Source organism: Rhinoderma darwinii, chromosome 1, assembly GCF_050947455.1.
Source record: "Rhinoderma darwinii isolate aRhiDar2 chromosome 1, aRhiDar2.hap1, whole genome shotgun sequence".
Taxonomy (NCBI): Eukaryota; Metazoa; Chordata; class Amphibia; order Anura; family Rhinodermatidae; genus Rhinoderma; species Rhinoderma darwinii.
The window spans coordinates 491,641,207-491,785,385 of NC_134687.1; positions in this window are offsets into that span (position 1 = coordinate 491,641,207).

Here is a 144,179-nt window from a genome sequence, read left to right on the forward strand (position 1 = left end):
TGGCCGAGAAATCCTCACCGACCTCCCAGACTCTGCTCCAACCGACCTCATCTCAGACACCTGCCGCGCCAGCCAGTCCTGACCGCGATCCTCTGCCATCTCCCGAACACGCTCCATAATTTCTTTCACCGACATTTTCAAACCTCCTTCTTCTTCCCTCGTCCGGCTCTTCTGCCGAACTCCGCCTCCTGGCACATGCGCAGTATCTCCCCACCCGGTCAAGCCGCTCCTCCTCCAATGTGTCGCGGCTCCGTCGCTCTCATTCTCCTTTTAAGTGTTCTTACATTTGTCTTTGATTATACGTGTTATACAATAAAGCTTTTTTTCTGATTAAATTGACAGTTTTTTGTCCTGTGGATATTTTTGGGGTTTATTATTATTTTTGCCCACAGGGCACACCTATACATTGTATTAAATTTAGCCCACACAAAGGTCACTTGCACATGGCCGTAGCGGTTCGTGATTACGGGCATGGCCGGACGCGGACAGTCACCTGCATTTGCGGGCCGTGCTCCGATTATAAAGTATGGGAGCATGGTCCGTAAAATAAAAAAATAGGACATGTCCTATTTTTTAAGGATCATTTCTACGGCCCAGACACCTTCCTTTAAATATAAAGGAAGGTGTCCATGGGCCATAGAAATGAATGGATCAGTATTTTGATCCGCAATTATGGTCCGTAATTACGGATCAAAATTACGATCGTGTGCATAGGGCCTTAATCAGTTATTTACACATTTAGTGCAAAACAGAGTGATGTTTAGCCCCTTCCCTCTTTAGCCACTTTTGACCTTCCTGACAGAGCCTCATTTTACAAATCTGACATGTTTCACTTTAGGTGGTAATAATGTCGGAATGCTTTCACCTATCCAAGCGATTCTGAGATTTTTTTCTCGTGACACATTGGACTTTATGTTCCTGGCAAAATTTGCTCGATACGTTCAGTATTTAATTGTGAAAAACCCCAATTTTTAGCGAAAAATTGCAAAAATTATAATTTTTCTCGATTTAAATGTATCTGCTTGTAAGACAGGCAGTTATACCACACAAAATTGTTGCTAGTTAACATCCCCCATATGTCTACTTTAGTTTGGCATCATTTGTTGAACATCCTTTTATTTTTCTTGTACGTTACAAGGCTTAGAAGTTTAGCAGCAATTTCTCACATTTTCAAGAAAATTTAAAAAGGCTATTTTTGCAGGGGCCAGTTCAGTTGTGAACTTATATATTAGAAACCCCCAATAAGTCACCCCATTTTAAAAACGGCACCCCTCAAAGTATTCAAAACAGCATTTAGAAAGTATCTTAACCCTTTAGACGTTTCACAGGAATTAAAGCAAAGAAGATGTGAAATTTACCAATTTCATTTTTTTTTGCAGAAATTAATTTTTAATCAATTTTTTTTGTAACACAGAAAGTTTCACCAGAAAAATGCAACTCAATATTTATTGCCCAGATTCTGCAGTTTTTAGAAATATCCCACATGTGGCCCTAGAGTGCTTATAGACTGAAGTACCGGCCTCAGAAGCAAAGGATCACCTAGAGGATTTTGGGGCCTTGTTTTTATTAGAATATATTTTAGGCACTATATCAGGTTTGAAGGGCTCTTGTGGTGCCAAAACAGTGGAAACCCCCCACAAGTGACTCCATTTTGGAAACTACACCCCTTGAGGAATTTATCTAGGTGTATAGTGAGCATTTGGCCCCCACATGTTTTCTGCAGAAATTGTTGGAAGTAGGCCGTGAAAATAAAAATCTAAATTTTTCCCAATAAAACATAGGTTTAGCTAATTTTTTTTTAATTCCCACAAGGACTAAAGGAGAAAAAACACCACAATATTTGTAGAGCAGTTTGTCCCGAGTAAAACAGTACCCCAGATGTTGTCATAGACTGCTGTTTGGACACACGGCAGGGCTTAGAAGGGAAGGAGCGCCATTTGGCTTTTGGAGCTCAAATTTAGCAGGAATGGTTTTGCGGAGGCCATGTCGCATTTGCAAAGGCCCTGAGGGGACAAAACAGTGGAAACCACCCACAAGTGACCCCATTTTGGAAACTACACCCCTTGAGGAAATTATCTAGGGGTATAGTGAGCATTTTAACCCCACAGGTTTTCTGCAGAAATTATTGGAAGTAGGACGTGAAAATGAAAATCTACATTTTACCCAATAAAACGTAGGTTTAGCAAATTGTTTTTCAGTCCCATAAGGACTAAAGGAGGAAAAGCACCACAAAATTTGTAGAGCAGTTTGTCCCGAGTAAAACAGTACCCCACATGTGGTCATAGACGGCTGTTTGGACACACGGCAGGGCTTAGAACAGAAAGAGCGCAATTTGGCTTTTGGAGCTCAAATTTAGCAGGAATGGTTTGCGGAGGCCATGTCGCATTTGCAAAGCCCCATGAGGGGACAAAACAGTGGAAACCCCCCACAAGTGACCCAATTTTGGAAACTACACCCCTTGAGGAAATTATCTAGGGGTATAGTGAGCATTTTGACCCCACAGGGTTTCTGCACAAATTATTGGAATTAGGACGTGGAAATTAAAATCTACATTTCACCCAATAAAACGTAGGTTTAGCACATTTGTTTTTATTCCCACAAGGACTAAAGGAGAAAAAGCACCACAAAATTTGTAGAGCAGTTTGTCCTGAGTAATACAGTACCCCAGATGTGGTCATAGACTGCTGTTTGGACACACGGCAGGGCTTAGAAGGAAAGGAGCACCATTTGGCTTTTGGAGCTCAAATTTAGCAGGAATGGTTTGCGGAGGCCATTTCGCATTTGCAAAGCCCTTGAGTTGACAAAACAGTGGAAACCCCCCACAAGTGACCCCATTTTGGAAACTACATCCCTTGAGGAAATTATCTAGGGGTATAGTGAGCATTTTGACCCCACAGGTTTTGTGCAGAAATTATTGGAAACGACATCCCTTGAGGAAATTATCTAGGGGTATAGTGAGCATTTTAACCCCACATGTTTTTTGCAGAAATTATTGAAAGCTGGCCGTGAAAATGAAAATCTACATTTTACCCAATAAAACGTAGGTTTAGCTTTATTTTTTTAATTCCCACAAGGACTAAAGGAGAAAAAGCACTACAACATTTGTAGAGCAGTTTGTCCCGAGTAAAATAGTACCCCACATGTGGTCATAAATGGCTGTTTGTACACGGCAGGGCTCAGAAGGGAAAGAGCACCATTTGGAGTTCAAATTTAACAGGAATGGTTTGCGTAGGCCATGTCACATTTGCAAAGCCCCTGAGTGGCCAAAACAGTGGAAACCCCCCAAGAGTGACTCCAAAATTCAATTAAAAATCCATGGATGTGTGATAAACTTTGAAGCACTCCTTTATGCACAGGCCAGGTTTGTCAGGGCACATTTCACAATGATAAGTTGCGTCTTGTCTTCTCCTGCTTTTGTAACACACTTTACACCTTTTTTGGCTCCTTCCCTTTTTACCAGTGGAGGGGATTTCGCCAGGAAACTGTTGCCCTGGTACAATACAAGGACCATCAAATCTAGAAGTACTGGGGCCCTCTCCCTCCTGGTTCCCAAATACAAGGGCCTTGATAATTGCTTCTTGAAACTGAAGGAATGTCCCTGTCCGGCCTGCACATTCGTATAGCACGTAAGAGTTATACAATGCCATCTGTACCATGTGCACGGCCAGCTTTTTGTACCACACCTTTGTTTTACGCATGGCACTGTACAGCTTCAGTACTTGATCAGAGAGATCAACCCCTCCCATGTACTTATTGTCTTATTGTAGCCGAGGATGCAATCTGGCTTGGGTGTCATTGTACTGCTACCCTGGAGAGTGACAGAGGTGCTGCCGCTACCGTGTATTGTGGACAACATAAGGACGTCCCTCTTGTCCTTATACTTGACCAGCAACAAGTTATCGCTGTGTAATGCCCTGCTTTCTCCCTTTCTTAGGGGTTGTCCAATCAGATTTTTAGAGAGGCCTCTCTCATTTTCGCGCACGGTGCCACATGCTACAGTACTTCTGGTGGAGAGGCATTTAAATAGTGGGATGCTGGTATAGAAGTTATCCAGGTAAAGGTGATAACCCTGGTCCAGCAGTGGGTGCACCAAATCCCATGTCACGAAGCGGGTTAGTGGACCCACTAGGCCGTACCGCCGCGCACCCTACGGGACACAGCCAAACGGAGCGGAAGTGAGCGCTGGCGTCTCCAGGGAGGGAGACGGAGACCAGCGCTCACAGATCCATGGCCGCGGGCGTCGGGAGGTGAGTAAACCCGACGGCCCGCGGCCATGGACGCTACAGTATCCCCCCTCTTATGCCCCCTCATCTTGGGGCCAGAGTGAGAGAGGAACTTTTTAATAAGAGCAAGAGTGCTGAGGTTCTCTTCTGGCTCCCAGGACCTCTCCTCAGGACCAAACCCTCTCCAGTCCACCAAATAGAAAGTCCTTCCTCCTACCCTTTTGCAGTCCAGGATTTCCTTTACCTCGAATACATCAGAAGAACCGCTGGAAGCAACTGTGGAACTAGAAGTCTTGCTGTAGCGGTTCAGGACCACTGGTTTCAGGAGGGACACATGGAAGTAGTTAGGGATTCTGAGGGTAGGAGGCAGCCGCAGCTTATAGGAGACGGGGTTGATTTGTTGCAGGATCTCGAAAGGACCAAGGAACCTGGGAGCAAACTTGTATGAAGGCACCCTCAAGCGAATGTTCCGAGAGGACAGCCAAACTTTAGTCCCAGGAAGATACTGAGGCGGCTCTCTTCTCTTAGTATCTGCCTTTCGCTTCATGCGATCAACCGCCAGCAAAATAGAGGACCAGGTCTGTTGCCAGATTTGCAGGAAGTCCCCATATGCAGAGTCAGCAGCGGGTACCTGAGATGAAGTTGATACAGGAAGAGGGACACTGGGATGTTGACTGTACACGATGTGAAACGGAGTGGAAGTGGTGGACTCACTTGTGTGGTTGTTGTAAGAAAACTCGGCCTATGGAAGAAGCTGTACCCAGTTATCGTGCTGTGAAGAGATGAAGTGGCGGAGATAATTTTCCATGATCTGGTTGATCCTCTCAACTTGCCCATTGGACTGGGGGTGATAGGCAGAGGAAAAGTCCAAACTCACATCCAGGAGTTTACAGAGGGCTCTCCAGAACATAGAGGTAAACTGAACACCCCGATCTGACACGATGTGAAGAGGCAAGCCATGCAAGCGAAAGATGTGTAGAATGAAGAGACTCGCCAGACGAGGAGCAGAAGGTAGGCCGGTCAGCGGGATAAAATGAGCCATCTTAGAGAACCGGTCCACCACCACCCAGACAGTGTTACATCCTGCTGAGGGAGGAAGGTCTGTGACGAAGTCCATCGCAATGTGCTGCCAGGGGGCATTGGGTACAGGCAGAGGTTGAAGCAGGCCGGCAGGCTTGCTGTGAGTCACTTTGTTAGAGGCACACACCGTGCAAGAAGAGACAAAGTCCAGAACATCTTTAGGTAGCGTGTGCCACCAAAAGTGACGAGCAATAAGGTCTCGAATTTACGGACACCAGCATGCCCAGCAAGTTTAGAACTATGTCCCCAGCGGAGAATTCTTCTCCTGTCTGCCAACCGAACAAAAGTCCTCCCAGGAGGGATGTCTCTAACCTGCAGGGGATTAGCAGTGACAATGCAGGACGGGTCTATGATGGTCTGAAGGGACTCCACCGTATCTTCCATCTCAAACGATCTGGACAGGGCATCGGCCCTCACATTCTTGTCCACGGGACGGTAGTGGAGCACAAACAGAAAACGGGAGAAGAACAGCGACCACCTGGCTTGACGAGGATTAAGTCTTTGAGCGGACTGAAGGTAAGTAAGATTCTTGTGGTCGGTGAAGATCAGGATGGGGTGAGCAGCACCCTCCAGAAGATGTCTCCACTCCTCCAGAGCCAATTTAATGGCCAGCGGCTCCCGATCTCCAATGGAGTAATTGCGCTCAGCAGAAGAAAACAGTCTAGAGTAGTAGCCACATAGTACTGCCTTTCCTTTGGAGCTCCTCTGGAACAGAAGTGCACCTGCACCAACAGAGGAAGCGTCCACCTCCAGTGAGAACTGCCGAGATACGTCAGGATGATGGAGGATCGAGGCTGAAGTGAAGGCTCTCTTGAGGCTAATAAATGCGGACTCTGCCTCTGGAGTCCACACTTTGGCGTTCACACCCTTCTTGGTAAGGGTCGAGATGGGAGACGTCAGAGAAGAGAAGTTAGGAATAAACTGCCGGTAGAAATTGGCGAATCCCAGGAACCGCTGTAGGGCCCTTAAGCCTTGGGGACGTGGCCACTCCAGGACAGCCTTCACTTTCTCAGGATCCATCTTGAGGCCTTGATCCGAGATGATGTAGCCCAGGAAGGGCAGAGAACTCTTCTCAAAGACGCACTTCTCCAACTTGGCGTATAAATGATTCTCCCTCAATCGTAGTAGAAACTGACGGACATGCCTCCGATGAGTCGTCGGATTTGGGGAGAAAATAAAAATATCATCGAGATAAACAACAACACAGACATAGAGTAGATCCCGGAAGATATCGTTAATGAACTCCTGAAACACTGCGGGAGCGTTACACAGTCCGAAGGGCATCACTAGGTATTCGTAGTGCCCGTCCTGGGTGTTAAATGCCGTCTTCCATTCATCACCCCGGCGAATCCGGACTAGATTGTAAGCCCCACGCAGGTCTAGCTTAGAAAAAATTTTGGCCCCTCGTATGCGATCAAACAGCTCAGAGATGAGTGGCAACGGGTATTTGTTCTTGACTGTGATCAGTTTGAGGCCCGGTAGTCAATGCAGGGACGAAGAGATTCATCCTTCTTTTTAACGAAGAAGAATCTAGCCCCGGCCGGGGAGGAAGATTTTCGTATAAAACCCCTCTCCAGATTCTCCTTGATATAGGCCGACATGGATAGAGACTCAGGCAAGGAGAGAGGATATACCCGTCCACGAGGGAGAGAGGCATTAGGAACCAGTTCAATGGGGCAGTCATAGGTCCGATGTGGAGGCAGCGTCTCAGCCTCCTTTTTGCTGAAAACATCTGCATACTGAGCAAAATGGGGAGGCAGTCCCGCCAACGACTGAGGCTGAGGAGGTTTGACAGGATGGATCTGCAACAGACAACGACCATGGCACTTGGAGCCCCATTGGAGAACCTCTCCAGAATTCCAGTCCAGGACTGGGGCATGTAGTCGAAGCCAAGGCAGGCCCAGCAGAACAGGATTGATGGCCTTGGGCAAAACAAGGAAAGAAATAAATTCAGAATGAAGTACTCCAACCTGGAGCTTCAACGGCTTGGTTTTAGAGATGATGGGATCAGGCAGAGGCAGTCCATTAACTGAGGCAACAGCCAAAGATGTCTCCAGGGGAACTGTGGGCAACTGAAGATGATCCACCAGCTCTTTCTGGATGAAGTTTGCAGCAGAGCCAGAGTCAAGATAGGCAGAAACTTGATGCGTACTCTCGCCGGATACCAGGGTCACAGGAATAGTCAATTTGGAAGCGAATGCTCTGTTAGATTCCGTTCCACCTAGGGTTGTCTCTCCAACCAATTCTAGGCAATGGGGTCTCTCCGGCCTCTGGGGGCACAGACGCACAATATGGCCTCCATGGCCGCAATACAGACAAAGTCCAGAAGTGTGTCTGTGTTGTTTCTCCTGGGTAGGCAATTTGACATAATTACCCTGCATCGGATCCTCTGGTGGGACGACTGAGGAGAATTGCGGAACAGCAGGATCCAGCATGGGAAGTTCTCTCCTCATGTCAACACGGGAGGCGAGTAGGATAAGATCGTCCAGGGTAGATGGCAGATCACGAGCAGCCAGCTTGTCCTTGATCCCTGAAGACAGTTCCTGCCAGAATTTAGCCACCAAAGCCTCGTTGTTCCATGTCAATTCAGCAGCCAGGATACGGAACTGGATGGCATACTCGCCCACGGAGAGGTCTCCCTGGTGTAGGGTTAGCAAGGATGCAGCAGCCGAAGAACCTCTCCCAGGTTCCTCAAAGATCGAGTGGAAGTTCCGCAAGAAGCACTGCTAGTCCCGGGACTCTGGTCCCTGATGTTCCCACAGAGGATTGGCCCATGCCAGGGCTTTGCCAGTAAGGAGAAAGATGATGAAGGCGATCCTGACGTCATCCGAACAGAAGGACCTGGCATGTAGTCTGAAATGGATCAGGCACTGATTCAAAAATCCCCTGCAGGACCTCGGATCTCCGTCATAGCGTGGAGGTAGCGGCAAGAAAAACAGGGGGTTGGTACCGGTACAGACAGGAAGTGTAGCAGGAGGAACCGCAGGGACGGGTGCGGTGACGACCGTGGTTGGAACGAGCAACCGATGGGCTATGGCGTTCACCGACAGGAGGAGCTGGTCTTGTCGTGACTGGAGATCCTCCATCTCGGCCAGCATGGCTTTTGTCGTCAAAGTCCCAGGTTGACCATGGCCTGAGCGTACTGTCACGAAGCGGGTTAGTGGACCCACTAGGCCGTACCGCCGTAGCGGGAAGGCAGCTGGCCAAACCACAGGAAACCCCAGAAATACAATGTCCCGCACAAGGGTACCTGGATAGTCCAGACGGTGACCGAAGCTCTGGCACAGATGAGATGTGTGCAGCAGATGGCGCCAAATGTTGCGGATGACGCAGGAGCCGCAAGTTGCGCCAGACGTGGCGGATTCCTCCGGACGTGGCGGATTGCTCCGGACGTGGCAGATGACACAGGACGTGGCAGATGACACAGGACGTGGCAGATGACACAGGACGTGGCAGATTCCTCTGGACGTGGCAGATGACACAGGACATGGCAGATTCCTATGGACGTGGCACATGACACAGGACGTGGCAGGACTTGATACTAAGGCAACGCACGGGAAACAGGAACGGGGAACAAGACACGGGTAACAACAGGAACGGGAAACACTAAGGGACCATTTGCAAGACAGACTGGGAAAACTAACAACGCTCAGGCAAGGATTAGAAGGCCAGGGGCCTTCTTATAGACCAGGAAATCGTGGCAGTTGATGATGATGACGATTTCCTATTTGCGTGCGCTGGCCCTTTAAGGCCGGCCGTGAGCGTGCGCGCACACCCTACGGGACACAGCCGAACGGAGCGGAAGTGAGCGCTGGCGTCTCCTAGGAGGGAGACGGAGACCAGCGCTCACAGATCCATGGCCGCGGGCGTCGGGAGGTGAGTAAACCCGACGGCCCGCGGCCATGGACGCTACATCCCACACTATTTTTCCACTCACTCCCAGGACAGCTTGTACATTTTAATTCCATACCTCGCCCTCTTGCTTGGCAGGTATTGGCGGAATTTTAGTCTCCCCTTAAAATGTACAAGGGACTCATCTATTGCTATGTTCTTTTTGGGGGTGTACACTTCCTGAAATTTGTTGCAGAAATAATCATTCATTGGCCTGATTTTGAATAGGCAGTCGTATGTGGGGTCATCACGGTGCGGGCACTGTGCATTATCAGTATAATGCAAAAATGTCAGAATTATTTCAAAACGTGTCAATAATTGAGCACAGATGCCGATCAGTGAAAACGGTCACTGATCAGCGCTCAGCGGCCACAGGAAGGACACAGTGAATTGGTGCGGGTAGAAAAAGATTTTTTTTAAAACTTGCAGCAAACAAAATTACCACAGATGCTGATCAGTGATGGCGGTCACTGATCAGCACTCACTGGCCGCAGGGCACACACTTGCAGGTGCAAAAATAGAAAGAAAAAAAAGTCCTGTGCCAAAAATTGTCGGTCAGTAATGGCGGTCACTGATCCACACTTAGCGGCCGCAGGACGTAAGAAGGGCAAGAGGGGGAGGGGGGATGGGGGGAAGGGTACAGGGATAAGAAGCTTAGGAAAAAAACAAGTGCTGATGCTAAAAAAAAATAAAAAAAAATGCAGCAGCACAGATGATGATGCAGCAGGAAGCATTCGGATGAAGACGTCACAGCAGGATCGCAGCACAGAAGGCCTCAGAATTGGTATGTATGGCTCACAGACGGCCACACTAGCTCTGCTCACCATTCCTAACCGGAATGAGGTGGGCAGAGCTGGTGGAGGGTGTTTCACTTTTATTTGTTTGAAATATTAACATTTTAAATGTAAATTGTTTTCTATTTTGCATTGAGTGAAGTTCTTTTTCTGAACTGCAGTTGCACCACCCTGATCCCTTGTGATGTCAGAGTTGAACTTTGACCTATGACAGCAGTTTTTTCAAACCTTTTATGCATGTGATCACACTGACTATATAAGATGACTGTTATATGGAACTGCACACTTGGCCTGATGAAGACGCTGGTTCAGCGTTGAAACGTGTAGTCTTTTTCAATAAATAATTTATTTTTGTATTTCAAAATACTGGAACTGCATCTACCTTTATTACCAGCAGCGCCATTTATGCTCCACCAATTTTTTCTTCCTGCAAATACTTTACAGCAGTAACCACCTCCAGTTACCGGATGGGACCTGGCTGCAGCGGTCTAATGATACCTATTTCATTATAAGTCTACAACAGCGTTGCGCCTGTGCTAGCACAACACCAAGAGATGAGCTCAATTGATTTCCTCTGTGTTGTTCCATTATTTTTGGTAATCTGCACTATGTGGCACCGTGCGTTTTTTGCTTTCTTCTCCAGACTCCTCAGTAAAAGACACATAAGACACTCTCAGACTGTGAGAAACAGGATTCTGTAGTCTGATTAAACCAAGATTGAACTTTTTGGCCTCAATTCTAAGCATCATGTCTGGAGAAAACCAGGCACTGCTCGTCACTGCTTAGGGTTGAGGGAAAGATGAATGGAGCAAAGTACAGAGATATTCTTAATGAAAACCTGATACAGATTGCTCTGGACCTCAGACTGGGCTGAAAGTTCACCTTCCAGCAAGACAATGACCCTAAGCACACAGCCAAGACAACACAGGAGTGGCTTGTGGACAACTCTGTGAATGTCCTTGAGTGGCCCAGTCATAGCCCTGACTTGAACCCTATCGAACATCTCTGGAGAGACCTGAAAATGTCTATCCACCGAGGGTCCCCATCCAACCTGACATAGCTTGAGAGGATCTGCAGAGAAGAATTGCAGAAAATCCCCAAATCCAGGCGTGCAAACCTTGTGGCATCATACCCATGAAGACTGGAGGCTGTTATCACTGTCCAAGGTGCTTCAACTAGGTACTGAGTAAAGGGTCTAAATACTTATGTCAATGCAATATTTTAGTTTTTCCTATTCAATAAATTAGCAAAGATTACTAACATTCTGTTTTCACTTTGTGGGGTAATGAGGGCAGAATGATGGGGAAAAACGTTAATATTTTTTATTTTAGCACAAGCCCTCAACATGACAAAATGTGAAAAAAATTGAAAGAGTCTGAAGTCTTTCTGAATGCATTGTAGATCCTCATCATGAGCTTTACAATGTTTTTTAAAGGTTTGGCCCAGGGGTGTAGCTAGGTGGGCTACCAGGGGAATTACCCTGGGTCAAACACGTGGAGGGGGTTCCCTTCCACATTTTTTTGTTTTTTTTAAATAATCGTCCGTTTGATTATTTCAATAGATTACGTTTAGTAATTCTTAACCTCCTCGCTATTGGTACTACTTCAGATGTGGAAGTCGTTGCACTGGGCTGGTGACGGCCATTAATGGGCGTGCGTAATTAATTGGAAATATGGAAATCTTTTTGTACACTCATTTATCTTCTGTAATACCAATTAATTGAAATGGAAAGTTACCAGCATGTTCTCAGGATCAGGTCAGACAATTATGACATGTCTTATTGATATGTCAATCCCTTTGAACTTTACTTGTTTCCTCTTATTAAAGTTTAGCATATAGGTACATCTTCTAGACAACACAGTTAAAATAACAGTATATTCAACAGGACTGTTCACTGAGAAATCTTTTCATTCCCTTCTCAGTTGCTATAATTTCTTCAGTGATAAGAACAGTGTGAGTCTAGGCAAATTGACATACTTGAATAATACACATCCTCACATCCAGCCAGAGGCCTAGGAGGAAAGAAATGAGATAATTACATTATTACTAGATTGCATCTAATTGAGGTAGAAATGTTATTTCAAGGTCTTTTTGTCAGTGTTTTATAGATAAGTTCGCCAAATTTTGTGAAAATTAAATATATTTTCAAACGTGTTAAACTTTGTGTATTGTCCATTGAAGTAGAACTGCACAAAAAAAAAACCCAGACAAGAGAGAAAGCATTATAGCGTGTAGGTATATGAAGAGATGATAAGTATGCCTAGTTCATTTTACTATGGTGTCACATCTATCTATCTATCTATCTATCTATCTATCTATCTATCTATCTATCTATCTATCTATCTATCTATCTATCTATCTATCTATCTATCTATCTATCTATCTATCTATCTATCTATCTATCTATCTATCATCTAATCTATCTTCCGTCTGTGCAGCAGGTTCAGCTGCACAGGAACCCAGAGAGGGAAAGGAGCCTACTCGGGCAAAAAGGGTGGCTAATCTATCTGTTCTCTATATCAGTGGTGCACAACCTTTTCTAGTCCGAGGGCCAGATTGTACCACTTCCAAGGGCTGTCAGTGTTAGCGTATGTTCACACGCAGTGTTTTCAAACGTAATTCAGGTATTTTACGCCTCGAATTACGCCAGAAAAAACTCCCCTAATATGCCTACAAACATCTGCCCATTGCTTGCAATGGGTTTTATGGTGTTCTGTTCCCACAAGTTGTAATTTTACATGTCGCTGTCAAAATACGGGGCATAAAAAGATGCCCCGCGAAAAAGAAGTGCATGTCACTTCTTGGGACATTTTTGGAGCCGTTTTTCCGTTTTTCATTGACCCCATTGAAAAACAGTTCCAATAATGGCCGTAAAACACGCTGAGAAAAACGCGAGTTGCTACAAAAATGTCTGAAAGTCAGGAGCTGTTTTCGCCTGAAAATAGCTCTGTATTTTCAGATGTTTTTGGTCACTGCGTGTGAACATACCCTTAGCTGTATATCACAGTTGACACCCTGCATTAACGGCCGAGATCAAGGATGACCACTTAGATGTCACGGTTAACAATGACCCAGTATCTAAGCCGTATGGTCCCCCCTGTATGCGATGGTTGTCATAGCAGTCTAGGGGCCAAATTAAGGCTCCCAGATCTGCCAACTTGGTCCTCCTATTAAGCTCTATTAAGCCTCAAAGTTTTTAGTAATGTACAAAAAAAAACAATTTAAATAAAAAATACCCTCTTCCCATTTTCCCCGTAAAGTAATGTAAAAAATGAATTAATTAAAAATATCAGAACTGCTTTTTTTTTGCCATATTAGCCCTCCAAAAAAATTGAATAAAAAGGATAAAAAAAATTGTATGTACCCCAAAATGGTAGCAATAAAAACTCCTGCTCAGCCCGCCAAAAAACTAGCCCTCACACTGCTCCATCGAAGGAAAAATAGTTATGGCTTTCAGAATGTGATGACACAAAATAAAGTTTTTTTCAACAGTGTTTTTTTAAAGTAGTAAATTATAAATAAAGCAATATAAATTTGGTATCGCCGTAATTGTTTTGACTCCCAGAATAAATGTAAATTGTCGTTTTCACTGCATGGTAAACGCTGTAAAAAAAAAACCACAGAAAACAATAGAGAAATCACTGTCTTTTTCTATTCCACCCCGCAAATAATTATTTTTCTGTTTTTTCAGTACATTATATAGTAGAATAAATAGTGCCATCAAGAAGCACAACTTGTCCTGCAAATAACAAGCCCTCGTATGGCTACATTGACGGTGGAATAAAAAAGTTATGTCTTTTGGAAGATAGGGAGAAAAAAATAAATGAAAAAAAAAAAATGGCTGCAGCAGCAAGGGGTTAAAAGTTTGAATTTCGAAGAGCACTGCTGACATGTTGCCTTCATCATATTAATGTATTTGATACCATTTTCACTAATATGTTTCTGAACACAGCTAGCTTTTTTTGATCTGTATATGTTATGCATTTAGGTGTTAAAAGAGGCTCTGCCTTTAACTCCTTAATAACCGCCGATACGCCTTTTCACGGCGGTCATTAAGCGGCTTTATTCTAGGCCGACACCTTTTCACGGTGGTCTACTCAACGTCCTGCATGGGTCTTCTATGCAGTTTGGAGCGGGTGCTCAGTTGTCTGATGACAGCCGGGCTCCTGCTCCAACAGTAGCGATCGAAGTTTACTTAATTTGTGACCGTTTAACCCCTACAATGTGTTTTTTGTGCAGTTAAGCCCCATGCACACGACCGTATTTTTTCCCTCCCGTAAATACTGGCGTAAATACGGGCCCTTTGTCACCCGTATTTAACCAGTATTTACGGACCCATGCCCGTAAATACGGGTCCGTAGTCACCCGTATTCCATCCGTATTTACGGACCCATTTTCTCTGCTTCTCTTTACACGTAGAGAGAGATATTGCACTGCACTAATCGGCAGCCCCTTCTCTCTATCCAGCACTGATAGAGAGAAGAGGCTGCTGATCAGTGCTGGATAGAGAGAAGTGGCAGCCGATTAGTGCAGTGCAATATCTCTCTCTACGTGTATATACATAAAAATACCCAATAAAATTTACGGTATGTGTTGATCCATTCTAAAGAAACTTATTTTTAAGGCAGCAGTATTTCTTCTTAAATATTAAGCCATGTGCGCAGTTGTTTCTCAATAGACGTGAGCAGGATTAGAGGGAGCATGCACAGTTAGTAGAACTGCCTATTATACATGGCGTTCTAAAACATGAAGCAGAACTGCTGGCGAGCATGCGTTGACTTGAAATGTAGTCTGCATGGAGGGCTAGTTGGTTGTGTGCAGCAGAGTTCAGGACCACTCAGTTTGCCTCTTCTATGGAAAAACTATGTGGAAATGCTGGGGTGAGCAAGCACCAAACAGAATCTAAAAACAATTGTCAGATTGGGACTGGGATAGTGAGGCTTTTGAAACTTAATGTTTAGTGGAAAAACCTCTTTAAAAGGAACACCCTTCTAAGACATTTATAGCATACTTAAAGGCAGGGGCGTAACTAGGAAAGACTGGGCCCCATAGCAAACTTTTGACTGGGGCCCCCCCTCCGCTGGGTAACACACAACCCCACCTTCTAGATAGTGCCTCCCTATAGATTCCACCACACAGCGCCCCCTGTAGATAGCACCATACACAGCCCCCTGTAGATAGCGCCATACACAGCCCCTATAGATAACGCCTTACAGGCCCCCTGTAGATAACGTCTTACAGACCAAAATCCCCCCTGTGGATAACGCCATACAGCCCCCCTGTATATAATGAAATTCAGCCCCCCTGTAGATAACCTCTTACAGCCCCAAATCCCCCCTGTAGATAACGCCATACAGCCCCCCTGTAGATAACGCCATACAGACCCCCCTGTAGATAACGCCATACAGAGTTCCCCCTGTAGATAACGCCATACAGAGTCCCCCCTGTAGATAACGCCATACAGACCCCCTGTAGATAACGCCATACAGACCCCCCTGTAGATAACACCATACTGAACACACCCTGTAGAGAACACCATACTGAACCCCCCTGTAGATAACGCCATACTGACCCCCCTGTAGATAACGCCATACAGACGCCCCCTGTAGATAACCCTATACAGACCCCCCTGTAGATAACGCCATATAGCCCCCCCCCAAAAAAACGGCCTATAGTTTGTCCTACAAATGACATGCATCCCCTATCCACAGGATTGGGGATACATGTGTGATCGCTGGCAGCAATAAGGAGAACGGGGGACCGAAAGTCCCCCGAAGTTCTCCATGACAAACCTCGGACTTACGGCGTCTGCACAGTTCAATAAAAATGAAAGGTGCGTTGGTCACGCATGTGCACAAGCGCGGAAGTCCGTGGTTTGTCATGGAGAACTTCGGGGGACTTTCGGTACTCCATTCTCCTTATTGCTGGGCGTCACAACGATCACACATGTATTCCCTATCCTGTGGATAGGGGATGCATGTGTTTTGTAGGAACAACTCCTTCAGTGGTGTTGCACTGTAGCAGCCATAGCAGCTGCTAGCGGAGCCTCCGGCCATGGGGGGCCCGTGCCGGCGGGTGGCACGGGCCCACTCATGCTGCGGGCCCCGTAGCAGCCGCTACGGCTGCTATAGTGGTAGTTATGCCACTGCTTACAGGATATGCCATAAATGTGTGATAGGTGCAGATCCCGCCTTTGGCACCCAAACCTATATTCAGAATGGGGGCCCCCCGACCCTGTCCCGTCTGGTGGGCAAACGGCGCATCCAGATTGGGAATCAATGGAGAAGAGGCTGGGAATTATGGAAATAGCCAAGCTCGATGTGCTCATTTGTTTCCGTAACTCTCACATACCTCTCTAAGGATTTTCCACCTTGAAAAAGCGTTCGCATCGCCAAGTGGGACAGGGTCAGGGGACACCCTGGAGATAGGTGTGGGTACCACAGGTGGGACCTGCATCTATCAGACATTATTGGTATATCCTGTGGATATGCCATAAATGTCTAAGATAGGGCTATCCCGTTAATTATTCATATCATTCATAGTAGACTTTTCTATACAACCTGAGCTGCAGCAAAACCAATTTTTAAAGTCTAAAGAGAGGCTTCCTGTCCACGAGTGGTTGATTGATATCAAATGCCCCCATCTTTTAAAGAGACACCCCAGTGAAGTTTTTTTATTGTGGCCCCAGTTTGTAAAGTACACTTGGTAAAAGGTAGTCATCCTCTTACTGGACTCACATGGCGGGTCTGACAGGAATGCATATTGAAAGGGAGTTCCGGTCCACACAGCAGACGCTATAAGAATCGGCCAGTCACAATGCGGTCACGTGACACGTGATAGTTCAGCAACAAAGTACTCGGTGATAGGATGACTTGCCCAACCTTTTACTGGGTGTACTTTACAAACGGCGGGCAGAATAAAAAAAATTCACTGAAATGTTTCTTTAAAAAAAACGTCTACAGCATCTGAGGTGTACACACTATCTGATACACAATGCAGGTGCTGTAAAACCTATTTTTATACAGAAGTAGCACTACGTGTGAAGTCAGAATCAGAAGAGATTTATTTATTTCCTATTGCTTATATAGCGGCAACATATTTCACAGTGCTGTACAGAGATTCACATTAGATCCTGTCCCTACTCGGGCTTGCTACACAAACACATAAAGAAATAGAGACATTTTCAGGGAAGCCAACTAACCCTTAAGTATGTTTTTGTTGCTGTACAGCACATTTGTGTGCCTCTGATTTTGTACAAAGAAGCACTGAGGGATTTTTTTTTCAGTTTCATGCGAAGTCTGTGAGAAAAACATTGTTGCATGTTCCAACATATGCCATATTACCAAAGCATTTTGCTTCTAAAAAAGAATACAGTGCTTCACAGTAGCATCATATGGGGCACACAGAGTGTATACAGCTCTGTAATACATATGCCATATAGTCATGGACCCGTAGATCCAGAGTTTATTTCTCCTAAATGATACAAGTGCCTATCTGAGGCAATGGACCACTAGGGGCTTTTATATAAGCAGATGTGTGTCTTTGATTTTCTTTAATTTTAACAGTATTTAATATTACAGTATTATGTTTGCTGTGGCCGCTACAGGATAAATATAATATTACATGCCGCCATCGTATGGGCCCCTCTTTTATGCCCACTTTATGACAAACCTATATCCAGGGGTGGGATGCGACCGATTCACCCCGGTTCCCCCGAACTGGTTGTTAAAATTACAGCCAGTTCGCAGAACCAGGTGAAGCGGGAAGCCGGAGCCGGTCCCCTGCACTCAATTGTATTTGCGTGCTTAGGACGCGGATACAATTGACTTCACTAGCGCTGCCCTGTGAGGCACATGATGCCTCGCCATTCGGTGCTTTAGTGATGATGCAGTCGGCGTGATGACGTCATCACGCCGCTGCGTCGTTCCGCTGGACTATAGGGGAGGACTATACAGGGGACAATAACTACAGGAGAGCACTATATAGTGGACACTAACTACAGGGGGGGACTATATAGGGGCACTAACTACAGAGAACGCTACTATCTACAGAGGACACTATAGGGAGCACTATCTACAGGGGGATCTATGAGAGACACTATAGGGGGTTTTACACTGGGCAACTATCGGGCAGATCAGCGTTCTTAGAACGCTCGTTGCCGATAATTGCCCTGTGTAAACAGGGCAGCGATCAGCAGATGAACGAGCAAACGCTTGATCATCTGCTGGTCGTATTGTCTTAAAAAAAGTAAAATATTATCGATGTCGCAGCAAATCTCCCTGTGTAAACAGGGAAACGCGCTGACGACATGATGGTAATGTAAGGGGACAAGCGATCAGAGTAACGACTGCTCGTCCCCATCCATAGCTCCGTGTGACAGGAGCAAACAAGCGCCTATCAACGATGTATTGTTGATCGGCGCTCGCTGCATTGGCCGAATATCTGCCGGTGTAAAAGGCCCTGTGTGTGGTGCATTACTTTACAGTGTTTGACACAATTTTATTCATGGACACAGTGTATAATACTATTATATTCAGGAGTACAGTGTATGGTACTATTATATTCAGGAGTACAGTGTATAGTACTATTATATTCAGGAGCACAGTGTATAGTACTATTATATTCAGGAGTACAGTATATAATACTATTATATCCAGGAGTGCAGTGTATAGTACTATTATATTCAGGAGTACAGTGTATAGTACTATTATATTCAGGAGTACAGTGTATAGTACTATTATATTCAGGAGCACAGTGTATAGTACTATTATATTCAGGAGCACAGTGTATAATACTATTATGTTCAGGAGCACAGTGTATAGTACTATTATATTCAGGAGTACAGTGTATAGTACTATTATATTCAGGAGCACAGTGTATAATACTATTATATTCAGGAGTACAGTGTATGGTACTATTATATTCAGGAGTACAGTGTATAGTACTATTATATTCAGGAGTACAGTGTATAGTACTATTATATTCAGGAATACAGTGTATAGTGCTATTATATTCAGGAGTACAGTGTATAGTACTATTATATTCAGGAGCACAGTGTATAGTACTATTATATTCAGGAGTGCAGTGTATAGTACTATTATATTCAGGAGTACAGTATATAGTAGTATTATATTCAGGAGTGCAGTGTATAGCACTATTATATTCAGGAGTACAGTGTATAGTACTATTATATTCAGGAGCACAGTGTATAGTACTATTATATTCAGGAGTGCAGTGTATAGTACTATTATATTCAGGAGCACAGTGTATAATACTATTATATTCAGGGGCACAGTGTATAATACTATTATATTCAGGAATACAGTGTATAGTGCTATTATATTCAGGAGTACAGTGTATAGTACTATTATATTCATGAGCACAGTGTATAGTAATATTATATTCAGGAGCACACTGTATAGTACTATTATATTCAGGAGTACAGTGTATAGTACTATTATATTCAGGAGTACAGTGTATAGTACTATTATATTCAGAAGTACAGTGTACAGTACTATTATATTCAGGATTACAGTGTATAGTACTATTATATTCAGGAGTACAGTGTATAGTACTATTATATTCAGGGGCACAGTGTATGATACTATTATATTTAGGAGCATAGAGTGCGGCACCATGACAATTTTATCTTCGTGTATAGGTGCGGAAATGTTGGAAAAACAAGAAGCTGAGGACATCTGAGCGGCAAACTGCAGAAATGGGTCGTGGTCGGGAGAAGTCATAGAGGACCAAAGAAAAGAGAAAAAGAACGGCTCCAATCTGAGAAGTTGTCACCGGTGAGTCACTAAATGTAAATGTTTATTCTCCTTGTGACTGATCAGTACTATCGTTCTTTTTTTGAAACAACAATTCCCAGCATATCATTACCATCAATCTGGCTATACTGGGAGCTGTAGATTTATGCCGTACAAACTTATATTACAGGGGTTAAACTGAATTTGCAAATGATCTCTATGCTGAGCTGCATTTGTGCTCGTGCTGTATTTATGTACTGAGCTTAGTTCTGATGCTGTATATATGTACTGAGCTTGGTTCTGGAGTTATGAAGCTCAATACATATAAACACCCCTAAAGAGAAACTCATAACATATATACAACACCAGAACCAAGGTCAGTACATATATACAGCTCCAGAACAAAGCTTATTACATAAATACAGCACTAGAACCAAGCTCAGTACTTATATACAGCACCAGAACAAAGCTCAGTACATATATACACCAGAACAAAGCTCACTACATATATACTCACCAGAACCAAGCTCAGTACATATATACAGCACCAGAACAAAGTTCAGTACATATATACAGCACCAGAACAAAGCTCAGTACATCAATACAGCACCAGAGCAAAGCTCAGTACATATATACTAACCAGAACCGAGCTCAGTATGTGCATCCGTAGCGTCCGTAATTACAGAAGCATTGCTATGCAACGCCGGGGGATTACCCTAGATTCATCCCTGTTTTTTTGTGGATCTGTAAATATGGATGCATTACGGATGCACTACGGACCGTATTTACGGACACCCTTCCATATATGCGGAGGATTTACGGATGACTACAGTTCCGTATTTACGGACAGTATTTACGGATGGATGAAAAATACGGTCATGTGCATGGGGCTTTAAAAATGTGTTAAAGATTTTATTGAATTTTAATGAATTTTTTCTTTCATCCAGATTCTAAATTGCCTGGTAACTGATAAAACATATTTCTTTGATGTGTTATATGGTTAGTTGAAACAGATTATATAACTTGTAAAATCAATAAAATTTCAATAAAAATCCCTCATTTGCCCATTTTATTTTCATTACACATGATTCTCCTCTGGAGCGCATACAACATGATCTTTTTCTGTAGAGAAAGGTTGAATATAAAATTACCTTTAAGCCAAACCTGACCTGTCACTCACTTATGCTGCTGACTATACATTCCTATCCTTCTGCTAAGTACAGATAATAAAGCTATAGGTTGACTCTCTTTTTCAATCTTGGTATGTATAATAACTGAATTCCACAGAGTAGAGGGATTATAGAAAATGTTAAACTTTATCCCTCAAATCTCCCTCAAGGATTTGCATTACATACCAGAAACAGGACTATGCTGGCATTTAAGTCCAGTACATTTTATTTCAACATTCTCCTAAGCCTTATAAAAGAAGGGAGGTGGATAGGATATATTTACCTTCCATTCCTGAGCTAAGTATTTAATGGATTCCACATCACTGCCTTAGATGTTATCAAGAAAAATGTCCTGAAGGAGAATAATGATTCTTATGCAACAAGCTCTTAATTCTGCTGGTAGAGATGCATCCTCTGGTGATAACAAGCCATGGCATTCTGCTTCAGCTTGGATTTGATAATAATATTCTGTGTATATGTTGTTACTTGGAGACCTCTTGAGATGATAATTGACAATGAATATTTATAATGCTTTAAACAAATCTACCACATACAGTACATACATTATAGGTGTTTTGGAAAGTTGGTGCCTCTTAGAGGTCATGCAGATGGCAGAACCCTATGCATGGCCTGGGCAGCAGTGCATGGAGGCTGTTGAAATCCTTAGTACAGAGCCACTCAGTTTCCGCGCACTGCCAAGCAGACCACGTCAGACTCCATATGTATAGAGATGTTCTCTCAGGGAAAAATACTTCCGTACAAACAGCATCTGGTTACTGCTTTGATTTTTTTAATGTCTCCTACGTAGTCCTTATGTAGTATGCTTAGTGAGATAGACAGACATGCTGTAAGAAGTAGGGCCCTGGTGGGTATAGGACCTGGAGCAGGTTGTGTCGCGGGATAGATGGTATAGAGACAGGAGGTAGTTGCAAACTCAAAACTTTATTTTAGGCCGGCGCCAGTGGTGCACACAGCCACTTGTCATTTCAGTTCTTTCCGATATGGGATGCACAACAATTAGACAGGCTCAAAGAGACTTAATGGTGACTGGCTTTCTCTGCTATGTCGCAGATAGGCCACGGGCGCCCCTTCTTGATCCATTGGTTGGTCTGGCAATAAGGAATAGTAGACTGTAAAATGGTTGGCTGCTCACTTGCTGTTCGTAGGGAGATTCCTGCCTCACCCACAGCTTACTCTTCAGGACCTCTGTCAGAGGCCCAACAATTGGTGCTGACATCTCCAGCAGCTTCTCTCCACAGCACTAACTCTCTCACTCTCTCTATATAAACACACAAGCCTAGGTCTCTCCAACTTCCACCCGACACTGTTGACATGGCATACCCACATTGCACATCATCACTCTGAACTGGGGCAGACATAGCCAAAATGTCGTCCGTACCGCAAGTCAATCTCCATCTGCCTGTAATAAAGCACAACATAACATTGCAAACAGTATTAAACATAAGCAGCACCATATACACCAAGATTGTCTTTACCTTTCTGTTCCAGCTGGACCTGTTCCTCCTTCTTTCACCAGCTACACCATCTATAGGTTCTTAATCCTAGACATATCTACATCACCTAAACCCAGAGTGACAATATACAATAATATGGACGAACACATAACTACTACAACCAGTGGACAGACTGACCACTCTCTCTCTCTCTCTCTGGATAATCCACATGGGGAGAAAACAGCAGATAACAACAAACAACAGCACATTTGAAGGTACGGTGTACATATACAAACTTTAGAGATTTATCCCCTACACTTTACAATGCCATAGGTTTAGTGAGATTGTCTGTGTATTATTTTTCTACTAACAACTACTACTACTACTACTACTACTACTACTACTACTACTACTACTAGCTATTACTACCTACTACTACCTTCTACTACTACTACTATTACTACTACCACTACTACTACTACCTACTACTACCTACTACTACCTACTACTACTACTACTACTACTACTACTAGCTATTACTACCTACTACTACCTTCAACTACTACTACTACCTACTACTACTACTACTACTACTACCTACTACTACTACTAGCTATTACTACCTACTACTACCTTCTACTACTACTACTACTACTACTACTACTACTACTACTACTACTACCTACTACTACTACTACTACTACTATAAATTCACTGTATTTCAAAGATACATTCAATTGTGCTCCCACAACATAACAATTTTAAAGAATTCACTGGTGTGATATGAGTAAAATATAACATTTATTTATAACTCTCTAAAAACAGGGGTACAATCACCACTGTGAAAAAGCCCCACCGTGTGTATAAATACGTATTAAATAATAAACTCTGAGTGCTAATTCAATTGTGAACCTACTATAGCTCAGTGTTCAACAAGAATATCAATACGGAATCAGCATTTGAAAAATGGGCATAACAATAGTCTTGACCCTAATTCACACTAGAGTCCGTGATAACCGCACCGGAAGCTCCTAGTGTTGAGGTATACAAACAATGCTAGTGTTCCCAATGCTAAAAAATTCCTATTCACAACCGACCCAACGCGTTTCAATACTCATCATCAGGGGTCTGTAGCTTGGTCACTCTGGCCAGGGATGCCAGCGATATTTAGTTCAGCAGCAGGTATTCTGCTGTACTCCACGGAAGCATGCTCGCATAGATGTTAGCAGCATGCTTCATTCTGGGACTCTGAGTTATTTAAAGCATCTGACTCCTCCCCCTGTCCTCGGCACCGCCAATCGAAACAGCCAAACACACTCACCAATCGAATTCGTGACACCTGTCCATGTGACTCCCGGCCATCAGCTGACAGCGAGGAACCAATATCGACCGCATCAAAAGCCGAACGCGCACGTGCAGTAGAGGCCACAATCGAGTCGCCCATGCTGCCGGGAAATCACCACTGCAAAGAAGGAGTATATCGATATTTGAGAGTTTGGGTAAGTGTTGCGGATCAGCTCAAAACCCGCAGCTGGACTGCCATTGATAAAACAACTACACTGATAATACATATTGTGTAGATAAATGAATGTCTACCCCACTACAAGGTGTCATTGGAACACCTACTGAATAAGGAACCATATCCAGACTGCCCACATGATGATCATTGATAATAAAGAGACCACCTGTCATGACGACCATGTGGGTCTCTTGCTATCCTGAAGGGAAAACTGGCCATGGAAATGCATGTTTAAATGAATGTTCAAATAAAACATGCATAATTTGTCTGCTCATTTAAACCCCCTGGTTGTGTGCACGCCAATGTATAGATCCACTGGGCTTCCTTTCGTAGTATGAGGTTATCCCAGTCACCTCCCCGTTTGGGAGGCCTAATGAGTTCAATTGCTTGAAATTTAAGACATTCTGCACGACCCTGATGTGTAGCGTGTACATGTTTGGATATAGGAGTATCTCTAGAATTCGCAATATCGCCAACATGTTCTCTGATCCGGCGCCGAAACTGCCGCACCGTTTTTCCCACATAATTCAGTGGACATGGACATGTTATCAGATATACCACCCCTGCTGTTTTACAATTGACAAAATCACGAATGTCATATTCCAATTGCGTAACGACACTCCTAAACTTGTCACCTTTTTGAATAAAATCACAAGCCTTGCACCTGCCACATCTGTGTGTGCCTGGTATTTGTCTGTCCAGCCATGTTCCTTTAGGTGCAATGGGGTCAAAACAACTATGCATAACTCTGTCCCTGATGTTTTTCCCTCTCCGGAATGTGACTGAAGGCCATTGCGTAATCTGATCTATCAAATCTGCATCAGTACTAAGAATACGCCAATATCTCTTCAGGATCTGCATAATTTCACATTGTTTAGAATCATAAGTGCCTATAAGTCTCGTAACTCTCTCTTCCCTTCGTTGTCTAGGAACAAGAAGACTCTGCCTGTCCGCATCTCTCGCTCCCACATAGGCCTTTCTGATTACTCCCTTAGGGAAACCTCTATCCTTCAATCTGGTTGTAAGTTCCTTTGCCTGTCTCTCGAAGTCGTCCATGGAGCTGCAATTCCGGCGTACTCTCATGAACTGACCCTTGGGAATACCGCGTTTAAGGGGATAAGGATGACAACTGTTCCATTGCAGGAAACTATTGGTTGCTGTTTCCTTACGATGTACTTGAGTACGAATTGTACCCTCTGATGTTTTTATAATTTTAAGGTCTAAGAAAGTCAGTTCCTGATTGTTGATTTCACATGTGAACCTTAGCCCTAGATCGTTCTGGTTAAGGGCAGCCACAAAACTATTGAATTCTTCCACTGTTGAATTCCAGAACAGCAGCACGTCATCAATATATCTGATCCAGATCCCTATTGACGAAGTCCACTTGGAAAAACTCTCCCCAAAAACAATTGTCTCCTCCCACCAGCCAAGAAATAAATTTGCATAGGTGGGAGCAGTTGGACTTCCCATTGCAGTACCACATTGCTGGTGAAAAATCCTGTCTTCAAAGATAAATACATTTTTCTCCAGCACAAAATGTAATAACTGCAAAACTAGCTGGTTATGAGCCACAAATTGAGTACCTCTAGATCTCAAGAAGTACTCTACCGCTTCACAGCCAAGTTTGTGTGGAATGGAGGAATACAATGCCTCTACATCCAGGCTAGCCAGAAAAGTACTGCGTTCCAAAGTGATACCTTCAATTTGTTTCAAAACATCCATGGTATCACGTACATATGATGTTAAACCCAGTACAAACGGACGCAGCACCTGATCAATATAAGTGCTTACATTTTGAGTTAGATTGTTTATGCCTGAAACAATGGGTCTGCCACGTAAGGGGGGGGTACCCTTTGTGGATTTTGGGCAGACTATAAAAACATGCCATGATGGGAAATTGTGGAAATAGGAAATTAAATTCACTAGCACTGATCAAGGACCTGCTTTTTGCATCACCCAGAATGCCCAAAAGCTCCTTTTTGAACAGTGCTGTGGGATTATCCTTTAAGATGGTATATAACAGACAGGATTGAGCAAAATGTCCTCACACATTTTTTTGTAGTCTTCCCTGCTCATAACCACGATGTTCCCACCCTTATCGGATGCTTTCAGAACAATATTTTGTTTTTTCTCCAATGTGGTTAGGGCTAGCCGTTCAGACCTAGACAAATTGTTGTCAATACCCCTCATATCCTGACTCAATAGTTTAATCTCCTCTCCCACCATGTCAACAAATAAGTCTACATTAGTGAAATCTCCTATTGGTGGCAGCTTCCTACTCTTAGTCCTTAAATTAGTAAACGGGCCTTGTCCAGGGGCTCTACTTGACTCCTCCAATAGCCCCTCCAAGGCCTCAAGGCATTCCAGGTCGGATATCTCTAAATCCATCTCCATACATTTTTTTCTATTATGATGTTTAAAAAATTTAATCCATTTGAGTTTACGAGCAAACAAATTTAAGTCCTTTATCCAGGTGAATGAATCAAACCTCACTGTGGGGACAAATGAAAGCCCCTTCTCTAATAACATAGTCTCGGATGCGCTAAGATTATACTCAGATAAATTGATGATTTGTAACTTATCTGTATCTGTATCTATTCCCTTCACTAATCCTTTTGTCCCCTTAGCATGTAGCGGGAAATGGGGGGATTGTTGGCTAAAAAATTATTGCCACTATTGGAAGAGGCTCTGGCCCTACCTCTACTCCTGCCTCTAGCACCGCCCCTAAATCTCTGTCTACCACCACCCGTCCCAAAGAAAGGACCCACTCTTTCAGAGTCTGTTGTCTCACTCTCAGATGTAGATGGGTCAGAGTCTCTTGGTCCCCTATTAGGTTGTTGGTGTTGTTGTTGCTGTTCGTTGACAAAATCGTAAGCTTTTTTCTCCCTAAATTCCTGCAAATCTCTCTGAAACTGAAAGTGCTTACGCTCTTTTAAATGATTGGTAAACCTCTCTAGAGTTTGTTGTAGGATTTTATCTTTTTTCTCAAAGCCAGGGGTATCGACCAGAGTCTTAGCCGTCTCAATTTCTTTTTTAAGGTCAGCACTAATGTGATCAAACTGGATTTTCTCTTCCTCAACCAAAATTTGCATTAGTCTCAGTGAACTCCCTGTGATCTCCTGTTCCCACCTCTCTTTTATATTAGATGTTTTTAATCTGGAAGCAGGGGCAATAGGTATTCTTAGGCCTCTAGGTACTATTTTATTCTTGAGATAGTTGACTAGACTACACAAGGATTATACAAGGAGTTGGTGGGAGATCCAGAGTCTGGAGAACTATCTCAAGAATAAAATAGTACCTAGAGGCCTAAGAATACCTATTGCCCCTGCTTCCAGATTAAAAACATCTAATATAAAAGAGAGGTGGGAACAGGAGATCACAGGGAGTTCACTGAGACTAATGCAAATTTTGGTTGAGGAAGAGAAAATCCAGTTTGATCACATTAGTGCTGACCTTAAAAAAGAAATTGAGACGGCTAAGACTCTGGTCGATACCCCTGGCTTTGAGAAAAAAGATAAAATCCTACAACAAACTCTAGAGAGGTTTACCAATCATTTAAAAGAGCGTAAGCACTTTCAGTTTCAAAGAGATTTGCAGGAATTTAGGGAGAAAAAAGCTTACGATTTTGTCAACGAACAGCAACAACAACACCAACAACCTAATAGGGGACCAAGAGACTCTGACCCATCTACATCTGAGAGTGAGACAACAGACTCTGAAAGAGTGGGTCCTTTCTTTGGGACGGGTGGTGGTAGACACAGATTTAGGGGCGGTGCTAGAGGCAGGAGTAGAGGTAGGGCCAGAGCCTCTTCCAATAGTGGCAGTAATTTTTTAGCCAACAATCCCCCCATTTCCCGCTACATGCTAAGGGGACAAAAGGATTAGTGAAGGGAATAGATACAGATACAGATAAGTTACAAATCATCAATTTATCTGAGTATAATCTTAGCGTATCCGAGACTATGTTATTAGAGAAGGGACTTTCATTTGTCCCCACAGTGAGGTTTGATTCATTCACCTGGATAAAGGACTTAAATTTGTTTGCTCGTAAACTCAAATGGATTAAATTTTTTAAACATCATAATAGAAAAAAATGTATGGAGATGGGTTTAGAGATATCCGACCTGGAAAGCCTTGAGGCCTTGGAGGGGCTATTGGAGGAGTCAAGTAGAGCCCCTGGACAAGGCCCGTTTACTAATTTAAGGACTAAGAGTAGGAAGCTGCCACCAATAGGAGATTTCACTAATGTAGACTTATTTGTTGACATGGTGGGAGAGGAGATTAAACTATTGAGTCAGGATATGAGGGGTATTGACAACAATTTGTCTAGGTCTGAACGGCTAGCCCTAACCACATTGGAGAAAAAACAAAATATTGTTCTGAAAGCATCCGATAAGGGTGGGAACATCATGGTTATGAGCAGGGAAGACTACAAAAAAATGTGTGAGGACATTTTGCTCAATCCTGACTGTTATATACCATCTTAAAGGATAATCCCACAGCACTGTTCAAAAAGGAGCTTTTGGGCATTCTGGGTGATGCAAAAAGCAGGTCCTTGATCAGTGCTAGTGAATTTAATTTCCTATTTCCACAATTTCCCATCATGGCATGTTTTTATAGTCTGCCCAAAATCCACAAAGGGTACCCCCCCTTACGTGGCAGACCCATTGTTTCAGGCATAAACAATCTAACTCAAAATGTAAGCACTTATATTGATCAGGTGCTGCGTCCGTTTGTACTGGGTTTAACATCATATGTACGTGATACCATGGATGTTTTGAAACAAATTGAAGGTATCACTTTGGAACGCAGTACTTTTCTGGCTAGCCTGGATGTAGAGGCATTGTATTCCTCCATTCCACACAAGCTTGGCTGTGAAGCGGTAGAGTACTTCTTGAGATCTAGAGGTACTCAATTTGTGGCTCATAACCAGCTAGTTTTGCAGTTATTACATTTTGTGCTGGAGAAAAATATATTTATCTTTGAAGACAGGATTTTTCACCAGCAATGTGGTACTGCAATGGGAAGTCCAACTGCTCCCACCTATGCAAATTAATTTCTTGGCTGGTGGGAGGAGACAATTGTTTTTGGGGAGAGTTTTTCCAAGTGGACTTCGTCAATAGGGATCTGGATCAGATATATTGATGACGTGCTGCTGTTCTGGAATTCAACAGTGGAAGAATTCAATAGTTTTGTGGCTGCCCTTAACCAGAACGATCTAGGGCTAAGGTTCACATATGAAATCAACAATCAGGAACTGACTTTCTTAGACCTTAAAATTATAAAAACATCAGAGGGTACAATTCGTACTCAAGTACATCGTAAGGAAACAGCAACCAATAGTTTCCTGCAATGGAACAGTTGTAATCCTTATCCCCTTAAACGCGGTATTCCCAAGGGTCAGTTCATGAGAGTACGCCGGAATTGCAGCTCCATGGACGACTTCGAGAGACAGGCAAAGGAACTTACAACCAGATTGAAGGATAGAGGTTTCCCTAAGGGAGTAATCAGAAAGGCCTATGTGGGAGCGAGAGATGCGGACAGGCAGAGTCTTCTTGTTCCTAGACAACGAAGAGAAGAGAGAGTTACGAGACTTATAGGCACTTATGATTCGAAACAATGTGAAATTATGCAGATCCTGAAGAGATATTGGCGTATTCTAAGTACTGATGCAGATTTGATAGATCAGATTACGCAATGGCCTTCAGTCACATTCCGGAGATGGAAAAACATCAGGGACAGAGTTATGCATAGTTGTTTTGACCCCATTGCACCTAAAGGAACATGGCTGGACAGACAAATACCAGGCACACACAGATGTGGCAGGTGCAAGGCTTGTGATTTTATTCAAAAAGGTGACAAGTTTAGGAGTGTCGTTACGCAATTGGAATATGACATTCGTGATTTTGTCAATTGTAAAACAGCAGGGGTGGTATATCTGATAACATGTCCATGTCCACTGAATTATGTGGGAAAAACGGTGCGGCAGTTTCGGCGCCGGATCAGAGAACATGTTGGCGATATTGCGAATTCTAGAGATACTCCTATATCCAAACATGTACACGCTACACATCAGGGTCGTGCAGAATGTCTTCAATTTCAAGCAATTGAACTCATTAGGCCTCCCAAACGGGGAGGTGACTGGGATAACCTCATACTACGAAAGGAAGCCCAGTGGATCTATACATTGGCGTGCACACAACCAGGGGGTTTAAATGAGCAGACAAATTATGCATGTTTTATTTGAACATTCATTTAAACATGCATTTCCATGGCCAGTTTTCCCTTCAGGATAGCAAGAGACCCACATGGTCGTCATGACAGGTGGTCTCTTTATTATCAATGATCATCATGTGGGCAGTCTGGCTATGGTTCCTTATTCAGTAGGTGTTCCAATGACACCTTGTAGTGGGGTAGACATTCATTTATCTACACAATATGTATTATCAGTGTAGTTGTTTTATCAATGGCAGTCCAGCTGCGGGTTTTGAGCTGATCCGCAACACTTACCCAAACTCTTAAATATCGATATACTCCTTCTTTGCAGTGGTGATTTCCCGGCAGCATGGGCGACTCGATTGTGGCCTCTACTGTACCTGCGCGTTCGGCTTTTGATGCGGTCGATGTTGGTTCCTGGCTGTCAGCTGATGGCCGGGAGTCACATGGACAGGTGTCACGAATTCGATTGGTGAGTGTGTTTGGCTGTTTCGATTGGCGGTGCCGAGGACAGGGGGAGGAGTCAGATGCTTTAAATAACTCAGAGTCCCAGAATGAAGCATGCCGCTGACATCTATGCGAGCATGCTTCCGTGGAGTACAGCAGAATACCTGCTGCTGAACTAAATATCGCTGGCATCCCTGGCCAGAGTGACCAAGCTACAGACCCCTGATGATGAGTATTGAAACGCGTTGGGTCGGTTGTGAATAGGAATTTTTTAGCATTGGGAACACTAGCATTTTTTGTATACCTCAACACTAGGAGCTTCCAGTGCGGTTATCACGGACTCTAGTGTGAATTAGGGTCAAGACTATTGTTATGCCCATTTTTCAAATGCTGATTCCGTATTGATATTCTTGTTAAACACTGAGCTATAGTAGGTTCACAATTGAATTAGAACTCAGAGTTTATTATTTAATACGTTTTTCTACTACTACTACTACTACTACTACTACTACTACTACTACTACTACTACTACTACTATTCTATAAAGTGATTTTTTTAAGAAATAGTTTGTGGAATAGCAATAAGTACTGGGCTCGATTTTAAGTGTTTTCAGCAAACATTGATTTCTATGAATCATTTCACAGCAAGGCTTTCCAAAAAAAACCAGAAGTTATTTACCTAGCTCAATCCTATCATGCCCATCCAAAAACATGGCAGTTAATCATCATTTAAGGACAATGGGCAGGGACATGCAAACTGTTTATTTATGCCTCTGTGGCCAACTGTGTTTGCAGGACCGCTGGTGTAAAGCGTAGATACAGCCTTTAATTACAGAGCCATTTTCAATCTTGTATACGGCTGTTTCTTTAAAAAACTTTTTTTAATAAAAAAAAAAAATTCTTATTCATATACTGTATAACTTTTGTTTTACAATTATCTGCTTGCGAAATGTAGTCTATTCTTTTCAGCAAACTCATGCACAGAACTTGTCCTATAATTACAATAGAAAAACTTTATTATTCACTTGTCAACCCAAAAATGGAATTCTAATATTGTTCAAAGTATAGTGTTTAATGCTATCTCTACTTAACAAATAATTGCTTTGTATGCAATCATTTGTTTTTATAACAATATACAGTAGTAAATACTTGATTCCAAATGCAATATGGCTGCAAAGCTAAACCGTTCTTTTGACTGTACACTGTATACAAACATTCTACGACCATGATCGTGCCTTATATTTTCTTATTTCTCCCCCCCCCCCCTGAACTATTTACAAGACACTATCTGGGGGATTAGTTAGAGAAGAAAACAAACAGAAAATGAGAAAATGTAACTTTACTAACTCTGTGTTCTCCCACAAAGGGATATTCACATCTTCTACATTTATGGCATATCCGTAGGATGTGTTACAAATGCCTGATAGGTGCAGGTCCCACCCTCATCTACTGGGAGAATGGGGGTCCCGTCGGCTGTTGACCCAATAGAATTCCATTGTGAGTGATGACAATCTCTGTACAGCGTTGCAGAATATGTTGGGGCTATATAAATGAATTAAAAATAATAATAATAATTTGGTGGAGAGGTGGATGTGCTTGCATGTGGCCCTCTCTATTGAAGTCTATAGGAGCTATGGAAAGAGTCGAGCACTGGATGTTAAAGATGTGAATATCCCCTTAAACCAGGCTGTCACAGAGGCATACCTAAATGACCCATATGGTCATAATATTCCTGGTCATATTGCTTGTCTACATCAATGGTGAGTCTGCTGAGTTTGTATTAGTATAAGGCCATGTTAACACTCATGCTCATGTCATCCACACTAGGAAAAGCTCCTTGTGTTACACAGACCCATATAGCCACCACTGCAATGCTGTAGGGGAGAATACCTCATTAATACGGCAAGTGCTGGAGCATGCCACCAATTTTTTGTATAACCTCAGAATTCTTGAGAAAAACTTATGTGTTATCTATGGTACAGTATGGGTCCTTAGATTTTTATGGGCACTGTATTCGGGATGTATCTGATACGGATCAAGAATATGGTTGTGTGCATAAACCAACTAACTATAAGAAAAGCAGAAAGTTACCAATGCAGTTTAAATAAACTTTGGCTTTCTGTTAGACTCTGTAAACACTATAGGTCGCTCATATAAACACTTAATTTTCTCAGTGGAGTTAAGAAAATTAAAGATTAACTCTGAATGGTTGCTATTGGCAGCAAGGACACTTTTTCTGTCAGCCAGTTTTGAAATGAGGCCATAAAGTATTCATATTCTTCACAGTATTTTCCATGCTTTGACTGTATTTATGCTGCTTACATAGTGTAGACAAGCTAAGTGTCCTCTTATACAGTTACATAGAGACATAGTTTGTACGGTTGAAAAAAGACACATGACACAGTTAATATGGTGGGTGAAGAAAGTTGAATTTTAGGGAGCTTCTACATAGGGGGACATGTGTAAGATTCTAAGTTCCTTGAGGTACATTTATAGGGACAGTTTGCACCTGTTAACAAGAATGCTAGCCCACTAAACACTCTGAAAATTGTAAACTTTACTATCATTTATTAATGCATGATAATGCACAATAGCTTGTCAACTAAATTCATAAAAAAAGAAATTAAAAGGAAACAAATTGTATTGTTGCATAAGTCTAAATAAAGCATGAATAATAAATATAAAAAGTTAATCTAATCAGACTAACATTGACATTTCAGGACCGTGAAGCCTGGCAGTATTAGTAATCTTGTCAAGTGAAAAAGCACCAGTGAAACTCCGATACTCTAGAAGAATCATTAAAATTGACAATTTACTAGGTAAGCAAAAATCAATATGATTGTATGAAAAATATAACACTAGCGTTTAGTTTATGGGTAATAGATTTACAAATATATAAATCAAATGGCTGAGAGAGTATGTAGCTGCAGGATCAATCTGTCTGGGTGTAATATGGCTTACAAGTGATTTGAGCAGCATTTTAAGTTTTGTACAATTGTACTGAGCCGAGCTCTTGTACACAGATAACATTTTGAGGATATGCCAAGTTCACCGCAGTAGGAATAAATGTTAAGCCTGCCCAATGGTATATACCAGAAAACAATAGCAATGTTCAAAACAATCTAGCGAACTGTAGTCAGATTATTATCAAAACCAGTTTAAATTGAGTATTGTCATCTGAATATAGGATAGTAAAAATAGGAAGGAGTAATTGACATTAGTTAGCTACCTGGACTGAGTGCTCAACTGTCTAGTTTCACAGATTGCTTGTACTGCTCAGTCCTTGAGATAAGTGGACGAATCTTAAATCTAAGAGATCTAAGGGGTCTATATGTTCACCTTCTTAGACCAGTGTCACATTCTTTTACCCTTTTTGTTATACCGGAGGAAACTTACAGTACCTACACGATGATTTATAACACAGAAAAATTGTACAGCACTGTTATTGGGAATTGCTCAATTCCAGTCATTTTTTTTAATGTATTAACAACATTGAATGTAATTTCCCCCATCCTCCTTCTCTCCTCACCAACATCTCCGCAGTGTTTGTGCTGCCGCTCTATACAACTCTATGGGAGATGCAGAAACATGGATCACATCTTCAGTAATTCTGTTAACGAGGTTACACTATCCTGGTGTTGGGAAGAATGATGTAAAGGCAGAAGGGAGGGTGTAAGGTGCATATTGGGCTGCATAAAAACAGCATAATATATAAAAGTTGATAGTTTTATACAACCATCTGATCTTTTCATGGTAAATTAAACATTAGCTCACGAAGAAAAATTTTGTGAACGACAGCAATGTATTGCCAGACTTATTGTCTGTAAGTTTTCTCAGAAATGTTTAGTCACTACATATGTATACACAGCATACACCGTATCTGAGAGAGCAATTATTATCTTTTGTATTATACCAACATATGCACTAGCTCGCTTCCTGAGAGAATTGTGTATTCACAAAGCAACCAGAGGACACTCAAGGAAATATATGAATAAAATACACATTCTGTGCAGCTATTGAGGTCAGAGTTGAACACAAAGGCTTAAAGCTAAAAGTAATTTTGATGGTTAAGGACTCCTTAATTAAGACATGTTTTTCTGTACAACTTATAAAAATAAAGAAAAAATGAATGAGGGAACATAAAAAGCGAACAAATAAGTTCTTATAAAGTTTTGCAATCAGGGCCAGATTATAGGGACGAGAAAAGAGGCAATTGACCTGGTCCCTCCGGTGCTTATCAGATACTCCCAGAAACATGGTAAAGTGTATCCCAGATAATACAAAAGTTTTAATATGTTGCAGAAGAGGTGGTTATGCAGCTTTTTTTATCAAATAAATTACTAAAGATCGGATCTTCATTCTCCTTGTCTGGAGCTCCGATGTCCCACTTCCCTGCATTGCTAACTAGAAGAAATTCAGTGGCTTAGCATGCATGTTAATTGCCTTAGAGAAATAAGCCACTGCCAGATGATATTGGTTGATTGAAGCATCGAGCTTGTTAAAATCCAATGTTCCCAGTCCTTATTTCCCCAATTGCAGACATTGGAGAACAGTTGGGTTCCCCTCATATACTTAAAAGGGTTGTCCACTTTTTATTTTTTCTATTAATTTATTTGAAGAATAGAAAATCATACAGATTTCTGAAATACATTGACTGCCCTATTGTTTTCGTGAAAAAAACTGAAACCTTACAGAGCGGAAGCAAACGGAAACGATTTGCAATTTGAAGTATTATCATTGAAATAAATGGTAATGCAAACGGAAGCTATGGTTTCCGTTTGCCTTTGCGTTCATGGGTTCCAAGGTCTAACGGAACCCATGAATGGAAGGGTGATGCTGATGTGGACAGGCCCTTATTGTAAAGTCTTGTTAACCATGCATTACTTTGATAAGGTAGAGTTTTATATACAAAACCAGCGGCCTGTTCTTTACTGAGCTAAAAATATATATTTCAGATTTTTTCCCTGTCATAATAGTTTTGCTTACATAAGACAGGGAGATGAAATTTCAATCTCATACAGAACTAAAGTGCAGACCATAGACAACTATGAACATAGCTTACCTGCTGCTTTAATTTGCTTATGCATGCACCATTGACATTAAATCTTTCAGCATAATAATGTAGGACAGCACACTCAGAGCTTGGGACGAGATAAAAAAAAACACCCAGCATTGTTAATAATGCTTGAGAAAATGATTTATAATTATATAAATGTCAAAGCCGGCTAAGCCTACTCTTTATTAATAGCCTTATTAATTATACTGCTGTAAAGTACTGGTATTACAGTTATTAGATAGTGACTGCAACACTTGATAGGTTTAATTCAATAATTTTATGTTTGGTATCAATCTTCAAGCAAACCAAAGCCTCATTTCGAAATTGCTAAGAACATACTCCAGCATGGTCTTTCACCGTATGTGAACATAACAAATGCCTGATGACATTTGTAAGGGTATGTGAAAATGCCATAGATAGATGCTTCCAAGTGATTATCCACTTGCCTGCTCATACAGCTTTCTTTCCATCCAACATTAGCGTGGGTACCAATCCAAAGATTCTAAAAAGGGAGGGGGGGGGGGGGTGGAAGCATGGAAAAATGCCACCCTTTGCCTTTTAATTGAAAATAAATGATGCGTGTCGTCCAATGAAATGAATGTCACAGCACACCCGTCATACTGTCACTGTCATAGTTTTATTACATTTCCAAGAATAATTTCAGCAGTCCAAGTTTGATTTTAAAATACAATATTTAAACTAGCACTGCAAGGGATTAAGGACTGGATTCCTATTTATCACAAATACTTTTTGCAAATTCAGTGTTTGTACAAATACGGTTGCAGCAATTGTTTTCTAAAGAAACTTGCTTTCTTTTTACAATACATCTGCTTTTTTTATGTCTCCACTGTCAACCAGTAACAATGTCAGCATTGAAAACACTGCACTGCGGGAAGCCTCTCGAATAGCATCAGCACCAAGGACAGCAACCAGTGCTGACTGGGGAAATGCTGGCTAGGGTTTGTTATTTTCCAAGGTGCCTTTAATTAGAATGGCTACACATTAAATGTGATGCTGAACAGCACTAATGTATGACATATGATAGAATTATTTAATGCAGATTAATGAAATTAACATCTCATAATGAATTTTCCATGACTAAACATTTGAAAACTTATTTCATTCTTTTTAACTTATCTGTGTGTTTTTAGTCCTATTTAGAACATAATCTATCTATCTATCTATCTATCTATCTATCTATCTATCTATCTATCTATCTATCTATCTATCTATCTATCTATCTATCTATCTATCTATCTATCTATCTATCCATCCATCCATCCATCCATCCATCCATCCATCCATCCATCCATCCATCCATCCATCTATCTATCTATCTATCTATCTATCTATCTATCTATCTATCTATCTATCTATCTATCTATCTATCTATCTATCTATCTATCTATCTATCTATCTTCTATCATCTATCAATCTCTAAACCAAAAATTCAAACTGGCACACACACACACACACACACACACACACACACACACACACACACACACACACACACACACACACACACACATATAAAACAGCTACTAATAACATTCACATCTAGGGAAATAAAAATGTCAGGATATTTTCAGACTTATTTATAATAGGTAGTGGTGAAAATTAGATGTATATATTTCTCTAAACACACATAGAGATCTCGTGTCCAATAATCCTATTGAAGAACAGTAAATCCTGTTACCGCAGATCACTGCACAATTAAAGCAGCATGTTTTATGTTGCATGAATAATATACTATAAATACACATTAATCTAAGTAGCATTTTACAACCGAAAATTGCTTTTGCTAGACCTGCAGTCAGATTCTGGCATTTGATCCAAGAATCAAGAAGTGGAATATTCATATGATTTTAACATTACTTGTAAGAGCAAATTATAAGCTGTTTTGCAGCCTTTTCTATGCTCATGAATACTTACTCAAACCTAACCTAAGATAATTGTATATTCTATAACTAAAAATATTGTTCCTGAGATGTGGAACTTTTTTATTCTTTACAAGATCTCCTCAAATTGCCAAAGTTTTGGGTGGAGGTTATTAAGACTAGAACAATGCAGAATTACAAATGTTTTCTCAAAACTCATTTACAGTCCTCTGCTGTCCCCACTTCTCCCCTCTCACAACATCTCACAACTGGTTTTGTTATTTTATGTGACTCAGCATTTGCGTTGTTATGACAAGCTACCCTATCAACATGTCTCGACAGTAATCTTAACAAGGAAAAAAAGACTGAAGATCTAATTTTAAGCTGTTATTTTCCAAACTTTACCAATGTGACTGCTTAAACATGATTAGAATGCATTTTTGTTCCAAATAAAGATTATTTAAAAAAAAAAAAGACTACCGGTGTCCGGTAGTCCAAAGCAACATCACAATGTTCATTAGATTTGCATTGCTCATTAACTGATTTTGATTTTCCAGCACAACCTAAGGCTGCATTGAGTGGCTTTGACAGCTGGCTTGCTCTGATGACGTCACAAGCTGCTTTAAAAGACAAGATCAATATTGATATTCTTGCCTGTGAATAAGATACATGCTCTGTCAGCTTGCTACTTATTTTTTTACCCTGATTCTGACCCAGACCACTGACCATGACCACTGCGTTGACTCTGGATTTCACCTTCATTTACTTCCTTGGATTTGTTGCCTGGTACTTATTGTTTGATCTCCTGGTTGTGACCCCTTGCTCATCTTCTGGATTATGTTTTTGTCTTCTCTGTTTTGTTGCATCCTGACTGCTCTCCCAGTAATTAATCCTGGCTTCACTTGACCATGATTCTGTATCGCTCCTGCAATCCTCCTCGCCCGATCCAGCGATTCTCTCCTGATCACGGCACCTTGTTTCCTGCACACAGCCCCAGCAACTTGCCATGATGACTTAAGGGTCGACATTCCAGTGAGAAGTGTAATAACAGGAACACATGCCCTTTATACTGCTCAATCTATGAAAATATAAACAAGGTTATGGCTCTGAGAAAGTTGTGACAGAAAATAATTTTTTTTAATAGTTGTTTCTTTGTAAAAGTGGTAAAATATAAAAAAAACGGTATAAATTAGGTATCACCGTAATTGAATCGACTCGTAGAATAAATTAACATGTAACCCAAAAAACTATGGTAGAATCGCTGTTTTTTGCCTTTGTCACCCCACAAAGAATTGTTTTTCAGTATCCTAGTACAGTATATGATACATTAAATGATGCCATGATAAACTAAATCTTGTGTCGTGAAAAACAAGCCCTCATATGGCTATGTCAATGGAAAGATAAAGGAATTACTTTTGGCTTTTGGAAGGTGGGCAGGAAAAAATGTAAATGAAAAATTGAAAATTGGCCTAGTCATTCTCTTGGCAAAAGGTGAAAATCTAAAAAAAGACTGAAATGACAAAAATGGCAAATGTTGCTGTAGTATTTTTAATTTATTATCCTATGCATGTACATAATACTGACAAACTCACATTCACTAGCATTATTCATTCACACTACCCTCTTCTTCATTTAAGTTTATAATACAATACCTCTAACACATGCGCAGAAAGACACAAACACAAGCTAAGAGAAAATCTGGTGTGTGGGAAACGCAGATCATTAGAGAATACCAATGCCGAACAGATGTCACCTCCACTGATGCTACTAATTCACAACCAATATTGCTTACTTAAAGCTAGCTTTTGCTGAAGTGATATCTGAACAATCAACTGCTTCTATTCTTGAGTATATAATTCCTTTAAAAGTTCAAGTAGCCCAGTCTCCATACTTCGGGCACCATGCAGATTTCCTCAAATACATAAAATTATAGTCATAGAAGAATAACAGGCAATAATCATATCTCAGAAGACACTACTAGCAAATGTATGATGGGATGTGATACTAGTAGAAAGGAAATCTATAAAAATATCATCAAGAGCTCCTCAGATGTAGAGAACATACATGCACTAGTCTGTTAAATCTGCAGTGGTACACTATGCCTACCCTTTAACTCCTTCTGGACCCATAGAATAAGGATGTCTGGTTATATATGTTACAATTTCATATCACTTAATGTTTAAATAATACAAATACAATATGGAAGACATTTGTTGCAACCCAAAATGTAATTGGTCTTGAATCTCAATTTTTAAGATGGGTATCTTATAAGCCATTATTATTAAAGGTATTATATGGAATATAGCGGTGAGTGTACATTACATATATGGGAGAATTAAAGGGGTTCCATTGTTTCGTTTAAGCTTGTACACAACTAAATTAAAGGGGTTTTCTTATCAGGGACAGTTATGACTTATCCACAGGATATGCCATAGATGGCAAATAGATGCGGGTCCCACCTCTGGGACCCGCACCTATCTATAGAACGAGGCCCCCTAAACCCCGTTCTAGAGATAGTTGCGGCTGATGATTCGATTGTCCCCCACTGATCTTTGTTTACTTGGCCACAGAAATGTTTGATACTAGACATATGACCAAGGCTGCACTAGGGATGTCAGTATGGACAGCATGTCATTGCTGTGGCCAGTGTTTAGATGATGTGGTCAAATGTCGATACGCCATCACTGAGGCCATGTTAATACAGTGCGGAATTGGTTTGAAAAAGTGAGTATATGCCTATTTGATTTTTTCAGTTTTTTTTTTACCCATATAAAGGATTTTTTTAAAAACTAATTTCATAGTTAGAGCAGCCCCAGTAAGCTTTTGAAGGATCTACTAATGTTATAAGTGTACTGTATAGTAAGATCATGAAAATGTCAGAAGTATGCAATGTACCTACAAATATAAGTCCATGTGAACAGCCACCTTTATTTTCCTTCCTGTAATAAGGTATAATTATAAATGTATAGTTCATTTTAAGTGTCTTTAGGGCGACACAGACTCATTGAACTAAATTCATTGCTCATTTATAAGCACTAAGTAAGTCTCATTACCTTCTAAGAAACACATTTAACAACAATACAGATTTAATAGCATTTTTTTTTTACTATCAAATATTGATAATGTGTTTTAAATACATAAATATACAATAAAATTCTGACATCTTTGTCAGAATCTGTCACTCCTGGTGCCGAAGAGTACATCTGCCAAAGAGGGGGTTCATAACTTTATCAACAAAAGTATTTAGGGCTTGGGGTTAAAGCGTAAAAGCAAATTTGGCCTAAGTTACATTTATTGGTTTAAATTACCATATTTTTCGGACTATAGGACGCACTGGACCATAAGACGCACCCATAAATTGTATCATAAAAGTGGAGAAAAAAAAGGTTTTGCCTTTAACTGTACATTTCCCGGGTAATATTGAGACAATAGGGCACCACAGTGCCCCAATCTAATGCCAGCCACAGTGCCCCAATGCAATGCCAGCCACAGTGCCCCAATAGAATGCCAGCCACAGTGCTCCAATACAATGCCAGCCACAGTGCCCCATAACAATGCCAGTCAGTCAATGCCTCATAACAATGTCAGCCACAGTGCCTCAATACAATGCCAGAAACAGTGCCTCAATAGAACGCCAGCCACAGTGCCCCATATCAATGTCAGACACAGAAATACAAGATATTGGCATCTATAGTGCTCTCACCCTCCCCTGAACTCACCAGACATCAGAGATGTGGAGAGGCAGAGGTTAATGGTGTTGAATCTGCTCTTTTTGCGCTCTGTACATAGGAGGGGGCGTGGCTAGAAGGTCCTTGCAGATCAGTACATGCACAGATTTACTGTGCTGTGTGTACTAATGTCTCTGTTATTTGCTCAGTGAACAGTCAGATCTGACATTAGTCTGTGTGCAGGATGTGATTGTTGAGTGACCAGATAACACAGAGATTTTTTTACACACAGCTCAGGACATGCTTCTTCCATTACACTGCACTGCAGGGACCTTTGAACCTCGGAGCTCAGTCAGCGTCTTCATGCACTGGCAGCTGTTTGCCTTCAGGAAATAAGACGCAGCAGAAGATTACAGCTCAGATTCTAAGATAAAAACTGCGTCTTATAGTCCAAAAATTTAAATTACGGTACATTTAGTGACCGAATAACAGTCTTCAGTGCTGACATACGAATATTGGTGCCAGCATGATGACGTTGGTGCATGTTAACTGGTACCTAAATGTAAAATTTACCCATAGATGTAATCTCGGCCCCAGCATCTTGCTAATGCTGTGAAATATTTACTTTGACCCAAGTGCATAAAGTTATGATACCACTCATTGCCATCGGCATGCGCTGGACATGTGACCCATTCTGACGCTCATGACCTGCATCCTAACACCCAGGACAGCTCTTGATAAACAGGTAGTTTTTATTTTATTCTGACATTCTGGTTTGGCAGGATTTATGGATCATCCTGTGCCAGATTAATGGAGTAGTGACCGACATGTTTTGAAGATGTTAATATAACGGATAACTGCTCTTTTTTAACTGGTGTATACGTATGAAATATACATATATATCCTATAAAATTAATTGGAAGGTGGGGGTTCCAGCTCGGATGTTGCTAAAAGCAAAAGGTACCATAACATATTTTAAGAAATTAGACATTCTCAGACACTTCAAGACAAAGAACACTGCCCCTGGTCTTAAAAAGCAGACATAGGAAGTAGATGGATGTGCTGAATCCAGCGCCAGGGTTTCTGTAACACAAACAACCTATTTATTTGCTGTCCTGTAGTGATCGGCCTCTATATTTGAGAGTTATTGAAGCGGGATGGGACTGCAGGTACTGGAGGCCATTCATTTTGACAACCAGATGGGATGGTAGTCTGGAGAAAAGCCTCAGAGGACCTGATAAAAGATACTTTAGCAACATCTGGACATCCCAAGAAGGTAATAACAGCAAAATAAATCATGTCCCTCTGATAGAGAATGTTTATCATGCCCTGAAGATCCACATCAGCAACAGAGATCTGGAGACACTGGATATCAGAGCACAGTCTGCAGTAATTTATTGCATTTTACTCCAGATAAGGACAAATTCTTCATTCAAATGAGACTCATTTGTCTTGCCACCTTGCTAGTTCTCCATGTCCTCAACGCCTTACTTCCAGCTGCTGGTTTATGTTACCATCAGAATGGGTAATTGTTCTGAAGAATAGACGCTTGTAAGGATTACCAAGTAATAACATGGGCTTAGTTGATTTGTAACATTTTCTCTTGCTAAATTTATTGCAATTTGTATCCTCTCTCTGGGTTATTTAAAACTTTTCTAAGCTTTCATTCTAACTCAGGAAAACAATGTGCTTTAATTATTTCTTGTTCAAATTATATTAGTATATCATTGAAATTTGCTTTCTTGTCTCATCTTGAACAGCATTGTTAGGGTTATGTTCACATGTTTAACAAAATACGGCTGAAAATACGGAGCTGTTTTCAAGGGAAAACAGACCCTTATTTTTAGCCGTTTTTTAAGCAACTAGCAATTTTTGCGGCGTTTTTTACAGCCGTTTTTGCAGCTGTTTTTCTATTGAGTCAATGAAAAATGGCTCCAAAAACGGCTCAAGAAATGACATGCCCTTCTTTTTAAGAGGCGTTTTTTACGCGCCGCTATTTGAAAATGAGGCGTAAACTAACGCCCCACCGGAATGGAACGCCTTATTTCCCATTGAAATCAATGGGCAGATGTTTGTAGATGTTCTGCTTCCGATTTTTCAGCCATTTTTCGGGACTTATAATAAGGGTGGGTTCACATGTAGTGATCAAAATTACATTTTTGCACATTTTGAAAAAGTGTGGCAAGATGGCACATTTTTGCCATGAGTCTCGGCAAAAAATGTATATCTGAACCCAGCTTTAAGGTATATTCACACGTGGCAGATTTGCTGAAAATGTGTTCTATACATCTGAATAGGTCTTGCAGAAATCCATGTGCTTGTCACAGAAACAACCCTATTCACATGCATGGAACTGATTTTCAGTCGCAGAAACTTCCGTAATAAATCTGCCGCATGTGAGCTTACCCTTAGGCTCAATGTAAATGATGCACAGCGTAATACAGTACCAGCATAGTCAATGAGATTACAGGAAATCTCATGTACACGTTGCGATATTTTTCGGGACGGAAATTTACCTGCGGTGCGTTTTTTAGAATCCGTAGCATGTCAAATTATCTTGTGAATTGTATCTGCCTAGTGCTGTGGAAAATCGGACCAAAACCCGCTGCATGAAAACGTGCCGAAAAACGCATCAAAACGTAAAAAGCGCATTAAAAAACACATTAAAAAAAACACACGATCCGGTGCGGTTTTTACCAGAAAATTTCCTGCATATTACTCTGGTTTTGTGGGTATTTTCCGCACCAAAATATGCAACGTCTGCATGTAGTCTTAGTGTATCCATGCACGCAGCGTAACCGCAGAGTATTTGCTGCATTTCCACAGTATTTTCAAAACAAATTCTGCACGTTATGTGCAGATTTTGCTGTGGATTTCCCCTTCTATATTGAAAAGGATGAAATCCACAGTGAACATCCAGAACAGAATGAGCATGCTGCGGTTTTAAAAAAATAAACACAACATGCTCTGATTTCCTTGTGGAAAATGTAAAGCCGCATGTGAATGAGATTTTTTGAATCTCATCCACTTGCTTACAACAGTCTTTTACTGCGGATTTTCTGCCCCCAAATCGGTTGGAAAATCTGCAACAAATATGCTATGTGTGCAGGAGGTCTAAAGCTGTCACGTTTTATCTTCTTTCAAATTCTGAAATTTCTGTTTGTGTACATGGAATTTCAATATCTCACTCTTCCCACTGCATACTTATTGAGTTCTTGGGTTTTTTATTTAGTGGTCTTATTTGTTGTAATGGATAGCTGATGTAGCCCACATGGATCCTACCAAGCTAACATTGTTGTCATTAGTCAATAATTTCTCTTTGTAATAAAACAGTTGTAATCCAAGCAGCTAAGAATAGGTTTAGGCAGCTGTCTAGCAAAAAGTGCCACTGATAGTTGGTGAAACCACTGGGGCTCACCACTCCTGTGATGTTCGAGTGGTCTAGCTTAGGATAGTGTAGAAATGCGGATGTCTTGTACTGATTCATCAATACACGTGGGATGCCTACCGGCACCAAAAGCCCTGTTTTCCAACTGTAAATTGAATTAAAATACAAATTTTATTAGGCTACTAGAGCAAGGAACAAACTACATAAAGGTTAAAAAGATTTCATGTCCGTAGCTGACTGAGATCAGCATAGTGCAAATGTAACAAGTGGATAGTGGAAATGCAGAGTGTCAGCGTCTGCAGAACGCTGCACCCAATTCCACAGATATAGGGCAGAAAGTCAGCAGGACCATGTGTTAAAATTAAAAGGAAAGCCCCCCCGACATGTTTCGCTACCAATGTAGCGTCTTCAGGGGTATCGGGGCCAATGACAGCGCGCCGCGGATTTCTCAAGACTAAATACATAACTGAATTGTCTACACGTGTGTCCTCATCGTGGCCTCAGCCAATCAAAAGCTGAGTCGAGGAACACACCTCCACTGTTGAGACAGGCAGATGATCCCGCCAATGGTAAGTTCAGTACGAGCTACCAATGAAATGTAGTATGCGCGCGCATGCGCAATGACCAGAATTAGGGTATGTTCACACGACAGCGTCCATAACGGCTGAAATTACGGGGATGTTTTCAGGAGAAAACATCGCCGTAATTTCAGCCGTAACGGCATGTGCAGGCGCTTGAACGCCGCGTCCATTACGGACGTAATTGGCGCTGCTTTTCATTGGAGTCAATGAATAACGGCTCCAATTACGCCCCAAGAAGTGACAGGTCACTTCTTTGACGCGGGCGTCTATTTACGCGCCGTCATTTGACAGCGGCGCGTAAATATACGCCTCGTGTGAACAGACAAACGTCAGCCCATTGCTTTCAATGGGCAGATGTTTGTCAACGCTTTCAAGCCGCATTTTTCGGACGTAATTCGGGGCAATATCGCCCGAATTACGTCCGTAATTAGTGTGTGTGAACATACCCTTACAGTGATAGAAAAAAGGACAACCACATAGAGTGGATAGGACTTAGGCGCATGCGCGAAAAGGACGGGTATCGATTGCAAGTGAAGACAAACGCAGTCAGGCGACAGCACATGTCTGCTACAGTATATTAAGCCTGTTCTCGGACACAATATATGGTAATTAGTATACAGTGGGGGAATATTCACATATCACCCTTAATAGAGAAGGGCAATCAGTCTTAGTGATCAGACAAAGAGCATCAATAGTACGAACAAATAGTCAACCAAAAACGGCAATAAGAGAGTAACTACAAAGAAACCGCTGTCTAAAAATGTAGTTTGAATCAAAAGTAACAGTAGATACAGAAAGTAAATTATAAATTAGTAGAAGATGGCAAAATAGATATATAAATAGGTAATACCTATGCTTATTCAATACAGGTAACACCTGTACAACAATGTGCTAACTATCAAGGAAGCACAAATAGAACCAGACTAGGCAACTCAGTGGTAGCCAGATCTGGCAAAGACCAAAATGTCGAATTCAAAATATATATAGACGAAAAGTAAAAGTCCAAAAAGGTTCACAGAAATGCCGCAAAAGTAAACCCCTCGTTGAAACCACCTGGACTAAGGGTCCCCAAGCGATGGATCCAACGTGCCTTCTCCTGCAACAACTTGCAATCTAGATTCCCTGCTCTGGGGCCCAGTTTTAACTGAGTAACCCCCCAGAATTGCAGGGAGCGGACATCCCCATCATGTATAAAGCGAATGTGTCTAGATAGTGGTGTATCCTCTTTATGATTTATAGTGCTCAGGTGTTTCGAAATTCTCCTCCTTAATTCTTGTATGGTTTTACCCACAGAAAACTTGGGGCACGGACACTTGGCTACATAAATTACTCCCTTGCTCTGGCAGTTGATAAATTGTCTCACTTGGTAAGAGCGGCCATCAAGTGGGTTGGTAAATTGCTTAACAGTAGGCATGAGATAACAGAACGAACAGCGACCACATGGGTACGAGCCAATAGTCGTTGACTTAAGCCAACACTTTGGTGCCATTGTGGACCCAGAATGATGACTATGCACCAAATAGTCCCGCAGATTCTGGGGGGTTACTTAGTTAAAACTGGGCCCCAGAGCAGGGAATCTAGATTGCAAGTTGTTGCAGGAGGAGGCACGTTGGATCCATCGCTTGGGGACCCTTAGTCCAGGTGGTCTCAATGAGGGGTTTACTTTTGCAGCATTTCTGTGAACCTTTTTGGACTTTTACTTTTCGTCTATATATATTTTGAATTCGACATTTTGGTCTTTGCCAGATCTGGCTACCACTGAGTTGCCTAGTCTGGTTCTATTTGTGCTTCCTTGATAGTTAGCACATTGTTGTACAGGTGTTACCTGTATTGAATAAGCATAGGTATTACCTATTTATATATCTATTTTGCCATCTTCTACTAATTTATAATTTACTTTCTGTATCTACTGTTACTTTTGATTCAAACTACATTTTTAGACGGCTAGCACAGCGGTTTCTCTGTAGTTACTCTCTTATTGCCGTTTTTGGTTGACTATTTGTTCGTACTATTGATGCTCTTTGTCTGATCACTAAGACTGATTGCCCTTCTCTATTAAGGGTGATATGTGAATATTCCCCCACTGTATACTAATTACTATATATTGTGTCCGAGAACAGGCTTAATATACTGTTGCAGACATGCGCTGTCGCCTGACTGCGTTTGTCTTCACTTGCAATCGATACCAGTACTTTTCGCGCATGCGCCTAAGTCCTATCCACTCTATGTGGTTGTCCTTTTTTCTATCACTGTAATTCTGGTCATTGCGCATGCGCGCGCATACTACATTTCATTGGTAGCTCGTACTGAACTTACCATTGGCGGGATCATCTGCCTGTCTCAACAGTGGAGGTGTGTTCCTCGACTCAGCTTTTGATTGGCTGAGGCCGCGATGAGGACACACGTGTAGACAATTCAGTTATGTATTTAGTCTTGAGAAATCCGCGGCGCGCTGTCATTGGCCCCGATACCCCTGAATACGCTACATCGGTAGCGAAACATGTCGGGGGGCTTTCCTTTTAATTTTAACACATGGTCCTGATGACTTTCTGCCCTATATCTGTGGAATTGGGGCGTTCTGCAGACGCTGACACTCTGCATTTCCACTATCCACTTGTTACATTTGCACTATGCTGATCTCAGTCAGCTACGGACATGAATTCTTTTTAACCTTTATGTAGTTTGTTCCTTGCTCTAGTAGCCTAATAAAATTTGTATTTTAATTCAATTTACAGTTGGAAAACAGGGCTTTTGGTGCCGGTAGGCATCCCTCGTGTATTGATGTTAATGCGCCCACCAACTGTTGAGGTCCTTTTCTCTATTGTTCTCTTGTACTGATTCATGGTACAAGTACATCCTCCCCCCTGCGTTTCACATGGAGAAGATAGCTCTCTTCCTTTTCCCCTATAGATTATCATGTATGTTATTATTTTTTCTAATTTTATTTTATTACTGCAGTTTTTGCATTCAATAAAGGGGAATATTACAGTTCCTTGCGTTTCACATGGAGAAGATAGCTCTCTTCCTTTTCCCCTATAGATTATCATGTATGTTATTATTTTTTCTAATTTTATTTTATTACTGCAGTTTTTGCATTCAATAAAGGGGAATATTACAGTTCCTTGAAGTGTCAAATCTGAAGACCATTGATCCTACAAAACCAGAGTTTTCTTAGACAAGGAATATATTAAATGGGTACTGTAGCCTAAAACATTTATCAGAAGCACAGCTAAAGGCTCATGGGCCCCAATGCAAAGGTTCTTCTTGGCCCCCCCCCCAAAACTTCACATGGCCGACGGCCCACAGCTTTAGCTGCATCGCTGGGTCTCCTAAGTGACCCAACGATGCAGAACTAGCAGCCAGGGGCGCCACTAAGGTCTTGAAATGCCAGGGGAAATAGCCCCAATAGATATGTGCCCCCCCAAAATAAAAAAATGTGTGCATGTATATGTATGAATAGGAGACAGCATCTCTACAGCACTACGACCTTCTACACCGCATTCCAAATTATGCATTATGCAAATGTTATTTTTCGCTGATTTTCCTAAATAGTCTATGCAAATGACAGTCAGTATAATCTTCAAGCCATCAACCGTTGGAGTATAATGCTAATTTTATTGAACAAATCTCCTAATGATAACAGATTTTTTTTAGAAGTAAAAAACTCAAAATGCACTGTTTCAAATTATTATGCATACCAGAGATCAAAACATTTTAAAAGTTGTAAAGAGAACTAAAATGGTAATTTGTTGAATTTGCAGCATCAGGAGAACATATTTACAGAAATCAAAATGTCTTTCAATAAAAAAAAAACTTAGCAGGCCAAGTTACATGTTAACATAGGACCCCTTCTTTGATATCACCTTCACAATTCTTGCATCCATTGAATTTGTGAGTATTTGGACAGTTTCTGCTTGAATATCTTTGCAGGATGTCAGAATAGCCTCCCAGAGCTTCTGTTTTGATGTGAACTGCCTCCCACCATTTTGCTTGGGGATGCTCCAAAGGTTCTCAATAGGGTTGAGGTCAGGGGAACATGGGGGCCACACCATGAGTTTCTCTCCTTTTATGCCCATAGCAGTCAATGACACAGAGGTATTCTTTGCTTCTTTGCAGCATGAGATGGTGCATTGTCATGCATGAAGATAATTTTGCTACGGAAGGCACGGTTCTTCTTTTTGTACCATGGAAGAAAGTGGTCAGTCATAAACTCTACGTACTGTACAGAGGTGATTTTCACACCATCAGGGACCCTAAAGGGGCCTACCAGCTCTCTCCACATGATTCCAGCCCAAAACATGACACCGCCACCTCCTTGCTGACGTCGCAGCCTTGTTGGGACATGGTGGTCATTCACCAACCATCCACTACAACATCCATCTGGACCATCCAGGGTTGCACGGCACTCATCAGTAAACAGCACGGTTTGAAGATTAGTCTTCATGTATTTCTGAGCCCACTAAAACCGTTTCTGCTTGTGAGCATTGTTTAGGGGTGGCCGAATAATAGCTTTATGCACACTTGCAAACCTCTGAAGGATCCTACACCTTGAGGTTTGCGGGACTCCAGAGGCACCAGCGGCTTCAAATACCTGTTTGCTGCTTTGCAATGGCATTTTAGCAGCTGCTCTCCTAATCCTATTAATTTGTCTGGCAGAAACCTTCCTCATTATGCCTTTATCTCAATGAACCCTTCTGTGCTCTGAATCAGCCACAAATCTTTTCACAGTACGATGATAACGCCTAAGTTTTCTTGAAATATCCAATGTTTTCATACCTTGTCCAAGCTATTGCACTATTTCACGCTTTTCTGCAGCAGAGAGATCCTTTTTCTTTCCCATATTGCTTGAAACCTGTGGCCTGCTTAATAATGTGGAAAGTCCTTCTTAAGTAGTTTTCCTTTTATTGGGCACACCTGGCAAACTAATTATCACAGGTTAATAAATACCTATTCAAGTATAGACCATGGACATACGCCAAAAGAATTATCATGCGTCCTCACAGATCAAAAACGACAAAATTCAAATACCTATCACGAAATGTGAAGACATATATAACATATCCATGCCTGGATAGATAACATACAGCACACAATTTGTACCATGAAAATATAAAAAACTTTATTGAAATACACATAACAATATATTGGCCATCAGACGATAAAATCAATGATACAAGTAATAAAAGAATAGCGTGGAGATACAACAGGGACACATACACATAGCATGCTAGTAAACTACAAACATCATGTGATATGGTATGGTACAGGTTTCTCAGTCCAAACCAAAGGGTATAGCAAGAAAAGTACACACCAACGTAATGGTCATATACATCCAACCAAGGTATATAGCATAAGTTCAAAGGTATAATAATGAACAGTATGTTAACATTGCTTAACAAATGTAGAAGAGAGCCAAAAATCACAGGCTCAAAAGGCTATACCAACCTGTAGATTGCATGATATGTCCCACAGAAAATATCACCACACTAGACGCCCCCGACGCATGTACCCCTTGAGAAAGCTGACGGCGAAACGTGCTTCGGGGGCGTCTAGTGTGAACTCTCTTTTATCTTCCTCAAACCATTCCTGAACAATTTTTGCAATGTGGCAGGGTGCATTTTCCTACTGAAAGAGTTGAAGAGGTGACTACTTTTAGGGAATATCATTGCTCTGCAACAATGTTTAGGTAGGTTGTACGTGTCAAAGTAACATCCACATGAATGCCAGAACCCAAGTTTTCCCAGCAGAACATCACACTTGCTCCGCCGGCTTGTCTTCTTCTCATAGTCCATCCACATGCACTTGGCCATACACATGTAAAAGAAAATGTAATTTATCAGACTGGGCCACCTCTCTTTGCCCCATGGTCAAGTTCTGATGCTCACATAACATAAGAAGCTTTTGGTAGTGGACAGTTGTTAGCATTGGCACTCTGATCGATCTGCGGCTACACAGCCCCAAATGCAGACTGCTGCAATACACGGTGTGTCCTGACACATTTCTATCATAGCCAGCATTAACTTTTTTAGCAACCCTGTCAACGGTTCAGCGGTTGTCCTTCCTTGGACCACTTTTGGTACTAGCCACTACATATTAGGAACACCCGACAAGACTTGCTATTTTGGAGATACTCTAACCCAGTCACATAGCCATTGCAATTTGGCCCTTGTCAAAGCCGATCAGATCTTTACAGTTGACCATCTTTCCTGCTTCCAACACATCAACCTCAAGAACTGACTGCTCATTTGCTTCCCAATATATCCTAGCCCATGACAGGTTTCATTGTCACGAGATAATAAATGTTATTTACTTCACCTGTCATTGGTTTTAATGTTATGGCTGAATGGGGTATGAACAGTTGGCGATTCCTAAGGACAGATTGTGAAATCCATGTCACTACAATTCACAATCTTACACATTTATTACTATAATGAATGATCAGGCCTCCAGAAGATAAATAGAAATTAATTTAAGCAATATTTTACAATCGCTAATTATTGATTGTTTTCCTTGTGATTAATGCTTTGTTTTTAGAAACCAAGATTTTTTCTTTCTTGCCAGTTTTTAATAAATGGAACATACTATGTATTTCATTTATTTGTTTTGCTGCTTTAAGACACATGGATGGGGTGACCAGCTGTCATTGAGCACAAATACAGATTTGTAGGCAGCAGAACAGAGAAAAGTCGAAATGAACAGCATAAAGGATGACTTGTCATTCCAACTGTCACAGACTGTGTCTCAATTCACTCTGTGTTAGCGCATCTGAGTTTGAGATGCAAGGATTGCACATATTATAAGCTCTGCTGCATGCCAACCACACACTCACATTTTATTTAACATTTTATGGGTTTTATTCTACTATGTAGGATCCTACAACCATTAACTTCAGTTACTATATCAATTAAGTGATTATCCAGATAGGCAATTGTATTTTTCTTCTGTGAAAATTCAGATTCTTTCTCCAAGTAAAACAACACCAAATATGTGTACTTTGTGGTGGTAATTCAGGGAAGAGAGTGTTCCATAATGGTTGGAGCTCCATCTTCTAACACCGAGCTCCAAGTCCCCTAAATAGAGAGATAAATGGCTACCTTTTGCCACCACTAGAGGGAACTTCGGAGCTTACTGTAACAATGCCAGCTGCCTACAAGATGGCAGGACTAGGTTTTACCTATAGCAATCCCAAAATAACAGTGGGGATGAATTGTGAACCAACTGTAGAGTCAAAGGTAAGGAAACATGAATACAAGAAACAGGGACACACCGATTAAAGACAGGGATAGAAGATGATGATGTTAGATGATGATGATGATGATGATGATGAAAGATGACAACAAGCTAACCCTAACTAACTCTCCCTATATATATATTCCTGATTCTTTCCTACGCGCTTATCATAACACCACATCACTAACCCTCACTGTTTCAAACACTGTTCCTAATGGATTCTCTATTCTGCAGACATCGACCCTAAAACAACCCCAGGAAAACACTAGAAACCAGAGGCAATGAAAACAACACAAACCGATTGAAAACTCAGGGAAACCAGGCAAGCAGAAAATTAAAAAATGAAATAGGATGAAACTAACCTACTAACGGACTAAAGAAATAATAAGGCAGAGCTGAAAAACACAACACTAGACTATAATACACGATCTAACGCTCACATGGCAAACATACATAGCAAGTACTATAGCCGATCTCTCAACCTGAGGCCAGGGATTCTTAACTAGAGGCCGGCCAATCAGGTCGCTCTCTCTCTCTAAAGGAGTCACAGTAACTCACCTCAATGTGATCTGACCTGCACTAAAAAAACAGCTGTAGCTCTGAAACTGCCCCAGCTATGAGCGTGCGGAAATAGACCTGCTGCTCGTAACACTTACTGCATACTGTTTATAGATTACATTTAATAATAAAACCGTATGCAATGCCTCTATGTCTATGCAGGTGATATCAAGCTCTGTATCAATAAAATAAAGATCTGATCACTATAAAGATATATTAATAAATTAATAAGCACAGAATTTTTAATAGTACATTGTGTTAAAAGGGTACCATTCACTTTGTGTATCTAGTGAACAAGACACGATAAGGAGAGTCTTGAAGTGGGAGAGTAGCTTTCGTTTGAACTTTTTTCTGTGCTGTATGCTATGGGACTGGGTTGCTGCACTGAGCTTGGAACAACCTGTAATGGAAAAAAACAAAAACGTTTCATTATTTATATAAAGAATAACATGTGTTTGCTGAAATCAAATATGTCTTTAAGTTGGTATGAGAACTACATTATCTACATTGGGTACTTTAGTTTGTTAAGTTGCATAAGATGAAAAAAAAAACAAATATATTATTTTCTTTACTAGTCACTTTTCTATCAGTTCTTTTTTGCAATAAGTCTGTCAGACTGGCACATATTTTATGATCATCTGATTTATTTAAAAGAAAAAACAACCGAATAATGACTATACCATACATAATGTATATATATATCATTTAGTTGGAATGTGTTTATGTGAACCTCCCTATTATAAGTAGATTTAGCAGTAATGCATATTTATTTATATTTAGTGGCTTAGGTGGCATTAGTGTTCGCAGTGTGCTGTCGCCATTCTTTTTCTGCTGTATATTTGCAGTCACAGGTGTCTTGCACCTGCATACACATTTTATATCATTTAGTTGGAATGTACTGTTCAAATTTTTGTTGTGTTTATGTGATCCATACATGTGGGGTTAGTGACTGCCTCCATTTTTGTTCTTGCACTCCTCCCATTCTGCCCTGGGTGATTTTAATTAGTTCAATGCTGGATTCTACCATCCCCAGGTATATACAGTGAAGGAAATAAGTATTTGATCCCTTGCTGATTTTGTAAGTTTGCCCACTGTCAAAGACATGAACAGTCCAGAATTTTTAGGCTAGGTTAATTTTACCAGTGAGAGATAGATTATATAAAAAAAAAGAAAAGAAAATCACATTGTCAAAATTATATATATTTATTTGCATTGTGCACAGAGAAATAAGTATTTGATCCCTTTGGCAAACAAGACTTAATACTTGGTGGCAAAACCCTTGTTGGCAAGCACAGCAGTCAAACGTTTTTTGTAGTTGATGATGAGGTTTGCACACATGTTAGATGGAATTTTGGCCCACTCCTCTTTGCAGATCATCTGTAAATCATTAAGATTTAGAGGCTGTCGCTTGGCAACTCGGATCTTCAGCTCCCTCCATAAGTTTTCGATGGGATTAAGGTCTGGAGACTGGCTAGGCCACTCCATGACCTTAATGTGCTTCTTTTTGAGCCACTCCTTTGTTGCCTTGGCTGGGTCATTGTCGTGCTGGAAGACCCAGCCACGAGCCATTTTTAATGTCCTGGTGGAGGGAAGGAGGTTGTCACTCAGGATTTGACCGTACATGGCTCCATCCATTCTCCCAATGATGCGGTGAAGTAGTCCTGTGCCCTTAGCAGAGAAACACCCCCAAAACATATTGTTTCCACCTCCATGCTTGACAGTGGGGACGATGTTCTTTGGGTCATAGGCAGCATTTCTCTTCCTCCAAACACGGCGAGTAGAGTTAATGCCAAAGAGCTCAATTTTAGTCTCATCTGACCACAGCACCTTCTCCCAATCACTCTCAGAATCATCCAGATGTTCATTTGCAAACTTCAGACGGGCCTGTACATGTGCTTTCTTGAGCAGGGGGACCTTGCGGGCACTGCAGGATTTTAATCCATTACGGCGTAATGTGTTACCAATGGTTTTCTTGATGACTGTGGTCCCAGATGCCTTGAGATCATTAACCCCTTCCCGCTCCTTGACGTACTATTACGTCATGGCAGCTGTATCGTTCGCGCTCCATGCCGTAATAGTACGTCTCGGGAGTAACGGCCGTTTCGGCCGTCCTCCCGACACATACAGGAGCTGTGCCGCTGCTGTCTTGTTCAGCAGCTGTCACAGCTCCTGCAGCGGGGACCGATCACTGTGTCCCCGCTGATTAACCCCTTAAAAGCCGCGTTCTATAGGGATCGCGGCTTTTTAGGGGTTAAGCTGCCATCGCCGGCCTGCTACGCGATAGCGGCCGGCGATGGTGACTATGGCAACCGGACACCAAACAATGGCGTCCGGCTATGCCATAGACGGAAGCCTAGTGGGTCCTGACATCGTCAGGACCCACTATGCTTGCTGTCAGTGAGTAGCTGACAGTTCTAATACACTGCACTACGCATGTAGTGCAGTGTATTAGAATAGCGATCAGGGCCTCCTGCCCTCATGTCCCCTAGTGGGACAAAGTAATACAGTAAAAAAAAAGTTAAAAAAAGATGTGTAAAAATAAGAAAATAAAAGATTTAAAAGTAATAAAAGTAAAAATCCCCCTATTTCCCTTATCAGTCATTTATTATTAATAAAAATATATAAACAAACAAATAAACTATACATAATTGGTATCGCCGCGTCCGTAACGACCTGAACTACAAAATTATTTCGTTATTTATCCCGCGCGGTGAACGCCGTAAAATAAAATAATAATAAACCGAACCACAATCACAATTCTTTGGTCACTTCACCTCCCAAAAAATGGAATAAAAAGAGATCAAAAAGTCGCATGTACCTAAAAATGGTACTGATGGAAACTACAGTTCGTTACGCAAACAAAAAAGTCCTTGCACGGCTTTATTGATTGAAAAATAAAAACGTTCTGGCTCTTAGAATAAGGTAACACAAAAAGTGAATGATTGTTTACAAAACGTATTTTATTGTTCAAACGCCATAAGACATAAAAAAAAACTATAAACATCTGGTATCGCCGTAATCGTATCGCCGCGCAGAACAAAGTGAATGTGTCATTTATAGCGCACGGTGAACGCTGTAAAAAAAATAGAATAAAAAAACAATAGTAGAATTGCTGTTTTTTAGTCACCACGCCACCTAAAAATAGAATAAAAACTGATCAAAAAGCCGCATGCACCCCAAGAAAACTACAATGCATTCCTCAAGGGGTCTAGTTTCCAAATTGGGGTCACTTTTGGGGGGTTCCCAATGTTTTGGCACCACAAGACCTCTTCAAACCGGACATGGTGCCTAATAAAAAAGAGGCCTCAAAATCCACTAGGTGCTCCTTTGCTTCGGAGGCCGGCGCTTCCGTCCATTACCGCCCGAGGGCCACACGTGGGATATTTGTCTAAACTGCAGAATCTGGGCAATAAATATTGAGTTGCGTTTCACTGATAAATCCTTTTGTGTTATTAAAAAAATGGTATAAAAAGGATTTTCTGACAAAAAAAAAAAAGGAAACTTCACCTCTACTTTGCTCTAAATTTTTGTGAAACACCTAAAGGGTTCATAAAATTTCTAAATGCTGTTGTGAATACTTTGAGGGGTCTAGTTTCTAAAATGGGGTATTTCATAGGGGTTTCTAATATATGGGCCCCTCAAAGCAACTTCAGAACTGAACTGGAACCTAAAACAATAAATAAATGAGGCAACACTTCGCTTCTTACATTATACTGATAATGAGCCGTGCTCACCCCGAGATGACCCCAGTTTTGACAGTTTGTATAAACGGAGACCCCTATTAGACCGTTCCAGTGCCCGGTTTTCCCAAGCATACACCCCCGAGAAGTGTATTTCTATTGATGAGTCCCTGGTACATTTTAAAGGGAGGGTTCAATTCCGCGAGTACCTGCCGGGTAAGAGGGCAAGGTATGGCGTGAAGATGTATAAGCTGCGAGAGTGCATCAGGGTATACCTACAGTTTTAGGATATATGAAGGAAAGGCCACCCCCAAACCAGACTGCATCCTGGGCTACAATAGGTACATGGGAGGGATGGACTTGTAAGATAAAGCCCTGAAGCCCTACAGCGCCATGCGGTGTGGTATAAGAAGCTGGCCGTGCACATCATACAGATGGCTTTGTACAATGCGTACGTGCTACGTCGATGTGCAGGCCAGACGGGAACTTTCCTGGAATTTCAAGAGGTGATTATCAAGAACCTAATCTTTAGGGACCAAGAAGGGGGGGCACCCAGTACTTCTGGAAGCGAGGCCACACGCATCGTACCAGGGCAACACTTTCCAGAAGTTCCCCAAACTGGCAAGAAGGGAAAAAGTCAAAAGAGGTGCAAAGTCTGCTATAAGAGGGCGATAACGGATGACACAATATATCAATATGACGCATGTCCCGAATAACCAGAGCTCTGTATGAAAGAGTGTTTTAAAATTTATCATCCATTCCTTGGTTTATAATTTACCCCAATTTTACTTACCCTGATGCACTCCGCACATCTTATCCCCCCTCGTCTTTCCCCTCTGAGCCCTGCTGTGTGTCCAGGCAGCTGATAACAGCCACATGTAGGGTATTGCCGTACCCGGGAGAACCCACATTACAGTTTATGGGGTGTAGGTCTCCGGTCAAAATGCTCACTACACCTCTAGATGAATGCGTTAAGGGTGTAGTTTTTAAAACGGGGTCACTTCTTGCGGGTTTCAACTGTACTGGTACCTCAGGGGCTTCTGCATACATGACTTCGCACTAGAAAATCCCCAGTAGGCCAAATGGTGGTCCTTTCCTTCTGAGCCCTCCCATGGGCCCAAACGGCAGTTTATCACAACAAATGGGGTATTGCGGCACTCAGAACAAATTGCGCAACAGAATGGGGTATTTTGTTTCTTGTGAAAATAAGAAATTTTCAGCCAAAACTACATATTATTTGAAAAAAATAATTTTGTTTTCATTCCCAGCCCAATTCAAATAAGTTCTGTGAAAAAACTATGGGGTCAAAATGGTCACAACACCCATAAATGAATTACTTGAGGGGTGTAGTTTCCAAAATGGGGTATTGATGCACTCAGGAGAAATTGGGCAACAAAATTGAGTATTTTGTTCCCTGTGAAAATAAGAAATTTTGGTAAAAAATTACATCTTATTGGAAAAAATGTCATTTTTTTAATGTCACAGCCCAATTGAAATAGGTGCTGTGAAAAAACTGTGTGGTCAAAATGCTAACAACAACCATAAATGAATTCCTTGAGGGGTGTAGTTTCCAAAATGGGGTCACTTTTGGTGGGTTTCCATTGCTTTGATACCTCTGAGGCTCTGCAAATGCGACATGGCACCCGAAAACCAAACCAGCAAAATCTGTACTCCAACAAACACATAGCGCCCCTTTCCTTCTGAGCCCTCCCATGGGCCCAAACGGCAGTTTATCACCACAAATGGGGTATTGCCGCACTCAGGACAAATTGGGCAACAAAATGGAGTATTTTATTTCTTGTGAAAATAAGAATTTTTGAGCTAAAATGACATATTATTGGAAAAAAATTTTTTTTTTTTAATTCCCAGCCCAATTCAAATAAGTTCTGTGAAGAAACTATGGAGTCTAAATGGTCGCATTACCCATAAATGAATTCCTTGAGGGGTGTAGTTTCCAAAATGGGGTCACTTCTGGTGGGTTTCCATTGCTTTGATACCTCTGGGGCTCTGCAAATGCGACATGGCACCCGAAAACCAAACCAGCAAAATCTGTACTCCAAAGAACACACAGCGCTCCTTCCCTTCTGAGGCCTCTCATGGGCCCAAACGGCAGTTTATTGCCACAAATGGGGTATTGATGCACTCAGGAGAAATTGGGCAACAAAATTGAGTATTTTGTTCCCTGTGAAAATAAGAAATTTTGGTAAAAAATTACATCTTATTGGAAAAAATGTCATTTTTTTAATGTCACAGCCCAATTGAAATAGGTGCTGTGAAAAAACTGTGTGGTCAAAATGCTAACAACAACCATAAATGAATTCCTTGAGGGGTGTAGTTTCCAAAATGGGGTCACTTTTGGTGGGTTTCCATTGCTTTGATACCTCTGAGGCTCTGCAAATGCGACATGGCACCCGAAAACCAATCCAACAAAATCTGGACTCCAACAAACATATAGCGCTCCTTTCCTTCTGAGCCCTCCCATGGGCCCAAACGGCAGTTTATCACCACAAATGGGGTATTGCCACACTAAGGACAAATTGGGCAACAAAATTGGGTATTTTGTTCCCTGCGAAAATAAGAAATTTTGATCACAAATGACATTTTATTTGAGAAAATTACATTTTTTTCATTTCAGTGCCCAATTCAAATATGTGCTGTGAAAAAACTGTGCGGTCAAAATGGTAACAACAACCCTAAATGAATTCCTTGAGGGGTGTAATTTCCAAAATGGGGTCACTATTGGGGGATTCCTACTGTTTTGACACCTCAACACCTCTTCAAACCTGGCATGCTGCCTAAAATATATTCTAATAAAAAAGAGAACTCAAAATGCACTAGGTGCTTCTTTGCTTCTAGGGCTTGTGTTTTAGTCCACGAGCGCAGTAGGGCCACATGTGGGACATTTATAAAAACTGCAGAATCTGGACAATACATATTTAGTAGTGTTTCTCTGGTAAAACCTTCTGTGTTACAGGAAAAAAAATGAATAAAATTGAAATTCAGCAAGAAAAATGAAATTTGCAAATTTCACCTCCACTTTGCTTTAATTCCTGTGAAATGCCTGAAGGGTTAAAAAACTTTCTAAATGCTGTTTTGAATACTTTGAGGGGTCTAGTTTTTAAAATGGGGTGTTTTATCAGGGTTTCTAATACATAGGCCCCCCAAAGCCACTTCAGAACTCAAGAGGTACCTTAAAAAAAAGGCTTTTGAAATTTTCTTAAAAATATGAGAAATTGCTGTTTATGTTCTATGCCTTTTTAATGTCCAAGAAAAATAAAAGAATGTTCAAAAAACGATGCCAATCTAAAGTAGACATATGGGAAATGTGAACTAGTGACTATTTTGGGTTGTATAACCGTCTGTTTTACAAGCAGATGCATTTAAATTCTGAAAAATGCAATTTTTTCAAAATTTTCTCTACATTTTGCAAATTTTCACCAATAAACACTGAATATATCGACCAAATTTTACCACGAACATGAAGCCCAATGTGTCACGAGAAAACAATCTCAGAATCGCTTGGGTAGGTTTAAGCATTCCGACGTTATTACCACATAAAGTGAAATATGTCAGATTTGAAAAATGGGCTCTGAGCCTTAAGGCCAAAACAAGGCTGCGTCCTTAAGGGGTTAACAAGTTCCCCCCGTGTAGTTTTCGGCTGAGCTCTCACCTTCCTCAGGATCAAGGATACCCCACGAGGTGAGATTTTACATGGAGCCGCAGGTCGATGTCGATTGACAGTCATTTTGTATGTCTTCCATTTTCTTACTATTGCACCAACAGTTGTCTCCTTCTCACCCAGCATCTTACTTATGGTTTTGTAGCCCATTCCAGCCTTGTGCAGGTCTATGATCTTGTCCCTGACATCCTTAGAAAGCTCTTTGGTCTTGCCCATGTTGTAGAGGTTAGAGTCAGACTGATTAATTGAGTCTGTGGACAGGAGTCTTTTATACAGGTGACCATTTAAGACAGCTGTCTTTAATGCAGGCACCAAGTTGATTTGGAGCGTGTAACTGGTCTGGAGGAGGCTGAACTCTTCATGGTTGGTAGGGGATCAAATACTGATTTCTCTGTGCACAATGCAAATAAATATATATCATTTTGACAATGTGATTTTCTTTTTTTTTTTTTTTTTTATATAATCTATCTCTCACTGGTAAAATTAACCTAGCCTAAAAATTCTAGACTGTTCATGTCTTTGACAGTGGGCAAACTTACAAAATCAGCAAGGGATCAAATACTTATTTCCTTCACTGTATGTAGGCTTAGTCCCAGTTCTGGGTGTATGTGCAGCGTAGTTTCCCACCTTACAGAGGTCGCCTTGTCGTGGCAGGTGGGCAAACACTTTTTGATCAAAATGTGCACTAAGGACCTCCCTATTATAAGTAGATTTAGCTTTAGTGCATATTTACTTATACTTAGTGGTTTAGGTGGCATTAGTGTCGCAGTGTGCTGTCGCCATTTCTTTGTCTGCTATATATATATATATATATAATTGTCCACTTTATTAGAGACACCAGCCTTTGTACGATTAGAGCTTTCATGTTTGGAAATTAGACAGCCCCGGAGTGCAGTATAAAATCAAGTGTACAAGTTTTTCGTGGACCAGTTTCAGTGAGAATCCACATTAGAATGGGCATATTGAGTGATCTAAGCAACTTCAAACAAGGCACAGTCATTGGTGCTAGTTTATCTTTGCCAGTTCAAAAATTGCTAACCTTTTGGGGTTTACTCATGCAACGGGATCGAGAGTACACAGAAAATGGTGTGATAAAGGAAAAACATCCAGCGATAGGGGATCCCGTGGATGTCAATGACAGGTGTCAAGAATTATTCTGACGTACAGGCGGTGCACAATCAAGCAAATTGCAGCCAAAAACAATGCTTCAACTAACATGCACAATGCGTCGTTCCTTAGCACAGATGGGCTATAAAAGCAGACAACCAATTCGAGTGCCATTGCTGTCTAAAGGAAACAAAAAGGCAAGACTCCAGTAGGAAAGAAAGCACAAAAATTGGATCACCCAGCAGTGGTAAAACATTGCCTTGTCAGATGAATCCAGACTTCTATGGAACCATGCTGATGGGATGGTCAGAATTTGGCACAAGCTGCATGATTCAATGAGCACTTTCTCTCAGATGTCAACAGTTCAGGCTGGTGAAGGTGGAATAATGGTGTGGGGAATGTTTTCTTGGCACACCCTGGATCCTCTGATACCTGTGGATAGGCACAGGGGTGTAGCTAGGGGGGGCAGGTGGGGCATGTGCCCCGGGCGCAACTTAGAGGGGGGCGCCAGCGCCACCTCCTCCTGCACTATAATTGTACCTGTGTCTATAGGACACAGGTACAATTAGAAGCAATGAATAGCCGGGTACGTTCCGTCCCGGCTATTCAGCTCCTTTGTACCAGAGAAGCGCTATCGCGCTTCCGTCGATGAAAGGCGCTGACTGACAGGGAAAGTCATCCTGCCCAGCCAATCAGCTCCTTTCATAGACGCTTCGTTCAACCCCCAGGAGACCTGCGCAGAAGAGAGCAGGTCTCCATGGCTGCCGGACGGCGTGGGAGCGGGATTAAGGTGAGTTTAAATTGTTTATTTTATTGTAATAAAAAGTGTGTGACTTTATCTACGGTAGTGGCTTTATCTACGGGGGGGCATTATCTACAAGGGGGGCTTTATCTACGAGGAGGGCTTTATCTACAAGGGGGCTTTATATACGGGGGGCTTTATCTATGGGGGGCTTTATCTAGAGGGGGCTTTATCTACAAGGGGGGGCTTTATCTACGGGGGGGCTTTAACTACGGGGGGGCTTTATCTACGGGGGGGGCTTTATCTACAAGGGGGGCTTTATCTACGGGGGGCTTTATCTACAAGGGGGGCTTTATCTACAGGTGGGCTTTATCTACGGGGGGCTTTGTCTACGGGGGGCTTTATCTACGGGGGCTTTATCTACAGGGTGGCTATATACTGGGGTGGGCTATATCTACAGTGTGGGCTATATCTACAGGGGTGGGCTATATCTACAGGGGGGCTATATAAAGGGGTGGGCTATCTATGGAGCACTATATACAGGGGTGGGCTATATCTACAGGGGGGGCTATATACAGGGGTGGGCTATCTATGGAGCACTATATACAAGGTTGGGCTATATCTACAGGGGGGCTATATACAGGGATGGGCTATCTATGGAGCACTATATACAGGGGTGGGCTATATCTACAGGGGGCTATATACAGGGGTGGGCTATCTATGGAGCACTATATACGGGGGTGGGCTATATCTACAGGGGGGCTAAATACAGGGGTGGGCTATCTGTGGAGCACTATATACAGGGGTGGACTATATGTGGAGCACTATATACAGGGGTGGACTATATGTGGAGCACTATATACAGGGGTGGGCTATATCTACAGGGGTGGGCTATATCTACAGGGGGCTATATACAGGGGTGGGCTATATGGGGGCACTATCTACAGGGGGCATGGTGTGTGTGTGGGACATGGTGTATGGTGCTATTATAAGTAGAGGTGCAGTGTATGGCACTATTATATTTAGGGGCATAGTGTGTGGTAGAATGAGAAATTTATCTTTATTTATAGGTGTAGAAATGTTTGAAAAGTGAGAAGCTGAAGACATCTGAGCGGCAAACTGCAGAAATGGACTGTGACCGGGAGAAGTTATCATATAGGTCTGGACCGGATGGAGAAAAAGAACTAGAATCTGAGACGTCACCGGTGAGTCACTTAATGTAAATGTTTATTCTGCCTCCAATCAGTAATGTAGTCACTGTATGATCTGCAGCGAGATGATGGGTGGTGTGATTATGATATGATTTATTTTTTGTGAAACAGCATCTCCTGTAGTTTTACGCCGTACATACCTATACGGCAGGGGTTGCACTAAATTGAGCTGTATATGTGCTGGTGCTGTATATATGTACTGAGCTTGGTTCTGGGGCTGTATTTATGTACTGAGCTTGGTTCTGGTGCTGTGTATAGAACTATATTGCTTGTAAAATGTACACATTTTTTTATGCTCGAGTTACATAAAAAGAAATGTGGAAAAGAAATGACACGTCATTGATTGGTAGAGAAAACAAACATGGCGAGGAGGAAGGAGATGTCGGGAAAGAGGTTGGGGGGGGGCACCAAACTGAATCTTTGCCCCCGGTGATGGAGAACCTAGCTACGCCTCTGGATAGACGTTTAAACACTAGGGCTTACCTAAGCATTGTGGCCGACCAAGTTCATCCCTTTATGGCTGCTGGTTACACTATGGCAGATGGACGCCTTAGCGGCAACTGCTATTAGTTATACTGTCCGCATGGGCCAATATTCCTGGAGAATAATTTCAACACATAGTGGAATCTATGCCTTGGCGAATTGCTGCGGTTATGAAGGCTTAAGGAGGTCCAACGCGCTACTAGGTGTCTCCGATTAAGTACCTATTCAGTATATATATATATATATATATATATATATACAGTGAAGGAAATAAGTATTTGATCCCTTGCTGATTTTGTAAGTTTGCCCACTGTCAAAGACATGAACAGTCTAGAATTTTTAGGCTAGGTTAATTTTACCAGTGAGAGATAGATTATATATTTTAAAAAAAAGAAAATCACATAGTCAAAATTATATATATTTATTTGCATTGTGCACAGAGAAATAAGTATTTGATCCCCTACCAACCATTAAAAGTTCAGCCTCCTCCAGACCAGTTACACGCTCCAAATCAACTTGGTGCCTGCATTAAAGACAGCTGTCTTAAATGGTCACCTGTATAAAAGACTCCTGTCCACAGACTCAATTAATCAGTCTGACTCTAACCTCTACAACATGGGCAAGACCAAAGAGCTTTCTAAGGATGTCAGGGACAAGATCATAGACCTGCACAAGGCTGGAATGGGCTACAAAACCATAAGTAAGACGCTGGGTGAGAAGGAGGCAACTGTTGGTGCAATAGTAAGAAAATGGAAGACATACAAAATGACTGTCAATCGACATCGATCTGGGGCTCCATGCAAAATCTCAACTCGTGGGGTATCCTTGATCCTGAGGAAGGTGAGAGCTCAGCCGAAAACTACACGGGGGGAACTTGTTAATGATCTCAAAGCAGCTGGGACCACAGTCACCAAGAAAACCATTGGTAACACATTACGCCGTAATGGATTAAAATCCTGCAGTGCCCGCAATGTCCCCCTGCTCAAGAAGGCACATGTACAGGCCCATCTGAGGTTTGCAAATTAACATCTGGATGATTCTGAGAGTGATTGGGAGAAGTTGCTGTGGTCAGATGAGACTAAAATTGAGCTCTTTGGCATTAAATCAACTCGCCGTGTTTGGAGGAAGAGAAATGCTGCCTATGACCCAAAGAACACAGTCCCCACTGTCAAGCATGGAGGTGGAAACATTATGTTTTGGGGGTGTTTCTCTGCTAAGGGGACAGGACTACTTCACCGCATCAATGGGAGAATGGATGGAGCCGTGTACATTCAAATCCTGAGTGACAACCTCCTTCCCTCCACCAGGACATTAAAAATGGCTCGTGGCTGGGTCTTCCAGCACGACAATGACCCGAAACATACAGCCAAGGCAACAAAGGAGTGGCTCAAAAAGAAGCACATTAAGGTCATGGAGTGGCCTAGCCAGTCTCTAGACCTTAATCCCATCGAAAACTTATGGAGGGAGCTGAAGATCCGAGTTGCCAAGCGACAGCCTCGAAATCTTACTGATTTACAGATGATCTGCAAAGAGGAGTGGGCCAAAATTCCATCTAACATGTGTGCAAACCTCATCATCAACTACAAAAAACGTCTGACTGCTGTTCTTGCCAACAAGGGTTTTGCTACCATGTATTAAGTCTTGTTTGCCAAAGGGATCAAATACTTATTTCTATGTGCACAATGCAAATAAATATATATAATTTTGACAATGTGATTTTCTGTTGTTTTTTTTTATATAATCTATCTCTCACTGGTAAAATTAACCTAGCCTAAAAATTCGAGACTGTTCATGTCTTTGACAGTGGGCTAACTTACAAAATCAGCAAGGGATCAAATACTTATTTCCTTCACTGTATATATATATATATATATATATATATATATATATATATATATATATATATATATATATATATATATATATATGTAAATAAAATTAAAAGAAAAGTAAATCATATTTCTAGATGGGAAATACTTGAGGTTTGCTTTTTGTACATGTCCTTGTCAAATCATTGTCAAATACAATAGTGTTTTGTTTAATACACAGATACCAATTTACCAGTACTAAATAAAAACTATTATTAATATGCATAGTATTATATAGTAAAAGATGTGGCACTTTTATGTCATTTTTATTTCTTTCACAGGCTTTTTTGTCATGCAGGAAGCTTTGGACAAACACTAAATCAGTTTTCAAAGCAACATAAAAATATCACCTTTTTAATCATTTGGCATTTATAATGTATTTTACTTTTTGTATCTCAACCGTTACTCTAAAAAGCATGTACGCTACAAATGAAAGGTTGACTCAAGCATACAATATATCTCAATTGATCTATGTTCAGTTTCCAAATCCACTAATTATCTCTGGCTGTAATGGAAACTCACTATGCACTGCTGGACACAAGTACTGTAACTACCATTCATCATGTAAATTACTGTATAGACAATGACGCTCTACGATATAACAAGGAGATATAGATTGTAGTTGGTTTGTGTAACTAATTGTAATGCATTTTAATGTGCATGAAAGATCTTATGGCCATTTACTACAGAAACTATTAACAGGATACAATAAGGTATTTTATCATGCTAGCTATCTTATATGGGATATCAGAAATGTGCATTGGGCATATGGCTGGCAACAGTAGTCAGTTTTGTGGACATGAGGAGATTATATGGTCAAACCACACCTACCCCTCTTAAAAACTGACAGAACTGGGTGTCAGTTGTCTGTGCCCTGGATAAAAGGCTCTGATTCCAAAATGGTTGTCAAAGTGAAAACAGACCGTAGTGACCAGTATTCGTTGCTGCTGCCTGTAAATCAGTGTGTACTTGTGCATGTACTTTATTTGCCATTTTGCTACCAGTACAGAGAAGAACAAAGCCATAAATTGTGCATGTGTCTGGCTCTGTTATGGGGCACAAATCTTCACTGTTAAAGGGCATGTGGTTGGCACTGTTAAATTCTTCATGACCATAGTATTTATACCTCTTAAAGCAAACCTGTCATTGACATAAAGTGTGAAGCTGACAGTGAATTTGCAGTCGGGCACTGTATCTACCTTCTAACTCACATTACACTTTCTACCCCTTCCCTCGGATTAGTACACTCTTACACATTGTTTCAATCAGTGCTGAGGCTGCTGTAATCACAGGACTTTATGTACTAGCATGTTTCCTTTTACAGGTACACAAGGAGCTTACAATTCGCTGTTTTGGTAAGATATTCAACATATAGCATAATTATTAGGAAGTTTATTGCTATATAATGAGCACATAAATATAAAAATTGCAAAAATGTGTCTACTCAATAACCCCTAGGCGCATAAGGATGCAACTGTACGTCCCGACGGGAGGTTATTTCGCGCACCAGGACGTACAGTTACTGAGACGTTCCCGGTGCACACTGCGAGTGAGAGTGTGCCCTGGGAACTGGGAGAGCAGCTGTCCCCGACAGCTAACACCTCTTAGTCACTGGTAATGGACCCGTAAAAGCGGTCCAATGACAGATCCACTGATCGCATTGTGTCGAAGTCTAAAGTGTTAAAAACCATTCCTGGGACTTGTAGTTAAGTCCGGGTATGGTAACTATAGCTCTCCCCCCTGCCCTCCATTTCCCATGTGACCGGCAATGGACCAATAGCAGCGGTTCATTGCCGGCGATTGCTGTTATTGGTGGGTCTGTTCAGACCCACCAATCACAGTGCGTTTTCACCCAGGGTGGGTGAAAAATAACGGAAACACACAGGCTCTAAACTCTTAGTAGGTGAAGAGAAGTTGGAGAGATCAGTGCTTGTGGTGTGTTTTGTGCCCCTCAGTGTTAAAAAAAAGAGAATAACCCCTCATTTCCAGCTCCCCTGTTCCCAGTGTGTGACCTCACCACCTCCCAGTGTCTTAAGGGAGATTTTTTTTTCATCATAATTCACAAAAAATAATAACTAGATTTAGTTGTAAGGTATTTGTCTAGCTCGTCAACATCAATTAGTCACGTCAGTTGTCAGTTAGTCAGCGCCAATCCGTTGTATCAGTTAGTCAGCGTCAATCCTTCACTGTCAGTTGCATCACTTGTCAGTTAGCCAGCGTCAATCTGTCAATGTCAGTCACGTCACTTGTCAGTTAGTCAGCGTCAATCCATCACTGTCAGTCGCGTCACTTCTCAGTTAATCAGCATCAGTAAGTGTCAGTTAGTAAATGTAGTAAGTGTTACTAAGTGTTATAAAAAAAAAACTAAGAAAAAACAAAAAAACAGTTGTGTTGGTCAGCGTTAGGCCAGATTCACACGAACGAGTGCAAACTCGAACGTGAAAAACATCAGTTTTTCACGTCCGAGTTGCACCCATGCAGGACCCGTTTTCACGGATCCTCATAGACTTGAATATATCTAGGAATCCGTGAAAACGGAAGAAAATAGGACATGTTCTATTTTTCAACGGACCCTTCACACGGTCCGTTGAATGAACGGCTGTGTGAACGGGCCATTGAAATACATGTGTCCGTGTGACGACCCGTATACTTCGGTCATCTGAATTCGGCCTTAGTGTTTAGTGTTTTATGTGAAAAAATTAAAAAAGCTCAAAGAAACTTTGTGTGTGAGTGTTAGCATTAGCAAGCGTTAGTTAGTGTTTTTAGTGTTTTATGTGAAAAAACAATTCCGACAAACTTTTTAAAATTAGGCTGCTCATTAATATGTGTTCCAAAAAATTTTCAAAAATCTACACCCCAGAAAAAGAAATTTGAATTGATGAATCACTGGTGCACTTCAAGGCCAGGCTGAAGTTTCGCCAATATTTGCCCAATAAGCGTGCCAGGTACGGGATCAAGGTCTACAAGCTCTGTGAATCCGAGACCGGATACACACTCGCTTTCCGTATTTATGAGGGGAAGGACAGGACAATACAGCCCCCAGACTGTCCACCCTGCATTACAAGCAGTGGGAAGATAGTGTGGGACCTCCTGCACCCACTGTTTGATTAGGGGTACAACTTGTACTTGGACAACTGGTACACAAGTGTACCCCTGTCCAAATGTCTTCTAGACAGAAAAACAGTGGCGCGTGGGACGGTCCAAAAAACAGAGAGGCACCTTCCCAAGATCCTCATCGGTCAATCCCTGCAAATTGGCGACAGCAGGACATTGCTGCCGGATGGGATCCTGTGTCTCAAATATAGAGACAATAAATGTCTACATGTTGACATCTATGCATGACACCAGCTGTTCCCCTGTCCCACAAGTGAATTCACATCATCCACGATGAAGCCTATATGCATGCAGGCATATAATAAATTCATGGGGGGGGGGGGGGGCGTGGGTGTGACCTGAATGATGAGGTTTTAAAACCCTATTGTGCCATAAGGAAAAGCTAAATCTGGTAAAAGAAGTTGTCATTGTACCTTGTCCAGATGGCACTATATAATTCCTTTCTAATTTTTTCAAGAAAAAATTTTACAATTTATTTTGCTTGGAGACGAGGTGGAGGAAACTTCTGCTGGTAGTGTTTACCGTATTGTTCCTGGTCAGCACTTTCCTTGTGAAAAACCTGCGACACCAAAGAAATGCAGGGCCCAAAAAAGTGCTGTGTCTGCGCAAAAAGGGGTTTCCGAAAGGATACTATATATCAGTGTGACACTTGTCCATCCAAACACGGACTCTGCATGAAACACTACATCCTAATCTACCACAGCTCCCTGGATTAAAAATTGTATACTTTTAAAAACCCCACCCCCTCCCTTTATCATTCTGGGTCTTTTACCCATTTTTAAAATTGGACACTCTAAAAAACCCTATAACAAAACTAAAAATTCTCATTATACCCCTAGATTAATACCTAATACTATAACAAATGTTTATGATCTGCACATTTTTTTTAAGCCTGTGCTGGTGGCCAAAAATCATCCAAGCAAAAATGAGGCCTCAAAATCCTTGTGGTACTCCTTCACTTCCAGACACTGCTATGTGTCCAGACAACATATTTAGACCATTTTGGGGGTATTTCTGAACTGAAGAAATTGACGAATAAATGTTGAGGTGCTTTCCTTCACTTACAAGCTCTATGTCTGGAAAAGCCTGTCCTATAAATGACGCATTTGTGAAAAATGTAACATTTTATTTTTCATGACAGATTTCTACTAAAGTCAGCAAAAAAACTATTTGGTCATAAAAGTGATCACACACCTAGATAAATTCTTAAAGGCTTGCAGTTTCTAAAATGGGGTCACTTCTTGGGGGGGTTTTCACTATACTGGCACTTCAGGAGCTCTGCAAACGCGACATGGCACCCGAAAACCATTCCAGCAAAATCTGTGCTCCAAATGGCGCTCCAAACAGCAGTTTATTACGGAAAAACAGTGGAAATGATCCAGCGCTGAGTCCAGTTGTAAATTAAAAAGGAAACGATGTTCCCATCTTTATTGGGGTGATATGAATAAAATCGTAGGGAGACGCAGTCCCAAGAAAAAAGTGAGTAGGCGGTAGTGCCCTGGCTTACGCGTTTCGAGCAGCTCCTGTGCTCTTAGTCATGGCAAAGAAATGACTAAGAGCACAGGAGCTGCTCGAAACGCGTAGGCCAGGGCACTACCGCCTACTCACTTTTTTCTTGGGACTGCGTCTCCCTACGATTTTATTCATATCACCCCAATAAAGATGGGAACATCGTTTCCTTTTTAATTTACAACTGGACTCAGCGCTGGATCATTTCCACTGTTTTTCCTAAATATACACCGCCAGCCGTAGCGGGGATCCGAGCGAGGAGTTTAGGAGACGCAACAAACTGGTGAGCTGGAGGTTTCCTCCCTTTACTATTTCTTCTTAGCAGTTTATTACCACATATTTGGTATTGCCGTAATCGGAAGAAATTGCTTTACAAATGTTGTGGTGCTTTTTTTCCTTTATTCCTTGTAAAAAAAAAATAAAAAAAAAATACAAATTTTTTTCAGAAAATGTTGATTTTTTGTGTCACAGACTAATTCCAATATATAAAAAAATAGACTCTGATCGCATATTTGTTACAGGCTGGGTAAAGTTTAAGAAACCAACTTCCCCCCATAATTTATCGGATCGACTGCTCCATAGTTATTAGACCATACCAAAGAGAAAATAGAGCTTGTAGTCAGAAAATATAGAAATATATAATTTTTTTTATACAAAATAACACACATTTAAAAACACATGATAATGAAGACTCTAGTACTGATACTGTGGTACATGGTTCAGCACGGAGACATACTAGATAAAGCGATATACTGGCATAGAATGCAGGCTAATGTCGGATAAAGGGAGGATCAACAGGGGACCAAACAATTCCCCCTGAGGAAGCAACCATTAACAGCGAAACGCACGTTGGCGTTCCCTGTGGTGGATTCTGCACGGATGTGCATAGACAATCTTTATTCCTTCAAATGGGTAAGCTTGCATTGCTATATTGCTCACTTTAACAATTGTTTGGTCCCCTGTGTATCCTCCCTTTATCCGGCATTAGCCTTTAAATTTATAAGATTGTGAGGACACTATGGGCAATCAATACACAATCCATTTGGATGTGATAGTGCAGTATCTATGTGGGCAGTGTATATAGCCTGCATTCTATGCCAGTATATCGCTGTATCTAGTATGTCTCCGTGCTGAACCATGTACCACAGTATCAGTACTAGAGTCTTCATTATCATGTGTTTTTAAATGTGTGTTATTTTGTATAATAAAATTTATATATTTCTATATTTTCTGACTACAAGCTCTATTTTCTCTTTGGTATGGTCTAATTCCAATATATTCAGCAAAAAAACTGTGGGGTCAAAATGCTGGCTATACCACTAGAAAAATTCCTTGAGGGGTGTAGTTTCCAAAATGGGGTCACTTTTGGGGGGTTTCCACTGTTTTGGTCCCTCCAGGGCGTTGCAACATGGCACAAAAGCCATTCCGGCAAAATCTGTGCTCCAAAATACAAATGGTGCACCTTCCATTTTGAGCTCTGCCGTGGGTCCAAACAGCAGTTTATTACCACATATGGTATATTGCGGTAAATCGGAAAAAAATGCTTTACAAATTTTGGGGTGATTTTTCTCCATTATTCTTTAGTAAAACTAGATATTCATTTCCAGAGACTAATTCCAATAAATTTAGCAAAATACCTGTATGCCCCTAGATAAATTCCTTGATGGGTGTAGTTTCCAAAATTGGAACTCTTCAAACCTAAAATATATTCTAAAAAAAAGGAGGCCACAAAATCCACTAGGTGCTGCTTTGCTTTTGAGGCCTGTGTTTCAGTCCATCAGTCCATTACCACACTAGGGTCACGTGTGGGATATTTCTAAAAACTGCAGCGTCTGGGCAATAAATATTGAGTTGTGATTCTCTGGTAAAACCTTTTTTCAGAAAAAAATGTATTACAAATAAATTCTGGCAAAAAAAATTAAATTTGTAAATTTCACCTCTAATTCCTGTGAACCTTAAAGGGTTAAGACACTTTCTGAATGCTGTTTTGAATACTTTGACGGATGTCGTTTTTAAAATGGGGTGATTTATGGGGACCTTCTAATATATAAGGCCCTCAAAGCCACTTCAGAACTGAACTGTTCCCTTTTGAAATTTTCTTGAAAATGTGAGAAATTGCTGCTAAATTTCTAAGCCTTGTAATGTCCTAGAAAAATAAGGATAAGGATGTTCAAAAAAACTATGCCAATCTAAAAGACACATATTGGAAGTGTTAAAGAGTAACTATTTTGTGTGGTACTACTATCTGATATGAAACAATTATGTATGGAATAAGGAATTGATGGATCAGTGTTTGTATTGTATGTTTAAATTTTATCACGATGCACTTAGCACTTTTTGACTTACCTAGGGATAAAAGTAATATGTCCCAATGTATTATGTATATTAATATCATTACTTCACTTAATGAATGTCATTACACAATTATATGCTGCATGGTATTTAAACCACATGTTATACACTGTCAGTTCTGCTTGACAAAGGTCCAGATTGGGACTGAAACGTAGCAATCTTACATATGGGTGAATAACCGTTTTTCACTTTTTTGACTACTATGCTGTGGAGTGCTGCCTATTTTTTGAATTCCTAAATTTGGACTATTGGTCGTGGTCTGAAGGCTTGCACACACGAAACCCCTGATAGATGTGATTATTTCAAGATTTGTGGTGCGGTTCTTCTTTGTATTTCCTGGATTTGACCTATGAACCTGTACACCTCTCAGAATATGTCTCTTCCATCTACAAACGCTATTTTATCTACATCCAATATGTCAGCCTATGCGGAGGAGGATGTGAATCGGATCTTGCAGAGCCTGGAGGGAGATGTTACTTTTCTCAGCACACCATCTGTTGCAGATTTAAAAAGAAGGTATGAATTGGAGTCTAAAAGAAGTATCAACTTATCACTGCATTTAGCCACATTGGGACATTACTACAAAGCTAAACGAGTCCCAAGGGGAATGAGGTCGAGTCTACAACCCAATTTATTTGCACAGAATACATCATTTTGGTCTAAATTTGAACAGCTGTCTAATCGATATTCATTGGATGTGATGCTCCTCAATATTGAGTAATTGCAATTGGAATTATTGAGTGTTAAACAAAAAGTCATTGATACGGAAGAGATGTTGAGATCTACATTACCTGTGGAAACGTATGAGAAATTTAAAGAAAGTTGCGCAATTTTTTTACAAATATTCAAGTCGGAGTTGGAGGATACAAAACGAAATAAATGGTTCAGAGATATGGACGATTATCAACAGGATCGGGTATACAGCTGGCAAATGGAGAACCCAAGGAACCCCAGTGTAAACACGCGTGAGATGAATAGAAGATCTAATAAACGTATGGGGGTACAGAACACACAGGATCATCAAGGTCAAAAGATGGGACAGGTTCCTTTTTTAGGAATTCCCACCGAGACAACGGATATCGAAACAAACCTACGAGACGGGGCGGAAGGAGACACAATAGATGGCGCAAAATCAAATAATTATCGGACCAAGAACATCGCGAGGACGCAGAGTCTGAGAAACAAGGACAAAATATAGTGGTAAATATCTCCACCTCTCACTGATTCACAATTCTCTTTATTGAATAAGGGTCTTTCATTTTGTTCAACCATTAGACCGAATTGGTTTGATATAGAAGCAAATTTATATAAGTTTTTTCGCTCTATAAAACTTAAGATGTGGTTTTCAGGTCAGAATATCCCTAGCAAAGATATATGTACAGAGTTATCACTTAAAGGGAATGTGTCGCTAGAATTTTTTATTATTTTTTCTAGTTAAACAGTTAGTAAATACATGATTAGACATTGTTCTAATCTTTTTAATCTTTTCAACAGGTCAGGAAACATTATAAATTAGATTCTAATTAATAACATTTCCCTGTGCTGGTCACTAGAGGGAGCAATTCCCAAAATTGCAGTATTGGCATGTGGTAAAGCAACCACATTGCTTTATGCTGCAAAATTTCAGAAGACACACTCGCTCTAGCGGCCTCAAACAATCCCCCCTCCTTTATCCTGGCTAGTGCCAGGAGAAAGGAGGGGATTGCATGTTCAAACCTCCTACACTGTGTGCCGCCATTTTTTGAGCGAATACACAGTGTAGCAGGCTTACATACAGTGGTAATCACACACTAAAACACGTACATACACAGAAATAACTTATCTGCTCCTGCCGCCGCCGCTGCCGCCGCTCCCTCCGGTCCGTCCGCTCTCTCCGCTCGCTTCTGAACACATGTCCGGAAACCGCGATCGGAAGTAGTCATCTTACTGTCCTGCCACGGCTTCCAGTCCACAAGAAAATGGCGCCGGATGTCGCTCGGCCGTAGACCTTCCATTTGGACTATGTGGGAGCGGAGCATCCGCCGTTCCCACACAGATGGCATACACCATAGTGAATGGAATGGCTACCGTTCGCATTCTCTATGGGGATGCATGTGCCGTATTCCATCTCTGTATGTGTCGTTAATCGACACATACAGAGATGAAAAAAAAATGGCAGCCCCCATAGTGAAGTAAAAGTTAGAAGAAAAAAAAAGTAAAACACAAACACACAAATAAATAACATTTATTTTAATAAAACACTAAAAGCAAATTGATATAAAAATTTTATTTTTCGCAACACCCGTCCTTTAAGCAATTTGGATTGTACAATCGGAGTAACTTCACACCCCAGGTCAATGTACCCGCGATTGAGACCTTTATGTCAACTGTAAAAAATAAAGTGGATGCAATGAAGGAGAGCTATGATTACAGCAGCCTCGGACATCCAAATATGAAACAGGACGAGATCCGGGCGCTTACGGATCTTGTCCATGACCATGATCTGGTTATTAAACCCGCTGACAAGGGGGGTGCGATCGTGGTCATGGACAAGAATGCGTACGTATCTGAGATACGTCGTCAATTAGGAGACCATAATGTATACAAACAATTATCATGTGACCCTAAATTTGATATATTACGCAAGATCAAGTTTATTTTAGATGAGGAAAAAGCGATAGATCTGATAGACAATGATTTATATAAATTTCTATAGGATGAACATCCAGTCATCCCCGTTATATATGTCTTTCCAAAAATTCATAAATCTCTTGTTAACCCCCCAGGGCGACCAATAATCTCTGGGTGTGACTCAATTTTAAGTCACATATCTATTTTTCTTGACAAAGTACTAGGGACATTTGTAACCCAGACTAAATCATATATACGTGACACAGGTGATTTTTTAACTAAATTGGAAAATATAAATTTGGAGAATAATAGTGAGGTCTATCTAGTCTCTTTTGACGTTGTGAGCCTATACACGTCAATAGATCACGAGAGGGGTCTATTGGTAGTGTCTAAAAAAATTCAGACATCTGATTACTCGTTGGGGAACCAGGAGCTCATATTGAGTTTATTGAAAATTGTACTTACATGTAACTACTTCCTATTTGAAGACAATTATTATGTTTTACAACTCAGGGGTACCGCGATGGGTGCAAATGTTGCACTGACATACGCCAACATATTTATGAGTATGTTGGAGGAAGAGTGTGTTTATCGGTCCCACCACTTCAGATGTGTTCTGGAGTTGTGGAGATATATAGATGACATCTTCCTAATTTGGCAGGGTTAGCCTTGAGGAATTGAATAACTTTCATGAATTTTTAAATACCATGGATCCTGATCTGGGTTTTACTGTTGTACCATCCCAAGAAAAAAATACAGTTTCTTGATGTTGAAATTAAATTGACTGAAAACGTACTTTCCACTAATTTGTTTATTAAGCCAACAGACAAAAATAACCTATTAAGGGTTGAGAGCAACCACCCGTGCCCGTGCCCTATGGTTAAATCCTTACCATTTAGCCAATTTATTCGACTTAAACAAATAATCAGTGAGGAGGGATCAGTTGTCCTTACACGTAAATTTAGGGATAGGGGATATCCCTCGACAATAATACGTGAACATCGCCATAAAATTGAAAATATTGCACGTAGTGATCTCCTCTGACCCCTACAGAGACGAAAGATCCAAATATTGATGACGGTAAAAAGATTAATAGGATTCCGTTCATATCCACATACAGCGAGATTAGTCAGTCCCTCTCTCAAATAATATGTAAACATTGGCCAATATTGGGTAACTGCCTGGGCAATATACCCGAGTTTAAGGTACCTCCCCTTTTTTCTTATCACCGATCTTATAATCGAGGTGACAAATTGGTGCGATCGGACCTGGGTACAAAGAAAAAAGAATCACAAACATTTCTGGCACCCAAAAAAAAGGGATGTTATCCATGCCTGAACTGTATAAATTGCACATTAATGATTAAGGGAGATACACTTTCACACCCTGTTACCAACAAGATATATAGGATTAATCATTTCTTGACGTGCCATAATGACTTTGTGGTCTATTTGATACAATGTCCGTGTAATTTGTTATGTGTGGGTGAAACAACCCTGGACCTGAAGATTAGAATTAATCAACACAGGTATACAATTCGTTGCAAACGTTTGGACTTACCAGTCCCTAAACATTTTGTGGAAGCCCAACATTCAGAAAAACAACTGAGGTTCCAAGTAATTGATAGCGTGCCGCCCTTGCGACGGGGGGTGGGGGGGGGGGGTGTGTGATAGGGCACGCTTATTAAAAAAGAAGGAGTTGGAGTGGATTTTTTTACTTAATACCCTGAGACCCCAAGGTTTAAATATAGATTATAAATGAGGGGTGGTGATCTGAACTAGTTGACTTGCCCCCGGTAACTGTTGGATTTGCTTCTATGACACTATCCGCATAGGGAGATGACATGTATATCAGCCAAATGATGAATACAATGTCTTTTAAATTTATGCGATCCATTAATTTCTCCTTTTTTTCTGTCCACATAGATCGCTATTGTGAAGAAACGAACACTGAAATATTGGACTTCAAGAACGCGTCAAGGTCTATTGGTCTCAAATCTAGAGTTCAGTATGCCGATTTTATGGCTTTGTTCTTACTACACACAGAGATCCAGTAATTCTACCCATGGATAGTCTCAACCATCTTATTAGCATATACTGTATTACTTCATGCCTTATTTATTTATTTTTTTAACTCTGAGTGACAGCAATACACCAATGTGGAATTGAAATAAAATATTCTTCTAAAAACCTCTGGTGCCTGTATGGTCTCCCTTATGTCAACGCACGGGCTGGATATGGTGTGCTATTTGCACATCTTAAAACCAGGTTGCGGTTGACCACGGAGGAGGCTTGGAGCTCTTGGGAAAGGGATCAGCCAACTCTGTTCATAAAGACATAGGAGATACTCTGCTTTATCATATGTGAACTAAAAAGTTCTAATACATACACTACCGTTCAAAAGTTTGGGGTCACCCAGACAATTTTGTGTTTTCCATGAAAACTCACACTTATAATTATCAAATGAGTTGCAAAATGATTAGAAAATATAGTCAAGACATTGACAAGGTTAGAAATAATGATTTTTATTTCAAATAATAATTTTCTCCTTCAAACTTTGCTTTCGTCAAAGAATGCTCCATTTGCAGCAATTACAGCATTGCAGACCTTTGGTATTCTAGCTGTTAATTTGCTGAGGTAATCGGGAGAAATTTCACCCCATGCTTCCAGAAGCCCCTCCCACAAGTTGGATTGGCTTGATGGGCACTTCTTGCGTACCATACGGTCAAGCTGCTCCCACAACAGCTCTATGGGGTTGAGATCTGGTGACTGCGCTGGCCACTCCATTACAGATAGAATACCAGCTGCCTGCTTCTTCCCTAAATAGTTCTTGCATAATTTGGAGGTGTGCTTTGGTTCATTGCCCTGTTGTAGGATTAAATTGGCTCCAATCAAGCGCTGTCCACAGGGTATGGCATGGCGTTGCAAAATGGAGTGATAGCCTTCCTTATTCAAAATCCCTTTTACCTTGTACAAATCTCCCACTTTACCAGCACCAAAGCAACCCCACACATCACATTACCTCCACCATGCTTGACAGATGGCGTCAAGCAATCTTCCAGCATCTTTTCAGTTGTTCTGCGTCTCACAAATGTTCTTCTGTGTGATCCAAACACCTCAAACTTCGATTCGTCTGTCCATAAAAAAAAAAATCCAATCTTCCACTGTCCAATGTCTGTGTGCTTTTGCCCATATTAATATTTTCCTTTTATTAGCCAGCCTCAGATATGGCTTTTTCTTTGCCACTCTGCCCTGAAGGCCAGCATCCCGGAGTCGCCTCTTCACTGTAGACGTTGTTACTGGCATTTTGGGGGTACTATTTAATGAAGCTGCCAGTTGAGGACCTGTGAGGCGTCTATTTCTCAAACTAGAGACTCTAATGTACTTGTCTTGTTGCTCAGTTGTGCAGCGGGGCCTCCCACTTCTCTTTCTACTCTGGTTAGAAAATTCTTAAGTTTCTTGGCAATTTCTCGCATGGAATAGCCTTCATTTCTAAGAACAAGAATAGACTGTCGAGTTTCACATGAAAGCCCTCTTTTTCTAGCCATTTTAAGAGTTTAATCGAACCCACAAATGTAATGCTCCAGATTCTCAACTAGCTCAAAGGAAGGTCAGTTTTATAGCTCCTCTAAACAGCAAAACTGTTTACAGCGGTGCTAACATAATTGCACAAGGGTTTTCAAGTGTTTTCTAATCATCCATTAGCCTTCTAACACAGTTAGCAAACACAATGTACCATTAGAACACTGGAGTGATGGTTGCTGGAAATGGGCCTCTATACACTTATGTAGATATTGCATTATAAACCAGACGTTTGCAGCTAGAATAGTCATTTAGTGTATTTCTGATTAATTTAATGTTATCTTCATTGAAAAAAACTGTGCTTTTCTTGCAAAAATAAGGAAATTTCTAAGTGACCCTAAACTTTTGAATGGTAGTGTTTTTCAAATAGAACTTATGAGATATATTATGTTGCTATATAGGCATTTAGTATACACACGGTACTTATCACTATAGAGTAAGGGGCATATTTGCCCTTCTCTGTGATTGTCGCTACCCCGATGGAGTGCCCTTTTGCGCATGCGTGAGTTAAATCTGCACGCACGGCCCAACAGGGTGACTCATCGGCTCTTTAGCACACTATGCCATGGAGTATGAACACTGGATGAGATCAGGTGTGTAGACATGTGCAGTTCAATTTAGTAAAACGCCCAGATTTGACCTTGAGACTAAACATACTTTGAATGTTCCTGACCTCCGGCCAGTGAGTAATCAATTAAGGATATACATTGTATCATGTGTTTGTATGAAATATGAACCAATTATGTATGAAATAAGGAATTGATGGATCAGTGTTTGTATTGTATGTTTAAATTTTATCACGATGCACGTAGCACTTTTTGACTTACCTAGGGATAAAAGTAATATGTCCCAATGTATTATTAAAATGTATATTAATATCGTTACTTCACTTAATGAATGTCATTACACAATTATATGCTGCATGGTATTTAAACCACATGTTATACACTATCAGTTCTGCTTGAGAAAGGTCCAGATTGGGACTGAAACGTAGCAATCTTACATATGGGTGAATAAACGTTTTTCACTCACAAATGCTGTGGAGTGCTGCCTATTTTTTGAATTCCTAAATTTGGACTATTGGTCGTGGTCTGAAGGCTTGCACACACGAAACCCGTGATAGAGGTGATTATTTCAAGATTTGTGGTGCGGTTCTTCTTTGTATTTCCTGGATTTGACCTATGAACATGCGCACCTCTCAGAATATGTCTCTTCCATCTACAAACGCTATTTTATCTACACCCAATATGTCAGCCTAAAGCGGAGGAGGATGTGAATCGGATCTTGCAGAGCCTGGAGGGAGATGTTACTTTTCTCAGCACACCATCTGTTGCAGATTTAAAAAGAAGGTATGAATTGGAGTCTAAAAGAAGTATCAACTTATCACTGCATTTAGCTACATTGGGACATTACTACAAAGCTAAACGAGTCCCAAGGGGAATGAGGTCGAGTCTACAACCCAATTTATTTGCACAGAATACATCATTTTGGTCTAAATTTGAACAGCTGTCTAATCGATATTCATTGGATGTGATGCACAAAATAAAAAGGGAAAACAGCTCCTCATTTTCAGACGTTTTTTTTAATCAAAGTCGCGTTTGTCGCAGTGTTTTTAACGGCTGTTTTTGGAGCTGTTTTTCTATAGAGTCTTTGAAAAACAGCTCCAAAAACGTCCCAAGAAGTGACATGAACTTCTTTTTCATGACCGTTTGTTTACGCGGTCGTAAAAAACGCCCCTTCGGAACAGAACGCCGTTTTTCCCATTGAAATCAATGGGCAGATGTTTGGAGGCGTTCTACTTCCGATTTCACAGCCGTTTTTCGGGATGTTTACGGCCCGGAAAAACGTCTGAAAACACTACGTGTGAACATACCCTCACTGTATACATAACATGACAGACAATGCTAACTACATCAAGTTTGTAAACTATGAGGAAGAAAAGTTACATTTAAAGAAGTAAGGAAGGAAAGAACTGAAACAGCACAAATCGCTGAGCTTTGAAGGAAAAGGCTTTACAAAGATATTCTAAATGTGGATTTAAAAGCACTGTGAAGTTTCTATTTTTCATTTGGTATGATTTAACATATTTAGCTCAAGTCAATGGTTTATTCCCATGCTCTAGATCAGCTACATTATCCACATCACTAGCCCTGACCAGGTATAACATTTCTGTTGGCTTTAGCAATATTAACAGCAGATATGGCGCTCCTTAGCTGACCAGTCAATCCAATCTATTGTCTGATCCTTAAGGCTAATAATTATTTCTACTTACTTGCATGTAAGTACAAGGTGAGTTCATATATCACTACAACCCACATCATTTAATTTTTGTGGAATTATATTTCTCCATGGATGCCCAAAACTTGATTAATCTTTTTTTTTTGTCTCCTAACTGTTACAAAAAAGTGCAGCGTGCCACACAAAAAGTACTTAACTGGTTGCCGACACAGGACGAGTATGCTCGTCCTGAGCGGCGAGCACTTCGCGCATTAGGACGAGCATACTTGTCCTGTGTGACAGCCGTCCCTGCGCGCGTCTGTGCGTGCGATCGAGAGCGGGGCAATGGCTGTAATACACAGCCACGGCCCCGCTCTGACAGCGGAGAGAAACATCTTCTCTCCGTTGTTAACCCTTTGAACGCCGCGATGAAAGCTGATCGCGGCGTTCAAAGAGAGGGGACTGCACATTGATCGCGTCACAGAAAATAACTGTGACGTGATCAAAGCCCACAACTCGTATGGCCAGACAGCCCAGGGTCCATTGAAGGACCCCAGGGCTGTCTGAACATATTTCCTGTTGTTAGGGCATACTGAGGTATGCCCTAACAACTGCCTGTGTACGATCAGTAACAGGCTAATGTACTGGCATATAGATCTATGCCAGTACATTGCAGTTACAAAATAAAAATCGAAATGATAAATCCCTTTATGGGATTAAAAAAAAAAGTTAAGTGAATGTAAAAAAAAAAAATAATGGTAAATAAATAAATAAAAAGTAAATAAAATACACAGAAACACGCATTTTTTATAATAAATCACTTTTTAAAATATAAGTCCCAAAACATTAAATAATATAGACATATTTGGTATCGCCACGACCGTAACAATCTGTACAACAAAAGTATAACATTATTTATGATGATCAGTGTATGGTGTAAAAAAAAAATATTAAAACTGCTGCGCAACTGCTTTTTTTCTGCATTTTAATCTAATTAAAAATTTATAGAAATTAAACGATAATGTATTTGTACCAAAAAATGGTACGTACATAAAGTACAAATCGTCCCGAAAAAAACAAAGTCTCATACAACTACGTCGTACAAAAAATAAAAGCGTTATGAGCGTTGGGATGCAAAGAGGGAAATGTAAAAAAAATTGCTCTGTCCTCAAGGCCAAAATTGGCCGTGTCCTTAAGGGGTTAAGGGTGCAGTCTAGTCCTCAAGCCCTCTGTAAAAAAAAAGAAAAAAAAAAAAAGAAGGGTCCACTGACACCAATTCCTTGACCCACCAAGCCATAAGCCCTGCAAAAGTCAGGGACTAGCTTACCTCGCCAAAGCTTAAAGAGGATCTATCACTAGTTTATTAATGCCCAATCTCCTAACTAATCTAATAGGCGCTATGATGTGATAACTACAGTGTCATTTTTGTCAAAAACATTTATTATTTGCAAAGTTATGTGCATTTTTATAAATATGCTAATTTGGCTATACTTTGGCTATACTTTGGCTATATTTTTATAAATATACTAATTTGGCTATACTTTCTTTTCTCTCTGGGCGGTGTAATATTTTCCCAGCCTAATTTGGCTATAATTTGGCTATACTTTGGCTATATTTTTATAAATATACTAATTTGGCTATACTTTCTTTTCTCTCTGGGCGGTGTAATATTTTCCCAGCCTAGCAACACAGCCTGTTCATATAGTATACAGCTTCCATTCCCGACTGTGTTTTAAACTGGTGACACCTCCGGTTGTTTCACAGCTAGAACCTGCGATTCTGGTGCCATATGAAAGATTAGAATTTCATCTTTCATATGCCACCAGAACAACTGTGCTAGGTCGTCCAAAGCCGCAGATATGGCTATTTCAATTGATTCCAATTCCCTCCAGCCTTTGTCTCTCATACTGTGTGAAGCAGCTTCATGCTGATAGGATAGCGTAGCTCCACCTCAGGAGAAGTGCTGGTGTTGACACCCACCTGTCTAATATAGCCTAATTTGCATATTTAGAAGAAAGCTCATAACTTTTAAAATTATAAACTTTTTGGGACACAATTTTCACTAGCATTATCAGTGTGACAGCGTCTAATAGATTAGCTAGGAGATTGGGCATTACTAAACTAGTGACAGATTCTCTTTAAGGAAAACCTGTGCTCCAACATTAGCAAAGGCTACTGTCCACACTTCTGCCAGAGATCGAAATCTACAGTAGGCTTGGCTACCCCAAAAGGAGGATGAGGGTTGCAGGGATGTGAGGTAACTGACGGCCACACACACCGCCCTAAACCTTCCGGAGGTACGCCCATAAGGCACCCTAAAAAAACATGTGACACACAAAGGCGGAAAGTGAAAGCACATGTGAAATATCTGACCGGAATTTATAAAAATTCCTCAATATTTGCTAGCCAGAAGGCCAGGCTAATAGAGGTGTGTGTGCTAAAAAGAGTGAAAGTGAAGTGCATGCAAATGGGATTTCACCCCTTTCCCCCATTGAAATACTGCACCACGGGTTCATTACCCTTGGAGCACTTCTGCACCTCAAGATTTCAAACTACCTGGTGTTTGCTTTAGATCTGGTGGTTGCTGGTCATCACCCCTGGCATACACCGAGGTTACCTAGTGGTTCAAGTTCTTACACACAGTGTATACAGTACAGTGGCTATAAAATAATACCTACTGCCTCTGCATCTATGTGCACCATCCTACTGCCCTACCAGCTAATGCTGCTCCTTACCTCACTTCAACTAAGAAACTATTGTTTTTTTGTTGTGTGTGTGTGTGTGTGTGTGTGTGTGTACATGCGTGCGTGCGTGCATGCACGCTAACTAAGTATATAATTCTGTATGTGTTATATGTGCGAATACATGTAATGTGCATGTGTGCACATGTATTACATTTTGGAGGTATTATTTGTATGCTGTTTCAGAGAATTATTTAAACACTGTATGGTTTTAATATTTATTATGGTGGTATTATTTCTTCTGATGCTATTTATACACCCTCTATAGTGCTTTTATTTGAGCACTATATAACACTGTTTTGATATTAATCTGAATGCTGTATAACACATTTTACCTGGATGCTGTATACACTCACAGTGACGAACAATGCACAAGCTCTGATGTCTTTGCTGAGTTAAGGTGCGCATACATTTTAGATGACAGTTGGCTGAACCTGCTGATTTCGGGGGAAGCTTTAAAGGAGTTCTCCCATCAAAGACATTTATGACATATCCACAGGATATGTCATAAATGTCAGAATGATGCGGGTTCCACCTCTAGCACCCGCACCTATCTTTAGAACGGGGCCCCCTAAACCCCGTTCTCCCGTTTTTTGTTGTATCTGAAAAGTGAGATTTCCGACCATGAAACGTAAGCTAGCTGAGCTACGCTGTTTCCATAACTCCCGTAGTAGTGAATGACTGTTATGGAGGCAGCGCATCATGCGAGCTACGCTGTTTCCGTAAATCATGGTGGGAAATCACACGATTCAGCCCCAACACAGAGGTGGGACCCGCATCTATCTCACATTTATGACCTATCCTGTGGATAGGTCATAAATGTCTCTGTTGGGAACACTCCTTTAAATGTAGAACACTAAGATCTATTAGTTTCTGCAAGTGGTTAAAAAAGGGAATGCTGTAGACTTCCTGATTCAAGAGTTTATTATAACTGTCTGCTGCAAAAGACAAGTTATTAGATGCTAAAAAAAAAAAGCTGTAATTTTAATAAGAAAGAGGAATATCTTATCATGGCTGTCAATAGAAAATGTAATTAAAGCACCACAAAATCTTAGTTAGAACAAAATTAACAAATTAATGGAGATTCCAAAAGGCTACAGAAGTAATATAAACATTTGTATGGGATTAAATGACAAACCAGGACAGTATTCCCTAATGAGCCCAATCATTTTTGCAAGAGCTCGCTTCACAGAAAGTATATTAAAGTTTTCGAAGTAGCCAGAAGGTGGTAAATGAATCACCTAGACCAGGGGTCTCAAACTCGGCTGGATAAATGAGCCGCACATAGAAAAAAATTTAAGTTGACGGGCCGCATTACTTTCAAATTTGATACAATACAAAATTATTGTTAATAAATTAGTTACTTGAAGTACTATAACAACACTACATTACTAGAATAATACCGCTAGGTTTAAACTTACCTGAAATTTGTGAGTTTACACAATCCAGTTTTCCAGTTTAAGGGTATGTGCACACGGTAGCAGGCTTTTACGTCTGAAAAGACAGACTGTTTTCAGGAGAAAACAGCTGCCTCGTTTCAGACGTAAATGCTCCTCCTCGCATTTTGCAAGGCTTCTCTGACAGCTGTAAATTTTGAGCTGTGCTTCATTGAGTTCAATGAAGAACGGCTCAAATTACGTCTGAAAGAAGTGCCCTGCACTTCTTTTGACGAGGCTGTATTTTTACGCGTCGTCGTTTGACAGCTGTCAAACGACGACGCGTAAATGACAGGTTGTCTGCACAGTACGTCGGCAAACCCATTCAAATGAATGGGCAGATGTTTGCCGACGCATTGTAGCCCTATTTTCAGACGTAAAACGAGGCATGAAACGCCTCGTTTACGTCTGAAAATAGGTCGTGTGAACCCAGCCTAAGCATTGCTAAATGCAGTCTTGCAGCTCAGATGGCAGCGTTTGGCAGACACAAGAATGTCAATATTGGGCTTGATATCATGCGCGGTAGCCAATCGCAATGTTTCACGAAGATTTTCATCTGTAAGTCTTGACCGTAACGCTGGTTTGTTAATCTTCATTGAAGCAAAGAGCTGTTCACATACGTACGTACTGCCAAACATTGCCATGATCCTGGCAGCCGTGTTAACAAGCTTTGGAAACTTTTCTTTGGAGACAAACTTGTAGAAATCTGGAACACGAATGTCCATATACTTCTGTTTAAGAACAGTGTCATACTGCAAGTCCACAATCTCCATCTGCAGATCTTCTGAAACGCAGGCAACGTCTACCGCAAACAGAGTTCCGGGTTGCCATGTACGGAAGCCTCGGAGGAACAGCCTCTGCCGATCCTCCGAGGCTTCCTGTCAGTGTGACTGTCACGTCACAATGACAGTTAGAACACATTACACTACGTGTGTAGTGTAATGTACTCTAGCAGCGATCAAAGCTGCAAGTCTAAGTGTCCCCTAGTGAAAAAAGTAAAAAAAAGATAATAAAAATGTTTTAAAAAAAGTGTAAAAATTAAAGTTAGAAGTTATATAAACAAACACTGCATTTTTTTCCTATAAGTCTTTCATTATAGGAAAAAAATGAACTCGTTAAAAAAAGTATCACCGCGTTCATAACGACCCAAACTATAAAATTATAATGTTATTTTTCCCGCACGATGAACACCCCAAAAAAAATCAATAAAAATCGACACCAGAATCGCTATTTTTTGGTCACCACCCCTCCCAAAATAGAGAATAAAAAGTGATCAAAAAGTCGCATGTACCCGAAAATAATACCGATAAAAACTACAACCCGTCCCGCAAAAAACAAACTCTTACACAGCTTTTTTGACTGAAAAATAAAAAAGTTACGGCTCTCAGAATATGGTGACAGAAAATAAATTATTTTATAAAAAAGTGATTTTATTGCGCAAACGCTGCAAAACATAAAAAAAACCTATATACATATTGTATCGCCGTAATCGTACCGACCCGCAGAATAAAATATAATGGTCATTTATAGTGCACGGTGAACGCTACAAAAAATAAACTAAAAAACATTGTCAGAATCAGAATTGCTTGTTTTTGGTCACCCGGCTTGCAAAATAATGTAATAAAAAGTGATTTAAAAAAAAATCGCATGTACCCCAAAATGGTACCAATGAAAAGTACAGATTGTCCCGCAACAAATAAGCCCTCACGCAGCTCCGGTGGTGAAAAAATAAAGACGTTCTGGCTCACAGGAATATGGCGATGCAAAATGTGCAGTGTTTTCTAAAAGCGGATAAGATCCGACACCATTTATCAGTGCGACGCCGGCCACATATCTATGAATTATTATTTATTTACTGCATTTTTATACCCTCTTATTATGCCCTGATGTTCTCCGCACAGATTACATATGCCCCCACATTATAAACTGAAATACCAGCGAAACCCAAAACAGAAAAACTACCAAGCAAAATCTGCGCTCCAAAAGCAAAATGGCGTCCCTCCCTTCTGAGCCCTGCAGCGTGCCCAAACAGCAGTTTGTGCCCACATATATGGCATCGCCATACCCGGGATAACCCGTTTAACGCTTTATGAGGTATTTGTCTTCAGGGGCACAAACTGGGCACGACATATTATGCACTAAAATGGCATATCAGTGGAAAATTGCAATATTCACACCATCCACTGTGCATTAACCCCTTTGAGCACTATGACTTAATAGCACGTCATGGTGCGGGGGTGATGTATGGAGCGGGCTCACGTGCTGTATTACAGCTGACACCCAGGATTAACGGACAGGAACAGCGATCATGCTGTTACAGGAGTCTGTAAAAATAACAATACACTGCAATACATTAGTATTGCAGCATATTGTACCCGCGGATCCAAGGATCGCTGGTACAAGTCCCCTAAGGGGACTAATAAAATGTGAAGAAGAATTAAAGTTATTAGTAGTGAGAAAGAAAAATGTTTAAAGTTAAAAAAAAAACCTTTTCCCATTTTTCTTCAAAAGTAATGTAAAAAAATAAACAGAATTGATATCGCTACGTCCGTAAAAGGCCGAACTATTACAATATACCATTATTTAACTCGCACGGTGAACACCGTAAAAAACGTAAATAATTTAAACCGCCAAAATCGCTGTAGTTTTCGTTTTTACCGCACGGCGAAAGCTGTAAAAACGAAAACCCCCAAAAAATGGAATTAGATTTTTTTCCTATATTCCTATATTTTCCTAATTTTTTTCAGTTTCCCAGTACTTTTTATGGCACTTTAAATGGTATCAATAGAAACTACAATTCCTCCCGCAAGAAATAAGCCCTCACAACACTCTACTGACGGAAAAAGAAAAAAGTTATGGCTCTTGGAAGGCGGGTAGTGAAAAACGAAAATAAGAAAGCAAAAAATGGATCAGTCCTCAAAGGGTTAATTCATTTCTAATGAAAAAAATGTATGACCACATGTGGGGTATTTCCGTACCCGGGAGAAATAGCTTTACAAAAATTGGTTGTTTATTTCTCCTTTATCCCTTGTGAAAATGAGAAAATTCAACATTTTAGTGGAAAAAAATTGTGATATTAATTTTCTCTGCCTAATTCTAATAAATTCTGCAAAAGACCCGTGGAGTCTAAATGCTCACTATACCTCTAGAAAAATTCCTTGAGGGGTGTTTCCAAAATGGGGTAACTTGGCGGGCTTCCACTGTTTTGGTCCCTCCAGGGCGTTGCAAAGGCGGCATGGCACCGAAAAACAAAACCCCTGCTCCAAAATCCAAATGGCGCTACTTCCCTTCTGAGTGCTGCCATGGGTCCAATCATCAGTTTATTACCACATATGGGGTATTGCCGTAATAAGGAGAAAATGCTTTACAAATGTTGTGGTTCTTTTTTCCTTTATTCCTTGTAAAAATTTAAAATTTCTATGCTTTTTCAGAAAAAAAGTTGATTTTCATTTTCACTGCCTAATTCCACTAAATTCTGCAAAAAACCTGTGTGGTCAAAATGCTAACTATACCCCTAGATAAATTCCTTGATAGGTGTAGTTTCCAAAATTGGGTCACTTTTGGAGGGTTTCCCCTGTTTTGGTCTCTCCAGGGTGTTGCAAACGCTACATGGAACCGAAAACCAATCCAGCAAAATCCATGATCCAAAATCCAAATGGCGCTCCTTCCCTTCTGAGCCTTGCTGTGGGTCCAATCAGCAGTTTATTACCACATATGGGATATTGCCGTAATCGGGAGACATTGCTTTACATATGTTGGGGTGCATTTTCTTTATTATCTCTTGTAAATATTAAAAATTTCTATGTTTTTTCAGAAAAAAGTAGATTTTCATTTTTACAGACTAATTCTGATAAATTTAGCGAAAAACCTGTGCAGTCAAAATGCTAACTATACACCTAGATAAATTCCTTGAGGGGTGTAGTTTCCAAAATGGGGTAACTTTTGAGGTGTTCCACTGTTTTGGCACCACAAGACCTCTTCAAACCTGACAAGGTGCCTAAAATATATTCTAAAAAAAAAGAGGCCCAAAATCCACTGGGTGCACCTTTGATTCTGAGGCCAGTGCTTCAGTCCTTTATCACACTAGGGCCACATGTGGGATATTTCTAAAAACTGCAGAATCTGGGCAATAAACATTGAGTTGCATTTCTCTGGTTAAACCATCTGTGTTACAAAAAAAAATGTATTAGAAATGAATTTCGGCAAAAAAAAAATGTCACTTCTACTTTGCTTTAATTCCTGTGAAACGCCTAAAGGGTTAAAACACTTTGTGAATGCTGATTCGAATACCTTGAGGGGTGCAGTTTTCAAAATGGGGTGACTTCTGGGGATTTTCTAATATATAAGGCCCTCAAAGCCTCCTCAGAACTGAACTGGTCCCTGAAAAAATAGCCTTTTGAAATTTTCTTTAAAATATGAGAAATTGCTGCTAAAGTTCTAAGGCTGGGTTCACACGACCTATTTTCAGACGTAAACGAGGCGTATTATGCCTCGTTTTACGTCTGAAAATAGGGCTACAATACGTCGGCAAACATCTGCCCATTCATTTGAATGGGTTTTCCGACGTACTGTGCAGACGACCTGTCATTTACGCGTCGTCGTTTGACAGCTGTCAAACGACGACGCGTAAATTGACTGCCTCGGCAAAGAAGTGCAGGACACTTCTTTGCTACGTAATTTGAGCCGTTCTTCATTGAAGTCAATGAAGAGCAGCTCAAGATTACAAACGTCAAAGACGCCTTGCATAATACGAGGAGGAGCTTTTACGTCTGAAACGAGGCAGCTGTTTTCTTCTGAAAACAGTCTGTCTTTTCAGAGGTAAAAGCCTCTCATCGTGTGCACATACCCTCAGCCTTGTAACGTCCTAGAAAAATAAAAGGACATTCAAAAAACGATGCAGACATAAAGTAGACATATGGGAAATGGTAACTAGTAACTATTTTGTGTGGTATTACTATCTGTTTTACAAGCAGATACGTTTAAATTTAGAAAAATGCAAATTTTTGCAAATTTTTTCTAAATTGTGGTGTTTTTCAGAAATAAATACCAAAATTATCGACAACATTTTTTCACTAACATAAAGTACAACATGTCACGAGAAAACAATCTCAGAATCGCTTGGATAGGTAAAAGCATTCCAACGTTATTACCACATAAAGTAACACATGTCAGATTTTAAAAAATTGGCTGGGTCCTGAAGGCCAAAACAGGCTGGGTCCTGAAAGGGTTAAGCACCGCGATAAACTGGAAGCAAAAATATGAAAAAATATGTTTTCCCACTTTTCCTGGAATATTCATTTTTCGTCAGCAATCTTGCGATTTTTCGATGATAACGCCATTAATGACTTTAACCCCTTAATGACCGGGCCTGAAAAGACCTTAATGACCAAGCCAGATTTGTTAAATCTGGTATGTCTGACTTTATCAGAGAATAATTCTGCGAAAGTTTTGAATATCCAAGTAATTCTGACATTGTTTTTTCGTCACATGTTGTACTTTATTTTAGTGGTAAAAGTAGACTGATACGATTTGCGGAAATTAATAAAAAAATAGAAAAATGGAAGAAATTTTGTAAAAATTATCATTTTTCCCTATTTTTAACTGCAATATGTGACATATGTACATACATACTGTACAATTTTTTTAGTAAATATATATTTCCATTGCTTTACTCTATTTTGGCAGCACTTTTGAAAAAAATAAAATAAAAATTTGAGCAATTTAGAAGACTTACAAGTTTAGTAATAATTTTATACATTTTGAAGTACATTTTGTTTTCCTGCACCAAGCCAGGTTTTCAGAGGCTCATAGGCGTCAGAATGGTGGAAACCCCCACAAGTGACACCATTTTGAAAACTACACCCCTTAAGGTATTTATTAAGGGGTGTTGTAAGTATTTTGACCCCACAGTTTTTTTGTAAGAATTCATGCAAAGGAGGTGTAAAAAAATATAATTTCACTTTTTTCATAAAAGTATCACTTTGAAGACCGATTTCTTTGTAAAGCGACCATGATAATGAAGAAACATACCCCAAAATCTATCACCCTGTTTCTCCTGTTTTCAAAAATGCCCCCATTATGACCCTAATGCGTTGCCTGGACACATGGCAGGGCCCGAAATGAAGGGAGCAACCGGAGACATTCAGGTCTCATATTTTGCTTGAAAATGTTTTAGGCCCCACTGTACATTTGGAGAGGTTTTGAACTACCAGAACGAAAGAAACTCCCCATAAACGACCCCATTTAGAAAACTAGACCCCTTAAGGTATTTATCTAGGGGTGTAGTGAGTATTTTGACCCCACAGTTTTTTGGTAAATTTAATGCATAGCAGGTGAAATAAAATAAAAAAACACTTTTTATATAAAAGTATCACTTTGAAGACCGATTTCTTTGTAAAACGACCATGAGAATGAAGAAACACACCCCAAAATCTATCACCCTTTTTCTCCTGTTTTCAAAAATGCCCCCATTGTGACACTAATGCGTTGCCTGGACACACGGCAGGGCCCGAAAGGGAGGGAGCACCCGAAGACTTTCAGGACACACGTTTTGCTTGAAAATGTTTCAGGTCCCATTACACATTTATAGAGGCACTGAGCTGCCAAAAAGATAGAAACTCCCAATTAATGACCCCATTTTGAAAACTAGACCCCTTAAGGTATTCATCTAGGTGTGTACTAAGTATTTTGACTCCACAGTTTTCGCAGGAAGTAATGCAAAGCAGGTGGAAAGAAAATTTTATTTCACTTTTTTTCACAAATGTGTCATTTTAAGGTCAGATTTCTTGTACAGAGGACATGAGAATAAGGAAATGCACCTGAAAATGTATCACCCTGTTTCTCCTGTGTTCAAAAATATCCCCATTGTGGCCCTAATGTGTTTCCTGGACACACGGCAGGACCCAAAAGGAAGGGAGCACTCGGAGGCTTTCAGGACACACATTTTGCTTGAAAATGGGAGGATTCTACTTTTCTAGATTGAGAAATATATGTTCCTAACAGTTTCTACACCCTATGACTATGTCGTGCGAAGAAAGCAGCTGTCCTGAAATCATGTCAGTCCATAGACATTATGTATATCAACCCGCTCTGATATATAGTAAGTTAGATTGGGAAAATTTATTAAACTGTTGGCGGAAAAAGGCAATATATCCAAAAAAAAAGGAGGAAGAATGTATCCAGCTGTGGAAAACTAGAGCATGTTCACAGGATGAAAGAAAATTTGTAGGGCTGTAATGACTTTATTATTCAGAGTGACTGGTCGCACAACATCTCTTTAGCTCCATCAATCCCTATATAAGGGACGAATGTGCTAAGTGACGCGGTACACCATAACAAGCCCCTGCCCGGCAAGGTAGGAACCGCCATGTGCACACAACAACCAATCACCTGTAGAATATATAAAGGGGCAGTGTCCCACACGTATGTATAGATACAGTAAAGGACCACTACTCCCCAAATTAATGTCGCTATTTCTAGAAGTATTGTCGTGTGTAAGAGGTCCACCAAAAACCCGAACAAATCTGTAATAAAGCCCATAGTGTATTGATAAGGAACAGCTCGCTTATTAGAAATCCTCAGAATAAAAATAAAAAATGATGCCGTATCCCCAGTCAGTAACAGCTATTTATGGCAGGACATAGTCATACCAGAAAAGGAAATAAAAAGCTTTCAGGGCACAATTTTATCTTGAATGAATTTCAGGTCCTTATTCCACTTTATATAACTGGGTTATATCCCAAAATGACTCAATCTAGAAAAGTATATTTCCCTCCCTCCCAAAAAAACTGATTAAAAAAAAGAAATCTCTAAAAGAACCCTAAATTTTGGCATCTCCTAAATATACAGCGAAGCTGCTTCCCTAAAAAAAAAAAAAGAGGTGTACAGAAAAATAAAATCCTAAATAAATCCTGCATTATAACTTTTATAGCTCACAAAAGAAAATTAGTAATGTGCGACGGTATGATAGATTTCAAAACAGGGACTTATGCATAGACCGGGGTTGGAAGGACAAGCGGAACAATAATATCTTGACTCACTTCGCTGTCCTCGTTTGCTGCAGACCCGACACCGTTTTTTGGGGTATTTTTGATTAGGTGTTGAAGGGATGGGGTGTAAAAAATGTTTTTCAACCAGTCGGCGTACATCCTCTGACTCAAGGACTATTCTTTGGTCTGCAGATTGAAATAGGAGATCTTCAATCACTTTCTCCTGAAATTCAAAGAATGTCGCCCTGCCCGCTGATTTTTTGTACAGGACAAATGCATTGTGCATCGCAACCTGGATGAGGTATATTGCCACTTTCTTATACCACGTTCTGGTTTTCCTTTTAACCAGATAAGGTTGTAACATCTGGTCGCACTAATCTACCCCACCCATGAATTTGTTATAGCGGATGACACACACAGGCTTTTGTCTCTCTGCAGAGGCCCCACGTTCTCTAACAGTTGCTGTTGCACTTGTATGGATAGTGCTGATCATGTAGACGTCCTTGCGGTCACGAAATTTTAAAGCCAGCATCTTCTCAATTTGAAAAGTGCATGACTCCCCCTTTGGTAGTTTTTTATACACAAGTTGACGTGGGAAACCTTTTCGATTCCTGAGTATTGTGCCACAGGCTCTGGTGTTGGCACAATGAAGGGCGCTAAACAATGGCACACTGGTATAAAAACTGTCCGTGTATACATGATACCCCTTGTGTAGGAAAGAGCCAATTAAATCCCACACAATCTTACCAGTGGTACCAATATTTGGAGGGCACCCTGGTGGATTAAATTCACTGTCTTTACCCTCGTAGATCTTAAATGCACATGTGTAGCCAGTAGTGCTTTCACATAATTTGTAGATCTTTACCCCGTATTTTGCACTTTTTGAGGGTATGAATTGGCGGAATGAGAGACGCCCTTTGAAATTCATTAGCGATTCATCCACTGCTAAATTTTGTTCAGGGGTATATGCTCCTAAAAAGGAGGAATTAAGAAAATTTAGCAAAGGCCTTAATTTATACAGCCGGTCACGACTTCTGTCGCTGGAAGGGGGTGCCTGTAGATTGTCACTAAAGTGGAGAAATCGCATAAGTATTTCGTACCTGCTGCGTGACATAATGCCAGAAAAAATGGGGGTGGCATGTATAGGGCTTGATGCCCAATAGGACCTAATAGAGGGTTTTTTATAATTCCCATGTTAAGGCTGAAGCCCAGATTTTTTTTTATTTCCGTTGCATTTGTGGGATTCCACAACCTGGCATAAGGTGACGAAGGCTTATTGGCAATGTACTGCCTGACATACAAATTTGTTTCCTGCATAAAATGTTCCAAAACTTGGTCCGTAATAAAAATATTAAAATAATTTAGTGGTGAAAAATTACTGACATTGGGACTTATGCCAGGAGTAGCAATAAAGTCATTTATGGTGGGAGAAAATAGACTTGTGGGTTCCCACACTAAATCGGTTTGTTGGGGTTGTGCAATGTCAGGGGCTGCACTTTGAACGGACGTTGTGGCAACTGCGCCGTCTCCCATATCACTGGTGCTGGGTCTCATATCAATAGAATCCCTTGAAGCGACACTTTCGCTGTCGCTTTCAAGTAAAAGCTCAACTTCAGATGCAGAATCCGTATCGGAGCATAGCATCTGATAGGCTTCCTCAACGCTGCATCTTCTGGCAGCCATAATGATTATACAGTCTAAACCGCAAATAATAAACGCAACTAGCGGTTTCAATTTTTTTATCAACTAATCACACTAAAGGAATTAAACTTTTTTTTTTATTTTTTTTAAGTTTTTTTTTTTTTTCAAACCTAAACCTAAACCTAAACCTAAACCCTACGCCTAACACAAACTGTAAACCCAAGCCCAGAACAGCACCCTACGCCATCTAACAGCGTACACGCCGTCTAACAGCGTACCCTAAAAACAAAGTCGTTTACAGTACGATTCTTAGTATATACAGTAAATATATTTATATATATATATATATATATATATATATATATATATATATATATATATATGTATATATATGTATATACTATATACTATAAAATACTGAAAACATTATTTTATTTTTTTAAACTGTGTGAGGAACAAGTGATTTTGTGAGGGGACACTGACACACTTGTATCTGTTTCTCTCCACAGCTAGAACAGAGTGAGGAGAAACAGATACTGTACATGTTTTTACTTTTATTTTACAGTAGTGATCACTATGATTGGATCTCATAGTGAACACAAAAGATTAGGAACCAATACTATTGGCTCCTGATCACTGCTCTAAGAACAGAGCTGGTAGCAACAGCTCGTTCTTAGAGCAGGAGCTGTCATTTAGATACTCCCGGTGGCTCTGTACACAGTAACAGCATGTGACCGCTGTGATTGGCTGTCACAGAGGTCACATGCTGTTATGACGAAATCGGCAGGTCCTGATGGCTGCACTAAGAACCGGACCTGTTACTTACAGCCGGTTTTTAGTGCAGACTTGACCAGGGTGCCGTTAAACCCACTCTACTACAGCGACGCCAAAAGGCGTAGTTGTAGACTGAGTACATGCACCGCCCGACGTCAAAAGACGGTGGGCGGTCGTTAAGGGGTTAAGGGGGTTCTCTGGGAATTGAAAAATATGATTGTTAGCAACCCTGAACTGCCCCCATAAAAATATATCATCGTTTGCTGCCCCCATAGAATTATAGTGCCCCCATAGACATACATTGTATATCTATGAGGGCACTGCAGAGCACTGTCACCGACATCCACCGCTGCAGAGCACTGTTACCTATATCTACTACTGCAGAGTACTTTAATCTACATCCAAGGCTACAGAGCATTCTTACCTACATCCATTTCTGCAGAGCACTATTTACCTACACATCCACCGCTGTAGAGCTCCCACATCCACTGCCACATACACAGTCTGCTGACCCCCACAGTAAAAACATACTGTCTGATCCCTCAATAATTAAAAAGTGCCCTCTGTAGATAGTGCCACAGTGCCCTCTGTAGATAGTGCCACAGTGCCTTATGTAGATAGTGCCACAGTGCCTTCTGTAGATAGGGCCACAGTGCCCTCTGTAGGTACTGCCACAGTGCCCTCTGTAGATTCTGCCACAGTGCCCTCTGTAGATTCTGCCACAGTGCACTCTGTAGATTCTGCCACAGTGCCCTCTGTAGATGTTGCCACACAACCCCTTTGTAGATGTTGCCACACAACCCCTTTCTAGCCATCACCACACAATCTATTTTGTAGATAATCACACACACATCCCCCCTATAGGAGTGGAATCCCAAGCCAGAGCATTACCGACGCACTGGCCTGGGATTCCTCTGCTGTAGATAGCGCCCCACACACCCCACTCTGCTGACAGCGCAAAACACCCCCTCTATATAGGTAGCTCCATTGAGGCTCCCTCCTCGACCGGGGTGTGTAGTGCTGTAAAAAATGGGGTGTGTGAGGCGCTATCTACAGGGGGGTTTCACTACATGGGACTGTTGTGCCACAGCTCACCAATGCGTCCAGCGTGGGAGGACTGACGTCATGAAGAAGGGCTCATTCTTCCGTCCATTCTCTCCTCTTCTCCCTCGGGCCCACCAATGCGTCCACAGAGCGGGAGGACTGACGTAATGAAGGAGCGCCAGAGTGCACCGCCTTCCGTCCGCTCTCCTCTCCCCGCGGGCCGCAGATGACAGCCTCAGGAGCCGCATGAGGCCCGCGGGCTGCGTTCTTGAGACCCCTGAGCTAGACTTTGGAGAGAAATCTGCAGCAAACCGCACAAATAAATTTATTTAACAAAGAATAAACATTCTTTGTCATTTCTTTCTACTTTACAATATCACAACTACATTCTGTCCACATGTAGCAGTAAATTATAGAACTTGACTGGAGACACAAGTTTTATATCAGTAGCCATATCTTACACAAATCATTTGAGTTTTTGTGGTTAAAAGTTTGCCTTGTAAACCACAACAGAAGCTTGAAGAGAACCTGTCACTAAGGGATATAAGCTGAATTGGTTAACTGACCTGAATAGCGCTGTCTCCCAGATTCCAAGACTGTTTTTGTTTCCCCCTGGACCTCCTTGTTCCAGAGATATGGCCCATTGTTGTGTTGACTCCCCATATTCTAATTTTCTCTAATTAGCCAATGAGGAGGAGCTAGCATTCCTCCCTCTGATGATGACCAATCAGCACGAGGCAGATAGTTCACGCCCTATTGGCTAACTACAGCAAATAAGAATGAAGAGAGCCAAAACTATAGTGCCATATCTCTGGAACGGGGAGAACCAGGAAAAAAAGAAATAGCACTGGAATCAGCGAGACACTGCTATTTAGGACCAGTGGCGGATTATCATATGGGCGATTCGGGCGGCCGCCCGGGGCCCGAGGCTCCCAGGGGGCCCATGGCAGCCCGAACCGCACATCATCTTGCAAAGGTACCTATTCAGCGCGCTAGCGCTGCTAACTAACGAAGATGAGGAGGGGAGGAGCAGGGAATTGGCCGGGAAAGGGGTAGGACATGCCTCCCAGACAAGTGCGGGCCGCCGCCATTGAGTAACAGAACAGCGACGGACGGCTGTTCTGTTACTCCGAATCTGCAAGACAAGAGCCGGGCGGTCGGTCACCGGCGCTGAGGTCAGTACAGCAGGCTTATCCTCCTGCCCAACTGGTTCCCGACCGCTGGCTGTATTTTTACGGCCAGCGGTCAGGGACGGGTCCTTAAAACCCGAGCCATAGACTTTCTACGGCTCGCGTTTTAACTTGCTGCCCGCGCGATCGGGCAGCTGAATGTCGGGTCTCCGGCTGTCAGTGACTGCCGGGGACCCTGAGGAGAAGACAGAAGCAGCTTTCGCTGCTTCTGTCTTCTCCGATGTCTTCTTACACAGCGTTCAATGAACGCTGTGTATAGGAATAGAGACAGCAGCAGCGGCGCTGTCTCTATTCCTCCCGGTGATCATGTGACTGGTCACATGATCGCCGGGTGCCGTTAGTGGCAGGCTGCTGCTGGGTCTTACTAGACCCAGCACAGCCCTATTAGTGACAATCGTCACTATGAGAGGGCTGATTTCCCCTGTAACTGGGGCTGCTGTGCAGCTCCAGTAGCAGGGGAAAAACATGGTGTAAAAGAAAGAAAAAATATATATAAAGTTCCCCAAAGGTCTTTTTTGACCTTTGAGGAACAGACCACAGTAATAAAAAAATAGGAAAGTAAAGTGCAAAAAAAAATGAAATAATAAATACACATAAAATACCCACCCCAATAAAAACCGTCGCCCCCCCCCCGCCAATCATTGTTGTAACGCTAGCGCTGACCCAATTACCCTAATATAGACATGTAATATAATAACATTTACGGTAAACAATGACGATTACAAATAAAAGGTCTATTTTAGGGTAAAACTATGTTATTACCAAAAAAATAGCTGAAACTTAAAAAAGCTTATTTTTTTACTATTATTTTCAAACTTTATGAATAAAAATTCTAAAATAGCAAAAAAGGTGTGTATAAAAACAATAAAAAAAAAAGAAACCTGCATTGTCTATGGAAAAAACGTCTCAAAAATCACGTCGTTTTTATTTATTTTTTATAAAAATGTGTGTTTGGTGCAACTTTGTAATTACGTTTTATTAAAAAATATTTTCACTTTTTGAGATACAGCTGCTTTGTATCCTGTATCCGTCAGGTCAGCAGGACTGACGGGATCAGTGAAACGGGCCCTGCGCTAAATTATAATCTTAGATGTGATAGATTTGAGGTGGATCCTGCGTGTCACTGATCCTGTCAGTCCTGCTGACCTGACGGATACAGGATACAAAGCAGCTGTATCTCAAAAAGTAAAAATATTTTTTAATAAAACGTAATTACAAAGTTGCACCAAACACACATTTTTATAAAAAATAAATAAAAACGACGTGATTTTTGCGACGTTTTTTCCGTAGACAATGCAGGTTTCGTTTTTTATCGTTTTTATACACACCTTTTTTGCTATTTTACAATTTTTATTCATAAAGTTTGAAAATAATAGTAAACAAATAAGCTTTTTTACGTTTCAGCTATTTTTTTTGGTAATAACATAGTTTTACCCTAAAATAGACCTTTTATTTGTAATCATCATTGTTTACCGTAAATTTTAATATATTACATGTCTATATTAGGGTAATTGGGTAATATATATATATATATATAAAATTATGATATAAAGTTTTTAAATGTGTACATAACCTTGTGGCACTATATACAAGGGGGAGCGCTATGTGCCACTATATACAAGGGGGAGCGCTGTGTGCCACTATATACAAGGGGGAGCGCTGTGTGCCACTATATACAAGGGGGAGCGCTGTGTGGCACTATATACAAGGGGGAGCGCTGTGTGGCACTATATACAAGGGGGAGCGCTGTGTGCCACTATATACAAGGGGGAGCGCTGTGTGCCACTATATACAAGGGGGAGCGCTGTGTGGCACTATATACAAGGGGAGCGCTGTGTGGCACTATATACAAGGGGGAGCGCTGTGTGGCACTATATACAAGGGGGGCTGTGTAGTGCTATCCACAGTGGTATGTGTGTGGCGCTCTTTATAGGGGGGGCTTTTTGGTGCTATTTACAAGAGGGGGAGGGCTGTGTGGCGCTCTCTACAGGGGGCTGTAAGGCACTATCTATATGGGGCTGTGTGTAACGCTCTCTACGGGGGGGATGTGTGATATATAGAGGGGGCTGTGTATGGCGATATCTATGGGGGTGTGTAATATCTATAGGGGCTGTGTGTGGCACTATGTACAGGGGGCTGTGTGTATGTGGTGTTTTACAGTGTGTGGTATTATTATATTCAGGCACGCAGTGTTTGGTGCTATTATATTTAGGGGCACAGTATGTGGCACCATGATAACTTTATTTTCGTTTATATGTGTGGAAATGTTGGAAAAGTGAGGAGACGTCTGAGTGGCAAATTCTGCAGAAATGAGTCATGGCCGGGAGAAGTCGTCATGAGCGCTGGACCGGATGGAGAAGAAAAGAGGAAAAAAACTACTAGAATCTGAGACGTCGTCACCTGTGAGTCACTAGATTTATAGAGAATCTGTCACCTCTCCTGACATGTTTATTATAGGAATCCTTGTATTTCACAAAAAGTCTTTCTGCAGTCCAGGACTGATAGACAATTCCCCTTGTCAGGAGGTTGTGTCCCTGCACAGTGTGATACTCTCAGTATGTAGGGACACAGCCCTGTGACAAGGGAAACCGTAACACTGTTAATGCTTGCCCAAAAAAGTAGTGTCAAAAATAGTTACGGCGCGGCAGGGCGGCGGTGAGGAAGGGGGGCCCAAGTTTGGGTAACAGCCCAGGGCCCATGGTCTACTTAATCCGCCACTGTTTAGGACAGTAAACCATTTCAACTGATATGACCTAATGACAGGTTCTCTTTAACCACTAAACTAAATACTTGACTGTTACAATAATTATGTGTTATTATGGCAAATGTTTCTGTACATTTTTATATCCTTTCTGTTTGTGAAGAAAAGATTGCATTTATATGCAAAGATGATGTCATCACAAGTTGTAACCATTACATCATCCAACATCATTGACTTTATGCTATATAGACAGTAGTACTCAGTAGGTACACCTTCTTATAAAGGCATATGCAAAGCAACATTTTTTTTTAAGGATGTGACAAAATTAACCCTTTCCAAGGGTCATTGTTGCCCCAGTGACCAGGTCAAATTGTCAATTTTTGATATGCACTTCTTTAAACGATAATATCTTTGAAATCGCTTTGAATATCATAACTATTTGTACACTATCTTTAGGCATCATGCACACGACCGTAGCCTTGTGCACGGCCGTGATTTTCGGGTCGGCCAGCAGCGGAGTGTCACCCGCGAGTCGACCGCAAATCAAGGGCCGTGCACATGGCCACGTCCATTATTTTCTATGAGCCTGGACCGCAGAACACGGCTGTAATATGACATGCCCGTTCTTTCTGTGGTATAGGCTCCTGGGCCATGCACGGACCGTGGAAACCATGGTCGTGTTGATGGCCCCATAGAAATTAATGGGGCCGCAATTCTCCCATGGATTTTCGTGGGAATTGCGGCCGCAAAAGCACATTCGTGTGCATGGGGCCTTACTCTGTATTTTTTACAAGACTTATGAGGCTTTCATTTTCTAAATAATTTGAATGAATTCCATTGTTATTATGAGCAGACAAATCACTAATAATGTGAAAAAAACTATTTTTGTAATTTTATATATATATATATATATATATAGATATATATATATATATATTATGTATATAGATATATATATACACTGTTGCAGCTCTGTAACAATTAGTCGTCTTCACCCTTAGTCAGCCTGGATCGCCGTGAGGGGAGAGTGAAGAAGGCTATAAGGCTATATTCACAAGTCTATATTCAAAACGACCGTTAACAACGGATCAAGTGTCCATTTTTCTTGGTTGTTTTGCATTAGTGTGTCCCAAAATTTTCATTCATTTTCCGGCCGTCTGACTGATTTTAACCGATGCCATCCGTTTTTAATGGCCGTTAAAAAAAAAATGGATGAATTAAATTTTTTGTCCCAACCCCTAAAATCACCACAGGGACTATGTAGATAGTGCCGCAAAGACCCTGTAGATAATGCCACAGTGTCCACTGTAAATAGGGCCAGTGCCCACGTAGATAGTGCCAACTGTATATAGTGCCACAGTGCCACATAGCACATAGTGCCACAATGCCCTCTGTAGATAGTGCCCACATAGATAGTGACACACACACACACACACACACACACAGTGCCCATGTAGATAGCCCCACAGTGTCCCTTGTAGATATTGCCCATATAGCATCACAGTGCTAATATAGTGCTACAGTACCCATGTAGAGCGTGCCACATCCCATAGATAGTGCCACCCCTGTAGATAGCATCACCCCCTTTATATAACACAACCATCCCTGTATATAGCGCCCCCACACACACACTGTATATAGCACCCCCCTGTGGATACCACCCCCCTTGTAGATACTGCCACTGAAGCTCCCTCTAGGAGCGGAATCCCCGGCCAGAGAGTTGCAGACACTCTGCCCAGGGATTCCGCTTCTAGAGGGAGCACCTGATGTTAAGGGCTCTCTCTAGGAGCACAATCGTTTACCAAAGGGGATGAGACGCTATGTACAGATTTGTGGCTCTATCTACCGGGGGGTGGCACTATCTACAGTGGGGCTGGCGTGCTATCTACTGGTGGGGGATGTGGTGACGCTATCTACAGGGAAGTGCATTCCGGCATCTCAAAGCCCCTAACGTCACTGTCCATACATGGGCAGTGACGTCAAGGGCTTTCCCAAGACAGGAGTCACCTGTCAAAGCGCTTGCCATGCTCTGACTGGGGACTTTTGTCTTCTTGGGTTTTAAATGGCTTAGATAATTTTCATATCTGATAAAAATAGCTTTTTTATGGTATCATGTCCTCTCTCTGGAACAAAATCTTTCAAAAACTGATCTCCTTATGGTTCCACCATCTACTACTACATCACTATCGTAACTCTTTGGCAGCATGCCCATTCTCTTAGGGTTATGTTTGGCTGAGATATTTCCTTTACTCCTTATATTTATTTACTTGCAAACTCATATCACCCACAATTCAAAAACATCTCTTGAATCCGCCCTTTTCTTACTGTGGAAACAGCCAAAATTATTATTGTTGCTCTGGTTCACTCTCGCCTGGACTACTGAAACTCATCGCTAATTGGTCTTCCCCTCCTTAAACTCTCCCCTCTTTAATGTATCCTGAATGCAGCAGCCAGGCTCATCTTTCTGACCAACCGCTACACCAGTGTCTCTACTCTACGCCAGTCACTGCACTGGTTGACCATTCACCAGCTCTCCACAGTGCTGCACCTCCTTACATCACCTCTCTCATCTCTATCTACCACCCTAGCCGTGCTCTACATTATGCCAAAGATTAACATCCTCTATAATTCTATTCTTATATTGCACCATTTCTCTGAAATACGCTACTCAGGATAATTAGATTAATTCCCAACATCCACTGTTTTAAGCATTCCCTACAAAACATATCTAGGTAAGAATATCACATTCCATAAATTGACTCCTGTCCATATACATCATTATTTCTCACTACCTCATCCCTTCTTTCAACAGTTTCCCCGATACTCCTTGTACCCTAATGCACTTCCTATCTATACTGGCTGGGTGACTGGCAGAGGATTGTACAAAACAAGCACTTTTACCTCCTCTCACCCTCTATTTCCTCATAAATTGTAAGATCTTGCGAGCATAGAACTTACTCTTCTTGTTTGATTTGTTAATTATTTTGTTACTCTGTAATGCCTGATTTTGTCTGTACATGCTCCCTCTGTACTGTAAAGTGCTGCAGAATATGGGGTGCTTTATAATTAAGACTTACTAATATTATTTATCCTGCAGGAAATATTTTATTCCTTTCAACAGTTTACAAAGTAGGCACAGAAGGTATTTTCCAGCAGACTGATGAAGGAGCACTATGAAGTATTTTAATGTTATGTTCGGGCCTTTGCAAGTTATCTTGCTATAAAAAATAAACTAGATTTATAAAGGTTGCAGTCACTATGGTCCGCCATTACAGACCTTTGGTGTGGTCACACAACATTTAACATACCTTAAATGACATAGAAATATGCATTGTAATGTGAAATTCTATTCTGCCCTTTTGCCTCTGTTATGAGTTTCTTTCTGTGCCACATTAATCATGATCCAGTGATACAGGTCTCTCAAAGCTAAGAAAGTGTTGCAGTCCAAACATTTGAGGGGAGACAAGAAATTATAAAATTACATGGTAAGATCAATACATTATATTCATAATCAGTAAATAAATCTGCCTTGTGGCGCCAGTCTATGGAGGCTGACTAGAATGCCACTATAAAGAGGATCTGTCACTAGTTTAGTGCCCTGTTTCCTGACCAATTTATTAGGTGCTATGATGCTGATAACTACTGTCACGATCTAAGGGTATGTGGAACCACTAGGCCGCTCCGCCGTAGTGGAGAGGCAGCTGACTAACTAACAGTCTATGCACGAAGTCTATAGTAGGAGTGTAGCACAAGGGTACCTGGGATAGTCCGGATGGTGGCAAAGGCTCTGGCAAAGATGGGGCTGGAGGTCAGGGATGGCCTTAGAATAGATGGCGCCCCGTGCTAAATTATCTTTCAACGCCATCATAAAAAAATGCCACATAAAAAGTATAATGCCCCCTCCACAGTATAATGCCCTATATAGTGCCCCCACACAGTTGGGAGCCACTGGCCTTTAGTGCCCAACACAGTATAATAATAATATTTCATAATATAATATATCATAACCCCTTCAAGGACACAGTATTTTGTCCCCTAATTGTGCCCACACAGTATTTTGCCCTCTAAGTGACACACATTATATTGTAGACGCAGGCAAAAAAAGCACCAAATGAGCACCGCAGGTATTCTCTGCCTCCTATTAATTTCAATTGGAGGTCAGAGGTGGAAACCACTTGAAGAGCATCAGCCCCCCACTCACAGTAAAATGACCATCAGCCGCCACTAACAGATGCCCCCTGTAGATAGTGCCACACAGCCCCCTTGTAGGTAGTGCCACACAGCCCCCTTGTAGGTAGTGCCAAACAGCCCCCTGTAGGTAGTGCCACACAGGTCCTTGTAGGTAGTGCCACACAGCCCCCCTTGTAGGTAGTGCCACACAGTCCCTTGTAGGTAGTGCCACACAGCCCCCTTGTAGGTAGTGCCACACAGCCCCCTTGTAGCGCCACACAGGCCACTTGTAGATAGCACCCCACCTTCCTGTACATAGCGCCACTGTAGCTCCCTGAAGGAGCGGAATCCCCCTGTGGACGGGGATTGTGCTCCTGGACGGAGCGCATGATGTCTCTTTCCATATATGGACAGTGACATCAGGGGCAACTCCTGAAGCAGAATCCCGGTCCACAGCATTGCCGACGCTGTGATCGGGGATTCCACTCGAGGAGAATACCCTGACATCACTGTCAATTTATGGACAGTGACTTCAGGGGCTTCTCCTGGAGCCGAATCACCGGCTACCGCGTCGGCAGCGCTGTGGGCGGGGATTCCGCTTCAGGAGATGCCCCTGATGTCACTGTCAATATATGAAGTGCTCCATCCAGGAGCGAAATCCCCAGCCACAGGGGGATTCCACTCCTTCAGGGAGCTATTGTGGCGCTATGTACAGGAAGGGAGGTCCCATCTACAAAGTCGGGGGTACTATCTACAAGGTAGGCAATTCCACATCCTGACCGAGATCTTTTTGTAATAAAGAAATTGTTTTGCCAGCTTCGGTGAGTGCCTCGATTATTCCTCTACAAATATATTCAGCCGATTGTGCTATACTTTCGATGAGCAACTCCGTGGCAATTTACCTGCAATCATCCAAATAGAAAGAAAGCCATATTTTTATACTCCCATTCCGATTGTGCGGTTTTGGCAGTGCCAGCCTTCTTCCTTCTTTCCATTTATTGCACTATCTACAAGGGGTCTGCAAAAAATCTCCTCCTCACATCCACTTTGCACTCTGAGGAGGAGGAGAGAAATTCGGCCGTGGCAGTGGTTCAGAGGAGTGCCGCTTCACCACGGTTGGGAACCACTGGCCTAGTAGATAGCAGAGCAGGGAGATACCTGCCTTCTCTGCTATAGTGTTCAATAGTATCTTCGTCCTTAGCAGGGCCGTATTTAGAGCTCACGCTGCCCTACGCACTAACTACTACTGACTAATTATAATGATATTTGCTCAGTGTTAACAAAGGAGAAGATCAATGATAAAACCTTTGCTTATCGTTGCTCTGCAATTGTGATGTAAAAATAATTGTTATCGGTGACACGATTGATAAATGTGAATGCCGCTCACAGTGAAATTTACACTTGGAATTGCTGCCTAGCTCACAGCCCGGTCCTGGTGTCAGGTGGTGTGGACTGTGTTCCCCAAAACTCATGTGTTCTATTGGGAAATAAGGGGCACATTATGCTGTACCAGAATATGGACTCTGCATACATAGATTATCCTTACCCTCAAATTATAATAATACAATGCTTAAATATTACCACTATTACTAAATAATACCACCATACTGTGACTAAATAATACCACCATAAACTGAATAATACGCTCAAAAGAGAGGGATGCATCACAATGACTACAGACGGGAGTATTAGCTTTTTTTATTTTATTTCTGCAGTCTTTCCGCAGCGGACATGCCGCCCAAAATACTGCACCAAAACTTGGTGCAGTTTTTCAGGTGGAATTCCCTGTGGTTTCCAGGACGAATACTCTGTGTAGTTGTCACAAAGGGTCTGTGGACCCACTGGGCCATACCTCCTTGGCGGTAAGGCAGTTGGCCAACAGGGCGCAGGTCAGAGTTTATAGGATATAGGGTACCTGTGGCAGCACGGACAGGAGCTTGGGATGGACTAGGCAGCAGGTGGACGTCAGGCGTGGGGAAGCGTGGGGAAGCAGACAAGCGTGGTATCCAGCACAGCACGACTATTCCAGGTACGGCACTAGATCGGAATATAGGTACAGGAACAGGAAACACTGGGAGCAGGAAACACTAGGGGACCATTTGCATAGACAGACTAAAGAAAACACAACAATGCTCAGGCATAGAACTAGGGGGCTGGACCCCTCTTATAGTCTAGGGTCCTCACGGGTCAAAGTTCGTCCGGTGCGCACGCTGCCCCTTTAAGAGCGGGATCCAGCAGAGGTGAGTGGATGCGAGGGTTGGCGTCTCCTGAGGAGGAGGCTGGGGCCAGCCCTTGCCGACTTGTGGCTGCGGCTGTCAGGGGGAGGTTGGAGCGGACCTAAAGCTGCTGCTCTTACCAGACTCTGGAGGTCCATGGAGGAGTCTTCACTGTGGCAGCAGCAGAGCAGGGAAGAGCTGGTGTGGCTGTGCAGGACAGGCTGTGTTGATTGGTGGAGCAGACAGAGGCCCCTGCTGCTCCACCAATCAGCGCTCACTTTACACTGCAGAGGAGAGGAAGCAACATTTCTACTCTCTGATGTGCCCGTACATGAACCCCATGTAAAAAAAAGTAATTTTTATATCGAATTTTTATTACTAATTTGGTGCAGCCCTAGGCACTGCTGAGTCACCTTGGCCGGGCACCACAAGCAGGAGAAGGGAGCCAGTGCAGCGCCCCCTTACACCTGCTGGAATGATGCGCCTTGTGCAATGGCACAGGTCGCACACCCCTAAGGCCGGCCCTGCTGCAGGTGGTGGCTTGGGGCAGATGTGGCAGATGGTATCCAGGATGACAGGCAACGGCAGACATTGAGTATTCCAGCAGGCGGAGCAAGGCACGGCTCAGGTACTATACAGGTTCGGGAGCAAGGCACAGCACGGGAGCAGGAAAACACTAAGGAGCCATTTGACATGGGAAAACTACAACACTGCTCAGTCAAGGAGTGGAAGGCCAGGGCCATTTTTATAGTCCTGGGTGGTCTGGGAAATAATTAATTAATTACATATGCGCGCGCTGACCCTTTAAGGCCGTAAACCAGCGCACCCCCCCTCGCGGCCATTGCAGGACATAGCGGCCAGATGCGCTGACATCTTTGGGGAAGGAGACGTCGGCCACAGAGAAGAGGTCTGCGGTCTGCAGGTAAGGGAAGGCTGCAGTCCGTGACCTCGGCCATTACAACTACAGTATAATTTTATTTCAAAAACGTTTATTATCTGCAAAGTTGTGTGCATTTTCTAAATATGCTAATTTGGCTGTACTTGCCTATTGGGAGGTTCCGCTTTCTTTTCACTCTGGGTGGTGTATGTCAAATCAGCGATATACAGTTCTCCTCTTCCGAGCCCAGCAACACAGACTGATCATATAGTACACAGCTTTCATTCCCAACTGTGATTTCAAATGGTGATATCTCCGGTCGTGTCACAGCTAGAACTGCGATCCTGGTGTCATATGAAAGTTTAGAATCTTATCTTTCATATACCACCGCTCTTCTAGGTTGTCCACAGCCTGAGATATGGCTGTTTGAAGTGATCCCCTCTCTCCAGCTTCAGTTTCTCATACTGCATGTGAAGCAGCTTCATGCTGATAGGACAGCGTCAGAGGCTGAGAGGTAGCTCTACATCAGGAGAATCGCTCATGTTGACACCCACTTGTCAAGTATAGCCTCATTTGAATATTTAGAAAAAAAACTCATAACTTTTAAAATAATAAACTTTTTGGGACACAATTTTCACTAGCATTATAGGTGTGACAGTGCCTAATAGATTAGTTAGGAGATAGAGCATTACAAAACTAGTGACAGAGCCTCTTTAAAGATACATGCCATATAAAGGCAATGTATTAAATTCATAGAAAGTGGTGGACAGTCATTATGAAGGTCCCAGACTTAGGGTAGATATTTAACTGTTTAGATTTAGATTCTTGTATTGACAACAATACATGGCCACACCAGCACCAATTTACCTGTACGAGGTACCAGTACAGAGACCCCCAAACCAGACTGCATCCTGGACTACAATAGGTACATGGGAGGGGTGAAGCCCTACAGCGCCATGCGGAAATTGAGGGTGTGGTATAAGAAGCTGGCCATGCAGATCATAAAAATGGCATTGTACAATGCGTATGTGCTACGTCGATGTACAGGCCAGAGGAGGTGGTTATCAAGAACCTAATCTTTAGGGACCAGGAAGGGGGGGGGGGGCACACGCATAGTACCAGGGCAACATTTTCCAGGAGAAGTTCCCCAAACTGGCAAGATGGGAAAAAGTCAAAAGAGGTGCAGAGTCTGCTCAAAGAGGGAGATAAGGAAGGACACAATATACCAATGCGACACGTGTCTCGAAAAACCAGGGCTCTGTATGAAAGATTGTTTTAGAATTTATCATACATCCCTTGATTTTTAATTTACCCTGATGCACTCCGCATAGCTTATTCCCCTCATTTTTCCATTCTGACCCCTGCTGTGTGCCCAGGCAGCAGATAACAGCCACATGTAGGGTTTTGCCGTACCCTGGAGAAGCCACATTACAGTTTATGGGGTGTATATCTCCGGTGGCACATGCTGGGCACTACACCTCTAGATGAATGTCTTAAGGGGTGTAGCTTTGAAAATGAAGTCACTTCTTGGGGGTTTCAACTGTACTGGTACCTCAGGGGCTTCCGAATACATGACTCCAGAAAAGCTCCATTAGGCCAAATGGTGGTCCTTTCCTTCTGAGCCCTGCCGTGTGCCCAGGCAGCGAATAACAGCTACATGTAGGGTTTTTCCGTACCCAGGGGAACCCACATTACCATTTATGGGGTGTATATCTCCGCTGGCACATGCTGGGCACAATATATCGGACACTGAAATGGCATATATATATATATAGAAAATTGCAAATCTCACTCTGCACCATCTGCTGCGCATTATCTTTTACACAGTACCTGTGGGGTCAAAATTCTAACTACACCTCTAAAAGAATGCCTTAAGGGGTATAGTTTTTAAAATGGGGTCACTTCTTGGGGGTTTCAACTGTATTGGTACCCTTGGGGCTCTGCAAATTCGACATGGCACCCCGAAAACCAATCAGGCAAAATCTGGACTCCAAAGAACACATAACGCTCCTTCCTTTCTGAGCCCTCCCACGGGCCCAAACGGCAGTTTATCATCACAGACAGGGTATTGCCGCACTCAGGAGAAATTGGGCAACAAAATGTGGTATTTTATTCCTTGTAAAAATAAGAATTTGTGTGCAAAAACTACATATTATTGGAAAATATTGTTTTTTTTAATTCACAGCCCAATTCAAATAAGTTCTGTGGAACAACTGTGGAGTCTAAATGGTCACAACACCCATAAATAAATTCCTTGAGGGGTGTAGTTTCCAAGATGGGGTCACTTCTGGTGGGTTTCCATTGCTTTGTTACCTCTGGGGCTCTGCAAATGTGACATGGCACCCAAAAACCAATCCAGCAAAATCTGGACTCCAAGGAACACATTACGCTCCTTCCCTTCTGAGCCTTCCCACGGGCCCAAACGGCAGTTTATCACCACAAATAGGGTATTGCCGCACTCAGGAGAAATTGGGCAACAAAACATGTTATTTTATTCTTTGTAAAAATAAGAAATGTTTAGCAAAAACTACATATTATTGGAAAATATATATATATTTTTTAATTCACAGGCCAATTCAAATAAGTTATGTGGAACAACTGTGGGGTCTAAGTGGTCACAACACCCATAAATAAATTCCTTGAGGGGTGTAGTTTCCAAAATGGGGTCACTTTTGGGGGATTTCTACTGTTTTGGCACCATAAGACCTCTTGAAACCCGGCATGGCGCCTAAAATATATTCTAATAAAAAAAGAGGCCCCAAAATGCACTAGGTGCTTCTTTGCTTCTGAGGCCTGTGTTTTAGTCTACTTGCACACCAGGGCCACATGTGAGGTATTTTTAAAAACTATAGACTCTGGGCAATACATATTTGGTAGTATTTCTCTGGTCAAACCTTCTCTGTTACAGCAAAAAAATTATTAAAATTGAATTTCTGCAAGAAAAATTAAATATGCAAATTTCACCTCCACATTGCTTTAACTCCTGTGAAACGCCTAAATGGTTAAAAAAAACGTTCTAAATGCGGTTTTGAATACATTGAGGGGTCTAGTTTTTAAATTGGGGTTTTTTATGGGGGGTTTCTAATACATAGGCCCCTCAAAGCCACTTCAGATCTAAACTGGTACCTAAAAAAAGGCTTTTGAAATTTTCTTGAAAATATGAGAAATTGCTGGTTATGTTCTAAGCCTTGTAACATCCTAGAAAAATAAAAGAATGTTCAAAAAATGATGCCAACATAAAGTAGACATATGGTAAATGTTAATTAGTAACTATTTTGTGTGGTATAACCATCTGCCTTACAAGCAGATGCATTTAAATTAAAAAAGATGTTCATTTTTCAAAATTTTCTAAAAATTTTGCTATTTTTCACAAATAAACACTCACTGTATCGACCAAATTTTATGACTAACATAAAGCCCAATGTGTCACAAGAAAACAATCTCAGAATCGCTTGGATAGGTAAAAGCATTCCGAAGTTATTACCACATAAAGTGAAATATGTCAGAATTAAAAAATGGGCTCTGAGCGTTAAGGCCCAAAGTTGGCTGCGTCCTTAAGGGGTTAACATTCATATGCTATACAGTCACTGTATATTATATCTATGCTATTACTGATACATTTCTTTAGTACCTTACCCCGTACAAGTCATTTACATTAAAATCTACAGGTGTACAGAGCATTATGTAATCTTCATAATTAGAATGTATCCAAAGACCTTTTGTGTCAGAGGATCTACAACATATACTGTATTATAGTCACTGTGTAGTTTTCTAACAATACTGACAGCCCTTTATTTTCCTGTAATTTGTAATTCTTTAATAGCTATGCTTTTATATAAAACCTTATATTATAGGCTAATATCTTAGACACATATGATGCGGGCAATTATTATCAAACTGTATTTTTTCCTTTGGTGACTGATCTGCTTTTTTTTTTAAAAAAATAAAAAAAAATCCAGAGGTTCTAATTAAAGGGAATAGGTCACATAATCGATTATATGTCCTATGTATACAAGGCATTAAGATCTGTATACATGGCATTGAACAAAGGGCTGCTATGAAATATCGTTCTCTTGAGATAGAGAGTAGTATGTCTTACATTTCACTTACAGATAGGTGGCTGTCCTTCTGCAGAGACATGCAGAGAAGTGCCTTGTAGGGATTAAATCTAGGGGATTTCCACCTGGTTGCAAAAAAATACATAAATCACGACCTGTAAAAATATATCATATATACAGGGCATTTTAACACATTGGTGGGCACAATGCAAAGGATTCATGAGTGGACTCCACCCACCCGAAAATTTTGTTAATTGCTTTACGTTGGCTACACAGTCAATTAAACATCATAAAAACAATTATATTTACTTAGCCTTACAAGTTTTTAGACTCATTAATGAGAAATATTTGGACTCACAAGTGATGGAGTCGTTTATTTTCCATTTTTTTTTTCTATCCAGCCCATACTGCCAATAAGACTTCTTTGAGCCATGACTCATCTCTACAAGGTTCGCTACACAGACATGTTTGGCTCTTTGCTTTTTCAGCACCTCACCCACCATTTCCCCACCTTCTACCCAAATTTCTACCACTCAATGCAGTACCTATTACTGTCCCATTTTCCCTTAGTAATTTACCTGCACTGTTGAACAGTGTCCACAAATACTGTCTTTCAGAAATAAGTAATAGTGCCACATAAATAGCTACTCCAAAATACTATAGTGCCAGACAGATAGTGACCCAATAGTAATAGCTCCACAAATGATAAAGGGGTTGTCTCAAGACAGACATTTATGGCATATCCAGGATATGCCATAAATGTCTGATAGATGAGGGATCCACCTCGGGGACCCGCACCTATCTGAAGAACGGGGGTTCCCTGACCCCAACCCTGCCTGGTAAGCAACCACTGGCTGTGGCATCCGGGCAGGGAAAGTAGTCGTGATTCCGCTGTCTCTGTACCTTCCAAGTTACATAAAGGTATGTTGACATGTGTCAGATTTGTAGGAAAAATTTCTGCAACTGAAAATCAGTTCCATACATATGAATGGGGTTATTTCTACAGCATGTGCATGGATTTCTGTAAGCACCTTTCCAATGAATGGGATAGTAGCAAAAAAAAGGAAGTTTCTGCAGCAAATGTGCCATGTGTAAACATTCCCCAATGGATCCTAACGAATCCCATTAACTTATCGTTGATCTGTGAAGTTAACATTTTGTTTTTTTACCGGATAGAAAATTGCAGAATTCTATATTGTTCTGGCTTTCAAAAAGCAATGGAAATGTTATGAAAGTGTAAGCAGTTTAAAAATAAATTAATGAATAAATAGCTATATTTCCCTTCTCTGTATTATCATTAAATCTTATTAAAAAAAAGGGTAGAAGATTTAAATCTGATACATATTTTGTACCAATGAATTAAGAAATCAATAGCATTCATAAATGGATCATTCCTATGTTTTTTGTATGTAAAATCATTCTCCATGTGCTTGTGCGATTGAACATTTTTCTGTGTTTCTACTTTTTTTTTTACTGTATCAGAAATGATAACAATGATAACTATAAATGCACGGTTTCCCTTTTAATTTTGGGGATGCATTCCCCATACATAACTTTACCGCTTGGAATATAGCAATGGTCAGCAGTTTACTGAGGACTGCTGATAGCTGGATTTGCTAAGTGGGGCGGAAGCCGCCGAGACCTGCTTAGAGCCAAATTGCAAGGTGTGGGCGGGAGGCCGTGTGAACAGGCCTACAATGCCTTTTAATAGATAAATAAGGGGGAAGTCATCATCATCGCCAAACTCTGTAAAAAGTTGCCGTCATTAGAGACTCTATTGCATGTGTAAAGTTTAAGAATTCTTCCTCTCGAAGAGATGTCTATTTCTAGTAAAATTTGAATGTTGAATCACTTGTGTCTGCGACATAATTGTACCCGCATAAATGGGGCTGAAAAGTTATCCTAGTGTGGTCTATGTTGGTTGCAAATCAGACCTAACCTTTGAGATGCAAACAGCCATAGGTCCCTGCCAGAGTCCCATTCTTTTCAGTATTCTGCTGCACTTTGAAATGGCATTTTATCCTTACCATCATATTTTAAAAAGTGCTGCATTAAAGAGTGGAATTGTACTTTCCTGATGTGTTTTAAGTCTTTTTATATCAATCATAAAAGCATAAGCAGGGGGGGAAGTTTAATGGAAAATAATATGTGTCAAGCTGTATTTGTGATATGTTAGTGTTTATACAGTACGAGAGCCATGTTTTCTATTCTCCCACACAACCTACATACTGTATACGGCCTGATAATCCTCACATATAAAAGAAGGTGGTGGTGGTGGCGGGGAAGTAACCTAATATTGCCAGATGGCCTTCCAAAGCTGATAAGCATTTGATCACTAAAGAACAGCCTTTGTCATTGTCTGACACTTAGACGTCACTGGTCTGATGCTTTATTGGAGAATAAAGTGTATTTATTGGAATCTCTTTTCTTTTAAATCACCTCAAATGTCACATTTACACAGAAATGCAAACTGTATAAAGTAAAATAATTTTCTTTAAGCGTCAGCGACAATTGTGTAAGGATCTTACTTTTTTCCACAGAGTACTTTATGTGGGGGACATGGGGTAAAGGTATAAGCTACAGTTCATAGGCAGAAAAGGCAGCAGGCGGTGGCATAGCTATAGGGGAATAGAGGTAGAAGTTGCATCCAGGCCCTGAAGCCTAAAGGGCCCTGTTGCCACATAAGTAGACACCAGTTTAATAAATGGCACATAGTAGGAGGGGGGACCAGTTACAGATTCTGCTTCGGGGATCAGGAGCTACATGTTACACCTCTGACAGCAGGAGAAACAATTTCCTTACTATGCTACAGTATTTCCTGCTAGGTGCTGGGTTAGCAATACATGAGCAAGTGTTTTACTGTCAATTTAGAGAATAATTTCACACATTAAGATTTACATGCTTCACATGGTTACTGATTTTCAGGAGGACAGAGAATGTGCCACATGTTTTTTTTCCTTTCACACATGGTGACAGGGGTCAGAATGACTCTTTGAGACCTGTGGACAGTGACCTTTTTTTCTTCAAAAAAATTAAATCTGTAGGTAGAGTTCAAAGTGACAATTCCTTTCCCTGAGGCAGGGGCAGATATAGGTGGGGCCATGGGAGGAATGGCCCCCCTAGAGCACTGTGTTGATTTTTAAAAATCTTTTAATTACTGGATTTATTCTATAGATAGCAAACAAAATTAAGTATACTCACTTTACTCGTACTCCATCAGCTCCTGGAACAGTCGCTCTGGGTTCTGACACCATCTAGCGCCAGTATGTTGTGTGCAATGAGCTATACAATGTCATGATACTGGATGGCATCAGGATGTAGTGTGCGGCGAGCATACTTGAAGATGAAGCCGGGAACCGGAGACAGGAGCGGTGTATAAGCATCTGATTTGGGGTCTGATTAATTTAGGAGGTTTAGGGGGTATGATCTGGGGTCTGTTTAATTCACCTGGTCTGGGGGTCTAAATACTATAGGGGGTCTGATCTGAGGTATGATTAATTTAAGTAGTCTGATTTGGGTACTGATTCATGTAAAGGGTCTGATTTGGAATCTTATTCATTTAAGGGATCTAGTCTAAATAATTTAGGGTGTCTGATAGATTAAAATTATCTGATCTGAGTTCTGAATAATTTACAGGCTTGGATCTGTGGTCTGATTAATTTAAGAGGACTGGTATGGGGTCTGAATAAAGTAGGGGTTAAAGATATCTGGGAAGAAAACTCTGCAGTTGTCATGAGAAGTCATCATAGCGGTCTGGACCAGATGGAGAAGAAAAGAGAATAGAACGTCTACAATCAGAAAATACGTCACCTGTGAGTAACGAGATTTATAGAGGATTTGTCAGCTCCCCTGACATGTTTGTTATAGGCGATCTCTTGCCACTGCAAGCACGCTTTGACTGAGGAGAATTACTTTAAACAGACAGCCAAAACTATTTGTTGCAGCATCCTTGGAATCTAAATATAGCTGGTTCTGGCCCATCTTCCCTGAGGAATCGTTTGGCAATGAGGAAACGCGTTGGGAGATTTTTCTACATTAAGAGAGGTTCCCCGGTCCCCTTACATCAACTCAAATATGGATGACATCTAGCATCTGAAAGGGTAGTGTAATGACCGGGGGGTAGGGAAACGGACAAGTGAGCCCTAATCTACCCGCCACTCTGTCCCTGCCTACTTGCAACGACCCGCCCTAGGCGACGGGGTACAACTGGGCGGCGGTCCCTGCACTCAGTAAGTGCACGACAAACACGACAAACATACAAGGGAATACAAGCAAGGGAAAGGGGCAGTTGCCCACGGCAACACCGTGAGCAACCAGAGTGGTGAACGAGCCGAGTCAAGCCAGGAGTGTGCGAGGTACCAAACGAAGAGCAGAAGAGTAGTCAGTAAGCCAGGGTCTGTATGGAGCAGGAACAAAATAGAAGGAGCTGTAGCTGGGCCAGGAAACCACACGAAAAAGAATCACAAGCACTGGAGGAACAGGAAAGGCAGGCTTAAATAGACCGAGGGCGGGAGCTAGCTGAGTCTGGCCAGGTTGCGATAGGCTCTCCCGCTCCTAAGCCTGCCAGCCTGAGTGGTGGAAGCTGGAGTCAGTCTCAGGGATGTAGATTCAGGTGCAGACTGATTAATTAAGGGAGTTAACCCCGAAGCTGTGCCTGGCAGATCCTTTACAGGTAGAGGGGTATTTATCCCTGGTCTTTATGTACTTTATTAATATTTGCAACAAGAGAAACACAGGGAAACATTAAATTAAATCCTGGTGAATACTCTTCTATTATTAAACCATGTATGAATTGCTGTCTAATCTGACTAATCAACCATATTGGATATATGCCATAAACAAATGCAAGAATCCACTACGCATGACTACTTGACACATGTATGCACTATATGTCTATGTTAACATTGTCTCGATTTTATATGAAAATACAGTAAAAGTTATATTTTATATACAAACTCCGGATCTATATTTTCTCTATGTATCTACTACGGAGAATTGCAAAAATTAAGTCTGGGTGGTGGGCTCTAAACCACACAATCGAAATCCATGAATATATTTTTGAGGATATGGCAAATTTTATTACAAATACCTCCACTACTGAGGCATGGCTACATCAGGCAAGAGATGTTTTTTCTGAGAAAGAATTTATACAAAAAAAGTGTACGCCGTCGTTGAAATCCGCTTTTGGTGAACCAACTAAATGCTATAAAGAACAGTCAATTTCATGGTGGGAAGTGCAATCTTTTGAGAACTATTTAAAACACAATATAGACCCTAGAGGGCTCAGGATTACGCTTATACCAGCAACAAGATTATAAAACCCGGAATTACTACATAAATGGGAAACAGAGGCAACTAACAGCTCTTTGAAATTCATGCAGATATTGCTGGACGAAGAAAAATGAGTCCTGGACACGGCGAACGGGAGATTAAAAGAACAAATTGAGATAGTCCTAAAATTCAAGACTGACATGGAATATACGACAAAAGAACTTGCATTACAAAGTACTTTTGAGATGTTTAAGTATAATTTGATCGAAAGGAAACATAACCAGTTTGTTCGAGACCTGCAAGCTTTCAGGGAAAAGTTTATTCTTTTGAAGTCCCAAAAGGAAGATCAAAACCAGAAATAGATCAGTCCTCATCGGACACGGACTATACCGATCAGGAATCAAATTATCAAAATCGTAACCCGAGGTGATAGAGGAAGATATTCTTCAATCCCCAAAAACGATGGGACATATTACAAAACTCAAACAGCTATATCCAACAGGGTACCAGCCGAAATACCGGCCTCAATACGGAAACGATTCCTTTTTTAAAGAAGGAAAGCCTAATGGCACCATATTAGTTACGCAACAAATTCAGCAACCAGAAATGAGGATTGTTGAATTAACAGTAATCAATCTATCTGAGAGAAAGCTAACTGAGCTTGAAATATCAGTACTCAGTAGAGGATTATCCTTTGTTCCTACTACTGGTTTTGACACCTTCAACTGGGTTAAATATATTAACCTTTTTACAAGAAAACTAAAATGGCATAAGATGTATAAATTGAAGGGAAAAAAAAGAATGTCAAGAACTAGGGATAACCTTGACTGAATTGCCACATGTAAGGGACCTTGCAGAATTGCTAACCTCAAATGAAAAGAAGCGAGGTACGGGCCCATTTAAAACATTGCAAACGTAAAAGCCAGAAAATGCCCCCCATTGGGGAAACCTCCGTCATTGATGTGTTTCAGGACTTGGTTATCACAAATCTTATGAAGATAAATATACCGGCAAAACTAATGAATTTAACCAAAGATAAAAACTGTGCGCTGATTTCCCTGGAAAGGGACAACAATATTGTAATAAAGTCATCAGACAAGGGGGGAACGTAGTGGTCATTGACAGAAAGAAGTACATTGAAATATCTCATAACATCTTGAATGATCCGACAATCTATGAAATCCTTACGGAAGATCCAACAAGAAAATTAAAAATGGAACTTTTCACAATCCTTAATGATGCAAAAGAAATAAATTTGATTGACGAAGATGAATACAAATTTATGGCGGTTGAAAAACCACAGACCCCCCACGTTTTATGCGCTTCCTAAAATACATAAGGGTATAAATCCCCTTAAAGGACGCCCTATTGTATCAGTCATAGCGGGATTGACACAAAACGTGGGGGTCTACATTGATAAGGTTCTTAAAACCTTTGCGGAAACCATACCTTCGTACACAAGGGATACGATGGATCTCCTTGCCAAAATTGATGATCTCCCTATTGAACAGAATGCTGCTTTGTGCAGCATTGATTTTGAAGCGCTGTACTCCTCAATCCCTCATGAATTGGGTCTTAGGGCAGTACGCCACTTTTTGGATACCAGGGGGGTGCACTTTAGACACGCTCCCATTGAAACTGCTAGAGTTCGTCCTGACCAGGAATTACTTTCTATTCAATGGTCGTATGTACCACCAGCTCAGGGACACTGCCATGGGCATTTCATGTGCACCGACATATACCAATCTGTTCCTGGGCTGGTGGAAGAAACAGTAGTTTTTTCTGACGAACTATATAACCTGAACCTACCATGCTCAATGTGGGCGCGCTTTATAGATATTTTCGTCATATGGACAGAATCGGTCAACCATTTTGATGAATCCGTAAAAATCCTTAACAGTAACGAGATTGGTATGAGAATCACTTTTGAAAACCACCCCGTTACCCTACCATTTCTGGATGTCCTAATATCTATAGAAGGAGATAATAGATTAAAAACAACAATTTACAGAAAACCAACTGCCACGAACAGCCTTCTGAGATGGGAGAGCTGTCATCCTGGTCCCCTCAAGAAGGGCATACTAAAGGGGTAGTATCTTTGCCTCAGAAGGAACTGTTCGAATATACAGGAATTCCGGAAAAAAGCAAAAGATTTGGAATCCAGATTTTTAGAGAGGGGCTATCCTTCCAAAATATTAAAGGAGGCGTATAAATATGCATGCACCCAGAAAAGGGAACAACTACTGACTAATACGTCTAGTAGGAACTTTTGATATTTCAGACCAGGCAGTCAGGGAAGTCCTTAAAAGACATTGGAATATTCTTCAGATGGACAGAGACATAAGGGAAGCTGTAACCCCCCAGGCACAGATAACATATAGGAAAGGTAGAAGTATAGGGGATCGTGTCGTACATAGTCATCTTACCAGGTTAAAAAAAGAAGGATACTGGCTAGATAGGAAGATCAACGGATGTTTCAAATGCAGACACTGCAAAGCATGCACGTCCGTAGAAATAGCTAAGGAATTTGAAAGCGCTTTTACAGGTATTAGCTACCCCATGAAAGATTTTGCCAATTGCAGTTCGAAAAATGTAATTTATAAAATCACTTGCCCCTGCCCACTAATTTATGTGGGTAGAACCACAAGGAAGTGGAGGAAAAGAATTCTCGAACATCGGGGTGATATTATAAATACAAGAGATAAACCCGTGTCTCGCCCTGTCCATCTTGAACACAAGGGGGAAGCGAACTGCCTAAAATGTACAGTTTTAGAGGTGCTAAAACCGTCTAAAACGGGGGGGGATATTGATAAAGCATTATTACAGAAAGAATCCAGATGGATTTTCAAATTAAGATCTGTTGCACCTAATGGATTAAATGAACAGCTTGATTACGCATGCTTCATTTAAATAACAAAAAATAATGATCTGATAGATTTCTTGATATATCTTTTCTCTTGCATAATATATTAAGATCTGTGATAAAGTTATGCATATACATCATATCTTTTTGCCATTAAATATCCCAATTATAAAGATGACATGTTCTATACATATTCATTTTAATAAACAAATTCCTTAACCTGTGTTCTTTGAAATAAACGATATAGCTATATGTGGGGAGAGTAATTTCGAATCTACTATATCTGCCCCCTACATATAGCAAACCCCCCCCCCCCCCATCGCCCGCCGTCCATTCAGGCATTCCAGTTCCCTTATATCCATGAGAAAGGAAATTTTCCTGTCCTAGGATAATATCCATATTCATCTGACATTGCAGCGCTTATTACAAGTGCTACTTTTTTAGATGAATTTACGAGATGTGTTCTACATGGCAACCAATATCAGGCTGCCACGTCACTTTTGGGGGCGGAGTCGAAGTAGCGTCCCGTCTCCTAGGGAACGCGTCTCTTCCCAGCAGACGCAGACATGAGCGGCACTTTGTGAAAGATTCGCTTTCCCTGTTGCTCTCTATTTTCTAAGAGAGGGAGCCTCATTGCCTGTCTGTTACGGGAGGCGATAGCGATGCTTTGCGAACCCGTAACGGACGACGCTGACACAGTAAACTCTCTGTGTTTGTGTGGACCGCAGGGTGAACGAATCATCGCTTCCCAAATGATACAGACCTCCTGACGTCATGGGGGAGTGTTAAGGGAGTAGGAGGAGTCACTGGGCTATAAAAGGATAGGGAATTCCCTCTAGTTTTGATGTTAGACGCCAGAAACCGGCGCCAATGCTGAAATTCTAACAACATAGGCGATCTCTTGCCACTGCAAGCACGCTATCACTGAGGAGCATTACTTTAAACAGACAGCCATAACTATTTGTTCCAGCATCCTTGGAATCTGGATATAGCTGGTTCTGGCCCATCTCCCCTGAGGAATCGTTTTGCAGTGGGGAAATGCATCAACTCAAATACGGATGACATCTAGCATCTGAACGGGTAGGGAGGTGTTGACCCCTGATCTTTATGTATTTCATTAATATTTGTAACAAGAGAAACACAGGGAAACATTAAATTAAATCCTGGTGAATACTCTTCTATTATTAAACCACGTATGAATTGCTGTCTAATCTGACTAATCAACCATATTGGATATATGCCATAAACAAATGCATGAATCCACTACGCATGACTACTTGACACATGTATGCACTATATGTCTATGTTAACATTGTCAATCCATGTTTGTTATAGTAAATCTTTGTATTTCCTCTGAAATAACAAATCTAGAGCACCTTTTCTTAGACATTTGTGTATTAACTCTGTTATTCCTTCTAAAAATGTATGATTAAGGCCTGGCATACATGGAGACTTTTTTTTTAAACTCTACTAATTATTTTTAACTATAGAGCTACAGCTGTTTTGTGGACTGCAGCTGTCACTCGATAGTTAAAATCAATAAGTAACGCTGCAAAAAGTCTCTGTGTAGCCCAGGCCAAATTGACTAATTGATTTAACTGGGTGTTCTATTCCTCTCATTAATAGGATGTGTTCCTACACCTTGGGATACTGTCAGCAATGGTTGGACACTGTCAGAGTATGTAGGGAGACAACCCTTTGAGTTTATATTTAGATTTCTAAGAGGAATAACAGAGGTACGGCACAATACAGAGTTTTAATAAAAAATGCTCTAGAATTGTTATCTCATGGGTAAAACAAGTATTTACTAAAACAGGCATGTCAGGAGAGGTGACAAACCCTCTACCTTCCCGAATTTTGAAATATCCATACGCCAAAGTCGGGTAGGGGAAGTATGGAACGGGCTCACGGAGTGAACCTTCTCTATACGATGCCGGTGTCAGCTGTATGTTACAGCCGACACTTCAGAGTAACGAGCGGCATCGCGCTCGAGCGCGATGTCGCTTGTTTAACTCGTTAAATGCCGCGGTCAATAGCGACCGCAGCATTTAAATAGTTAGAAAGAGGGGGGTGACCCCACTTAACAGCTCATCACACCCCCCGCAATGTAATCGCGAGGTTGGAGATGGTTGCTATGGCTGCCTGGGGCCCTAATGAAGGCCCCCAGGTCTGTTATCCTTATGCTTCTGCCTCCGGCAGGGCTTAATAGAGGCCTGTAGAAAGAAAGAAGGTATGATCCAGCATAGTTTGAAGATAAAACCGATAAAACCAATGTTCCAACTTTTATTGACATAGAAAATTGAATAGTAAAAAGGAACGCAGTAACAAGGTGGTCTCAGGTTGGCATAAATCAGAAGCCTACGCGTTTTGAACACAGTCTGTGTTCTTATTCATGGCAGATGTTAGTGTGCAATGCGAGCCTCTCCAATATATACTCTAGGATTAGATTTGGGGCGGTATAGTTAAAAAATTGACACCCATAGCAATCAGCAATGCATGTGAGAAAGTAACCCCTGCCGGTCCGGTTTAGACCTGAAATGGCAAAACATAAGAAAAAGGTACTTTGGATAAATAATTGGAAAAAATGCAATAGGTAAAAATGCAAGATATTATAAAGATAAGGAAATAAATCCCATGGAAATATCACTATAGCTGAATGAAAAAGATGAAATTTGAAAAACATTGAGTGAAATATTGAGTTGTTTAAAATGATGCCCATCCATAATGAAGTATAGGAACGAGGGGAAACTCGCAAAGCATAAATTATGATAAAGAATTCTGAATGGAAAAAAATTACAAAAGAGAAAAAAAAATAATAATTATGTGAAAGAAAAAATATGACTGTAATACATATAGTCTACAAATAAGATGTGAAATAGAATAACAATAAATGATAATTTCAAACATAATAAGACAAAAAAAAGGAAATACTTGTCTATAATATTGTAAAAACAATGATAAGAGCATATATAGAATGGCATGTAAGTATATACATTTGCAGTTACCATATTAGCAATACATGCATTATTTTGCAACTAAATAATGTATGTTTGGTAAACCGCAACGCAACAAGGGCAAGTGTAAGAAAGACCCAAATGACATATCAAATTTTATACCAGCGGAAAAAGTGTTAGGAACATTATAGAGATGTACAATAGAAGCCTGTCAGAATCACGATATACTGCAATATATTAATATTGCAGTATATTGTGCAAGCGATCTAATGATCGCTGGTTGAAGTCCCCTAGGGGGACTAATAAAAAAAGTAAAAATGAGTAAAATAACGTTTTTTTTTAATGTAAAAAAATAAATACAATTTTAAAGTTCAAATAACCCCCCTTTTCCCATTTTCCCCCTAGAGCATAGTAAAAAAAATTAAATAAATAAACATAATTGGTATCGCCGCGTCCGTAAAAGTTTGAGATATTACAATATATCACTATTTAACGTGCATGGTGAACAACGTAAGAAAAAAAAATTGTAAACGCCAGAATCTCTATTTTTTGGTCACCTCATCTCCCACAAAAAATGAAATGAAAAGTGATCAAAATGTTGCATGTTCCCCAAAATAGTATAATTAAAAACGACAGCTTATTCCGCAAAAAATAATCCCTCTTACCACTTTATCGATGGAAAAATAAAAAAGTTATGGCTCTCAGAATTTGGCGACACAAAAGAAATTTAATTTTTTACACTTAGGTTTTTACTTGTAAAAGTAGTAAAATATAGAAAAAAATATATATATTTGGTATCGCTGTAATCATATTGACCCACAGAATAAAGTTAACAAGTTGTTTTAATTGCACAGTGAATTCCGTAAAAACTATGCGCAAAGAACAATGGAGGAATTGCTGTTTTTTTCATTTTCAACCCCACAAATAATTTTTTTACTGTTTCCTAGTACATTATGTGGCACAATAAATGGTGCTACAAAAAGCTACAACTCGTCCCGCAAAAATTAATCTCTCATAGGACTATATCGACGGAAATATAAAGAAGTTATGGCTTTTGGAATGTGGGGAGGAAAAAACTAAAATGAAAATCTGAAAAAGGGCTGCGGCGGGAAGGGGTTAATTGTTATGTATTCTGCTTCTGACTGTGTATGATGGGTGCTGTAATGTCTGCAGCATGATGATTCTCTACAGACCTCCAGTGTAGAACTGGTATTTGACCACTATATGGTCACTGTATGTCAGTATTACTGATAATAATGTTGCTTGCAGTGGCGTAACTACCGCTGTAGCAGCCGTAGCGGCTGCTACGGGGCCCGCGGCATAAGGGGGCCCGTGTCGCCCACCGGCACGGGTCCCCACCATGGCTGGAGGCTCCGCTAGCAGCCGCTATGGCTGCTACAGCGCGACGCCACTGAACACTACGGCAGAGCAGGGAGGTATCTCCCTGCTCTGCCATTAAACAAAAGACATGTGTCCCCTATTCACGGGATAGGGGATACATGTGTGATCGCTGGCATTGATAGGGAGAACGGAGGACTGAAAGTCCCCTGAAGTTCTCCATCACAAACCTCGGACTTCCGGGGTCTGTGTCGGCAGCTCCGTAGAAATGAATGGAGCGCCGGTCGCGCTTGTGCGCATGCGTGACCAGCGCTCCTTTTCTTTTTATTGAGCTGCAAAGACACCGGAAGTCAGAGGTTAGTCATGAAGAACTTCGGGGGACTTTCGGTCCCCCGTACTCCTTATCGCTTCCAGCGATCACACATGTATCCTGTAATGACGGGGGTGGGGAGACAGACAAGTGAGCCCTAATCTACCCACCACTCAGTCCCTGCCTACTTGCAACGACCCGCCCTAGGCGACGGGGTACAAACAGACAAGGGTACACAGAGCTAGGGGGAGAACGGGGCAGTTGCCCACGGCAACACCGTGAGCAACAAGAGAAGTGAACAAGCAGAGTCAAACCAGGAGAGTACGAGGTGCCAAATGCAGAGCAGAAGAGTGGTAAACAAGCTGAGTCAAACCAGGAGTGTACGAGGTACCAAACGCAGAGCAGTCAGCAAGCCGGGGTCAATATGAAGCAAGGACAATGGTACAAGAAGCTGCAGCAGGGCCAGGAAACCAAACGAGAAGAATTACAAGCAAAGGAGGAACAGGAAAGGCAGGTATAAATAGACAGAGGGCGGGAGCTAGCTCCTTCTGGCCAGGCTGTGATAGGTTCTCCCACTCCTAAGCCTGCCACCCTGAGTGGTGGAAGATGGAGTCAGTTTCACAGACATAGAAGCAGGTGCAGACTGATTATCTATGGGCGTTAACCCTGAAGCTGTGCCTGGCAGATCCTTTACATATCCCCTATCCTGTGGATAGGGGATACATGTCTTTTGTAGGACACACTGTAGGTCGCATTTTTTTGGGAGAGGGGACGCTGTATGGCGTTCCCTAGAGGGGGGGGCTGTATGGCGTTCCCTGAGAGGGGGTGGCTGCATGGCGTTCCCTACAGGGGCGGGACTGTATGGCGTTCCCTACAGGGGGGGGACTGTATGGCGTTCCCTACAGGCGGGGAGGCTGTATGGCGTTCCCTACAGGGGGGGCTGTATGGCGTTCACTACGGGGGGGTCTGTATGCGGTTCTCTACAGGGGGGGCTGTATGGCGTTAGCCTGTAGAGAACGCCATACAGCCCCCATGTAGATAACGCCATACAGCCCCCCCTGTAGAGAACGCCATACAGCCCCCCTGTAGATAACGCCATTCAGCCCCCCCTGTAGATAAAGCCATACAGCCCCCCCTGTAGATAACACCATACAGCCCCCCCTGTAGATAACGCCATACAGCCCCCCTGTAGATAACGCCATACAGCACCCCCTGTAGATAATGCCATACAGCCCCCACTGTAGATAACGCCATACAGCACCCCCTGTAGATAATGCCATACAGCCCCCTCTGTAGAGAACGCCATACAGCCCCGCCCCTGTAGGGAACGCCATACAGCCCCCTGTAGTTAACGCCATACAGCCCCCCCTATAGATAACGCCATACAGCCCCCCTTGTAGATAATGCCATACAGCCCCCTCTGTAGATATTGCTATACAGCCCCCTCTGTAGAGAACGCCATACAGCCCCCTCTGTAGAGAACTCCATACAGGCCCCCCCTGTAGATAACGCCATACAGCCCCCTCTGTAGATATCTACAGGGGGGCCGTATGGCGTTCTCTACAGAGGGGGCTGTACAGCGTTGTCTACAGAGGGGGCTGTATGGCATTATCTACAAGGGGGGGCTGTATGGCATTATCTACAGGGGGATGTATGGCGCTATCTACAGAGGGGGCTGTATGGCCTTATCTACAGGGGGACTGTATGGCGTTATCTACAGGGGGGCTGTATGGCGTTCTCTATAGAGGGGGCTGTATGGAGTTATCTACAAAGGGGGCTGTATGGCGTTATTTACAGGGGGATGTATGGCGCTATCTACAGAGGGGGCTGTATGGTCTTATCTACAGGGGGGTCTGTATGGCGTTATCTACAGGGGGGCTGTATGGCGTTATCTATAGGGGGCTGTATGGCGTTATCTACAGGGGGGCTGTAAGGCGCTATCTACATATCTACAGAGGGGGCTGTATGGCGTTAACTACAGGGAGGCTGTATGGCGTTCTCTACAGAGGGGGCCTTATGGAGTTATCTACAAAGGGGGCTGTATGGCGTTATCTACAGGGGGGGCTGTATGGCGTTATCTACAGGGGGATGTATAGCGCTATCTACAGAGGGGGCTGTATGGAGTTATCTACAGGGGGTCTGTATGGCGTTATCTACAGGGGGGCTGTATGGCGTTATCTACAGGGGGCGCTGTATGGCGTTCTCTACAGAGGGGGCCTTATGGAGTTATCTACAAAGGGGGCTGTATGGCGTTATCTACAGGGGGGGCTGTATGGCGTTATCTACAGGGGGATGTATAGCGCTATCTACAGAGGGGGCTGTATGGAGTTATCTACAGGGGGTCTGTATGGCGTTATCTACAGGGGGGCTGTATGGCGTTATCTACAGGGGGCGCTGTATGGCGTTATCTACAGGGGGCTGTATGGCGCTATCTAAAGAGGGGGCTGTATGGCGTTAACTACAGGGGTGGGCTGTAAAAAAGGCACTATCTACAAGGGGGGGTTGTGTGACACCCAGGGGAGGGGGGGCCCCAGTCAAAAGTTTGCTATGGGACCCAGTCTTTCCTAGTTACGCCCCTAGTTGCTTGTATAGTGGTGGTGTACATTTGTTACTTACTGAAAAACTGAGTATACCTGTATCCTTGACCATATGGTAAGGTTCTTTTATGTTCCCCTTTGATTTTCCATATGTTGGCAGTATTTCCCGGACCGAACACAGTTCAGGGAGCTGGACTGCTAGAATCATAGTTAATGATGCTATGGGTCATTGCCTCCCCACGGGACTACTAACCTGTACTGAAAACATGATTACAGTATGGAACAGGGACTCATAGCATCATAGATAGCTCCCTGAGCTGTATTCGGTCTGGGAAATACGGCAGACATGAACACTTTCGTGTGAAGTAAGCCTTGATCAAAGAATTTTCTGAGATTTATGTACATCAACTTATGGGTAGTTGTCTGACATTGAGATGCCTACTGACCAGCAGAGCGAAGAGGCAAAGGTGCCCCCGACATAAAAATGTGTGATGTTGTACATATAGAATGTTCTCAAAATGAGCATAACCAGGGAAAGGAGCTGTAACTGTTGTGGGCACCAATGCACTTACCCCCTCCCTGTTTTCCCTTGAAGTGATTCAGAAAAAAATATCAGTATGTCTAGTTTTGCAATCAGTTTTTCGGGATCTGGTTCTATATTTAGGACCTGAACAAATAATATTTGTTTCCTGGAGCCTGAAAGAAAACTGACCTTGAATGAGTTGCTGCAAATTGATGTACAGGGATCCTTTTATAAATGCTGCTTTATGTACAAAACGTGGCAGTTTTTTTTGTCCCTAATGTAATGCTTTCCCGCCAGAGCTTTTCTAGTCACAAGCATAGCAGAGCATTGCAAAGAAGTAAGAGGTAGCATTAAGGGCAGAAAACATGCTTCACTTGGTTATCTTGACAGATCAATTTCATTGATGCCCAGGCGATGTTCCTGAAACAAGTTGTCCCAGGCTCCAGGGATTTCATGTTTATGTAGCTACACTTAGGACCTCAACAGCCTTATCTGTTAAAGAGAACCAGTCATCTGCCCAAAATAATGCAGCTGACATCTCAGTTAAATTTCAGACGCCTCACTGATAGAGATGAGCGAACCGGGACAACCGAACCCGGTTTCGGTCCGAACTTCAGGAAAAGTTCGGTTCGCAGCGAATCCGAACTTTACCGGGTTCGGCCGAACCCGTTTTGACCGAACCCGGCTACATTTTGGCGCCTGCCACATGTTACATCTAAAATGGAGGATTACAGAAGATCACCTGACATCAGGCTACCCCATAATGCCTTGCAAACGGCTCTCCCAGCCTATCGGGAGGCAGCATAGGGGCGGGCTCAAGCCTGCAATAAAAGTCTATGCACGGAGCTCAGCGGCCATTTTACAGACAGGAGCTGTAGGAATAGCATCTCTGTGCAGTAAGGGAAAGCTTTAGGAATCTAAAAGGCAGGAATTCAGAAATCGAAGGGGCTCATCCACTACTCACTACTCAGCCAGTGTGTGAATACGCTTTTATAAGGGGCTCATCCCCGTTGCATCCAACTTGCAATACAGGCAGCCTAGTAGTACTATAAGGCCCAGCATTCCCTGAGTGCACTGCAGCGAGGCTGATTGAAATTCTCATTCATTGCCATTTGCCAAGCCAGTGTCCGTGTGTGAATACGCTTTTAAAAGGGGCTCATCCCTGGAATAACAATCCAACTTGCCATACAGGCAGCCTAGAAGTACTACAACGCCCAGCATTCCCTGAGTGCACTGCAGCGAGGCTGATTGAAATTCTCATTCATTGCCATTTGCCAAGCCAGTGTCCGTGTGTGAATACGCTTTTAGAAGGGGCTCATCCCCATTGCATCCAACTTGCAATACAGGCAGCCTTTGTAGTAGTGGTAGTAGTAGTACTACAAGGCCCAGCATTCCCTGAGTGCACTGCAGCGAGGCTGATTGAAATTCTCATTCATTGCCATTTGCCAAGCCAGTGTCCGTGTGTGAATACGCTTTTAAAAGGGGCTCATCCCTGGCCGTTATTAACAGGATAACAATCCAACTTGCCATACAGGCAGCCTAGAAGTACTACAACGCCCAGCATTCCCTGAGTGCACTGCAGCGAGGCTGATTGAAATTCTCATTCATTGCCATTTGCCAAGCCAGTGTCCGTGTGTGAATACGCTTTTAAAAGGGGCTCATCCCTGGAATAACAATCCAACTTGCCATACAGGCAGCCTAGAAGTACTACAACGCCCAGCATTCCCTGAGTGCACTGCAGCGAGGCTGATTGAAATTCTCATTCATTGCCATTTGCCAAGCCAGTGTCCGTGTGTGAATACGCTTTTAAAAGGGGCTCATCCCTGGAATAACAATCCAACTTGCCATACAGGCAGCCTAGTAGTACTACAAGGCCCAGCATTCCCTGAGTGCACTGCAGCGAGGCTGATTGAAATTCTCATTCATTGCCATTTGCCAAGCCAGTGTCCGTGTGTGAATACGCTTTTAGAAGGGGCTCATCCCCATTGCATCCAACTTGCAATACAGGCAGCCTTTGTAGTAGTGGTAGTAGTAGTACTACAAGGCCCAGCATTCCCTGAGTGCACTGCAGCGAGGCTGATTGAAATTCTCATTCATTGCCATTTGCCAAGCCAGTGTCCGTGTGTGAATACGCTTTTAAAAGGGGCTCATCCCTGGCCGTTATTAACAGGATAACAATCCAACTTGCCATACAGGCAGCCTAGAAGTACTACAACGCCCAGCATTCCCTGAGTGCACTGCAGCGAGGCTGATTGAAATTCTCATTCATTGCCATTTGCCAAGCCAGTGTCCGTGTGTGAATACGCTTTTAGAAGGGGCTCATCCCCATTGCATCCAACTTGCAATACAGGCAGCCTTTGTAGTAGTGGTAGTAGTAGTACTACAAGGCCCAGCATTCCCTGAGTGCACTGCAGCGAGGCTGATTGAAATTCTCATTCATTGCCATTTGCCAAGCCAGTGTCCGTGTGTGAATACGCTTTTAAAAGGGGCTCATCCCTGGCCGTTATTAACAGGATAACAATCCAACTTGCCATACAGGCAGCCTAGAAGTACTACAACGCCCAGCATTCCCTGAGTGCACTGCAGCGAGGCTGATTGAAATTCTCATTCATTGCCATTTGCCAAGCCAGTGTCCGTGTGTGAATACGCTTTTAAAAGGGGCTCATCCCTGGAATAACAATCCAACTTGCCATACAGGCAGCCTAGTAGTACTACAAGGCCCAGCATTCCCTGAGTGCACTGCAGCGAGGCTGATTGAAATTCTCATTCATTGCCATTTGCCAAGCCAGTGTCCGTGTGTGAATACGCTTTTAAAAGGGGCTCTGAAATGTCTGGGAAAAAAAAGGTTGTGAAAGGACGGGGTAGAGGAAGAAACACCCATGCCGTCTCCTCTTCCAGTCCAAATGTTGGATCTGTTGGTGCCAGACCCAGTAGCAGCATTTGTGGCACAAGACATGTGCCCAGTTCCACTAGTAGCAGCTGCCATGTGCCTGCTAGTAGTAGTATCAGCAAGCCAGACTTGTCCATCTCCTCCGGTGGGCGGGTTACTTTAGACAATACGGCCATTGTGGACTGGTTGGCTGGCTCGCGGTCATCTCAGCAGGAAGACTCTGACGATCTGGCTTCAAGCCAGGTTTCGTTGGATTCCAGATCCTCTACAGTTCCTTGGCACGGTGACAGTAGTAATATAGGTATTTCTAGCGTTTCCATTCCATCATCTATGTCTTCGCTCCCCCTTCCTAGCGGGAAGCCATCTTTCCTGAGAGTCCTAAGAGACATCTCCTCGGGTGCGAAGGAAGATACTGAACAACATAGTGATGATGATGATTTGTTTTCCGCGAGTCAGCCAACGGAGTGTGTTGCGGCGGTGGTGGAGGTGGAAGCGGTGACCGAGACGCATAGCTGCGGTAGTGGGGGTGTTGGTGGTGGTAGCCGTGGTGGCAGACGCAGTAATGAGGGGGGGCATGGAGCCCGCCATGATGTCACATCACATTCACAACACAGTGACAGAAGTGGCGGGGATGATGAGGAAGGCTATGATGATGATGTTGTTTTAGACAGGACGTGGGAACCAGGTGACGAGGTGATGACGGCGTCAGAGGAGGAGGGTAGTAGTGGCGGCACTGGATGTGATAAACAGCCAAGCCGAGGTAGGGGCAGAAGTCAATCTGCAAAACGTTGCAGCGGTAGGGTCAGCTCAGGAGCCGGTGACGGCGACACAGATGCTGGTGTAGGTTCCCGAAAAAAGCCTGCCAGACAAGGGGCAAGCTCGGGTGGTTGTGGTGGTGGTGGTGGTGGTGGACGTGGTACTACCTCTTTACGGTACTCTGCCGTGTGGCAATTTTTCTGTACCTTCCCAGAGGAGGAAAACATGGCACAGTGCCGTATCTGCAAGCAGAAAGTAAGGCGTGGGCAGGGCAGCAATGTAGGAACTACTGCTCTACGTAAACACATGGAACGGCATCACAAGGCCATGTGGGACAATCAACATGCCCCACCATCATGTACATCTAATGAAGACCCCTCTTCCGCTGCTGCTGCTGCTCCGAGTCCCTGTCATCTAAGTAGTAGCCAGGCCTTATCCACCATGTCGTTGTCATCATCATCATCACTGTCATCTAGTGCTCCTCCTATGTCCCGTCAGTTATCCATTACGGAATCGTTGTCCAATAAGCAACAATATATACCCAGTCATCCACTTGTCGTGCGGCTTAATTCACACCTGGCAAAGTTGTTGGTGGTGCAGTCGCTGCCATACCACCTGGTCGACTCCGCCGGCTTCAAGCAATTGATGGCGTGCGCTCAGCCTAGGTGGCGAATACCTAGCCGACATTACTTCTCCAAAACAGCTGTCCCTGCCTTGCACAAGCATGTGGAGGAAAAGGTGTCCAAGTCCTTGCAATTATCCGTGTGCAGCAGGGTACATGCCACCGTCGACACGTGGAGCAGCAACTATGGGCAGGGACAGTACATGTCTTTCACGGCCCACTGGGTCAATATTTTGCAGTCCGATGCACCACCGCAGCAATGCCAGGCATTACCACCTCCACGCTTGTATGTTTCTAGTTCAACTCCGGACACCAGGCGCCTACCATCCTTCTCCTCCTACTCCTCCTCCTCCTCCTTGCCTTCCTCCTTGGAGGTCTTCCCGTCCCCGACAGGACACAGCGTATCTTCCACTCCTCCTCCCTCCTCTTTTCATAGGTGCAAGGTGAAGCGCCACAACGCTGTCTTACACCTGCTGAGCCTGGGCGAGAAAAGCCACACAGGGCAGGAGCTGCTGCTGTGCATCAAGGAGGAAATCGCACGCTGGCTGTCTCCTCTGAAACTCACACTGGGCAATGTTGTCTCTGATAACGGCAAGAACGTTGTGGCTGCACTGCGTCTAGGTCACCTGACACACGCTCCTTGCATGGCACATGTGATCAATCTGGTCATAACACGCTTCTTAAAGTCATATGTTGGTTTGAAGGGTGTGCTGGCCATGTCCAGGAGGGTTTGCGTTCGCTTTAGACGTTCGTATGCATTTAAGCACGCCCTCCTGGACTTGCAGCGTCAAAACAATCTCCCAGAACACAGCCTGATTTGCGACGTTCCAACACGATGGAATTCCACCCTGCACATGTTGGACCGTCTGTACGAACAGCGGAAAGCCGTGAATGATTTCCTGATGCAGCAGACGGGCAGCGTTTGGAGCCAGTGTAATTTCGAGCTCAGGCACTGGCAGCTGGTTAGAGACGCATGTCGCGTTTTGAGGCCCTTTGAAGAGGCCACACGATTTGTGAGCCGTGACGCTAGCGGAATGAACGATGTTATGCCGCTGATATTCATTATGGAGCAAACGCTCACAGCGATGATTCAGCAAAGGATGGAGGAAGGATCACATCTGGCTATGGATGTTGAGGAGGAGGAGGAGGATGAGGAAACAGGACCTGAAGAGGAGCTGGATTTGGAGATGGAATCACAGGAAGGGATAGGGGACGAGGCAGCCGCACAACATGACAGTGATGGTGGTGATGACGAGTCTGACGACGACCTTGATGATGGACAACCATGGCAGTATGGGGCGGAGATGGAACCAACCGGGCCCTCTGAAACGCTGGCCAGGATGGCGAGCTGTATGCTTCGTTACTTGCGCGCTGACTGTCGTATTGTTAGCATGAAGCAAAGAGATGACTACTGGATAGCCACACTTTTAGACCCTCGGTATAAAGCCAGAATGGGGGAGTTTTTTGCGCCTTCCGAGAGGGAGGCAAAATTGGCTTATTATAGAGAGAAGCTATGCAGCCAGCTTGTCATGGCTTTCAAACGGCAGACACCCGCTGCAAGCATGTCTGACCGGGGGGCCACTCTCCGCTCCCCACTGTCTCATCGTTCCACCGCCTCTGGCAGAGCTACCTCTGCAATAGGCGGCAGCCGTGGCAGCAGCGGCAGCAGCAGCAGCAGCAGCAGCCAATTCAGTTTGGAAAATATGATGACAACATTTTTACATCCAATACCCCGACCTGACACACATCGTAGCACTAGTCACCAAAGGGATGTTCACCATCTCCAGGTGCAGCACCTAAACAACCAGGTTCACTCGTACTTGGACTGTGCCCTTTCTCCGTCAGAAATGCTGATCCCAGACCCCATGGACTTCTGGGTCAGCAGATTGGATCATTGGCAAGAACTGGCCCAGTTTGCCATGGGTGTACTGTCTTGTCCACCCTCCAGTGTAGCGTCAGAGAGGGTATTCAGCGCAGCAGGGGGCTTCGTCACCCCTAAGCGAACAAGATTGTCCGCCAACAGCTTGGAAAATCTCACGTTTCTGAAAATGAATCAAGCGTGGATCGGTGAGGATTTTAAAACCCCTGTGCCTGATGCCACTGATTAGATCTTACATTGCTGCTGCTGCTGCCGCCTGCTACTGCCGCCTGCTACTATGGGATTCTGTCCTGTCCACTCTTTTTTTAATGTGCCGCTGTTGGTGCTGCAGCTGCTACTACTTCTACCACCAATCCACCCCAGTGCCGTCTGCTACAAGCAGGCCTGCCCCACCAGAGGGCTTTGTCCTGTGACTCTCCAGTCTCTTTTTTTAATGTGCTGCTACTACTGCTACTACTGCTTGCACCCTTGCTGTCTGTGTTGGCTAGTACCTCTACTACCACCAATACACCTACACTGCCATCTGCTACAAGCAGGCCTGAGGCCTGCCCCACTACAGGGCTTTGTCCTCCTGTGACTGTCCAGTCTCTTTTTTTAATGTGCTGCTACTACTGCTACTACTGCTTGCACCCTTGCTGTCTGTGTTGGCTACCTCGACTACTACCACCAATACACCTCCACTGCCGCCCGTCTGCTACAAGCAGGCCTGAGGCCTGCCCCACCACAGGGCTTTGTCCTCCTGTGACTGTCCAGTCTCTCTTTTTTTTAATGTGCTGCTACTACTGCTACTACTGCTTGCACCCTTGCTGTCTGTGTTGGCTACCTCTAATACCACCAATACACCTACACTGCCGCCCGTCTGCTACAAGCAGGCCTACCCCACCACAGGGCTATGTCCTGTGACTGTCGTCCAGTCTCTTTTTTTAATGTGCTGCTGCTACTACCAGTCCTACCACCCTTGCTGTCTGTGTTGGCTAGTCTACCTCTACTACCACCAATACACCTCCACTGCCGTCTGCTACAAGCAGGCCTGAGGCCTGCCCCACCACAGGGCTTTGCCCTCCTCTGACTGTCCAGTCTCTTTTTTTAATGTGCTGCTACTACTGCTACTACTGCTTGCACCCTTGCTGTCTGTGTTGGCTACCTCGACTACTACCACCAATACACCTCCACTGCCGCCCGTCTGCTACAAGCAGGCCTGAGGCCTGCCCCACCACAGGGCTTTGTCCTCCTCTGACTGTCCAGTCTCTTTTTTTAATGTGCTGCTACTACTGCTACTACTGCTTGCACCCTTGCTGTCTGTGTTGGCTACCTCGACTACTACCACCAATACACCTCCACTGCCGCCCGTCTGCTACAAGCAGGCCTGAGGCCTGCCCCACCACAGGGCTTTGCCCTCCTCTGACTGTCCAGTCTCTTTTTTTAATGTGCTGCTACTACTGCTACTACTGCTTGCACCCTTGCTGTCTGTGTTGGCTACCTCGACTACTACCACCAATACACCTCCACTGCCGCCCGTCTGCTACAAGCAGGCCTGAGGCCTGCCCCACCACAGGGCTTTGCCCTCCTCTGACTGTCCAGTCTCTTTTTTTAATGTGCTGCTACTACTGCTACTACTGCTTGCACCCTTGCTGTCTGTGTTGGCTACCTCGACTACTACCACCAATACACCTCCACTGCCGCCCGTCTGCTACAAGCAGGCCTGAGGCCTGCCCCACCACAGGGCTTTGCCCTCCTCTGACTGTCCAGTCTCTTTTTTTAATGTGCTGCTACTACTGCTACTACTGCTTGCACCCTTGCTGTCTGTGTTGGCTACCTCGGCTACTACCAGTCTACCACCAATACACCTCCACTGCCGCCCGTCTGCTACAAGCAGGCCTGAGGCCTGCCCCACCACAGGGCTTTGTCCTCCTGTGACTGTCCAGTCTCTCTTTTTTTTAATGTGCTGCTACTACTGCTACTACTGCTTGCACCCTTGCTGTCTGTGTTGGCTACCTCTAATACCACCAATACACCTACACTGCCGCCCGTCTGCTACAAGCAGGCCTACCCCACCACAGGGCTATGTCCTGTGACTGTCGTCCAGTCTCTTTTTTTAATGTGCTGCTGCTACTACCAGTCCTACCACCCTTGCTGTCTGTGTTGGCTAGTCTACCTCTACTACCACCAATACACCTCCACTGCCGTCTGCTACAAGCAGGCCTGAGGCCTGCCCCACCACAGGGCTTTGCCCTCCTCTGACTGTCCAGTCTCTTTTTTTAATGTGCTGCTACTACTGCTACTACTGCTTGCACCCTTGCTGTCTGTGTTGGCTACCTCGACTACTACCACCAATACACCTCCACTGCCGCCCGTCTGCTACAAGCAGGCCTGAGGCCTGCCCCACCACAGGGCTTTGTCCTCCTCTGACTGTCCAGTCTCTTTTTTTAATGTGCTGCTACTACTGCTACTACTGCTTGCACCCTTGCTGTCTGTGTTGGCTACCTCGACTACTACCACCAATAAACCTCCACTGCCGCCCGTCTGCTACAAGCAGGCCTGCCCCACCACAGGGCTTTGTCCTGTGACTGTCGTCCAGTGTCTTTTAATGTGCTGCTACTACTCACCCTTGCCAATAAAAAGGGTCAATTTTTGGAGGGCTTGTGAAAAGCCATTGCTTGTTGCTTTTACATCCATGTATGGAAGAACCCCGGCAGGCATCTGCCAATAAAAAGGGTCAATTTTTGGAGGGCTTGTGAAAAGCCATTGCTTGTTGCTTTAATGCTTTTACATCCATGTATGGAAGAACCCCGGCAGGCATCTGCCAATAAAAAGGGTCAATTTTTGGAGGGCTTGTGAAAAGCCATTGCTTGTTGCTTTAATGCTTTTACATCAATGTATGGAAGAACCCCGGCAGGCATCTGCCAATAAAAAGGGTCAATTTTTGGAGGGCTTGTGAAAAGCCATTGCTTGTTGCTTTAATGCTTTTACATCCATGTATGGAAGAACCCCGGCAGGCATCTGCCAATAAAAAGGGTCAATTTTTGGAGGGCTTGTGAAAAGCCATTGCTTGTTGCTTTAATGCTTTTACATCCATGTATGGAAGAACCCCGGCAGGCATCTGCCAATAAAAAGGGTCAATTTTTGGAGGGCTTGTGAAAAGCCATTGCTTGTTGCTTTAATGCTATTACATCCATGTATGGAAGAACCCCGGCAGGCATCTGCCAATAAAAAGGGTCAATTTTTGGAGGGCTTGTGAAAAGCCATTGCTTGTTGCTTTAATGCTTTTACATCCATGTATGGAAGAACCCCGGCAGGCATCTGCCAATAAAAAGGGTCAATTTTTGGAGGGCTTGTCAAAAGCCATTGCTTGTTGCTTTTACATCAATGTATGGAAGAACCCCGGCAGGCATCTGCCAATAAAAAGGGTCAATTTTTGGAGGGCTTGTGAAAAGCCATTGCTTGTTGCTTTTACATCCATGTATGGAAGAACCTCGGCAGGCATCTGCCAATAAAAAGGGTCAATTTTTGGAGGGCTTGTGAAAAGCCATTGCTTGTTGCTTTTACATCCATGTATGGATGAACCCCGGCAGGCATCTGCCAATAAAAAGGGTCAATTTTTGGAGGGCTTGTCAAAAGCCATTGCTTCTTCTTTTACCACCTTATATGTATGAACCCTGGCAGGCATCAGCCGCCTAAAATGGTAAATTTTTGTACCTTTTTTAACAATGCATTAAGCATACAACATGCACAAGTGCAGTGGTTTCTGTTAGTTATCTCCGTGTCCCATCCGTTTTCCTAGAGCCATACATGTTGGCGTAACTTTGACACCAACTTTGCATTAAAGACAGCTCAAAAGTACTTGGATACACTCATGGGTGACCTAAGAGTGTTATACAGGGCTTCTAGGGCTTTAAAACAGTGTTATACACGATTTTTAGGGGCTTTCTTGTATTACAGGTTCGGTCAGAACTAGTTCGGTCCGAATCGAACTTTTGCACGAAATTCGGCGAACTTGCCGAACCGAACTTTTCATAAGTTCGCTCATCTCTACTCACTGATTCTGCCGCTTTCAATTTTTTTTTCTTCTAGCCCCCATTGTTGCTAAGATATCGGTGCCGTTAGTTTTGGTGCCCGAAATGCAAATAAGGCCTTTAACTGTCAAGTTGGCGGGTAACACCTGTCACTTGATAAGCGGTAACCGCCCACTTGACAGTCAAAGGCCTCATTTGCATATCGGACACCAGAAATAAACATCCCCGATATCTCAGGAATGGTGGGGGCTAGAAGAAAAAAAATAAAAAGTATCCGAATCTGTGAGGCGCCTGAAATCTAAGTGAGATGGCAGCTGCAGTTTTTTGGGCAGGTGACAGGTCCTCTTTATATGTGTGTGATGGAGATATTCCTAATGAAGAAAAATATCATTGCATTTAAATCTCTTGTGATGTTGTCACCTTAGCTCAACTGGCTCTAGAACAGGGTATGCTAATCATTGAGGGAGGCTACATGTGTCAGCAGTGAAAATCTGTGGGGGGAGGGGAGCGTAAGGATTTCTGAAACGAATTTAATGCCACAAATGTTGTTTGCTACTAAGGAGAAGTTCTTTGTGAAGAACAACTAGGTATGAGGGTTGTGTTCCTAATAACGGCAGGTCATAATGTCCTCAAAAAAAATTATTTAGGGGCTTATGGCAGCGAGCATGAGTACATCCTCCTTTTTATAAGCTTCCTCCTCGTGAACATCTGCCCTTATTGTTTCGTTGCTAGTATCTTGCTGGATTGTGCAGGCGTGGAATAAGGCCATTGATTGCCTACTCCAACACATTCTATTGGAGTATGCATCTGTCAATGTTGTTTCTGGGAGGCCTGACTGGCCCTGCCGCTTTGATTGGTCATGACGTAGACCGCTCTAAGCGACACAAGGAGGAAGCTTATAAAAAGGGGGATGTTCTCGTGCTCGCCGCCATAAGCCCATATATCCCTGAAGACGCCACTGTTGTGGTGAAACATGACAGCGGGGTTATGAGAATTTCTAATTTTAAACAAATCTATGCGGTTTAATGTATACTGTAGTGTCCTCCTGTAAGCAGACTGCAGCCGCTGCTTGGCTCTCATCATAGCCAGATATTGGTTATTCATTAGCTCTGCACAGACTCTGTGAAGAGTATTGCTACACTGTGTAGCTGACACTTAACACACTGTGTGGCTTTGATATATCATATAGACTTTACAATAAGAGTGATACATTGTCAAAGTAACACCATATATACAATCACTTGGACCAATAGTCCACATTAATCGTTTTTAATCACTATGTGTGTTTATTTGCTCTATAATATAATTAAAAGTTACGTTTTATGATATTTAAAAATATATGTTAGGTACTTGGGAAACAAAGGCTTATTATTTTGCCATTGGCAATTTGGTGTATTGACAATGCCATTGTAGATAATTCCCCACTGCCCCCTGTAGTTAGCGCCACACTGCCCCCTGAAGTTAGCTCCATAGTGCCCTTGTACGTAGTGCAACACTCACCTGTCTACGTTCCCGCGCCGTCCTCTCCTCCAGCAATGCAGTCCTGGTCTCTTCTGACCAGACCTGCTCTGGTGGAATGACGCAGGTGGTGCAATCATGCCGCCTGCATCACAGAAAAGCCCCAAATGGCGGGGAGGTATACCAATGGTTCCCCTGACTCACCAGCGTGGTTAGCTCTGTCAATTGTATCCGCGTCCCTTTTGACCTCTCAGTTTTTAACGGCCGTCACATGGATTTCTCAAAAATGGCCGATAAAAATAGATCCATTGAGTTCTCTGGGGGCCGTCAGACTGTAAAAACGACCGAAAATAGAACCAGTATTCACAGGTCATTAAAAAAAACAGCTGCGTGAATACACCAGTAGTGCTTCATTATTTTTAACTGTTGTTGCCTATGTATTTATACAGCTCCCATTGAGTTTAATGGTAGTTGTGCATTATGACCAGCAAGTTGTGGACCCACTGAGATATTCCACCGGTTTGGCTTAGGGCCACCACTTAGGGCAATATCTAAGTAACCTCCTTGTTCTTCACCCTTTAGCCCTTATACAGGGATCTGGTCTTCGTTGCGGGAGGCTTCCAGGTCGCTACCTCTTAAGGTGGTCCTGGCAGAACAGCTGCTGGCCAAGTGAACTACAAACAGGCACTAGCAGATGGTACCTTGATGGGTGGAAAGTTCAGACTTGACACCAACAGTAGGAGTCAGACTGACAGCAGGCAGCTGGATGGAAGCTGATAGCGAATTGCTGGACCCTGGTGAATAGCAGATGACTAGACACAGTCAGATATTGGACAGCTGGACACAGGCAGGTAGCTGGACACTGGCAGACAGCGGATAACTGGATACTGGCTGACAACAGACAGCAATTGCGGACTGGATACAGTCTGGAGACGGATAACTGGATAAAGACTGACAACAAATAGCAATAGTGGAGTGGATAAAGGCCGGAAGCGGATAACTGGATACAGGCTGACAATTGACGGCTTTAGCAGATTGGATACAGGCTAACAACAGCATTAGCGGACTGGAATCAGATGCATATAAGAACCTCGCAGGATACAAAATAGGTTTGTCCAATGTTACTCAGTCACCAGGCGGCTAGTGGAGGTGCCTTAATAGAGCCATCAGGATGGAATAGCATAGTCTACTATGTTATTCCATCCTAAAAAAAAAAGGGAAAACGACGTCTAACAGCTCGACGGAGGCCAAAAGGACACTATTTTGTGCTCTGTAAGGCTAATGGAACCATATGTACAAGTTTAGCGTGTACAACATGAGCTTTTCTGATGTACACGCTAAATGTAGGGTTAAAACGTGATGTGAACCAGGCCTTCAATTTTTACTGTAATTTCAATAAAGTGCTGACATGTCATAAAGATAAGTCAAAAGTTTATATTGGTGGGGGTCTCAGCACCCGGACCGCACCAATCGCAAGAATGATCAGGCAAAAGTGCTTGCCTAAGCACTGTGCCCCTTCGGTTGCTGTCACAATTTTCATGCTATCTGAAGATGGCCTAATACTCTGTCGAAATAGCCCATCGCCCACCCGAGACAGGCAGAGGGCACCAGCCATTTAAATGTATGGGGAATTTTATGATGCTAGCCCTGACGTTGTGAATTCTTTAACGATTTTAAATGTCTAAATGTTCTGCACAGACAAGAGTTGATAATATAGTGGCAGTCTGGTTTGTGAGCTGATGGACAGCTGGAATTGAACAGAAGCAGATATACAGGCTAACAGATATACAGGCTAGCCGAGCAGCTCAAAGGAGATGACTGGCTTTTGCTCAGGTGGACTATCAAACTATTTCTCAAGTCAAAGGCAGGTCAATTTTAAATGCTTCAGTAATTTTTAGGGTGGTATTTTAAAGCGGTTGTCCAAGTACGACAATGTCACAGGGCCAGCAGAGGATGGTGTGGACAAGCTGTCCTGCCAGCAGAATTGGCATGGGCCTTACTTGGGGGTGGAGTCTAAGGGATAGCTAGGTGTTCACCCTTTAACCTCACTATGGAGATGTGGATTCGCCCGCTAAAATCCACATCTCCCTACCCCAAAAAAGTCTCCGTTGGCAACAGCCGATGTACACAGGCGAGAGACAATAACAGTAGACAGATGCAAAGTCGAAACAAAAAGAGTAGGTCAGGGCAGACAGCAGAGGGTTGTCACAATAAACAGGCAAAAGGTCAGGGCAGGCAGCAGGCAGACAAGCTCAATCTCAGGCAGGGTCAGTAACAGATAGTCCAAATAGAAAACAAAGGAGAGTACTACTAGAAAGAAAAATAGAGGAGGGTACCTGATGTACCTCGGAAATTTGGGTCGATTTTGGCGTACGTTGACTCTTTAAAGGAGGAGAGGTCAGCGCATGCGCACTAGAAAGAGCATGAGAAGCAGGAGGAGTAAGTGCGCTGGGAGTCCAGGGACACCTACGTGGCGACGGCACAGACATAGAAGACGCCGAGGACATGTAGGAACACCGCGGTAGCGGTGGTTGACGGCCAGACAGGCGGCCATAATAGACAACCCCTGTCCATACGTCCTATTAGGGCATATGAATGTCATAGAGGGAGATCTCCTGCTTGGGACTCCCTAGAAATGCCAAAATGTTGAGATGCTGTAATGAAAATACGTTTATACCGCTCTTCATGTATCGTTCAGTAAGCTTCTAGGCTCCCGTTAGTGGTTGCAGCCATCCAGAATTGTATTTAACTTTTTGACCCTGTGAAGGGAATTATGGTTTTTGAAGCTTTATATTACAAAAAACAAAAATGCTTAACACCTTCAAACATATACTATAAAATAAATCAGCACATTATTTTTGTATCTACAGAGCTATGAAATTGTCCTATGAAAAATTATTTTATTTGTTCATATTTGACACACTTGAATAGAGATGAGCGAATCGGGACAACCGAACCCGGTTTCGGTCCGAACTTCGGGAAAAGTTCGGTTCGCAGCGAATCCGAACTTCACCGGGTTCGGCCGAACCCGGTCAAAAATATTATACAAATCGGCAGCCACTTGTCTCTATCAATCACTGATAGAGAAAAGAGGCTGCTGAATAAAAATAAAATAAAAAGCATTTCATACGTACCTGGTCGTTGTCTTGGTGACGAGTCCCTCTTCTTCCTCCAGTCCGACCTTCTTTTCTGATGCGGCAGCCTGTGATTGGCTGCAGCGGTCACATGGGCTGTATCGTCATCCAGGAATGTCAGGCCGGATGTCGAGAGGGACGCGTCACCAAGGCAACGGCCAGGAGACCGGACTGGAGGAAGCAGAAAGTTCTCGGTAAGTATGAACGTCTTTTTTTTTTTTACAGGTTGATGTATATTCTTATCGGAATTCACTGTCCAGGGTGCTGAAACAGTTACTGCCGATCAGTTAACTCTTTCAGCACCCTGGACAGTGACTATTTACTGACGTCGCCTAGCAACGCTGCCATAATGACGGGTGCACACATGTAGCCACCCGTCATTACGGGGCCTCATGCACACAACCGTAAAAATACCCGTTATAAACGAAATAGCGGGCCCATAGACTTCTGTTAGCCACGGGTACCTTCCCGTTTTCTCACGGGAAGGTGCACGTGCCGTTGAAAAGATAGAACATGTTCTATTTTTTTATTTTACGGGCCGTGCGCCTATACTGCACATGACCGTAAAAAACCTCAGTTTTTGCGGACTGCAAGAACGGACCCATTCACTTTCATTGAACGCAGACACCTTTCCGTAGCACTACGGAAGGGTGTCCGTGCCGTGGAAATGTTCCGGGAATTATGGAACATGTCCATTCTTTTGCATTTTGCGGGCCGTGCTCCCATGCTTTGTATGGGAGCACGGCCCGAAAATGCGGCTGTCACTCGGCGGCTGGCCGTGCCCGCAATCGCGTTTCGTGATTGTGGGCACGGTCGTGTGCATGGGGCATAATATATTTTATAATGGGAGCACGGCTCGGAAAAACGACCGGCTGCCCGTGGCCGGCCGTGCCCATCTCCTTAAATACTCTGTCCTGCCTTAAACTCTGTGGACAGGTCAGGATCCTGTTTCTTTTAAATGCTGCTGGGGAACCCGCTCGATCCACTATATAAGGCTGCGCTACAGTGCAGCATTTAAAAGAAACAGGATCCTGACCTGTCCATAGAGTTTAAGGCAGCACAGAGTATTTCAGGAGATGAGCGTGCAGATTCAGTGCTGCTGTGAACTCTGCTCTTACCATTACGTAGCTCAGTTGTACCTCTCCTCCACTCCTGTCCTCAATAACACCTTCACATGATTGGCAAGTCACCACGTAATGGTAAGAGCAGAGTTCACAGCAGCACAGAGTATTTCAGGAGATGAGCGTGCGGATCTTGTGCGGGGTGGTGACTTGCCAATCATGTGAAGGTGTTATTGAGGACAGGAGTGGAGGAGAGGTACAACTGAGCTACGTAATGGTAAGAGCAGAGTTCACAGCAGCACAAAATCTGCACGCTCCTCTCCTGAAATACTCTGTGCTGCTGTGAACTCTGCTCTTACCATTACGTAGCTCAGTCTGTTACCTCTCCTCCACTCCTGTCCTCAAAAACACCTTCACATGATTGGCAAGTCACCACCCCGCACAAGATCCGCACGCTCATCTCCTGAAATACTCTGTGCTGCTGTGAACTCTGCTCTTACCATTACGTGGTGACTTGCCAATCATGTGAAGGTGTTATTGAGGACAGGAGTGGAGGAGATGTACAACTGAGCTACGTAATGGTAAGAGCAGGCTCGCTCATCTCCTGAAATACTCTGTGCTGCTGTGAACTGTGTGTGTGTAGATGTTTGTGTGTGTGTGTGTGTTTTTGTA